The sequence below is a fragment of the Rhineura floridana genome, chromosome 11, assembly GCF_030035675.1.
Source record: "Rhineura floridana isolate rRhiFlo1 chromosome 11, rRhiFlo1.hap2, whole genome shotgun sequence".
Classification (NCBI taxonomy): domain Eukaryota; kingdom Metazoa; phylum Chordata; class Lepidosauria; order Squamata; family Rhineuridae; genus Rhineura; species Rhineura floridana.
Window position 1 is genome coordinate 59,837,447 of NC_084490.1, and position 144,179 is coordinate 59,981,625.

Genomic DNA, 144,179 nt, shown 5'->3' on the forward strand with positions numbered 1-144,179 from the left:
CTGGAAACAGGCAGCCAGTTAATGAAAAAGATTCACCAGTGAATGGAATTATCCTGTCACAGTAGTCTGATTGGACACACCTACTGTTATTACAGTTATTACTAATCATTTAGATCTGTCAACACCTAACGTCAAAATCAAGAGTAGGGCTGAGGATGCAAGTTAAGTTTGGTATCAAGACAGAACTGAAGAAGATAAAAGTCCATTTTCACATACCTTGCCCTTCAATAAAATATTTCCAGGGTGGCCAATAGAAAATTCTAGCCAATCTTTCTGGTCCCTCTTCTAGATTTCAGAAAGTTGAGGGAAAATGTATGTTCCAAATCAGAGAATGAGGAGACAATTGGACAACTGCCTTTCTTCATCTTTGTACTTGCGTTTGTTCAGCTCTAGTTTGCCCCCTTCTCCAGCTCTGCACTGGTCTCGTTGCGATCTGGATCAAGCTGATCAAGTTACAGGAATGCATTCAATGGATGCCAGTAATGTGCAAACGACTCTAACGTGGTTGCAACAGGGTTAGGATTTATTACAGCAGAAGCTTAGCTGTAGTATGAGCCAAGTGAGACTGGGTGGTCACCTGAGGTGCTGGGTAATCATTACGGGCAGCAGTGTTGAAGAAAGGCAGATTTGATGTATGGGATATACAATCAATTTGGAAGTTCTCCTGAGGAAGCCCCATGGTAATAAGCATTTCATGAAGGATAAGGCTAGCACTGGCCAGGGATGGAAGGATCTGTCAACTTCAGTTTTCTCCGTTTCTCATTTTTTCAATCTCAAATTTGGTTCTCCCCATTTCTGCAGCAATTTGTGGTTTTTTTGTTTTAAAACCCTCATGAAAATTCTCCAGCATTTTAGTGAGAATTTATCTTACTAAATACATTTTTGTATGCACTTTTGACTAATGTACACATTTTTGCAAACCATTTCTCCTAGTATAATGCATTTGTGTATGTTTTCACTAATACCTTCATTTTTATGCACACTTTCCTCTAATATATGCATTTTTGTAAACATTGCTTTGTTGGAGAACTGCATTGCAAAGTTCGGATAAGCGCAAATTTCAAAGGATGGCTGTGTTTCAGTTTTCATGTTGTTTCGGAAAGTGCAAATTTGATAAATTCAGCTTTAAATGTGAACCAAATTGGCTACTAGTTGTAGTGGCTATATTACCTCCAGTATCAGAAGCAGTATGCCCCTGAATACCAGTTGTGGGGAACATGAGCAAGAGAGGGTTATTGCACTCCTTGTCCTGCTTGTGGGCTTCCCATAGACATCTGGTTGGCTATCTGTGAGAACAGGATGTTGTTGGTCTGACCCAGCAGAGTTTTGCTTATGTTCTTAACATTCATCTCAATAAGGATTGTGCCCCATATGTATTAATGGGAGAGGGAGACGCCACTTCAATTTTTCAATTTTACCAATTGTCATAGGCTATGGTCTGAAGGCACATAAGGCCAGCTCCCTGCTGAAGCTAAGCAGCGTCAGGTCTGGTCAGTGCCTGGATGGGAGACCGCCGGGGAACCATATGTAACCTGCCTTGGGTTTCTATCATGAAAAGAAAGGAGGGGTATAAATGTAATAAATAAATAAATAAATAAATAATTGTATAATTAATAATAATTCTCCATCTTTGGAAATGGCAGGTGTTGCCACCACTCACCATATGCTCAGATGCACATGTTACCAAATTCTTCCAAGCTACACAGGAAGTAGATTGGACTGTGAAAGACCAACCCAAATTATGTTTGCATTTTGATAAATGTGTAGGGCAGTACAATATCTCAGAGAGGAGGTCAGGTCTCCTGCTCCCCTAGTGCATATAGCTGCCCAGTCTTCCTGCTTTTTAAAGTTTGATAGAAATATCTGTGGGCTATAGGTATGTTCTTAAACCGCAAGGTTTCTTGCCAATTAGTGAATTTCTCTGCTTTTTAATCTGGGAGGTAAGAAATGGGATTGGTCCAAGATTGCTGAGAATGGATTGATGATTTGCATGCTTATTGAGTTCAGTGGGATTTACTCCCCTGCAATTATGCTTAGGATAGGTGAAACTGGCCACAGGGGATGGGGAGGGGAGGAGGAGGAAGGAGGGGAGGGAGGGCAGAGGGGAGAAGTGGGATGGGAGCAGGCAGGAGGCGGAGGGGAGGAGAAGGACAGGTTTAATCATTTGCATATTTATTGGGTTCAGTGAGATTTACTCCCATGCAATCATGCTTAGGATAGGTAAAACTAAAAAGCTTAGGAGGGAGGGCTGGAGTGGGCAGAGGAGGAGGAAGAAGGAAGAGGGGAGGGGAGGAGGAAGGGAGAGGAGAGGAGAGGGGAAGGAGGGGAAAGGCAGGTCTGATAATTTGCATGCTTAGTGAGTTCAATGGGATTTACTCCTATGCAATAATGTTGGGATAGGTAAAACTGACTATGAGGGAGGAGGAGGGGGAGGGGGAAGGAGAGGGTTGGAGGGGGACAAAGGAAGGGGGAGGGCAGGTTTGTTCATTTGCATGCTTATAGAGTTCAATGGTATTTACTCCCATGCTTAATCATGCTTAAGATAGGTAAAACTGACCATGGGGAGGAAGAAGGGGAGGGGGAGGGGAAGGAGGGGATTGGAAGGGGATGGGGAGGGAGGGGCAAAGGAAGGGGAGGGAAGGGGCAAGAGGGAGAGGATAGGAGGGAGAACGGAGGGTGTGTTTGAACATTTGCATACTTTTTGAGTTCAATGGGATTTATTTCTGTGCGATCATGTTTGAAAATGGAAATGGACTGCCCAAGTTGATTCTGACTTATGGCGAACCTATGAATAGGGTTTTCATGGTAAATGGTATTCAGAGGAGTTTTTACCATTGCCTTCCTCTGAGGCTGAGAGGCAGTGACTGGCCCAAGGCCACCCAGTGAGTTTCATGGCTGTGTGGGGATTGGAACCCTGGTCTCCCAGGTCATAGTCCAACACTGACCCAGGGGAGGGGCAAGGAGGGGAGGAGATTGGGAGGGTGGGCACTGGGCAGAGGGGAAGCCTCTAAGAGTTACTAGGAGACACCCTGTTTCCCTCACAGAGCTTCAATCAGAGTGGCTGACTGTTAAACCAGTCTGGCCACTGGAGCTCTGTCAGTGGAATAGGAGTCTCCTCTCAGCACCCTTCACAAACTACACTTCCCAGGATTATTTGGGGGAAGCCATGACTGTCTAAAGTGAAATCAAAGTCTGGTGTGGGTGTGTACCCGATTAGGCAAGCCCAACAGCTATGAGTCTGGCTTTTAGAACACTGACAGTTGGTTCTTACGAGCATGCCTGACACTATCATTCAGTTCAATGCAAAAAAATTTAAATTAATTAAAAATCATCCCAACATTGTTTTAACTTTTAAACTGCAGAAGATGAAGGGCAGAGTATGGGGTAAGGTCAGTAATAGGATTCCAGGTACTCTGTGAACATGTCTGATTTTTAATTAATTTCAACAGATTATGAGAACTCTGACAGAAAAAAGTCCAAAAGGGGACTGGTGTTTCCCCCCCTCTTTTTAGACTTTGAACTCTCTATTCTCTCTGACTGTTTTGTGTATCACCATGAAAATTTAGAGGGTTGTTAAGCAAGTGTTTCTGAGTTCAGGACTATACGTTTTGTAACGTTTTGTTTTGAAATGAGCTTATGGCATCAGAATGGCATGAGGGGGTATTTTCAATTTAAAACTGTGGAATGTGAAAAATCCACGCTGGCTATAGTATACAGCCACTCTCATGGCTGTATAATTTACATGTAACTACACACACAGATCATGAAAAACTGAGACTTACTGAGGAGTTGTTGTGTGTGGCAACAAATGTCTAGATATTTAAAGCTCCACAGTAAAAAGTTAGATTGTAAGTTCAATGGGGGCAGAGACACATTTTTTCTCTTTGTAAAGCATCATGCACATTGGTGGTACTGTACACATTTCAACAATGACAAATAATAACAATGCATAAACCTTATTGCCAAACTCTCCACTGGTCCACCACCAACATCCACAATTTCATTGGAAAAGAATCACTGCTTAAGTTCCACTAAGAGCTTCTGAAGTTTACAAACCTAATGTGTTTCCTTTCCAAATACATCATTTTAATGGCCATGGAGATATCATTCAACTAAAATAGAACCTTTAAGGAAATCTGATTACACTTGCCTTACGCATCGTTCTTAGGCAATCAAGCATAAATTATAGCATTCCTTTGATTGCCACTTACATCACAGAGTGTGAGCCACCATCTGAATTGCAAATGTTGGAAGTTTATGTGTACTTCACAAGGACCTAAATTCGAAACTGTGGGGATTTGGGCCTGCACTGTTTGCATCAATTTGTAAACAGGATATTAAGAAATTGTAAATATCCTGTTGGAAATGTTTCCACCAAGAATTTGAGAGTCAAAATAAGCTCTTGGCAAATATGTTCATAGTGTGCCTTAAATGGCATAATTGATGGAAAAGATCATGTCTTTCTTAAAGTTCAGTTTTCCATTATTCGTATCTCTGATGTAAGCCATATGGTGGGCTTTAAACTGGGTGCATGGCCATTTTTAGTAATATATTTATACTATCTTTAGGTGTTTGCTGAATCAGTTGAGCATTGCCTTGAGTTTGCCAGGTGGGAACTTTCCGATGATAAAGATGTGCTATCCTGTGCATCTCTATGGAGGTGAGAAATCTATGCATTGATCTGCATGGCATCTACCACACCCACAAATGAGTAGATGCATTTCATCTCTCCTCACTGCAGCAAGGAGGGGAGAAAAAACATAGAAGCCTTGTGGCAAAGGGCAGGAAACATGACTCGCCAATTGTTGCTTCTCTCAGAATATGGGGGCGACGGAACTATTCAGATAAACATTTGACTACTCTGTCATTTCCAGCATTTTTTGTACACAAAAAATGCAACACCCCTTTCCGATAAGAACTACTGTAACTTTTTCGGAACTATGGGGATGGTTTGAAAGTGCCCTCACCATGTGCCTTTTTGCTGCCTCCGAGTGAGCACTGAAAAACTAGTTCTGTAAGTTTTCAGTGTGGCTCAGTTTCAACTGTGGGGGAAGCCATCTGTGGAGGGTGTCTATTGGCTAATGCCTGCACCGTCACTAATGTACCTTGGCTGTTATATGTGGACAGGCAGGACAGAAAATTATTTATTTATTTATTTTGTATCCCGCCCTTCCTCCCAGCAGGAGCCCAGGGCGGCAAACAAAGCACTAACACACTTTAAAACATCATAAAAACAGATCTTAAAATATATTAAAACAGAACAGCATTAAAAACATTTTTAAAAAACAACCTTAAAAAGGGCTAAAAACATTACTAAAAAACATATTAAACTATTCTGACACAGATGCAGACTGGGATAGGTCTCAACTTAAAAGGCTTGTTGAAAGAGGAAAGTCTTCAAAAGGCACCGAAAAGATAGCAGAGATGGTGCCTGCCTAATATTCAGGCAGAGAGCGGAGCCCTTGGTCCAGCGGCGTTACAAGCGGCCAAGACCCCGACGATCTCTCCGTGGAGGCAACCGAGGGAAATGCACAACAGCCCTGCCTCAGCGAAAGGCAAGCCGCCACCCCGCCCGACGCTGCTGCCGTCAAGTACATCTCCCCCAAGCACCGGCTGATCAAAATCAAAAGCAACAAAGGCTGCAAGGGAGGCAGCGGCGTCCCCATCACCTGGAGTCCTTTGGCAAGGGCCAGGCCCAGCCAGAAGGAGCTCAATAAGTGCATGGAGCAAGCGGAAGGTGGCGGCATCTCCAGCACCAAGAAAGAGAAATGGACGCAAGAAGGGCGCGGCGAGGAAAGGCCTCCGGTGGCTTCTCACTCTCCCTCCCTCCCCCCATCGGACTCCGCCTTTGGGACCCTCGCAAGGCGAACCGGTGGCTCCAGGGCCAGAACTGCCATCCCGCCGCCATCTTAAGCAGGAGCCCTGGCTTCCGAGGGCTGAGAGGGCCGCACCACTCCCAGAGTTATGGGGATAGGACTATGACTGAGAGAATGTGGCTAGCCTTGCAAAGTAGCCCAATGTCTATAATACCTATTTTGCCAAAGTGAGGGGGGAGGGAGTTTGTGTTAACTTTGAAATGTATTACCAATTGTATTGCTTATATTGTTTATTGTTTTATTTATGTATTATTGATGTTTTATTGATATATTATTGTTTTATTGGGGTGTTTTTATACGGGTGCTCTTTTGTAAGCCGTCTTGAGGGCCTTTTGGCTGGAAGGCGGGGTACAAATATTAAAAACAAAATCAAAAATCAATATTGTGCAGAACGAACCTCCTGATAAGATGGTATCTGCAGGAGGCCCTCACCTGCAGAGCGCAGTGATCAAGTAGGTATATAAGGGGTAAGATGGTCTTTCAGGTATCCTGGTCCCGAGCTGTATAGGGCTTTGTTCACCAAAACTAGAACCTTGAATTTGGCCTGGTAGCAAATGGGCAGCCAGTGCAATTCTTTCAGCAGCCCATCTACTCCCCCTCCTGTCTCACACCCAGGGAGGGCCAGCCTTCTGCCAGTTACAGACTCTCACTCTGAAGGCATCTGGCGACTTTCTCCTCTCATTCAGTTCACTGCACAGGCTCCCACCCTGCGCAGGAACTACACATGCACCACACGCCCTCCCCACCACCAATCTCCTCTAGACTGGTTTAACAGAAAACAAATTAAACAACAACAACAAGAAGAAAAAGTAATAGAAGGGGGTAGCGCCCTCACCCTTGGGACTCCCTAAGGGGATCCCCAATGGGAAATCCCCTTTGGTATCACACCTTCGGTGGCAACCCCAGCAGCGGCAGACCCGCTGCCCAAGGGCAGCTGGGCTTTTATGCCTCCTGGCCCAGCCAGCAGCTGTTGCAAGGGGCTGCGAGAATAACTGCAGCCTCTCTCTGAAGCAAGGGCCAGGTAGGGGGTCCAAGTCCTTGCAGCACTTACCAGGGACTTCAGCTGTCTGGACAGACAGACAGCGGCATCACTAGCGGGGGTGCGGGGGGGTGCGGACCTCCGGCACGCAACCTCCCAGGGCATGGATGGGGTGGCTGTTGTTGCGTGCACGCGTGCGCGCACACGCACTCACCACTCACTCCAGGCTGCTGGTGGAAGGCCCGTCCCGGCTTCACCACCAGCGAGCGGGCGCCTGCTGTTGGTCTCACCCGCCTGCCTCCGAGGAGGAGTTGGCTGCGCCGACCCAGAGCGCTTCTCGGCTCCTTTGCCGGCCAACGGCGTGGGGCGGGGCGGCTCTGGGTGTCACCCCCCTCAGGGTGTCACCCGGGTGCGGTTCGCACCCCGGTTGTGATGCCCCTGCAAACAGCAGCCCAGAGGAGCTAGTAGCAAGCACCCAGATGCCAAATACTCACTCCCAGGGCAGGTCTTCCTCAGTCCCCTCGTGCTGCAGCTGTTCCCTATAAAATAGTAAATAAATAAAAATACCTCCCCTCAGTCCCAAAGCATTTTTTGATGGGCTGGATAATTATATGTATTTTGAAACATATATATATATATATGGCTGGATCCCAATGTGGAACCTGCTGTGGCCACTGTTAAATGTTACTGTCAATGTGAATAAAGAATGGAGCCAGGTCATTATTTAAGGAGTTATAGACCAAGCCTAGAAGGATCTACATTTTACTAGCTTTGCAAACCTCAGTCTTCATAATACTGTTTTACTAGTCAGAGGAGTACAGTACTGGCTTGTGTCAATCTACTTGCAGGTAAATGTGAACCTTCTTTTGGTTATATGGTTTTATTTATTTTGTATTGTTGAAAGCCATTACTAATTCTCAATTTTGTTAATATGGATATCAAAATGGTCTATAATAAGAATATTCATTGCCAGTTTTTACTAAAATATTGTCAGTAAAAACTTGGTACGTTCCATGGGATTGCATTATTCTAGGCTATGGCCATCATTTAAGAACTCTTGGTCATCGATGGGAGGAGACAGATTTCCTTAAGTTTAAATTCTCTGCTTGATTTGGAACCTGGAGGGCTGGGCTGGGTCATAGTTAAGCCTGCATTCCTGCCTGCTTCTCCCATGCTGTTTTCCCCTCCCTACTCCCCAGCACACGAGAGTAGAGGCACAACCACACTAAGACAGTAGAGCTATGGGGTGGAATCTGAAGCCTTCCTGATGTTGTTGGACTCCAGCTCCAACTAGCATGACCAATTGTCAGGGATGATGGGGGTTGTAGTCCAATAATATTCAAAGCCCAGAGGCTCCCCATCTCTGCATTAGAGGAGAGGTGAGCTAAAGATGGAGCTGCATGTGCACTGTAGCGTACACTAAGTTGTCAGTGCTCATGCTTTGGACTTGACTTACTAACAAAAAAAAGGGTGACTATGACTGACTCCTTTAGAAGGATCCAGCCAATGGGTTGAGAGGAATGTAGGAGAGCAGGGAACACACAGTGATGGACCTCATCACAAGGTCCCCAGACCATGCACCTGTTAAGGATAACCTCTGGTGTCCTGAACTGGTGCCTATGTTCTTTCCCATAGTGGTGTTTCTCTAGGCCCTAGAGTTTAGGGTGCTGCCATAATGTGGTGCATCTAATGATCACAGGGTGTGGTCTAAAGCCACATGAAGGTACCAACTACTCAGCTACTCAAGCTACTCAGGCATGGGTCAGATCAGTGCCTATATAGGATACCTCCTGAGAACCACATGCCACCTTAGATTCTGTGATGGTAGAAAAGTGGGATAGAAATGTAAGAAAAGAAATAAATGACTGTTCAAACACCTGCTGTGGCTTTGTTTTGCCTCTACAGTAGTTCAAAAGATCAATTTCCTTTCTTTCTTTTGGGAAGGTCTGTAGGTCAGTGATAGACCTTCCACTTAGCATGCAGCAGGCCGCTGGTTCAGTCCACAGCATCTCCAGGTAGGGGAGTGGGGGAGAGACTCCTGTCTGTAAACCCTGGAGAACCTCTGGCAGTCAGTGCAAACAATACTGAGCTAGATGGACCAATGGTTTGAGTGAGTATAATGCAGCTTTCCACCTTCCTAAGGGAGGGACAGAGAACGTGTACCTTCTACCTTCTGGGCTTCCTTTCCATCCTCTGTTGATGTAGTCTGACTATAAAAGCAGGGCTTTTTCAGATGTAAAGGTGCATGGAGGTGAGTGAGTGAGACTGCCGGGGCAACTGTGAAGCTTTGCATAATAAGCCACCTCCATCCTCTGTAATAACAGGTTCCTTCTGGGATGATTTGATCATCATTACACAAAAATACAGACACACCTCCACAGAGCCCAAATATGTGAAAATGGAAAGCTAAGCTGGTGTGGTGATTCAAGGTTGTGGCAGAGCCACAGTGACAGCTCAAACCTGTGTGTATTTAGGGCTAACCTGCACCTTATGTCTAGAAACTGATGACCGATCTTCCAGTGTAGAGACAACAACATTAACTGCAAATTGTGTGTGTTTGTGGAGTGGGGGCAGGGTAGTCCTAATTTGATGGGAAAGGTGGTGTTGTGGGAGCAGTAGGCACCTCACTCTTTGTCCTGCACAATTTTCCTGATATAAATTGCCCCAGCTGCTATTTCCTCCATGAAAAGTGTGTGTGAGAGAGGGAAATCATACAGGCACCCCTGTCATCCTTCTGTGGAGCAACTAGCATCTTGAAGTGGTGGGTTTAGATCAAGCAAAAACTATACAGAGGGAAAAGGTTAAACACTCCTCCTCTATTCTTACGCTGTTTTCCCAATCAAATTAGTACCCCCCGCTCCACAGCTGCATTCAGTAAAATAACTAAACAGATAAATAAAAATCAGGGGATGTCATCATGAATCTGTAGCACAATATGTCATGTGGCCCGTACCCTGTGGGATTGACTTGCAGGCAAGTAGGAGGCAGTTTGCTTTGCTTTTCCCTCCCAAGAACTGGCATCTGTTTGAAGCAGGGAGATAGATATCCTGAACCTTTTCTTTTGAACGGCTCTAGGAATCCAGCACTTTAGAGTTGTTGAAACACCTTTCAATGCTCCCAGTGGTAGAACCCTGGAGGGGAGGGGTGTAGGCCCTAGAACGGGCATGCTTGTTGTCTGGAAACACTCGCAGGAACAAGGAAGGGATTAAGGGATTAAGTAGGAATGATCATCTTCTATGTTCTGTTACATGACTGCTATCCTGGCCAGAGAAGCCACAAAATGTTCAGCTCTTGTGAAGCAGAAGGAAGCGCCACATTTCCCACAGCTAAAGTGCAACTGTTTGCACAAATGAATCTGGATATGGTTAAGCCCTCTTTGCTATGTGAGAGGGGGAAAGGGGCCACCCTGGCTGGCCATGCCCCCTCTTTAGTGCCCCCTGCTGGCCACATGTTCCTCTGTGGTGGTGCCCAGTATATGGAAGTCCCAGCCCACAAAGTTAGGTCATCTTTCTTTCTGTGTGCCGCTGGCAACTGAAGATGTTTGTTCTTAAAACAAGCTTTTGTTTCTGCTTAATTTAATGCACTGATTGTTACTAGCTTTAGTTCTTTGCGTTGTTGCTCTTTGATGTTGCTTCTGGTCTAGTACTTGTGTGTTAACAACGGATTATTGATATTTTAATGCTTGCTTTTATATATTTTGTAAGCCACATTGAGCGACTCCATTTTGGAAGGGAAAAGTGGTGTGTCCATTTTTGTTATAAATAATTATGGTCTGGTGCATGGCTACATTTTGACACGTGGGAGATCGACAGTTGGTACCCTCAAAATATCAAGGAAGGTGAGAAATGGAAGATACTTCAAATCTCCTCAGGGCAGACAGATCAATAAGAAGGGGCATTTACTGCCTCTGTGTATGGCTTAACATTTGCTTAACATTTTAAAAAATTAGAATTAAAAAATGTTTACGGCAAGAGGGGTGAGTAGACCAAGTTGGAGATCTGACAGGAAAATTTGAATTCTTAAAGGCTCCTGACCAGGCTGCGTTCTCTACAGTGTCCTGCTTCGAGAGCCCCCTGAGGGATAAGTTTGTTTACCATTCTGTTTTTACAAAAACACTGACATCTTGATCCAAGTGCCTCTCAAAGGCAAAGTTCCTTTCCTCCGGATTGAATGTTTTATCCAGGTATGCTGTGGAACTTGGTGACCTATGCCTTACCCTCACTGCCTGCCAGTGACCCCACATGCATTATTATTATTGTTGTTGTTGTTCCAATATATTACCAGTCCTTCGCCATAGTATCCCATGGCAGGTTATAACAATTTCAAATACAATCTTTAAAACAGTTTAAAACAAATTACAGTCATAAGAACAGGGTGGGTCCTAAAGTCTCTCAGGCGTCAAAGGCCAGTGTGTTGTTTTGCACTATTTGGCTACACCAGCACAGGAGCTGAAGAGACCAACTGAAGATGCCTTGCAAAAATGGTACCAGCCATGATCTTTATTAGGGAGAGACAGAGCACCATTTGGACGCAGTGTGCCTGTGTTTGCATATTCACACACAAAAAGCTTTTTAGATTGTTTTTTTAAAACCTCAGCAAGAATTTTCAGTTCTCTGTATAAAACAGCAACAGATAATTGTTTCATCATCACTTATTCATTTGATTTTTGTTATTGCTATTTGTTTTGCCATTACTATGATTTCTTTCCCCCCCCTGCACTCTCTCTCTCTTTTTGTTTCTTCCTGCCCCCCCCGCCTTGTCTTTTCCCAAATTGATAATTCATGGACTACTATAACCTGATATTACTCTTATGTCTGAACACCTTCATTGTTTTTGGTATATACAACTATTTCCCCCTTTTATTACATATTCATTTTACAAACACAAAGCTTTGACAGTAATATACACTCCACTACAACTGCACCCACCATTTCCATGTAATGCTTTATTGCACATGTGCGCAGGCAGGTAACACATGAGCACTGACAGACAGGCAACTTGGCTGGATTCCCCCCTTCCCCCTGGCTCTGCATCCTCTGTCCAAATTCTAGTCCAGCAAAAGGAAAGGAAGGCTGAGTCTTTTAAATGAAGACAGGCAGAGTTGGAACATCACTGGGTTAACTTATGTTCAGGCTTCCCAGGGCAACCAATAAGTATACTTGAATTGAATCATTCCTTTCCAAGTTGACTGGGGAACTTTATATGTGTGTGTTAAACTCAGGGAGACACATTTATTATTATACAGACAAAGTCATTGATCTATGTGGAATGCACTGAAACATTAAACTTAATATGGTGCCTTTAGACACAAGCACTATCAACCCCTCAATATTTAATTGCCTCTTTTTCTTTTTGCTCCAAAAGGTTGCCTTTTAAAGCTCTCCAAAGAGGTGTAAGATGATCTCAAGATCACTGTACAGACCTCATAGGCATCAGTCAAGAGGAAAGTAATCTTTATACAGTATGTCAACTGTAAAGGAATGAGAGAACCAAATGGCCTCAAGGAGGAATGTGAGGTATTTAAGGAACAAAGGTTGCCTGCCTTTTTCTGTCACAAATCAAAGCAGGGCATAAACATAAACTGTTCTGTTCAAATAATGTTTGAAAAGCATGATGCAAGTCTGCAGCAGAAAATAAACGAAGGCTTTTTAGCCCCTTCTTAACCAGCCACATGAGGCGTGTAACCAATAGAAGGAATGCTTCCCAACCACAAAGACCGATGGCTTTGTATCATCAGAGCATTGTTCAGATGTGCACCAATGGAAAATGGACAGGCTGGCTGTCAATAGCAAGCATCCACCAGGAACGTAATATTTGTTGCCGCAAACTTTTGTAAGTGATGCAGGCAGGGGACTGGAGTGTGAAATAAAAAGAACTGTACTTACAACAACATGGGAGTCATGGAATGAGATAAAACGGCTGCTCTTCTAGATATTCATATAGACTTTTTTTTAAAAAATAGCACAACAATTCCATAGTCTGAAGACAGGATTTCTGAGTTATTTCTATGCATTTGCCCTCTGCTTGCAAGGTAAAAGTGACAACTACCCATAGAAAGCAATGGACAAATATAGGACTTTCATGTACCTGTGACTGGGCAGGAGCATGTCCCTCCACCCCAGGAAAGGCATTGACTATCTTCAGTGACATAATGACATCCAGGAATGTTGCTAAAGATTGGGTATGGGCCCCAAATCTTTGTCTGAGGGCCTCATGTATTTCTGGGTGGGTGATGAATTTGGGGGAAATTGAATTGGGGGGAAATCATAGTTACTGGGTAAGATATTAATTTGGGGAAATAAAAGTGAGTTGGTTTGGAGCAGAATCTGTTGGAAAATTAACGGAGTAAATGATTTGGAGAGGAAGTGCTTTGGGGTGCTCTAGGGTGGGATGTAAATTAACTGAAGAACTTATCTGAGGTGATTTGATAGGAAATCAGTTGGCTTTGAAGTCTAAATTTTCATTGATACATATAAATTATCATTTGAAAATGTTATGCAAAATTGTGCCATAGGCCCCATAACTTTTAAGTACCTAGCAACACCTCCAATAACATTATTGATTGGCTATCCCATGTGGCCATAGCAGTAAGCATTGCCCTCACTTTAAATTGCCTTCATATCTTTTTTAATGATGTCCATACATAGCCAAATCTAAATCATTTTCACCATAGCTCTATTAAGGCATTCACCTCATGTAATTCTGGCCCCATTCCCTCTATCACATTGCGATTGCTGGCTTTGTTGCCCTCCATGTGCTGGGGGCTCAACTTCTGCAGCAGGGAGCCTCCTCTGCTTGGATAGACTCCCAATGGGATTTAGAACATTGCTTTTCCATGGGAAGCTAGATGAGTGGGGAAGGCTAATGCAGAAGTGAAGCCTCATGGAGGGCTGCTGGACTGAAAACAGGAACATGACAAGGAGTGAGCCCTGCTCTGCCTCTTCACACAGCTGCAATAATCTGAGTTGAATGTCTGGATTTTATGTGATTCCTGATTGGCTGGGATCATTCCATGAAGGAGAAAGAAGAGCAAACCAGGGGGAAAATTGTGCCTGGCAAAGAAGAAATGGAGTGGGGAAACAAGGGCAGTTAACAGCTTCATAAAAAAGTGAGCATTCATTATGATTTGCGCTCATGATATAATCTCACTTCCAATACTGTCTGCGCACTTTGGGGGCAATTATACTGCTTCATTTCCAATCAATGCAAATCCCATGACTTCCTGCTGAAATCCTGTCACTTTTCAAACCACAAATGTTCTGTGGGGGTTTTATCCCACTCTTGTTATGCTATAGCCCCTCCAGAAAGCAATAATGTGGTAGCATTGGGGAAGCATTGCGGAACAACTAATAAAGCACAAGAAATCTACTGCTAATGTGATATTATCTCAAGAATCTTTTGTATAAAACACCAGTCTTCAGGGGCCCTGAGATGTGCAAGAATACAATATTGTTTTTCAGGGAGATTTACACGCAAAAAACTTCCTGGTATAAGTTTTCCCCTGTCAATCAGTATGTGATGGGGCTGCCCTTTGGATGTTCTGCCTCAGGCAGCAAAATGTTTTGGCTCAGCCCACACTGTAATATGGTGTCAGTTCAGCATCATCAGCAAGGTACCCCCTCCACATTAAATCGGAGGGCAGGAAACTGTACCCACATCTCTTTTCGTGCTTAATTTGTAAACCATCTTTCTACGTTGCTGTACTTGAGCGGTTTACAAACCACTGAAATAACAAAAAATATACAAAATACAAAACAGAAATCACATCCGATGTCAAATGAAAAGTTAATTAACTCCCCCAATTTATCAATTAAAATCTAATTCAATAATCCACTTCACATAATGTTACAATATTAACAACTAAACAAAATATTACCAAATAATAATGAAACAATTATTTCTGACAATTACAATAAAGGTATTGTAATTAAGCAATTATAAATTATTGTAAACAACCAAAATAGTAATAGCAAGAATACATAAAATGCAAAATAAACAAATAAATCAACTTAGCAGCAAGTTCACATCACTTATAAAATTACAGAATGTATAAATATAACTGACAACATTGCTAACAATAGAAAAGGCATAACTAGTTACAAACCAAGTGTTTGAGACAGTGAGTAAAAATGGCTGTAATTGAGCATCCATGCAGCTTCCACAAGGGCAGTTTTCATAAAGGAAAACTTTGGTGGCTGCCAGCCCTATTTAGTTCAAAGCCAAGCAGTGCCTTTGCAGCTCTTACCTGGGCAGCCAATGCCTGCCATTCAAATTTAGAGATGAACATGCAGAAGGTGATGGTGGATGGAATCATGCCCATAGTGCCAAACACTGTGTATCCATTAGAAGGTATGAAAAAACCCTATGTGCATACAAGTTGTACTTGCTTGTGCTCTCTACACCCTCAGGAACCTTCCAGAGAGCAGACTTCTCAACTGTGCACACACAGACTAAGGGTTTACACTAGGGATGGACAAATCGGTCATTTTCCTTTTCCCATTTTCCCAGTTATAAGTTCAGTTCACCCCATTTCCAAATCAGTCTGTGATTTTTTTTTAACAGACCTCATGAAAATTCATTGGCATTTTAGTGTGCATGTTTCCTAATATATACATTTTTACAAGCAATTTCCCCTAAGTAATGCACTCTCATCTGTAATTTTCATGAGCAGATGTACTTTTATGCACACTTTCCTTTATTTATTAGATTTACATCCTGCCCTTCCTTCCAGCTGGAGCCCAGGGTGGCTTTAATATATGCATTTTTGTATATTTTTGTTTTAGTTGGACATTGTATCACAACATTGGGAGAAGCGTACATTTTGAAGGAAAGCTGTGTTTTGGGTTGCCTAGTGTTTGAGAAGTGGAAATGAGGAAGGTTCATATGAAATGTGAAGTGAACCAACTTGTTTTTTTTCTTCAACTTTTAAATGCCAGATCCATTACAGATAAACTCCTTTCTACCACAGCAGAACACAGGAAGTACAATTTAAAAGAGCAAAATTACACGTTCTCAAAATGGCAGATACATGGAGGGGAGGTATCATGATTATTGCTAGTGACTTCACCGGTGTTATCAGATAGATGTCTATCATATTCAGACAGCCATGTTTTGCATGGCTATTTAAACAGGGAAGGCTGTGGGAGAGTATGGAACGGGCATGCTTAATCAGGAATCACATGCTCCAACCCAAACTTCATGGCTCTCTTTGGGCGCTGCTTGCATGAAGAGGGCAAGCAGGGTGAAAGGGCCTGCATGCTTAACCTTACCCTAAACGTTGCACATCTCCTCCTGCTCCTGTAACTGCTGTACTGGTTCATAACTTCCAGAGTGGGGAGCCTGTTCTCCACGTGACAGCTCCCCGTTACAGTTTAGAACCTGGGCAACCGGGGTTCTAAATTGGATGGGGAGTCTCCGTGTGCAGAGCAGATGCCCCACTTTGGAAATTATGACCCAACATGGCTACAGGGTGAGGCGCCATTTGACTCTGGACTCGAAAAGTTACTTTTTTGAACTACAACTCTACAATCTACACTGGCTTCCAGTCATTTTCCGGGCTCAATTCAAGGTGTCGGTATTAACATTTAAAGCCCTATATGGTTTGGGCCCTGTATATCTGATGGAGCGCCTCCACCGTCATAAATTGTGCCGCCCTACGAGATCTGCCACACAGGGCCTTCTCTCAGTCCCACCAACTAAAGTAGCTAGGTTGGTGAGGACTCGGGAGAGGGCTTTCTCTGTGGCGGCCCCCTCGATCTGGAACTCCCTCCCAATAGATCTTCGACATGCCCCTTCCCTGGAAATATTTCGCCAGGGCTTGAAGACTTGGTTCTTCAATCTGGCTTTTACAGCCTCTGAGACCTCTAAGGTGAACTAGCCACTGTACTGAAATGTTGATAATTTATTATATTGTAATTCTGTATTGTACTGTACTGACTATATCTTATTTATTGTATTTTATCATGTTTTCTTGTATGCCACCTAGAGTGGCCATCGGCCAGATAGGCGGCCTATAAATTAAAGTTGTTATTATTATTATTACAACTCCCATCAGCCCCAGCCAGCACCATGCTGGCTGGGGCTGATGGGAGTTGTAGTTCAAAAAAGTAACTTTTCCAAGCTCTGCTCTGGAGACAAAATGCACAGCCTGGCTTCTCCTTGCTCCACTCTTGCCCTCTTCAGGCAGGCAGTGCTAGTTTTGCCCTAACACCGGGAAACACCTTCACTGGCCAATCGGCTTGCCTATCTTTCCGGCTTCCTTCTTTGTAGAGTTTCAGCAAACAGATCATTTCACAGATTGGGATGTTCTCTGTCTGATCTGTGCTCTTCCCACCCTGCCATGTTGTGTTTCCTTGCCCTCCCTTCCACAATCTCTTCAGTCTGGCTTGCCCTGCCTTGATTCCGAGATCCTTATCTTAATCCCTCTTCTCACTGCATTTTGAGAAACACTTTCTCATTCCGGGATTGCAAACTTGATGGTTTAAGATCTGTATCATCCTTCTCAGTAATAATCTCAGTTTAGGCTCCACATTGTTGCTGTCTTTGCTTTGCTTGTGAGTCGTGACCGTTGAACTACCTACATACATCTGGCTCCAGTCTTGGGATGGTATGGGAAAGCACTTCTTCACACAGTGCATAGTGAAATTAGGGAACTCACTCCCAGAGGAGGCAGTGATGGCCACCAAACTGGATGACTTTAAAAGAGAATTAGAAGAATTCATGGAGGATGAGGCTATCAGTGGCACTAGCCATAGTGGGTATGCTCTGCCCCCACAGTCAGAGAAAGTATGCTTCTGAATACCAGTTGCTGGAAACCGCAGGAGGAGAGAGTGCTCTCAAGCACAGGTCCTGCTTGCAGGCTTCCTATCGGCATCTGGCTGGCCAGTGTGAGAACAGGATGTTGGACTAGATGGGCCACTGGCCTGATCCAGCAGGCTTTTTTTATGTTCTTATATACTTATGTCCTTCTGAAGCAAAGGCTGAACCACAGGGATGGGGAACTGGCTATGCTGGCTGGGGATGATGGAACCTGAAGTCTAGCAAAATCTTGAGGGCCACATGCTCCCCATCCATGCCCTAAAGCAAGACGTTCTTGCCCGTTAATCCCTAGAGCAGCCAGGCAGGCCCTGTAGCCCATCTGGAGAGTAGGAGTGATGGGAACAAAGGGAAGCAGCTAGCACATGTGGATCAAGGGCTCAAGGCCAGCACCAGCCCACTACGGGCACTCGGGCAGTAGCCCACCACAGGCTCCTGCCCCCCCGGTGTGTGTCCATTTGTGCCTGCGCACACATACACGCATGCACTTAAATATGCCCAATTGTTTCACCTCATGCATCAGCACGCACGCCTGCCATCACCCAAGATGACAGGCATGTGTGCTTATGTGTGAGGTAAAACAACCGGGCTTATTTAAATACCCATGCATGTGTAGTGATGTTGTCGACTGGGAGAGCAGAGTTCCTGCTCTGCAGTCCACAGCACCATCTGGTCATGGGCCATGACCTGATGCTGGTGGGGACGGTGGAACGGGAGCTCCGTCCACCCAGCTGCAGGGGCCCTCGGCCAACCGCGGGGGCCTTGGCCAGTGTCCGACCTGGCGAGGCACTGGCGCTGGGCCTGCAAGTGATCTTGTATCCTTTCACTCTAATCAGCAGTGAGAGCAGTATCAATGTTCTCCAGGATCTCCACATACTGTCCTACCAAACAAATGGCCGGCATGGTGCATTTACGTACGTACGTACGTACGTGTGTGTGTGTGTGTGTGTGTGTGTGTGTGTGTGTGTGTGTGTGTGTGTGTGTGTGTGTGTGTGTGTGTGTGTGTGTGTGTGTGTGTGTGTGTGTGTGTGTGTGTGTGTGTGTGTGTGTGTGTGTGTGTGTGTGTGTGTGTGTGTGTGTGTGTGTGTGTGTGTGTGTGTGTGTGTGTGTGTCAAATGGCACAGTAAGTTTAGAGTTGGGGCCCAGGTGGGATGTTTGTTCTAAGACAAGGGTGGGAAACCACAAGTCTGGAAGCTGAGTGTGGCCCTCTAGGCCTTTTTAGCTGGGCTTCGGACTCTCCCCAGGCCACATCCCTCTCCAGGCCACACCCCCTGTCTGTAGACAACACCTCCCACTGGCCTTGCTCCACACCTTCCTTGAGTGTTTTTATCCCTGAGTGGGATGCCTCTTGCTTACCTGGGTGGAAGACAGGGGTGTGGAGTAACTAGCCTACTGTACAAAGGTAACATTTGTATTAATTGCTCCACCCCCTTTTCCCTTTGGTCCCACCCATCTCCTCTCCTTGGCCTCTAGAAGGTAGCTGAGAAGAGAATGCAGTCTTGGGCTGAACAAGGATCACCACCCCTGTTCTAAGGCCACATCCACACCATACAGTTAAAGCACATTTAAAGCACAGGGCTTCCCTCAAAAAACCCTGGGAACTGTAGTTGACCCCTCACAAAGCTACAGATTCCAGCACCCTTAACAAAAGACAGTTTCCAGAATTCTTTAAGGGAAGCCATGCACTTTAAATGTGTTTTATATGTATGGTGTGGAAGTGACCTAAGAAATTTATTGCCAGGGGTGCCTATACCAGGGGCTGCTGAAGGAGGGAAGAAATTAGGCTTGGGTCTTAAGAAAAGTTCACTTACAGTGTAATCTTACACATGTCCACTCAGAAGGAACCCCCACTGAGTTGAATGGGACTTACTCCGAGGTAAGTGAATATAGGATTGCAGCCTTAAAGAAGTTCACAGAAGAAAAGTTTTCTGTCCCCTTCTCTCCCAGCACCCCCTCCATACTCCATCTCACATTCTTCAAGAGGGCCTCAGTCCTTGCCCTTTCCAGAGGCTTTGTAGGGGCACAGATGGTTGGGGGGTGGGGAAAAAGAGACATTATATTTTGTTCCATGAACTACCTTGAGTTAATATCTCTTAGGATCCAAGCCTTAGCACTGACAGAGGAATCCTATATATGTCCACAAAGAAGGAAGACCCATTTTGTTCAGTGGGGCTTACGCCTGGGTAAATGTGCATAGGGTTACATCTCACTCTATTTAATTGATCAATAGAAGATACTTCCAAGTAGGGTTGCCAGGTTCAATCCCTGAGACTGATCCTGTATCTTTAGGAGAAAAGAAAGTCAGCCAAGTGAACGTGTTCTTGCAACCCTGTCATGGGAAAAACCACAAGGTGGAATTCTCTCTCCCCCCCCCACACACACAACTTTTAAAGATACAAAAGACTTCTTGGAGGCTGGGCCTGGCAACCAAGAGGTCTTTTCTATATATATATAGGGGTTAATATATATATATATGGGGGACCTGTGACCCTCCAGATGTTGTAGGACTTCACTTCCATCAACCCCAGCCAGCATGGCCAACAACACCTGGAAGGCCACAGGTTCCTCATCGCTGGTATATGCAGGTTTCCCCCCCAAGGGCCACCAGGGCTGATCTGTGCATCTTAATGGAAGATGGGGGGTTGGAGGATTGGGAAAACTAAGACAGTGGGGGGGAGGGTATTTGGGGCTTCATTGGGAGAGGGGCAATTCAGCTTTGACTTGAAAATCAGCTGAGCACTTCCCAAATTGAGAGTATGGTAAGGAACTGCTTATGTGTTTTGACATGATACTTTGGAGATTACAGGATTCAACAGGATTCATAGGTCTCCGTTCAACCCCAATTGCTCCATTACTGAGAAGAAGTCGATTAGAATGCAGGGAGCCTGCCTTTTACAGAAAACCATACCAGCCATCACCTCAACTCTCTCTTGAATATCTTTGGCTGTCTAGCTACCTAAAGCAACAAACTCATTAAACTTTGGGAGGGTCCCCAGAGTGAGCATCATTCCTATGCAAAGCCTTGGCTTGACTGTTAGTTTAGACTGCAATGAAATTCATTGCTGCTGCTGTCAACATAGATGCAAATCCACTGCCCTTTTGTTTCTTATCTGCAGGTGATTATTTCTAAATACATCCTCCTCCTCCTTCCCTGCCCTGTCTCTCCTGTTAGTCATCTAATTCTAGGAAGCAGGACCTCCATATGTTTTGAAGATTCTTACTAAACCTAGATCCCGGAACATTCTGATGCAAGCCACAACAGGGACTCCAGAGGCCCAGGGAGGGGGATAAGAAAGGGGGAAGGGGTCTTCTTAAGGTAAAGGACAAAGGGTGAAGATTGGGATGGGAGCAAGGATGGCACCTTGAAGCTTCTACCCTCTTTCATGCAATTTTCAAACTCAGTTTGCAGATTGACTCTAGGATTAGAGATGGATGGATCTGTCCATTTTGGTTCTCTCAATTTCTCATTTTTCCAATCTTAAATTCAGTTCCCTGTATTTCTGCAACAATATTTTTTTTTAAAAAAAAATCCTCGAAAATTCTCCTGCATTTTAGTGAGAATTTATCCTAATAAACACTTTTTGTATGCAGTTTTGACTTATGGCACATATGTTTACAAGCACTTTTTCCTACTCTAATGAATTTTGGATGTTATTTTAACTAACATATACATTTTTATTCACACTATCCCCTAATATAAACATGTTTGTAAATATTGTGTGGTTGGAGAACTGCATTGCAAAGTTTGGATAAGTGCAAATTTCAAAGGATGGCTATGTTTTGGCTCTTATTTTTTTTGATAAAGTGCAAATTTGATAGATTTGGCTTTACATGCGAACTGGATCGAATTTCTACCCCATTCTTACCTGGGACACCTTTCAGATGTTAGCATAGGTAAATACTATTTCTGGTGCTAAACTCTGGCATGGAAACTTCTTTCAGACCTCTTGCTGCTGGGTACTGTCTGGGGGCTTTTCCTCAGGAGCATCCTTCTTTCAGGGACAGCAAGATCGGATGGGGCAGGCATGCGTATTTTATGTACTTGTCTCCCCTTTCAGATATAAAGTGGGGCGGGTCTGTGCCCCTGTGCCTTTTTTTTAATACAAAGAAAATACATTCCCAGCCCTTCTTCATATGTGACTTGGGCAGATGTGGACAGCCAGGGCTGGCTCCATGTTTCTGGGGTCCCATGGGTAAAGGCTATCAGTGGGCCCCTTGCTCTCTTGCTTTCCACCTCTAACCACACCCCTCATACCTCTTGGCCTCACCCCTTTAAACTACAACAAATCCTGAACAGTAAGACTGGGATGACAGAGAAATCAGATAGGAGAGAGGGGTGCCAAATCTTCACCCACAGACCTGCGAGTGTGTTAACGGCATTCCTGCCATGGCTGCTGCCCCTTCCGTTTGCTGCCACCAAGCCTCTGCCGCTTGCCTCACAGCACAGTGCACCATGCAAAGAAGCCTTCTCTTCCTCCTTTGCTCCTCCATGATCTAGCCTGACTCAGACCTGAGGCCACAGCCAATGCTTTCCTTCCACCCTTCTTCTGGAGATCATTTAAGGGGTTAATATCATAGAGATTAGGTGCAGCTAGCCTAGACAATTTCCTCAACACCAGCACTGAGGCCGACAGCGGCCCAGTTGAGGAAAGCCTCTGGGCTCAGGTTTTCACCTCTATGGTTTGTTGTTGTTATGTGCCTTCAAGTCGATTACAACTTATGGCGACCCTATGAATCAGCGACCTCCAGCAGCATCTGTCGTGAACCACCCTGTTCTCAATAGCTCCCTTCTACATACGTGTTAAAGGTGCAGGAGCCCTTTTCTTCTGGTCACCCTACTGGGGCAGGGGGAAATTTGGTCCACTGCCCACCATCACCTCAGTGTGGCTGTCTGGAAAACTAATTGCCAGCCAGGGCCCGGAATTCACTGGCTACACAACTGGTTTCCTTCATCTTGCAGCATTCCCCAAAGAAGGAGGGCAGGTCTCCCCTCACTGCGGCAGGTGCTCCATCCTCCTCACTTTTGTCTCCAAGGCAAAAACTGGGAGCAGCAAGAAGTCCTTCAAGTACAACATATCCCCTATTGCCACCTGTCGGGGCTCTGCCCAACTTTGATAGCCTAAGCTATCAGGCCTGGCTGCAACCTTGCACTAGAATAGCAACCCCGTCTTCTCACCTGAACTCAGTTCTTACTTGGGGAAGTCACACTCATCCTGCCTGAGTGTCTCTGTTTAGGGTGGGGCTGGGGAATCTGTGACCCTCCAGGTATAGCTGGACTCCAGCTCCCAGCAGCCTTGTAGCCAGCATTTCTTGTTAGGTAGGGCAGCCACATTTCTAGATAGGGCATTTTCTGGGATGAAGGGCATAACACCACCCCCACCACCCATTCACTGGTGGAGAGGATGTGAGAGTCAGGTCAGGGGAAGGGAAAGGCAGTGACTATCCCCCTCACTCTTCTTCCATGCGGCGAGGGCGTTAACGTACATAATGGGCCAAGAAAAGATCAAGATAGCAGAACACTAAGTATGGACAACACCAGGAATTGAATGACTGGCATATTTTTTGTTTCATAAGAAAAATGGATGTTAAGGATACAGTGAATATGTGTGTGTGTTATATGCCTTCAAGTCGATTACGAATTACTGCAACCCTATGAATCAGCAACCTCCAGTAGCATCTGTCACAAACCACCCTGTTCAGATCTTGTAAATTCAGGTCTGTGGCTTTTTTTTTTTTTTTTAAATAATTTTTATTCAAATTTTTCAAAAGACAAACAAAACAAAGTCAAAAAACATAACAATACAACAACAAAAAATAAAAATAAAATAGTTGACTTCCGATTTGTCGCAGATCAGCTATAAGTATATAATATACATCAAACCTGTCCCTTAATGTATACATACAGGATCACTTTTCTCCATAGGCTGTCTTAGTTAATTGTCAAATCCCAATATCATCATTTTATTTTAATAAAAAAAAAATAAAAAAATAAAAAATAAAATAATAAAATAAAATAAAAAGGTCTGTGGCTTTCTTGATGGAGTCAATCCATCTCGTTTGGCCTTCCTCTTTTTCTACTCCCTTCTGTTTTTCCTAGCATTATTGTTTTTTCTAGTAAATCATGTCTTCTCATTATGTGTCCAAAGTATAACCTCAGTTTCATCATTTTAGCTTCTAGTGATAGTTCTGGTTTAATTTGTTCTAACACCAGTTATTGGTGTTTTTCACAGTCCATGGTATGCACAAAGCTCTCCTCCAACACCACATTTCAAATGAGTTGATTTTTCTCTTAACTGCTTTTTTCCACTTTACTCACTGTCCAACTTTCTCATCCATACATAGAAATTGGGAATACCATGGTCTGAATGATCCTGACTTTAGTGTTCAGTGATACATCTTTGCATTTGAGGTCCTTTTCTAGTTCTCTCATAGCTGCCCTCCCCAGTCCTAGCCTTCTGATTTCTTGACTATTGTCTCCATTTCGGTTAATGACTGTGCGAAGGTATTGATAGTCCTTGACAAGTTCAATGTCCTCATTGTCAACTTTAAAGTTACATAAATCTTCTGTTGTCATTACTTTAGTCTTCTTGAAGTTCAGCTGTAGTCCCACTTTTGTGCTTTCCCCTTTAACTTTCATCAGCATTCGTTTCAAATCATTACTGGTTTCTGCTAAGGGTATGGTATTGTCTGCATATCTTATTGATATTTTCCCCTCCAATTTTCGCACCTTCATCCTGGTCCAACCCCGCTTTCCGTATATGTTCTGTGTATAGATTAAACAAGCAGGGTGATAAAATACATCCTTTTGATTGGGGAACCCATTGGTTTCTCCATATTTTGTCCTTACAGTAGCCTCTTGTCCAGAGTATAGGTTGCGCATCAGGACAATCAGATGCTGTGGCACCCCCATTTCTTTTAAAGCGTTCCATAGTTTTTCATGATCTACCCAATCAAACGCTTTGCTGTAATCTATAAAGCACAGAGTGATTTCCTTCTGAAATTCCTTGTTCTGTTCCATTATCCAACGTATGTTTGCAATATGATCTCTGGTGCCTCTCGCCTTTCTAAATCCAGCTTGGACGTCTGGGATTTCTCGTTACGTATATGGTAAGAGCCATATATAATACCATATCTCTATTAACCTCTTAATTCTCCCTCTACCCTCGCAAATTGGATAATAAGAGAAGCTAGCAGGAAAAAAATGGGACAGAATGGCCTTCCACTCCATTGGAATATGATTGGGTTAGCAACAAGCAGCGTATCCCATCCTGATGGGGCCCGTGAGGGGCCCCTCTGCGCTCCTAGGCCCTCACCCGGTGCCTCGCCCGGGCCACTGCTGGAGCCAGGCCTGTGGACAGCTATCCTATAATATCTAGCTTGGCTCTCAGTCTTGGGAAGCTGGCCGAGCAACTCTGGCGATGTGTGTGTGGATTGAAGTGATGCACACAGGGCTCCATTTCCTGTGGGACTCCATTTCTGCAGGGAAGGAAGGCGGGTTAATTGGCTGCTGCAACAGTGGATGAGGATATACGGTTCCCATATTAGAGATTGCAGCTACTGTTAAAGCCACAGCCAGCTACAAGAGTAATCACTCAGAGCTGGTCATACTGAGCCCTAACATGCATACCTCATTACAGTCACTTGGGGTAAAGAATCAGACATTCAGACAATCAGAAAGCATGCCACTTTCCCTCAGATTAAAGAATTGCATGGATGTTCAATGTCAGCATGCATTACAAGCTGGCTATAGAAGTGCCGGAGGGAGACACTCAGCTCTGCTGTGTGCAACACCAGTTTCTTAATGGAAATGGCCTTAGCTCTGTGGTAAAATGGATGCAGAAGATCTCATGTTCAGGCCCTGGCATTACCAGTCAAAAGAATCTCAGATAACAGGGCTAGGAAGAACCACGAAACACCTTGGTGACCAGGATCAGCCCCAGACCTCCACAGGCGCCCCAACATGCATATGTACTTTAATACACTTGGTTACACTACTTCTTGCATTGCCGCATGAGCACACATGCCTGCCATCACCCACGATGGTGGTGGTGGTGTCAACATGCCCCCACTGCCATCTTGGGTGGTGGCAGGCATGTGTGCTGATGTGCTGCTGCCCCCCCCCCCATCTTGAGTGATGGCAGGCATGCAACAACACAAAAAGTAGCATGATTGGGAATATTTAAATGCGCATTGAGTGCATGTGTGGGGGGGATGGTGTCACCTGGGAGAGTGGACCTCCCGCTCTTCGGCACATGCCGCCATCTGGTCATGCTCCACAACCCGGTGCTGGTGGGGATTACGGAGTGGGAGCTCCACCCTCCCAGGCACAGGGGCCCTCAGCCAGTGCCCGACCTGGCTGCCTGCTGGTGCCAGGCCTGTTGGAGACTCAGTTGTAATCCCAGCAGACAGTACTGGGCTAGATAAACCAATGGTTTAATTATATGGCACACTCGTTTTTAGGGATTTTTTCCAAATTCCTTTATGAAATGACCTGATACACACCTCTCAGACCAATGTACAGTCTACTGGATTTTGCACTACCCCACATTATTAGTCCAACATTTATTGTTCATGGTAAATTGCCAGTAATGAATAATATAAACAGTTAGCAATGTCGGTTATATTGTTGAATTGCATTTTGCAGGCACAATTAGGTTTAATTTTGACATTATTTAAAGTCTTTCATTAATTCCAGTGAGGATGGAAACAAACATGGCCCATAGCCTTACTGTTAATCAATTTTTATTGCATGGATAATTCAGAACGAAAAACAAGCAATTGTTTCAGAAATCCGTGTAGCAATTAGGTGTGGGTGGGAAACCTCCAGAGGTGACTGATGCAACAGTGACCTCTATAGGTGTGTGCTCTCAGCTTTGTTTTATTTCTGGATGGCATATTATTGAATCCTTCTAACAAAAATTCTATTAATAAAATGCTACTTTTAGTGTGCAATGTGATTTAAGGCGGACTGCTCTGCTCCACTTACGCTGGCTGGACATCCCAGCAAATTTCCCTCTATTGGGAGATATTGCAAATATGTCACCACTGTAAATTCTGTATCAGCTCACCACCAGGCTTATGTCACCGTAATGTTACCTGGATGTAATCTGGGCCAAAAATGAGTGGTGGCGAGGCCATGATGGCATGGGAGCAGTGATACAGAACCCTTATTCAGACCTCAGTCGCCCACCTCCTGAAACCCATTGATGGTATAATTTCATTTTATGTAGTAAAAGAGTTGTGAAGGTTAAAGCATTCACATAGAACTCAATTGCGAGCCAAAAAGCACTGTCCTGCCCCTTCAGAAATCTGATTGGGCATGGGGAGTGGTTTCACATTACCCTCTCCACATGTTTATTATTCCATTATTTTATGGGATATTAATTGTACAATTGCAATAATTTTTAAACATTTTGTAAAATGTTTTTAGAAGCTGTATCTTTTGTATTTTATCTCATTTTATCTCATTTTATCTTATTATACACTGCTTCGATAGCCTTGGCTAGGAAGCGGTTTATCAATCTGTAAAATAAATAGGGCTTTGTAGGAGCACCTGAGCAAGCCCTACCCTCTGTCATGGCCACACTTCCCCAGCGTTTGTGTATTCAAACTATGTCAGGAGGAGTTCTATTCATGTACTGATGTATGTGTCTCATCAGCCCCCCTCCTTGGATGGAGGACCGCTATATGCGTTTGTCTGAAGCCATTTTGGCAAGCAAGTAGTATACTGTATTAGTTAACTAACTAACCAGCTAATTAACAACCAACTCATACCTTGGTCTGGGAGTAGCTCCTGATGAAGTCTGTATGTATGGGTATTTGGAAAGTATGGGGGGGCTTCCCTGACCCTGGCCCCCCTCCACACTTTCTTTCAGTGCATAGAGGGGCTTGGGTGAACCCCCTTAATCTCTGCAGCTAACCACACCCTACTAAACATGATCGCCACCTTCCAACAATCCCCAAACTCAGACTATCAATGTGCCAGTGATGGGACTGGGTATCCACCTGTCCGTGGTTTTTTGTTTTGTTTTTTAGAGTAAGTCAGGAGACTCCAAGCTTTCACCAACATTTCTGTGGTACAATATTTGGTAGGAGACCAAGAATTCATTCAAGGCAAACTCTAAATGGAATCTGTGGGTCATCGAGGTAGTTGATTGTCTTACTCAACATTACTAGCTGTTACATTCAGAGGCTTGTCATGAAGACAGTTTAAGACAGATTAAGGCAGTTGATGGGCTTATTCAGTATCATAACCTGCTGCATCTGACGGAGGGAGAACACTGCATACCCATATGCTTCTCGTTTCACAAATGTGCCTTCCCCCCCCTCTATACGAGTGCTCTTTCTTCCAACCTGGCTGGTATTCAACAGTGAATTATGCCATGAAAGTCTTCCACAAGTGTGTGCTTTGCCAATGTACGGCATTAACGTTTGGGTGCAAATGTTTTCTCTCTTTTGTTTGGCATTCATTTTGACAATATTGAATTTTACATATTGTAATAGAAAGTCTACTTTATAAATCTGAATATATATATATATACAGTATATAGCATTCTCTGCACCACATACTGTAGTATTAGTCACAGTCTGTAACCATTATTTGCATTTAAAACAAACCAGTTGCATGCATAGTAGCATTTTGAAGTTGGTCATTCTCACACCTGTTGCCCTTGTTGGGATTGTTGGACAGGGTGCTAACCACAGAACAAATACAGCAGAGTGGGGAATCTCAGGGCCGGGGACTGGATGTGCCCCCCCAAGCCCTTGTATCTGCTCCTCAGAACTCTCCACAGGCCAAAAAAACTCACTGCCCCCCCCTCCAGTGTGGCTGTCATTCAAGACAGGCTGGCATGTGTCCTTGGCCTCTGATACAGAGGGTCATGTGAAGCTGACTAGAAACTGGCCTACTGTACAAAGGTAGAAATTACATTTGTTGCTCGGCCTACCACTGCATTGTGGCCCCCAGAAGGCAATGTGGCCCTCAGGCTGAGAAAAGTTCTCCATCTCTGAAGTACAGTAGGGGAGTACTGCTGACAACTTAACATAAACTTTACAGGCACTATGCCTCCAGGCACAAACACCCCACATCACCTCATCTCCACTCTGCAAATACTGTACAGGAGGATGCAAGGTAAAAGTACCGTACCTCACACAAGTAAGCAAAGTGGTGGGCAGGAGGCAGGGACACTATGTCTCAACATATAGCTGCTGAAAATGTTTCCCACAACTCCTTTTGTCCCCAATATTGAAAATCGTGTATTAGCTCAACTATACTGGCTAAGTGCCTCTTCTTCCCCCAACAACTAGTGTAAGTATGCATGGTATGCACAGTTGGGGGTGAGGTGGGGCCTGGAGCCTATGAACACTCTCACAGTTACTACCAGGCCAGAGACAGTACATGACACACATGATGTTGGCCATTATCAGGGGCGTCACTACCGGGGTGCGGAGGGTGCGGCCTGCACCCGGGTGTCACCATGAGGGGGGTGACACCCAGAGCCGACCTGCCCCGCGCTGTTGCCCAGCAAGGCTGCTCCAACTCCTCGGAGGTGGGCGGGCGGGCGAGCGGGCGGGGGAGTAGCGTCAGCGGGGCGAGGGAGGCGCGCTGGCATTCCCAGGCCTTCTCTGGCTGGGTGCCCCTCCGGCGTGCACCCTCCCAGGGGCATGGACGGGGTGGCTGGCCTCGAGTGTGTGTGCGCGCACAAGCCCAGCCACCTTGTCCATACCCCTGGGAGGACGTACACCGGAGGTCCGCACCCCCCAGCACTCCCGCTAGTGACGCCGCTGGCCATTATGCATGACTGTATCTGCATCTCCCTTGGTTCTTCCTAACCACAGGGAACAGGAGCAGAGGCAAGGAAGCTCCCCACAAGAGGTGCCGTGCAAGTGAGACCTAATCCAAGAGCAGCAGCAGCAATGACCAGTATGCATCAAGCTGTTCCTCTGTGGAGCTGCCAACCTTCATGTCACAGTGAGACCCTCTCCCTTTGAAGCTGCTTGATGGACAGCTAGGGATCATTGAAGCCACAGCCAACAAGCGGGAGGGGGGAATGACATCTCCTTCTTTGGCTATCATGTAGTTTCGAGGGCTCAGGAGCCCCATCATGCCTGGATGGTTGGAAACTCCATCCATCAGTTCTTCTCCCAGAACCCCATCATTACTGCTGACTTCCATTTGCAGCTGAGCCTCTTTGTGGGATCCCATTCCCGCAGTACTTGCGTAACTCACCTCGGCTGCCTCTGGGATAGGATTTGCCCAAGGGAGGTGTCATGGTCCCGTCAGAAGACTCATCAGACGAGGATGACTCAGGAGTAACAGCAGCAGACCCAGAAGCAGCAGACCCAGAAGCAGCAGACCCAGAAGCAGCAGACCCAGAAGCAGCAGACCCAGAAGCAGCAGACCCAGAAGGAGAAATGGAGGAAACTCCTGAGAACCCAGTTCCTTCTCCCCCTCAGCTGCAGAGCACCCCAGACACAGCTGAAGCCCTTCAGCCAGACGCAGGCAGTGAACAGGATACTCCCCCCTCACCTGCAGAACGTAGACAACAGAAGGTCAGGCAGAAGAGGGGCAGGCCTGTCCACTTAAGGCCAAAACGCTGATGGCTCACACCTGCTGACAAACCTGCTCCTTAAAAGTCAAACCTTGGGTTCAGCTTGTTGCTGACTACAACGTCAGGCGTGACTGCTGTGTGTCTTCCTATCCCCTGAACCTTGACTTGGACTGATCTCTCGGCAAACTAGACCTGGACCTTCACTGATGTCTCTTCTGGATTTCTGGCTTGGCACGTAAGCTTTGAACGGCCTCTGCCCTTATCTTGCTTCCTCCTGGCTAGCCTGGCAGATTTATAGCTGAGCTGCCGGCTGAGGACTTACGGCCTGGCAATTACCAAGGAATCTCCAGCCCTGCCTGCACCCCCACCGACACTGCTGTCTCAGTGAAGAGCTGACAGGGGGTTCCTCACACCACACCAGGGTTCAGCTTCCATGTCTTATCATTGGGATGCCCACTTGAGTTCCCCCAAGGAGAACTGACCGTGCTCCACATGGCAGACATTCCCTCAACTGCCGCTGTTGGAGAAGAAGGCAGAAGGCACAGGCAACCAAGCAAATGAGCTGGAGCATGGGGCAGGTGGGGATGGATGGAACGTGAGGCATCCCAAGTCACATGAGAGGAGGGATGGAAGGATCTGTCCGTTTTAGTTCTCTTAGTTTCTCCTTTTTCCAATCTTAAATTCAGTCCTACACATTTCTGCAGCAATTTGTGATTTTTTAAAAAAATTGTCATGAAAATTCTTAATCATTTTAAGCAGTTGCACTAATGTACACATTTTTGCAAGCAATTTTTCTCAATAGAATGCACTGTTGGGTGTTATTTTCACTGATATATTCATTTGTATGAACACCTTCCCCTAATACATGCATGTTTAGAACATTGGTTGGTTGGTTGGAGAACTGCATTCCAAAATTCAGATAAGTGCAAATTTCGAAGGGCAGCTGTTTTTCATTTCTCACATTGTTTCAGAAAGTGCAGATTTGATAAATTCAGCTTTGGATGCAAGCTGATTCGAATTTCTCCCCCATCCCTACGTGAGAGGCTAAGTAATTGTCATGCAGATGGCTATATGCTCTCTGTGCACTCCTAGGCCTGGAGGAGGAGTCCACCCAGGCATTTGGCATGGGGTTGCATCTGGGGCACAAAGCTCACATGTGCAGAACCTTTGTTTTCCCTCTCAGCTGTCCCTCCCCGTGCAGTCACGGCAGTCCGAGCGAATGTGGCTCAGCAGCTGGAGGGAGGAACAAAGGCCCATGGTATGTGTCTCTTGTGCTTGCTCTGGTGGTAGCCATGTGATTAGGAAGCTGCCACGTGGCGTGCGGATGACAGTCACGCCTGCTCCCCTCTCTTGATCCTTTCCCGAGCTTTGCTTTAATCCACCATTGTCCCTGACAGGACTGCAACCTGCACTGCCCACTGCTTATCCCAGTGCTCTCCCCAGTGTTCTAATAGGGCCTGTCCCTGTAAGAGTGCACTTGTGGCTTCCCCTGGCTACTTGTCCTGGTTCCTCCCAGTCTCCCGCCAGGCAAAAAAAAATCATTCTCAGCAGGACCTGAATCTTTGTAATGGGGTGCCTATGTATTGTCTGTGTCAAGGGTCATCAATGCAAAGGCCTTCCTTGGTGCCCAGATGGTCCCCTCCCCTTGCTGAAATTAGGCAAGGAAGAAACATTCCAGTGAAGCTAATGGAATAGGTTGTGGTGTGTGGTGCAGGAATATGGTGTGGTGTGGTGCCCATGACAGTTTCTCCAGTTGCAAATGTGGTCATAGACCCAAAAAGGATTGACAACTCCTGGGCTATGCAATGCCTCCTCCAAGGTGAGTTGCAGTGCTGTCTGGGTGGATTGTCCATATTTCCTTCCCTGCAGACTGCTCAGTCAAAAGAATAGTTATTTGTAGGCTATGTGGTAGAGGGCAACATGCAGGTCCCAGGTTCAGTCCCCAGCATCTCCAGGTAAAGATGGTCACAAGAGAGAGACCTCTCTCAGCCTAAGACTCTGCAGAACATTGCCAGTCAGAGGAGATGAGATGATCCAATGGTCACCCTCAGTATAAGCAAGTATCATATTGCACCTGGCTCACTCATTGTGTGAGATCTCTGCAGCGTTCTCCTCAGAAGCAAACGGCAAGGGATGTGAGAAGGATTCTGTGAGTTGTGTCACAGGCTGCCTGCACAACACTAGTATCAGCAAGCATTTTGCAGGCTCTGGTAGCCGCATTTGGGTCCCAGCCTCATTTGGTTCATCAGCAAACTCACAGACCACCCAGAAGACCTTCATAGGGTTGTCTCCTCATGGCAGACTTTGTAGGAAGACATGATCTTCTTGCACCTACAGGAGACAACACAGGATGAATGGAGTTATGATCTAGCCACCACAGTAATTTCTGATTACATAGCATACTGGCAAGGGTTTACAATGCATTGTCATCTGGTATCATTGTCAAAATACCAAGAAACTGTAGCAGAAAGGGGCTGACATTTTGAGGTAAACATACTAGTAGTGAATGGGTGAACTCCCATTGGCTAAATTTGGAAGCGATTCAGCATACAACTGTCTTGGTGAGCATTCAGAGAAAATCGATCTGTTTTCTGAGAGTCCTTTCCCAGCTTGTAATGTTGGTGCTGGTGTGATGATACATCTTAATATATACTACCCAGAACTAGGAATGAACGGATCTGTGTATTTATGGTCTGTGTCAGTTATTATGCATGTGTTCATTTGAAAACATGTTCCATCCTTTTCCTACATTAATCTGCAGGCATGAAAATTTGTATGTCAACATGTAGTTTAAATCTATGTACACACATCTAAACGTATTTTATCCTAAAATACGCATGTTTGACATATTTTGGTACCTTTTTTTAAGCAAAGCACAGTATCACAAAATACAATCTGTGCTGAAATCTGAGAGGAGTAATCATGTTCCATTTTGCACCTGAGGAGCAGATCAGGTCACTTTGCATCGGAATTCACAGAATGCACATTCCTCAAGCATCCCTGCCTAAAACCAGCCATAGTGAGACCTTCCGGGGAGTGAGGGTGTTGGTGGTTGTGGAGGGTGTTGAATTTCTGAGGCAGTCTGTTAAATGTTTTCTTTCATTTCTGTTTTTTTTTGTCCCAAAGCACCTACATTTTCAGTGAATTCTCAACTATGCATCAAAATTCTGTCTGTTTTTCATCCATGTCTTGGACCTCAACCGCAGCTGAGGCAAAGCTATGCAGAAATCTTCTTGGCAACAGGAGCCACAGAAACAGCTAATTGGGGGGGGGGGGTTTGAAGCTCCCCCTTTTTAAATATAAGCCTTGTAGTTCCTGCAGCTGGCCAGCCCCAGATTTTCTTATGCTGCCACCAGCTTTCTATAGACAGTAGTTCTCCTCAAAGGAGAAACTAGTCTTGTAAAGATATTGGACTTGGGTAGATTTTTGAAAGAGCTACAGATCCCCAGTCTCTCTCAGCACTTCTTTCTTTGACCTGTTCTGTTCCTCAGATCACTGAAGCCATAGCCAACATGGGGATAAAGCAATGGGGATATGGCATCTCCTTTTTTATCTGTCATGCAGCTTTTTGGAGTTCAGGAGCCCTGTCATAATTTAAATGGTCAGAAACTCCATCCATCTGTCCTGCTCCCAGAACCCCCCACCTCTGTCACCGTTGAATCTTCTATTTGCAGCTGAGCCTCTGTGTGGGGCAGCCAGTAGGGATCCCACTCTCCTGTACCTGTAACTCACCCCAGCTGTCTTTGGGATGAAAATTGTACTGGGAATCCCCACCTCCCACTGCAAGGAGGTTCCTTACACCATTCCAGGGTTGAGATTTGACATCTTTTTGACGGGATGTCTACCTGAGCTCCAGCAAGAGCAAGCACCAGAAGCTGGGCACATATGACAAATGTTGGTCTTTGCAGACTCAATCTAAGCATTCTCCCCAGCCCCTGTGGCTGATAAGAACCATGCCACCAGCTTTAGTTACAGTCCTATGGGTGGAGGGGAGGAGGTGTCTTATGCTTAGAAGATCTGAATGCAGAAATGTTAGTTGGTGTTCTGTTTTGTTTCTGCTGTTATAAAGACAGAAAAACATCCAAGAATGCAGGCAATTGTAAAAAATTGTGTGTGCGTGTGTGGGCTCAGGATTGCCCCAAAGGAGAGATGGAGAGAAGGCATGAGGCTGTGTGGACTTGCATGCAAGGATTCAGTCCGCAGACCACGAGCCTCCCCAGTTCTATCCAAACATGAGGACAGCAGAGAACATCCAAGGAAACCTCTGTGCACCTGTTATTAGCCAGTGTGGGTTAGGGGGTATTCCTTGGCCTCAGTAAAGTCTTCAAAGCTCAGATGTGCGTGTTGGATTCAGCAACTAGAAGATCTGCTTTTGCAAGCTACAGTCTACCTTTGCCCTGCACAGGATTTGGTCTTTTACTTATCCTCATGGAGGAAGATGGGAACGTACATGCAAACCCAAGGTCTGCTCCAAACAAATATTGGCCCGATTATTGGTAAGAGCCATCCTTTCAACTCTATGATAATTATGTTAGGCAATACAAAGACAATTTCTTCTCTGCCATACCTTTTTCTTACGCAGCAGTAGATCACAGCAAAAATGCCCATTAGCAACATTCCAGCACCAATTCCAACCGCAATGTAATGTTCATAGGAATACTGTGTGTAAGAGTTTAATATCAAATGTTCACATCTTTCACCACTGTAACCTGCAAGGCACCTATACAAAATACAATAAAATTTCCAAGAAGAGGTTGTCTGGAAGATAAGTTTGCATTACTCATATAACCAACAGGGCATAAATTAATAGCCAAATCACAAGCCAGGACAGCTTGTGCAATCCAGTTCAACAAAATTAAAATTTCCCAGATACATCATAAAATCTAACTTGCCATGGAACTACTTGTTTACCTGCAGGTTGGCACCTTGAGTTCCTTAAGAAATATGCAGATGCCATTAATACAATAGTTGTGGTGCTCTTCAAGGCAGGGCTGTACACTTTTCAGATACGTAGGACCTACTGCACGTCCTGTTGAAAGGAAGCAATAGTTAAGAAAAAGTGGCATGGACGATAAATGTCCAAAATATTGTGTTACCTTGAAAGTCTGGGGAGTTGCAGCAGAAAAGACCAGTGTACATTGTATTTATTTATTTACTTTTAATTGATTGTTGGCTAAGAGAGAGGCTGCTAGATAAGGAAGCCTAATATGATTTTGCATGTGAAACATTGCATTTTCAATCTGCAGAAGCAGAACTAAAGTAATGGGTTCACTTTTGTATTGTAGAAAATGTCTTGCATTCTGCTCGTGCACAAGGTGGGTAAATAAGAGCAGAGATCTGCAGCTTGTCACAATTATATCTGCCTTGCTGATGACTCTTAAATGGTTTCAGAAGATCAGTTGTGCTGGTTGGTTCTCCAGCTGTGTTTGACGGAATCACAGGGTTCCTCAGATGCTCATGGATAAGAATTATTTATTAAGTTTTATCTCCCCTTCAAGAAACTCAGGGCAGTGTGCATGGATCTTCCCTCACTCATTTTATCCTCACCGCAACCCTGGAAGGCAGGATAAGCTGAGAGGTAATGACTGGCCCAAGGTCAGCCAGAGAACTCTGCAGCTGAGTAGGAGTCAATCAGTGGTCTCCTTTGGTCAAGCCTGACACTGTTACTCCCAGTAGCATAGTGGCAAATTCAGAAGTGCAGGGTCACTTTCACAATAGTCACAGCCATGCCTCCCTTTTTTTGCTACTGGATTGAGAATGACCTCCTTGTTAATGCCTCCTTTCACAACAGATGACCCTAGGAGCCAATAAACATGAAAGGGGAGAGTGTTAGCTACTAAAGAGTCTTCTCAGTGGCTGACTCACCTCCTTTCAATCTGACTGCCTCCAATCAGCAGGAAAGGACAAGGAAGCACACTAGAAGTCTTACAGCTAACACACACCCCTTTCATGCTGATTGGCTCATAAGATGCTGGAAATGTGTCCCCTGCAGGGACCCTGCTCTCAAAAAAGTAAGGAGTCTAAGACACACACACCCAACACCAGGGCCAGATTAAGCTGAGGAGGGCCCCTAGACTGATTGGTGTTTGGGGGGCCCTTCTCCCTACCTTTCTGCTTTTTTTGCAGCTGCGTGCACTGTGCGTGTAGCATGCATGTGTGCCATCAACCAAGATGGCAGCAAAGGCTTCAGCCCCTTAGGGAAACCTAGGCCGCCATCTTGATTGATGGCAAACCTCAAAAAACAGGGGAGAAAAAGGTAAGTGAAGCGGGGGGATGGCGGGCGGTTTGGAAGCTCTTGTCCTGCAATAAATTTTTTTAGCTTATGTATGGGCCCCCAAGAGCTCTGGGCCCCTAGGCTTCAGCCTACTAAGCCTAATGGATAATCCGGCCCTGCCCGAGACCCCGGACCACTATCCTCCTGCTTACTCCACAGTGGCTCTAAGGAAAGTCATCAGGCTTCCCTAAAAGCAGATTGTCCACCCACAACTCATCTTTCCCTGTACATATAATCGCAGAAAGAATTTTGTGGACTGTAGAGCCAGGGCTGGTGCCAGAGCTGAAGGCCCCTCCTTAGGATGGGAGGTTAGTGCTCCTGTTCTGCTATGTGTGGCAGCGGAAGCTCCCAACCCTGGGTCAGATCGAGGAGAGGGAACTCCCAGGCACCCCCTCATACTAATCCCGCACAAACGCCCCACCTACCTCTTCCATCACTGTGAATGTTGTGTGCACTGCCCATGCATGCTTACCATCAACTGCATGCTTACCATCAAGATGGCGGCAGGGGCTTCCCTAAAGGGCTGTTATCCCCGCCGCCATCTTGGTTGATGGTAGTCAAGCATGTGCAGCGTGCACGGCATTCACAGCGACGGGAGAGGTGAGGCATGCAGGTAGGTGCCACAGGCCCTGGGCAGGCAGATGCCCAAGGGCCCAGTCATGCTTGGCACTGGCCCTGTGTACAGCAATGCCCCAAAGTGTGCACCCAGTATCCTCTGAATGCATAGATGTTCTATGACAGGTGCTCAGTTGTTCCCTGCTAGACAAGTCAAGGTGGCAGAACCTTCTAGTTTGAAAACCATTGCACTAAGACTTCCCCCTTCCCTCCCTTGTTGCTTTCCAAGACCTGGATGCAAAGAATCATTCCTTGTTAATCATGAAAGGCTGATCTTGTGTTTCCTGAAAAACAATCTCCCATAGCTATGGGTAGCAAATGTGGCTTAAGATGCAAGAAGGGATCCAGGTGAACAGCTTAATTGTCACTTGCGGAACTCAGTGCAGATACACTGATATCACACTGACTCCAATCTGGACATGTGAGAGTCCTTAATGTATCTGTTATTTCTCTGGAGTTTATCCCTTTTTCTGCGTTTATGCTTAAAACAGGTTGTTCTGAAAGGCAGCAGATTTGGATACCATTAAGAGCGCCACAACCCACTAGGAAGCTCTTGCATAGCTCCCATTAATTTCAATGGGGCTTATGTAGGGGAACGTCTTGGTAACTTGTACTCCATGTTCATTAGCAAGAAGGAGGGTGACATTTGGATATTCAGCCTCAGGCATCAAAACATCTTGAGTCTTTCCTGGTATTAAAATTTAACAATGCACACTAGGTGGCAGCATTCTGACACTGTTGTTAATCTCAGTTGTCCTATGGAGCTTTCAGGTTGTCTTTGTTGATAATCTGATACATCAGTACAGGAGCAGCTGGGCACAAGGCATCTCCTTCAAGTGTGATATTGCTGTTCACTGCAGTTGAGACCTCTGACAAGCTGCTGACCTGAAGCAGGGAGGGTCCAATGCAGGAATGAATACATACCACTTTGTGCTGATGCAGTTGGGGTGACCAGTGACTCAGCCAGGTCTTTGGAAATACATAAGTACAGTAGGGCCCTGCTTTACGGCGCTTTGCTTTACAGTGCTTCGCTAGTGAGGCTGTCTCAGTTAGACACATTTAGACTAAAGCCCCACTCATACGGCACTTGTTCCACTTTTACAGCGGTTTTCGGGCATCGCATGCCATTCTATTCAGTGAGTTCCACTTTTCAGCAAGGGTCCGGAATATAACCCGCCATATGAGTGGGGCCCTACTGTAGCTATTATAGGAGTGCCGCTTATGCATCCATAAGGAAAAGCTGGATCTAAAAGCAGCTGCCACCACCCAGCTATGAACCTGGCATTTCAGAGGGAGGGTAACCTCACCCAGGAACCAATGAACATCACCTTAATGGTCCAATGAGTCATCCACCCCCACTACCTGTGTCTTATCTGGATTGATCTTTAGTTTATTAACCCTCATCTAGACCATTGCTGACTTCAGGCACATGTTCAAACTATTCAAGTAGTGAGAGAGCGAGAGCGAGAGAGATGGGTATCATTAATGGTGCCAAATTCCAAATGTCTGAATGGTCTCTCCCAGCTGTTTCATATATAGATGCATGGAGAATAGACCCTTGTGGAATCCTGCAGCACAAGGGCCACAGTGCAGAGCAACAGCCCACCAGCACCATCTTCCAGAATCTGCCCGTCAGGGAGGAGCAGAACCACCAAAGAAAGCATGGTGCCTCCAATTCCCATCTCAGACCTGACATCGGGAAGGATGCTGTGGTGATGGTAACAAAAGCCAAAGAGACATCCAGGAGAATCAACAGCATGGCGCTCCTGCTGTCTTGTTCCTGGCAAATATCATCCACCAGGGTGATAAAGTGACAGCAGCCGTCACTTCACTGTACCATTGCTGCATAAAGCAAGCCGGTAAGATTATCCTCAGATATTTAAATTGATTTGTTAAAAGCATCCCTTTGAAACGTGTGTGTACTAATTCAAGCGATCCAATATTTCTGGTAATGTATCATTATTGAGTTAATTTTTTTTTTTAAAGACCTCAGAACATTTTGTACAGTTCCGACTTCCGGGAAGGGTGACTTCGCCTGTGCCTGCTTTTGAGACGGGCTCCCGCCTCAGAAGAAGCTTATTCAGATATAAATCAGTCAGAACATTTTTTTTTTGACTGATGAAATTTCTCCCGGGCAGGGTGAAACGTAGAGATCAACCTCAAAAGCCTGTTTTTGTTGGGAGGACTGGATTTCATTAATTTATGAGAAAAGGTCCAGCCAGCAATGCCGGACGGACTTCCGAACAAGCTCTATCTGATTAATGCGACACGTTTATCTTTTCTTCAAAGAGAAAACGGACTAACAGGCAAGCACCCTTCTTTCTATCTTTTTTTTTTACTTGGTTTAAATTGTTGCAGCAAAAAGAGATTTGTCAAATGAATCAGCTTTAAAGAGCTTCTGGGTGAGCTATAACTCTTCTCTGTTATTCACGAAATTAACAGCTTATCTCTGCTTCTATTGCAAAAAGCTGTCCTGGAAGTGCATTCTAAAGATATAAACAGAAGAGGGATTTCTATTCCGAGGAGAAAAAAATAAAAAATATGAACTTTGGAACATTATATTGTCTGGGACTATTCTCTTTTTGGTCTATTTTATTTTGACGAATCTGCTTCTTCACGACGCCACTAACTGTTTTAATGCTGGGAACTAAATTTGTTTTGTATTCTTGAACATAGAGAGATAAGGCAGGCTGCTCTGTTTATACTGTGATGTCATCAAGCCTGGAATATTAACCCAATTGTTGCTGAAATAAGAAGTGGTTCTTCTTTATTTTTGTTTTGTTTTCGTGGTTTTAAAAATGGCAATCAAGAAAGTGGCTGAGAATCTGGAAGTAATTATGTTTCAGAAAATAATGGATGAGATTGAGATAACGAAACAAACCCTGCGACAGGGCAGTAAGGAGCTGAAAATTGAACTGAGCAAAATGACGCAGGAGCTTAAAGAAATAGGGGATCCTGTGAGAGAGGAGAATGAGATCAGAGATGAGAAAAGAAAAAATAAAGGGAAGATACAAGCCCTGGAGATTGGAACAAATGTGGAATTGGAAAAAGATCTGGAGTTTATGGATATTAGAAATAAAATCTACTGTTTGGAATTTAACGTTATCTCTGAAGAAATTAATGAAGATATTAGAGATAAAGTTATCAATGGCTTGGATAATTTTCTGGACTGGAATGACGTGATGGAGCTTGATATAGAGAAAATCTATGGAATTAACTGCAGCCATGTGACAATGGAAAAACTCTCAAGAGATGAGCCAGTGCATTTTGTAAAAAAGAACAGAGATATGACTTTACAACAATATTTCAGCAACTTATTCAGAATCGATGGCAAGAAAATATTTGGGATAGAGGAAATTCCCATCAGACTCTTATTATATGACTATGGCTATGACAGCAAGATTATTATGGAATACTGATAATGGAAGATTGGACACTGAAATTACTGGACTTAACAGGACTATTGAAGATGGAAGATGGAATTAATAGGGATAATGGAATAATGGCTATTGAAATTATTGGACTTAACAGATTTGATGAGATGGATTAATCGACATGTTTATTTGGACTATGGTTATGACAATAAGATTATTATAATTATTAACGAGATGGATTAATCGACATGTTTATTTGGAGAAAAATTGATATATTTCTTAAAGAATTGAAACCTCTTTGACTTTTTGTGGAAAGAATAAAGTAATGTTTATGAGATTTGATGATTAATTAAGATAACTACTGGAGGAAAGTGATTTTATAATATAATTTAAGAGACAGGATTGTTATATATTGTAGACCTATAACTGATCTGCGACAAATGGGAAGTCAACGTTTTATTTTTTTGTTTAATCATTTTTTTGTTTTGTTTTTTGTCTTTGAATGTTTTATGATTTTGTTTTGTTTGTTTTATGAAAATTTGAATAAAAATTATTGTAAAAAAAAAAACATTTTGTACAGTTCCCAGATGGGTTGCTTAAAATGTTAATTGTAATACCCTCCTGCTGATCAAACATGTTCCTGTAAAATGCTGGACAAACATGTTAGTACTCACATACGTTTTTGTACTACTTAGATTCTTTGAAAAAACTCATATAATAAATATTTATTCAAAAATATAATGGGAAAAGTGATGGCATGTGTATATATATTACTTAATTTCATTTAAACTACTGGAAAAGTGCCTGAATGTCATCAAAACAAATGCTCAAACTAGAACTGATCCAAGATTTTTTAGTGAGTCACCTACCTTTACAATGGTTACATGTCCACTCAAACGTTAAGTCCCACTAAGTTCAATGGGACTTATTCCCAGACAAGTGGGCACTGGATTTCTGCCTAAATATAAATTAATTTGCATATTATCAAAGCTTGAATATAGGTGCCTTTTTATATGTAAGAGAACTCAGAATTTAACAAGCAAAAGCTAGCTCATTTATTAGAAGGAAAGTGTTTTTTCATATTACAGTAAATTATCAAAAACAAAAACTTTTAAGAATGAACAAAATGTGCCCTTAAACAGGCTCACTAGTTAAAATTAACTCTCGCTAATTAACCAACAAAAACCTTGGTTAGTCTGCAAATGAAACAAATGAAAGTTTGCAGCTCTAGTTTAAACATGAAATCAGATATTCTAAAATGAAAGAGATATACATTTTAGCTATCTATCTTTCTATAAAAATTCCAAAAGCCATACCAGTCATCAGTGCTAGTGTACTATTCTTTCCAAATCCGTCTGTTCTGAGACTTGTGCTCCTTTGCCTCTCACACATTTATAGAGAACCAACTGTCATCTTCTGTTCTTTCCAGTTGAAAATAATTGTGCATCTGGCAACAGGTATGAAGCCTCAGAGCAACTAGACACTGATTTAGGAAGCTACCACTATCTTGCAATGTGATCAGGTGGGTTAAAAAAAACACCAGCTTCCTGTTACCTGTGGGCATAATTGTGCATTCAAGGACACTGTTATGATGGGGAAACTTACTTTGAGACAGGAGAAAGACTTTGCTGGATGTGCATGTTTAGAGAATACACAAGAAACAAGACAAACACATGTTTGCAAACAAGTCATTCATGAAAGTGTGTGTGATCAAAGGGACAGTGCGAGACATCTATAACTGAGTTCTAACCTGGACAAGGTCTGTCTGCAAATAGATGACAACAAAGGATGAAAAGGGTGCAGGGAGAGGATAATTTCCAGAAACGCAATGAAGGGCCTAACTGCTTCCCCACCTCCAGCCAAAGCAGCATATACTGATTTGGGGGACACATTCTGTCATTAACATTTTTAATTTCAGTTTTTTATAACTCTAATTTTTAAAAACAAAAAGTTCAAGAAACTAGGCACATAGGAAATATTATTATGTAAGAACATAAGAAGAGCCTGCTGGATCAAGTCAATGGTCCATCAAGTCCAGCATCTGATTCTCAGCGTGACCAACCAGTTGCCCATAGAAAGCCTACAAACAGAAACTGAGCGCAAGAGCACTCCTCCCCCCCCCCGCCCTGTGGTTTCCAGCAACTGGCATTCAGAAGCATGCTGCCTTGACTATGGAGGCAGAGTGTAGGCATCATGGCTAGTAGATACAATTGAAATAAGTTAAGGGTATGATTTTACTTATAACTCAGTGGCAGAGCATCTGCTTTGCATGCAGGTCTCAGGTTCAATCCCCAGCATCACCAGGTAGGACTGGATAGGATCCCTGTCTGAAACCCTGAAGAGCTGCTGACACCAGGGGCAGTATATCAACCTTTTGCAAAGCATTTTGGCTTATTTAAGCCCAAGATTTACCTCTATTTACATGAGCTGATAAATGTTAATAAATTTAACATATTACGGTCACAGGCAATAGAGACTGTTTTTTTCTATGTAGCCCACACACAATCTAGATTTATTGCATATTTTTTGCCCCTGAAAAGTGTTTCTTGTGAAACTGGATTCCTTCTGAAAATAAAAGCTCATTGCAGATTGATTCTGCATTACCCTGCAATGGGGATGTATCCACAGCTGCCCAGTGATGTTATTGGTGGGTATGTACCAAGAAGATCATCATCACCACTTCCTTTTTCATTCACCTGGGCATGTGAAGGGAGAAAAAAGTGTCGGTAACCTAAGGGGAGGGTTTTCAAACATGTATCAAGTAACCGCACCCATCTTTGTAGATGGTAGGATCTAGAATCCATCTAGATTAAAAGCAGCATGTTGAGGACAAGCATGAGCTATTTGAGAAAGACCACATTTTTGCATTACAAATTGGTTAGTATGTACAGAGCTTAAATTTGAGAGCCCGGCTGAACTCCATGGTGATTACTTCTAAGTTGACATGTAAGGTTGGACTGTATTGCCACCCTGGGCTCCTACTGGGAGGAAGGGTGAGATATAAATCTAATAAATAACTTAATAAACACATCTTTTTTCAAGAGTCTCTTATAATTGGGCAGAGCATAAGAGAACCGTTCAGTTTGTGATTCATAGTTCTTTTCTTTCGTATATTTTGACCATACTGAACAGAATCTAAGAGATGTCACCTGGTCTTCCTTGGGGAATTTTATATTTTCAAAATGGCATCCATAGCATCTTTTGGAACAAGAAAATAGGCACAAGAGCTGGGAAATAAACTCCATGCATATAAGTGTATGTTTGGGGATACAAAGAATTCATTTCCACAACTCCCAACAAATGGAGTCACTCATTAAACAAGAATAAAATATAGTTGGTATGGAGTATGATTAAAACATCATGCTTCAACAAAGTAAAATATATAATTTAAGAAATGTACCTTGAAAAGAATGTATGTGTTGGGAAATACACAAACAATTTTTACGAAAATAGAGAGCGAATGGTTTCAGTTATGAGGCTGGGTGGGTGTAACCCCTGCTCTGCAATCCACACTAGCATAGAGTCACGGAGCGCGCACCCTGTGATGTGATGCTGGCGTGGATCGCAGAGCAGGAGCCACTCTCCCAGGCAACACCCCCCCTGCCACTGGCACAGGCTGGCCTGCATCACTGCGTCAGCGTGCTGTGTGCACGACTGCCATCACCCAAGATGGCAGGAGAGTGTTAACACACTCCCTCGGTCATCTGGGGTGATGGCAGGCATTCACGTGCAGTGTGCTGATGCGGCCACACCATATAAGCCCCCAGTGGCAGCGGTAGTACTCCTGCGTCACCACCACCTTTGAGGGCCTGCTGCAATCTGGTGCCAGCCCTGAAAATAAAGACTAGATAGGCAAGCTTGCCCCCACTTGACTTGGAAGTCATTTCATGGATGAGAGAAATGAAAATAACCCAGTATGAGGCTGGGGGGGGGCCTTCTCCCCGTCTCCAAAACACTCTCATTGCCAGCATCCCATTTCCTCAAACATCCTTCCCTTAAAGCCTTATGTGGTTGAGTGGTGAGAACAGCAGCAGCTTACACGGGATAGGGAAGGTGTATCCCCTTTACTCCCACACCTCCCAGCACCCTAACATATTTTGTAGTAGTGCACCAGTGTGCTGGCTGAGGTGGGAGGAAAAACTTTCCTCCATCTCTCATCCTGAGCATGCCACTGCTCCTTCTGCCATATCTCCTGGCAAGATCCGGCAGGGTGGTTCACCTGTGGCCCTTCAGATGTTGGTGAACTACAGTAGCCATAATTCCCAACCATTAGTTATGTTGGATGGTGCTGATGAGAGCTGGAATCCAAAAATAGCTGAGGGGCCACAAATTAGCCACCCCTGCCTCAGGTGGAAGGATAATTGAAAGTTAAGGGAGGAGGTGGAGAAGGAAGCTAATAATTCTTCTGCAGCTCAGATTTTAGTTCAAGCCACAAGAAAACGTCTGGTTTGTAAATCTGTTTTGCTTTGTGGTGGGCTTTCATAATGTAACTTACAAAACAGCCATTGTAATATTATATCATACCTTGTAGTAGCCACTGAAAAATCCAAAGGGCTAAGCATTTGCCCAGACAAAGAAAATCTTGTCAACTGGCTGGTCAAATATCAAATATTTTAAAAGCATTAACTTTGTCAGAACAGCAAAAAAGAGGTTTTTAATCATCAACAGATGTGATAACTTATTTTGTGAAACAATGAAAATTAATTTTTAAAAATATCATCAATTGTTAAGTTTTAATGATGTTCTCTGATTTCTACTGTGAAAGGTTCACTGCATGGTTTTTCTCTGGCTTTATCCTGAAATACCAGGATCAGCCTGCAGTTAGCTACAGTTTTTTTAAAAAATGAAATTACTCAAAGAGAAATAAAGCAAAGTAACAGCAATTACTACCCCCCCCCCAAAAAAAACCCCACCAATTTTTATGGCAGTTTTGCCAAGTAGATGGCTGGGCAATTCTTCAGTCATTATGGCGTATTTGCCAATATTTGCTTATGGTCACATAATAGTCACTGAACTGTTGTGCCAACCCTCATCAAAAGAACTGCACATCAATCAATGACAGTAATTTGGTAATGCTCAAGCAATTTACAATTTTCACATCAAAACTGCTATCAAACAATTGGTTTTGGTAAAAATGTTCTTCTGGCCATAGAGCACATAACTCTGGAATAAACTGGCTTGGTCAAAACACGTATCAACCCCAACCTTTAGCACATTTCTTAAGTGTTCTTAGTGTTACTTTTCATTTTAGAAATCCATTGAAGCTTTCAGGCATGCTAATTCCATAATCTTTTGTGTGCTGTCCACCCCAATTGCTGCTGTGTCAGCCATGTTTATTTACTGCATATTTACTCTAGCATCAGGATGACCATTTGGATAGGATCAGTGAATACCTCTATTCTCTCCTGATTTCCCCACATGGATTGAATACAAGCAGGTGATTCTTCTTTTTGCTTTTTGACATTCTTGTTAGGCTCTGCATTTCTCTCCCATGTATCTTTGACTAGTTGACTGAACATGTAGAGAATCAATTTCAGAGCACATTATAACAACTAGTCTTCCAGGACCATGTCTGCACAACATAAATAACTTTTCAGTAAACATGTCTGGACAACCGCCATTCCATACACCTGGATTATGAATACTTTTGTTTGCATAAACCTCAACAGTTTTTCAGGCAGAGACTTGGCAACCAAATGTTGGGGATGCTGTAGCACTGAATGTCCCGTACTGAGCATGGGATTGGACTAGATGGTCCAGAAGGCCCCCTCCTGGTCCCAAACAGATGATCATGCCTACTGTTTCAAAGGAAGCCCCACCCCCATCATCCTAGTGTAGGAACTGGTAGCACAAACAGCTCCCTGTAAAAGCAAGAAGCTCCCTAAATCTGGGGTTATCTGAATTTTGATGGCATTTTGAGCTCCAGCCTCATCTCCCTCAATTCATATTGGACTAAGCATCAAGTACCAGTGTGTGTCATCCAATGGACATCCAAAATGAGCTGGGTTCATCCTGAGCCTGTTCAGAACTCTGCAAGATCTGTTTCATACCGTGAAATTTCAGTAACCTAGTACTGTTTCCCAGCGTCAGTGTCCTGCATCTGCCCATTAAATTCAGAGCCTCTGAACAAGCCTCAACAGCTGCAGCAAGAATCAGGGCTTGCGCCTGCTTTTTGGTGAATTCATCTGGGCAACGGGGGAAAGAATCGCCCCTGTATTAGGCCATAAACTACTTATGGAGTTTTAGGCTGATGGCAGGGAGTGGTCTGCCCTCACTGCATCATCCCTGGTGTCAGGACTAGCAGAGAGGCCCAATCCAAGCCATGAGAGGCAAAAAATCCTGCTTGCGAGTCTCCAAGTCAGGTGTGCACCAGGGTCTTTCTACAATTAATTCAGACTCGGCCCTGAATGATGTCTAACAAATACAGTATCAATAAATAATATTTTGATGCAATTTAAATTCTACCTCTAGCTTTTTAAAATAATGGTTGGTTTTCATTTGTGTGCTTTTTCCTGCATTTTTAATATTGAATATTGCCTTGGGGGCCTTGTAGGTGAAAAGGAGATTCATAAATATGTTTAGTAAATATTTAATTCAACCCGCAAATGATGGAGCAGCAGCAGAAGGCAGTCTTACCTCCCCCCCCCTTGCAGACTTTGCCTTTGTTCACATTCTGAGCAAAATGTGCTGGTAACGTTTTAGTTAAGTACAACCACGGATCAAGGCAGCCTGGCTAGGGCTGGAGATGAGTGACAGGTAGTCCCGCTGCTCCCCCTCAGATAAATAGAAGCCATACCTGCTGTCACTGCCAATCCAGGGAGTTCTCACACTTATGAAATCAACAATACATGTAAACAAATTTGCAGAGATAATCTATGAATGGATGCTCTGTACCACATTTTCTAAGTCAGTCTGTAGGAAACCTTTGGCTCTCCAGATGTTGCTGAACAACAACTTCCATCATTCCTGGTCCCTGACCATGCTTGTTAGGGCTGATGGGAGTTGTCATTCAGCAATATCCTGTGGTTCTCTAGCTCAGGAAGAAAATCACCCTTACAAGCCAATCTGCTATATAAACCCTGCCACTCTGTTTTCTTACACATATGGTGTGGCAATCTGCACATGTAAACTTGTTTCTTCCGTTTATTGCCTCTTTTTGGATTGAAGCCCCTGACTATGTCAATGCATGAACTGTAGAACAAATGACTAAGATTCACTGTGAAATAGTAAATCACTGAAGAGTTCTGAGATTCAAAGCCTATCTAATCCAGGCTGATAGTAGATGAACTTTGCTTAGCTGTTCCACTGTTAAATTTCTAACCAGTGACGTATGCATTCATTGGAAATAAAATAATTTTAAAATGACCACATCTATCACTTTCCAATTATTTTATTTTATTTGAAGAAATTGCCTGATTTGCCTTCATTCATGCAATTGCTTGCAATTGTAGCAATCAATGCTGAGTCTTTATATTCAAGCCCCTCAAGTTGGAATAAAGAAATGCAGACAAGGTACCTAATTGGACTTCTGCCTACTTTTATAATGGGTCAATGAACAATTTCAATTAGTTTTATCTTCAGAATGGGTTATTTTCAGCAATCATAGCTACTCTGTTTTAAAATTACATTTCACTGGCATGGAAATACTGATCATACACTTTTAAAATCCCCCTGAATTGTAACACAAGTAATAGTTTTATTTTAAATTACCAAACACACAATTAGTTTTACATAAAAAAATTCCTTTCCCTTCTCAATGGAAATGATGCTATGCTGTGAGAATTAAATGGGCCAGCTCACATCCATTAACTTAAATACCAGAGTTGCTGATGCCTTGCTCTGGGCTGTGGTGGGCAAACAAGACATAGAAGCAAATTGCTATGAAGTGTATTAATTTTTCACCTCAGACAGGATTACAGCAACAACAAATACTGAGCGTGCTTCAAAAATTACACATAATTTACTTTTTAGTATTTTCATACATATTCAGCTATCAAAATCTGACTTTTCCGAGAGAAATTCCTGAATTATTTGTACTGAGCATAGTGAGATCTGGGAGTTTCCCCATGTATGCATAATGTTGTTAAAATATGAGCCCTTTTGATTATCCTTGGTTAGAATGGCATGCAGTTGATGCTCAGGCCAAGATCTCATTTTGTTTTGCAATGGAATTCCCATTGTCAAGGTCTGTTTTGCAAAAACCTGCACATCTTAAATTTGGACCGGGTGCTAACACTAGAATTATGTATAGAAATTACACCCATCCATACACGAAGCCATTAGATGCATATTCAGCAGAAGAACAACAAACATTTTTGTAAGTTTGCAAAGAAACTTATTGTCAATATTCTGACATAAATAAATACAAGTTAGAAATAAATATATTTGTAATAAAAATAAATGTATATGTATCAATAAATAGAATGGCTCAAATTCACAGATCTTAGTAAATAAGTTTCTTAGCAGCAATCAATGTATTCTTCAGAAGCATTGCAACTGTCATTGGTCCTACCCCTCCTGGCACAGGGGTGATAAAGCCAGCTTTCTTCTTTACCTCTGACATAAAAAAAGCAAGAGAAAGTACGTTATGAAAATTAGGTTAAAATGCTGGTAATCAAACAAAGCAACCCACAAACCTACTATGAGCAACAATCCTGGAGGTTGAGAGGCATTTAAAAAAATAAATTAAAAAACCCAGCATTTTAGAGCCTGGTGTTTTTTTTTACTAAGTTAAAATTTCATATGCAAGGTTAAAAACATGAACATCACAAAATAAAGTATGAACCAGTATGGTTGAGTGGACAATGTTACTGGCTTGGGCATGGAGGCTAGCCATGTGGCAAGATGTGGAAATCTGAGGTTTACCCACTTGCCCCATTGTGTGACTAGTCTGTAATCAGGGATTATGAATACAGCCTCTGAAATCACTGGGTATAGTCCCATGGTTTTCTTGTGATATTGGGTGTTATGGGGGTGGGGGGTAGGAAAGAGATATCTAACCTCAGGACTTGCTCTCATATCTGACTAAATGGCCAATTCAAGCCATCTGTAAATCAGTCGTGAGGATGGGTTCAAGCCTCCCTTCGCTACAGATTTAGTTTGAGATCTTGGCCAAATCAGCATCTGTTCCCTGTCTAAGAATTTATTAGTGACAAGTTGCTTACTACAGTCATAAAAATAACACCATCTTTATTTCAGAAAAAAATATAGAAATCGAGGGATGTTCATAAATCTTGAAAATGTACAAGTGAAAACAACTTCTCGTGATGGGGAATGAGCACAGGGAACTCTTTTTTTTTTTGGTAGGGGGAAAACAGAGCAACACTGGGAAGATTGCCAGGTCTCACTGTGTCTTCGAGGGAGGAAGGCACACTCACAATGGGATGGGAAGCGCTAAAGGTTTACTATTTCTCCAGCAAGTTTTTTTTTGGGGGGGGGGCTTCCAGCATCATCATGTTTCCAATAACATCACTGGGAATACAAGATCTGGAGGCAAAATCAGGTCTGAGCAGATAGCATGATCCGAATAATGTCTAGATTACCTCATATTCGACATAAAGTCTGGGGACTCTTTGCCCACAGTATGTCAAACTATTTTAACTTGGTGGATCACCTTGAATTTCATCTTCCAAAGAGTCTGAAAAATGCTCATGTTCTATTTAAGAGCCTTAGCTTAGGGAGAAGAATATCATCGTTTAGCAATTTCTTTAGAATTTTCAATGTTTCTTCACATTCTAAAAGAAATGAAATGCATCCTTGACAAACAGGATCCTCTGCTTTGGAAACCCCTTGTTCTTGGGGCTCTTTCAAAGTGGAGAATGTCAGGCCCAATTGAATTTATTAGTCCAGAATACTCATCTCCCTGTGGTCAACAGGAACCAAATATGGTTAAAAAAATGGGTAGTATTTAGCAAACCTAGGGCACATTTTTATATTCTGTGCTACTTCTTTGTGAAAGGCCTATTTTAGCAAAACACTGTTGGATCTTTGGCACTTTTTATTTTATATATAATTCATTACAACAATGAAAAAAAGAAAAATTTTACAAGGGAAAATGGGAGTACAAACGCATACCAAATAGTATTACTAACATTTTTTGTGTTCTTTGCTTATAGATATTATTGGATAATAACTGTCCCTATTTTACAGCCAATACACTGTTTTGTCTTATGGTAAATAGGAACCAGAAACAAATATTGCATACGACATTATGTGATATAATGTCTATATAAAACTTAACTTCACGTGATAGAATGCTAATTGCTCAAGTGCTTGTTGCTTTTCTAGGATTCCTGTGTCTAAGTGAAATAACAATTCATACATATTGGATTGGTATGGACCTTGACACATATTGGTAAGGTCCATGCAATAAAACAGGTTTTCATATTCAGAAAAGTCAAATCATGGTCTCAGTATCTAAATATGGGATACTGGGAGGAGCAAACAAACAGAATGAGGCACACCAACAGCCTGCAAATTAGTGTGCTGATTCAGAGTCCTGAGCAAGCTCAAACACACACACACCCATAAGGCAGCAAGAGTTGTACACACTAGAACCTTCACACCTGTAAGAGACCATTGTGCAGATAGGCACATGAGATTTTAGAAAAGTTGAGTGGAAGGCAGCAAGGGGCAAAAATGTGAATTACTTTGAACTACAATTAATTTCAAGTGTTCACTTAATTTCCTCCCCTTACAAATAAAAATCAAGCTCAACTTCAAAAATCTGGTGTGAGCTTCTTAATTCAAATGTTTTTAAAATTAAGAAGAAATAAAGGCTAAAATCTCCACACTGCTTACCATCTGTTATTTCCTACTGTGCAATGTAATAAAGTGCAAAATGAAAGAGTATTTTAGTAATCAGTCACCATCTCTTGATGATCATACACGAGCAGAGAATATCTTCTCACTCAACTCAAATGAAAAGCCTATTCATAGTCAATATTGCTATGTGCATAAATAAAAAGCAGTGTTGTAAGGATAAAGTAAGTGTGCAGATCTTGGTTGGCAGATCTTGCATGGAACTGTCAATCAGAGTTTAGCATGTGTTTTTAAATTGCTTTTTAAAAATTGTTTTTTTTAATTTGTATATTTGTTTTTAATTGTTGTAAACGGCCCAGCGAGCTTCGGCTGTGGGGCGGTATACAAATGCAATAAATAAATAATCTAATCCTCATTCAGTATTTTATTTGTTTTCTGATTTATAAACTGCTTTACAGCCAAAACTATCAAAGTTGTGTACAGTAAGATAAAATGAGATAAAATACAAGACACACATTTTTTTGACCTAAACTATAACATATTTTGTAAGGATACTTAGTGATTATTAAGGGAACAATCTACAAACTTACTTATTTTTCTCCTCCTGTCCCCAACAAAACCTAGTTTCTGGTGCTGCTAGGATTAGTGAGTGACATCACAAAAGATCCTAGCCAGGAGCAGAAGCTACTCTGCTTCTCCTGGCTACTCTGTGCAAGGCTGGGAGCTGTTGCAACAGCAGAGGTTTTGACATGGTCTGTGATTGTCAGGGAGGGGCAAGGGTCACTGCAGAGTAGTCATTAAAATTGCAGCCTAGCTGCTTTAGAACTGCTATTCTAAAATACTTACTTAGACCCCTTACTGTTTGGGGAGCAGGGTCTCCAGCATCCTACAAGCCAATCAGCATGAAAGGGGAATGTATTGGCCACTGAGAAGAATCTTCCAACATGCTCCTTGTCCTTTCCTGCTGACTGGAGCCAATCAGAGTAAAAGGAGGTGGGTCAGACACTGAGAAGACTCTTTTCAGTAGCTAACACTCTCCCCTTTCATGCAGATTGGTTCTTAGGGATGTCTTGTTGTGGGAGAAGGCATTAACTAGAATCCCATTCTTAATCCAACATTAAAAGGGGGGGGGGAGAGGCTGTGCTGTGACTATCATGAAGGGACCCTGCACTTCTGAACTTGCCACTACACTACTGCACTTGTGATATAGGAATGTGCTAGAAATCTGCCCAATTTGGATGGTACCGAATTTCCCATTAAATCGCCTATTCTCAGTCACTGAGGATCAGATTTTAATGTAATTTCCACAGCTATTTTGAAAACGGACTTTTAAAAAAAAATCTGCTTCTAAAAGATGAATTGTAAGAATGATAATTTATCAATATTTCCTTTTTAAAATATTGATATTAATATCAATATCTTTTCTGAGCAAAAGAAAACAGATTGGTAAAAACAGCAGCTAGCAGATACAGAATGTACTCAAATTCCCTACACGGCATGGGACCGCAATATCTGGTGGAACGCCTCTCCCAATACGAACCTACCCGTATACTGCGCTCAACATCTAAGGCCCTCCTCCGAGTACCATCCCATCGAGAAGCTTGGAGGGTAATGACTAGAACTAGGGCCTTTTCAGTGGTGGCCCCCGAACTGTGGAATAGCCTCCCTGATGAGGTGCGCCTGGCGCCGACGCTGCTATCTTTTCGGCGCCAGGTGAAAACTTTTTTATACTCCCAGGCATTTTAAACTGTATCTTATGTGTATTTTATAGTGTATTTTAACAGTATTGCATTATTGTTGTATTTTGGTGTAGTTTGGTTCCTTGCTTGTTTGTTTGTTTTTATTCTGTTATATCTATTGTATTTATATATTGTGCTTGTTTTATTTCTGATGTACACCGCCCAGACAGCCTTTTTGGCTTAGGGCGGTATATAAATTAAATTAAATAAATTAAATAAATAAATAAATTGATGCTAGCCTGTTAGGTCAACGGAATGCTTTCAAACCAGCACCAGCCAATGGATCCCATCCCTAACATATACGTAATGTACTGCCTCCTTTGAAGCTGTTAAATCAAAGCTGACGTTCAGCACATATACACTGGTCGCCATTCAAGATCCATAATGGTGGCTGGAAAACAGAAAGCCATATTTTAAAAGAACTAGCTCATGCTACATTTATAAAATGCTGGCTGAAATATTGCCAGAGCAGCAGAGCTTAAGAAAGGGGAGAGACAGTTCTGCCTATAGCTACTGTTAAAAGTTGTGAACTATATTTTATGAAAGGCCACACAAATCAAAATTTCCTACTTGGAAGTTATTTCCATATAGTGAATTATACAGATCCCATGAGTTGCTTGCCACACGGATGAACTACTCAAGATTCTTAGAAGTTGAACAAAGAAACAGCTGCATAAAGTTTAGTCCTCAGATTTGCCAATATCTGTATCAGCTTTCAATATTGCTCTCAACATTTTTCTTTTAACCAAGACCAGTCATAACTGGAATAGATTTCCCCCCGGTTTGCTTACCTTCAAAGTCTACATCCCCCACTAACTTGGTCTTTCCTGTGAGAGGATCACGGATATGGTTGATACCGACGTCAATCACTGCTGCCCCTCCTTTAATCATATCAGAAGTAATCAGCTTTGGGATACCTAAAACCATCAATCCAATTAGGATTTACAGATCCTGAGAAAAAAGTGATTTACTGACCGTTTTCAACCATCAGTTGGGGGGGGGAGATATATGAATACTAAAGCTTTTTATTGAACATAATATAAAAAGGACCATTAGGAAAAACTGTTTGCAAAAATGTGTACATAAGTCAAAACTGCAGACAAAAATAGGTATGTTAGGAGAAAGTCGCACTATAATGCTGAACAATTTTCACGAGGATTTTTCTTTAAAAAAGACCACATACTGTTGCAAAAATGTGGGGAACTGAATTTAAGATAGAAAAAATGAGAAATGGAGAGAACCAAAACTGACAGATTCTTCCATCCCTAATACTACTACCAGTATAACTGATAGCTTTTTTTTTTATAGCATTGTGAATGGCTGGAAACAAATATTCAGAAACCATAAGGTCACTTGAACCCAGTTAGGATGATTTTTCAAAGCCACTTAAGGTAAACTCTAGCAATCTCACAGTACATGACTGATAAGAGTGGATTACACAGATTAGCTGCATCTTCCATAGCCAACATCTTCCTGGAACTCTCACTCTGAGCTTTTATGTGGTGCTACCTCTTCCTTCTCTTTCAAATCCTTCCTCAAAGCTCATCCAAAAAAAAAAACAAAAACCCAACGCCTATGGCTTTACCCCTTCAATCCTCACCCCCAATCAAAAAGGAACTGCTATTGATTCTGATAGGCACAAGGCAAGCATCTCCCTTCTGTGGAGCCACAATAAATCGACCTGGTGTGGAGGAATGCAAGGCACAATGGATTCCTTCAAATGGTTGAGAATACTCTTGAAGAGTATCAGTCCAGTATTGATGGGAAGGCAGGGACTGAAGCCTGGATTGGTTCCCCCAAGGAATATGGGAATAAGGCATGCCATCTCTAGTAAGTTCCTGGGTAGCCTTGAGCCACAAATCCCTCTCTACTGGGCCTCTTTTTGGGGACACTCCTGCTTCTTCGGCACAATCTCGTCAGGTCCCCTCTCCACTATATCAGGGTCCTTTCTCCCTGTTGCTTCCTCCTTCCACCTTCTGGTCTCTGTCTTCCTGGTGTACCCCACAGTCAGCCTAGGCAAGGCCACCTGCCAGTTTCTCAGACACCCCATGACTGTCCAGAACCCATATCAGATATGATCTTCAGGCACTGGCAACTGCATCCAACCTGAATGGATGTTTCTACAGCCAGAATCAGGGTTCTGGCAGCTCCAATCCCCACAGCCCATATAAACCCAAATATATGCAATTCATCCCCAATTTATTTTGTTCCTGAATGGATTGTATAAGTTTTGTTCATATTTCACTGTGATGACTAGAACACAGCTTTTTTATTTAATGCCATCTATATGTCTGGTGCTTTACAAGGTGTAGGGCACATCGCTGCCCAAAAGTGACACATATTTAGACTTAGATACAAAAGAGTATGGGAACTGGGGCTCGTGAGAGGTTTCAAGGAAAAAGTGAGTTTTGAGAAAGGATTTGAAGAAGATAGAGGTGGCATCACAGGGGAATTCTGGGAGGTAGTTAGAGAAGGAAGATAGATCAAGAAACTTCTTTTGAGAACAGGAGAAAAACATGGCATGTTTAATGCAATAGCAGAGGAGCCAGAGGTGAGTGGTTGGTTCAGGAGAAAGAAGAAATGGCACCCAGGAATTGGGAGGGATAAGATTAAAGGGGCCCATGGAAGAGTAGCCAACGACAACAGGAGAATAAAGTGAAAGGGGGGTTCGTGTAGACAAGAATAGGCTGAGGGTGACCTGGAAGAGGGAAAAAGAATGAGTGGAAGAGTGATTACAGCAGGAAATTTCAATGTCAGCACTGCAGGAGGAGGCAAAGTCTAGATGGGGGGGGACATACTTTTGACTGAGTATTTAAGGTAGATTGAAAAAATACAGGGGATCCTAGAGTTGATGTAGATCAGAGAATGTAGCAGTCTTCTTTTGCCAGGCAGGTGGCATACAAGGAGAGGATACATTTGGATTGAACCAAATAAGCCAACTCCCTTTGCCCCTACAAAGAGATATTGAATAGAAGGAGTAAGCCTGGGTTAGTGAGATGAGGGATAAATAGTTCAATAGGAGAGATAAGATGTTGATGATCAGACAAATGCAGTTCCACAGAAGACTGGTCAGATTAGGTCTTGGTTAAGATAAGGTCAAGAGAGCACCCAATGCAATGTGTGTGTGAGTCCTCACAAAGTGAAGAACAAAGTAAAGAAAAGGGGAGGCAGGTGGCTCACAGACATACCAACATTGATGTTGAAACCACCTAAAAGCAAAGTGGAGGTACTGTCAGACAGGAAGAAGGCAGGCCAGGCATCAAGATCTGAAACGAAATGTAAGAGGGAGAGAGCAGGACACCAATGTGGAGATATGAAGCGAGAGTAGAATCTTACAGAATGAGGGCAACCAGAATGATCAAGGGGATGGAGCGACTCCCTTACGAGGAAAGGTTGCAGCATTTGGGGCTTTTTAGTTTAGAGAAAAGGCGGGTCAGAGGAGACATGATAGAAGTGTATAAAATTGTGCATGGCATTGAGAAAGTGGATAGAGAAAAGTTTTCCTCCCTCTCTCCTAATACTAGAACTCGTGGACATTCAAAGAAGCTGAATGTGGGAAGATTCAGGACAGACAAAAGGAAGTACTTCTTTACTCAGCGCATAGTTAAACTATGGAATTTGCTCCCACAAGATGCAGTAATGGCCACCAGCTTGGATGGCTTTAAAAGAAGATTAGACAAATTCATGGAGGACAGGGCTATCAATGGCTACTAGCCATGATGGCTGTGGTCTGCCACCCTAGTCAGAGGCAGCATGCTTCTGAAAACCAGTTGCCGGAAGCCTCAGGAGGGGAGAGTGTTCTTGCACTCGGGTCCTGCTTGCGGGCTTCCCCCAGGCACCTGGTTGGCCACTGTGAGAACAGGATGCTGGACTAGATGGGCCACTGGCCTGATCCAGCAGGCTCTTCAAATGTTCTTATGTTCTAACTTCAAAAAACAAGAGGCAATGGAATTAGAAAGGGTGGGCAGATTATCAAGAAGGCCAGCATTACCACCACAACCTTTAGGGCAAGTTATGCAGGAGAATAAGAGACCTTTGAAGAAAAGGGCAGAATAGTGAGAGTGACAGAGGGAAAAAATAATACTCAGTAAATGTTGGTATTTGTGGAATTAAACAGGCCTATAATTATATTTGCATACCAAAGATTCTGCAAATACTCAGGTATAATTAGATAATTAAGGCATTTGGCAAATTTGAGGGTGATCTTTTTCCATAGACATGTCTAGGCTGCTACTGAAAAAAACCCACATTTTGAATAGGTTCCTTTATTCTTGCAAGGAGTCCAAAACAAAATATCCTGCAGATGTAGCTGACCCTGTTACATAATAAAATGTAGCACTTTTACATACACACACAAAATTAAGTTCAGTAGTGCAAAAGTAAACCTGGCTGTAATTTGGCTTCCTGCAGTATAGGGATACTATCCTTCCTTACATTGGACCACACCAAAAAATTGAGGGGCCGTGCCCAGGACCAAAGCTTTCTATCTGCTTAATTATTGTTTCTGGATTATCCATTACGGTGACTGCTAGAAACTCAGCCCAGGATTTTATATTCCTAAAATGTCATTTCTGTTGGAGGTATGGCAAGAGCAACTCCTGCTTGGGTTCTTGTGTTTGCATTCTAGAAGGAAAATAGAGTTAAGGTCCTCCAGCTGGCTAGGCTTGCCTACCTTTACCTGTGCTCTTCTCTACCTAACTTCCTTCCATAGTAAACAGATATGCTCAAGAAAGCTGACCTGCCCTTCCTTTTGTTTTTTTCTTCGATTGTCCGAGGAGAGAGGAAACATCGTTGTCTTTGTTCTCTCTCCTGAACCATGAGGGCAATACCCAAGTCTGGGCATTGTGCCTCCAACTTAGTTAGTTAGAACTAGATATGCCTTTCCTATCTATTATGTATTTCTATAAAGTAGCCTTTTCTTCTTTTACTAAGTCTTAAGTCTCTGTGATTTAAATGCAGGGTAAAAGCCTGCTTCTTAGGTAAATACACACACTGGTACAGGCAGCTAAGACCACTGAATTACTCTCCATATGCATAACAAAGGTTATGAGGCCAGTAAGCTAAATTGAATTGTGAGTTGTACCTGAAAGCTAAAAAGCAAAGTACTGTGCGTGATTTACAAAGGAGATCAAAAAGAGACTTCAGGTTAGAGAAAAAAGAGGAACAAATTATAGGAAATCATGGCTGAAAAATCAGCACTTAAGACAAGGGTACCAAGGCTAGAGAAAGACTATTATGTAATTTGAAGGGGAGGATCTGCATGGAGTCCTGACTGATCCTGAACCCTCAGCAGCAGAACAAGCAGCCACTACCTTCTGGAAGTGCAAGAAAGCCAAGGTTAAGTCTCTTCTTATTTGTGCTTTATGAGATGAGGCGCTAAATGTTTGCATGGGCTGTAAAAATGCTAAGGAAATACGGGAAAAGCTTGAGAAAGTGTATCAGAGAAAATCTAAAAATCATGTGACGTTTCTCTATAAATTGCTGTACACGCTGAGGCAATCTTACACGGAGAGTCTCAATCAATATCTGGACAGATTTACAAGTCTGCTCTGAAAATTAGAAAGTTGTGGAAAATCTTTAGATGAGGATTTGCAGAAAGCTATACTACTGGTCTCTCTAAATGACTATCTTTGGGTGGTAGTTGGCATACTAAGAGAGCCAGTGTGGTGTAGTGGTTAATGTGCTGGACTATGACCTAGGAGACCAGAGTTCGAATCTCACACAGCCATAAAATTCACTGGGTGACCTTGGGCCAGTCACTGCCTCTCAGCCTCAGAGGAAGGCAATGATAAACCCCCTCTGAATACCGCTTACCATGAAAACCCTATTCACAGGGTTGCCATAAGTCAGGATCAACTTGAAGGCAGTCCATTTCCATTCTTTTGGCATACTAAAACAGTTGGAGCAGCTGGGATCCAATGATGGCATATATTAAAGGTCAGGACTATAAGGAAAGACAGGAACAAGCTCTATCTGAGAAAGCAAATTTTACGATGGGCAGACACAGCAAACAAAGGCAGGATAGAGAGACAAGTCATGCCCCAAAGCCACAGCAGGGCACAGATAAACAAAGAAAGAATAGTACTAGAAGGGAGAGAGAAGAAAGAGTTGATTTCTAAAAGAGAAGCTGAAGGGAAAACAAATAGCCAACCTAAAGTAAAGCATTCTAGTTACCATGTATCTGATGGAAAGAATAATGATTATAAAACCAGATTTTTAATTGACTCTGGGGCAACAACGCATTTAATAAATAATAAAAGGCTTTTAAAAAACTGTAGCCCCCGTACACAGAATGTGATTACAGCATCAGGAGAATTTTTCTATTCACAAGGAATAGGCACTGTGAAGCTACTTTGCAAAACACCAGAGGGCACCAGAGAGTTTGAACTGAAAAACTGCCTATTTGTTCCAGCTTTTAAAGATAATTCAGTAAGTGGCACAAAAATAATGGAACCTGGAGGTGAACTGCTTTTATATGACAGAATATGTCCTGTTTGAGACCAAGGAAAAGTGTGCAAAATGGACTTTTCCATTTGGAATATTTTGAAACTATGCATATAAATACTGCCAAAGAAAACTGTGATTCTGCATACATGCATGTTTTGCATAGAAGACTGGTACATGCCAGCTTAGCCAGAATCAATGCTCTAGAGCAGGAAAATTTGGCTAGAAGCATTAAAATTGGATAATGTAAATCCATAGAAAAATGTGAATATTGTATAAAGGCAAAAAGTGTGAAACCAAAATTTCCTAATAAAAGTGAAAACTACAAAACCTCTAGAATTAATTCACACAGACCTTTGTGGACTCATTAGAACACCATCACAGGGTCAAAATTTTTACATGCTTACTTTCACAGATGATTACTCAAGGTATACTACAACGTACCTACTAAGACAGAAAAGTTAAGTACTTCAAAAATTGAAGGACTATATCAGAATTGTATCCAACAAATTTGACAGTAAGCCACAAATTACGAGATCCGACAATGCAAACAAATTTATGTCCAGAACTATGCAGGACTTTCTGTGCGAGGAAGGCACCGAGCACCAGACTACTATCATTTATTCTCCAGAACAAAATGAGGTTGCAGAATACATGAACCAGACTCTTGGACAGATGATTCCTTCTTTGTTGGAAGATGTACTGATACCACAGAAATACTGGGGGGAAGCAGCGGTTACTGCCAACTATCTGCAGAACCTGCAACTATCTGCAATAACCAACACACCTTTTGAGTTATGGCATGGGCACACACAAAGCATGTCTCATCTTTGAGTGTTTGGGTGCAAGGCCTTTGTGCATATCCCGAAACAAAAGAGGTCAAAATTTGACAACGCTGCCAAAGGAGTATTAATCAGATATTCTGCAACGCAAAAGGGATACTGAGTCATAGATCCCAACACTGGCAAAGTTGGGGTACACAGAGCTGTCCACTGTGATGGAGGAAAGTGCACACACCAACCAGAAGGGGCAACACACCAACCAGATGACAGCAAAATGGAAGAAACTGAGATATTCTTCCACAACAAAGGGGATCACAGTAATACACCAGTAGGGGAAGGTGAGAAGTTGAGGAGTCTGAGCCAGAAGAGGCATCAGAGCTGGAAGGGGCAGCTGAAGAGGCATCAGAGCTGGAAGGGGCAGCTGAAGAGGCATCAGAGCTGGAAGGGGCAGCTGAAGTGCCAGCATCGATGCTCTTAATGCACCAACAAAGGTGTACCACCAAGACACACTTGCTTAGCTCATGAGAGATGAACTTTCAGAGCCAGAGACCTAGAAAGAGATTGAAGCCTTACCCAAAGCCTTACTCACTGCTATGCCATATGATTGGAGCTGCCAGCAGACCTGTGTGATGCCATCTCTCATTCTTCCTTCATATCCTTCCTCAAATTCCACCTCTTCCATGAAGTCTTTGGCACCCCCCCAGTGCATCCATGCCCTTCTCTGACTCAGCCTGTAACTAAGCTTAAGCACGTGTAACTGAAACAACTGCATATTGCCTCCCTGTTTACCCCTGCCTCCACTTCCTTATCCTCCTCCTGTTGTTTCCCCTGTGCCTAATTTTAAATTGTAAGCTCCCTGGGGCAAGGACCAAGAATAAAACTTGTTGACACTGAACAAGCTTCCTCAAGGAAGAAAAGCTGTAGGCTACAAGTGGATATTCAAGAAAAAGCTGGATCCTGAAGGAAATGTTGAAAGATACAAGGCAAGACTAGCAGCCAAAGGATACTCTCAAAAGTGTGGACAAGACTACGATCAAACATTTGCTCCTGTAGTCAAACACCTGACCATCAGAACTCTTCTGAGTGTTGCTGCTAACAAGAAAATGCAGGTGGAGCACATGGGTATAAAACAGCATTCTTATACTGTAGGAAGAAACAGAAGAGGAAATCTACATGCAACAACCACCAGGGTTTGAAGTTTGAGGGAAAGAAACCCTAGTGTGTAAACTTCAAAATTCCATCTATGGACTTAAAAATGCTGCCAGAGCATGGAATGAGAAACTGAGCAAAATGCTCTTGAAAGAAGGCTTTGTGCAAGGTATAGCAGATTCAGGAACAACAGGTGGACTTACCTACTGATTTACATGGATGATCTACTGTTGGCTTACTAAGACCCACTGGACAAGCAACAACTAGTGAATCATCTCAACAAGGAAGCTGAAGTGAAGTGCCTAGGTGATGTTACTCACTACCTCAGAATACAAATTGAAAGAGAAGAAGATGGATCCTTCCTGGGGAGTCAAAGACAAAAGACCCAAGACCTTCTGAGAGTCTAAGACTGAAGGATGCACATCCAGTACCTACTCCAATGGAAGTAGGACACCTGAAACCGAACTACAACAAACAACCATAGGAAGACCATGTGAGCTACAAGACAAACCATTGGGAAACTTCTGTATATCAGCACTGTTACCAGGCCAGATGTGGCAGTGGCAGTAGGATACCTGTGCAGAAATACTTGCTTTCCAACCAAAAGGACTGGGAAGCAATCAAGAGACAGGTGAGATATCTGAAGGGCACTGCACCATGGAACTGAAGTTAGTGGCTACCAGAGATGACAAACTAGTGGGATATGCAGATGCTGATTGGGCTGAAGACACTACAGATCGAAAATCCACCAGTGGAAACATCTTCTACAATGGAGATTCAGTGATAGCTGGGCAAGTAAGAAACAAAGAGATGATAGCACTCTCTTCCACAGAAGCAGAGTATGTGTCAGCTTCTGAAGCAAGAGGACAGTTGACATGGCTACTTGGACTGTTCAAAGAACTCTATACCTGGGCCTGTCATGATGTATGAAGACAAAAGAGAATGCATCAGACTCATGGAGTCAGAAGAGGCGAGTTCACAAACCAAGCATGTAGATGTGAAGTACCATTTTATTAGAGACACCTACCGCAGAGGACTACTCACGATGGAGTATTGTCCAATGGAAGAAAGGACTGCAGACACTCTAACGAAGGCGTTGGGCAAAGTGAGGTACTGCAAGCTGCGAGACAAGATCAACCTTGTGGGCTGAACCAAACACTTGTTGAGAAGGGGCGTTGGAGGTGTGGCAAGAGCAACTCCTGTTTGGGTTCTTGTGTTTGCATTCTAGAAGAAAGATAGAGTTAGGGTTCTCCAGCTGGCTAGGCTTGCCTACCTTTACCTGTGCTCTTCTCTACCTAACTTCCTTCCGTTGTAAACTGATAGGCTCAGGGAAGCTGACCTGCCCCTCCTTCCTTTGTTTTTTCCTTTGATTGTGCAAGGAAAGAGGAAACATCTTTGTCTTTGCTCTCTCTCCTGAACCATGAAGGAAATACCCAAGTCTGGGCAGTGCGCTTTCAACTTAGAACTAGATAAGCCTTTCCTATCTACTATGTATTTCTATAAATAAAGTTGCTTTTTCTTATTTTACTAAGTCTTAAGCCTCGGTGATTTAAACGCAGGGAAAAGCCTGCTTCTTAGGCAAATACACACATTGGCACACGTAGCTCAGACTGCTGAGCTACTCTCCATATGCATAACAATCCTCAAGCTCTTGCAAAATTCTAGGTAAATACTGAGCTGATTTGCAGAAATTGTTCTTATTGAAAATGTGAGTTTCCTCAGTACAGAAGTTTCTCTTCTTTAGTGCCAAACTGAGTCTTTCATAATTCCTGCCATAAAATCTATATTGAATGCAGTTTCCACTTTATCTCAGTGCAAGGTTTTACAGTAACAACAACAGTGACATATATTAAGTTGGTGAATTATAGACACAATGTAAAAGTGACTTTCGGATCTTCTATATTTGAATTTTAATGTATTTTAAAACACTAACTGTGCTACATTACCTGCAGCAACTATTACAATATCAGCAAGCTGAGTATGGATCTTCAGCTGATCTTTTGGTGTGTATCTGTGAGTAATTGTTACGGTAGCATCACCTGTAACACAAACATTAGCCACAATTAATTATCATTTACAAAACTGCAATGCAGTAGTGATTAAAAAGATCATTCTAGTGTTATTAACACACTAAGTGTTCTGCACTTTCTTTAGCTTGCCATTATTTTAGAAGCATTAGACCTTGTAAAATGAACTTCTATTTTCAGAAGAAGCAAATACAAATACCTTATCACATGAGGTTTTTATTCTGGAACATGATACAGGCACAATCCACTGGAAAATTATCCTGTGCAAAGTTCATTGAAATTAGTGGGGCTTGTGCAAGAGAACTTCATGGTTGTGCTCTTGTTTTTCCCTACACACACAGCCTAAATAGTCTACATATATCTGTGTATGCATTTACAGAGATCTGAAATCTGGAAATATTCTCATCTTATCTGAAACTCACCCTGTAGAGTAGTCCCACATCCTGATCAAAGTACATGGTTTAAGGATTGCAGTCAAAGTACACTACTTTCCACTCCTCCACTGTTTTTTTTAAGCAAGGATTTTTCTATTAAAGCTAAATATTAAAATTTGCAATACATGGTTAACACTTCATTTGCACTGGTAATCCTATTAAAATCTAAGAAATTCCCTCTGCCAGATATACTCGTGGGAGTCCAGAAAACACAGCTTTCTAACATTCACCCTTCCAGACTGAAATTTCAAAATATATAATGGTCTTTGATAGCAGCCTCTATTTTACTCAGATCTTGTTTGCCTCACTTGAACTCTGACCTGCAAAAAGGAATTCAGTTATGGTCACAATACATTACTGCAGACTAATGGTCCAGCAGAACATTAATACGAGACCTAGTTTGGGCCAGATATGTTTAAGAGAAAATGGCAAAAGTTAAATATATTGCCATCAACAAAGAGCTGCAAGATTGCAGCTATATTAATTGAAATACAAGTAACACAATCTTATGTAAAAGCACCAGGGGTAAGAAGCAAAATCAAACAAAAACATCCACCTTGCAGTATAGAAAATACATAAGAAAACATAAGCTGGTCATTACATTAGCAAAACCAAGATACAAAGTACCTAATGTCAGGGTTGATTTGATTTCAATCAAATTGATTTAAATCATGATTTATTTCACTTCTCTGAAGGACTCAATTTTAATGATTTAAATCAGTTTAAATCACTAGTGAGGTAGATTTTATTTAATCATCATTTTTAGTCAAAGTACATTATTGTTTAATATAATCTTAATACATATTTGGAGACTTAGGTTTCATTAGAAGGTAGGCCATTATTCTGAATGTTTTCAGATTAATTTCATCAAAAAATGGGATAATTTGGTCATTTTAGAACTAAAGCAGAATGACTTGCGAAGTCATTCAGATGAAACAGCTCCAGCTGTTCAATTAATCACAGTATCTTTGTCTTGACGTACCAGAATCACTACATCAAACAGGCTTTTAAATTGTACTAAGATTGTTTATTCTTCTGGTTAGTTTTCTTCTTCAACAAACAACATTAACAAAACATGCACGTGGATTTTTGAATGGTTATCTATTTCAGTTTTTAGATAAAAGTAAAGTTCTTTAAAAAATAAAATGTAGGCAATTTCAACCAAGTCAACACAAGAAATTTAAAATATTGAGTGGTACGGTTAACTCAGTCGTCTTCTTCTTCACCTTTGTCCTCCTTGTTCATTGTCTGAGGGGGAAAATACAAGCTTTCCTGCTTTTTCAGTTCTCAACTTTTCATTTTAGAATGAATTACTCCAAGAGAAGAAAAAAAATGTCTACACCTGCAGAAGAGACTAGTGCTGTTAAGAGCTGGATTACCACTTCAGTGGTCTCCTCCTTGTTCAGATCTTCTCCCATCTCCTCAAATTCTCTATTCATTGACCTTCTTTATCTTTACACTTAGAGAGAGGCAAGGCCTTGAGAGAAAGAGTCTGTGTGCACTTCATGTACAACACCCGCAGAATAGGACAAGTTATCTCCAATCTCCATAAACTGCTGTTAATATATTCATAGAATATAATTAGAAGTTATATAATTAGCATTCGTGATGACATATTTGACCTAGGCTCTTTTATTACTGTTTAAAGAAAATTTTGAAATCTGATTTAAATTAAAAAAAAACGATTTAAATTTTTAAAATCATATTTTTTAAAAAAATATATTGATTTTTATCAACCCTGCCTTATTGATTCTGTAAAAGCTGCTGGTACTTGTCATAAAATATGGACAGGTAAGAGTATACAAATAGCAAGATGGGTTATGTCCCTAAAAGTTAACAAAGTAAAACATTATTTTGCAACAGATTTTGAATCCTGTTATGAATGTAGATGGTAATGATTTTTTCTTCCTTGGCTCCCTCCCGTCTCTCTGTGTTGAGGGTTTCAACATAACAAATTAGAATGTTTTTCAACATACCTCCAGGCCTTTCATGTCCTCCATCAGTATGTAAAAGCATTGAAATAGGCATTCCAACGTTCTTGGACCTCCCAACTACAACAACATTTCTTCCAAATGTTTGTATTCCTTAAAGAATGAGAAAAAATAATCAAATAATATGTAACATAGTGCCTCATTCATATGAAATAAAAAGCTTTTAATCATTCAGATTGGAAAATGTTAGATCCAGCTACTGGGCATAATTTTCCTTTTGGAAACATTTTTCTTTTCCAGTGTAGAAACTATGATAGGGTGCCATAGTTAAATGCTCATATTCTTCTTTGCTGAATTAACTATTCTGTGACTAACATTACTACAGTGCAGCAAAGGTGTTTTTCTTTCAGAGGCAATACCTCACCAGAAAATTTTATCCTAAAATACCACATCTTATATCAAAGCCAGACATTAACATCAGAGTTTACCTGTGTATGTAGCTTTACATAGAAAGATTATTCTAGAATTACACACTGGTAAGAATTAAGTCCTGGTAACATCCTGGCTGGATTAAGGTAATGCACTGTTTCTGGGGTGACCCTTAAAGGCAATCCGAAAACTGAGCTGCCATCATTATGACTGGTACAGCCAGGGTGGCCCATATTACACCTATTCTGAAAGAATCACATCAGCTGCCTATATGAGAAATTATTATTAAATTACTATTATATTTATGTTCTGCCTTTCCTCCAAGGACCTCAAGGTAGCACACACAGTTGTCCTGCCCTCCATTCTATCCTCATAAGAATCTCATGAGGTAGGTTAGGCTGAGAAATAGTGACTGACCCAAGGTCACCCTGTGAACTTCATGGCTGAATGTGGATTTGAACCTGTGTATCCTCGGTTCTAGTCCAGCACTCTAATGATTATACCACACTAGTCCTCTGACGGCAACAAGATAAAAAAAAAAAAAATAGAGACAACCAGGTCTCTGCACTACTCCAAACCTTGTACCATGGAGCAATCTTCATTAACAAAAAATATTTTGGCACATTCTTTAAACAAAAAGACGGACTAAGCACCTGAAGTACAACAAACTGCAGTGCAAATCCAAATTTTAAAACAAATCCTATTTCAGTTAGGATTTCTAGCCAAAGAAAAAAGAAAATGAATCTTAGCAACGTAGGGCTATATAACTTGATACCTCATTTCTCTGGAATACTTTCCAGAATGTATTCATCCTCCATTATCTTAACACATTTGATTTGGTTACCTGTTCTTTTTATTATTTCCCAAACAGCAGCAGCAGTGGCAGGTATAACTGAAGTCTGGTCAAGACACAGTCGTCCTACATTGAAAATATGAAATCCATCCACATCCTTTTCAGGTGCAACCATGTTACACACAATTGTTTCATCAATATGATCTGGAAAATACAATTTCACATCCTGTAGGTTATTTAGCTACCATGCAAAAATATTACAATGATCCATATTTAACTTTCTTGACTTATTTTATAAATTTTGAAATACGTTTAAACATTTAAAGAATCATTCAATTGCTATGCTGAGAGCTTGGAAAAGTTACTTTTTTGAACTACAACTCCCATCAGCCCAATCCAGTAGCCATGCTGCCTAGGGTTGATGGGAGTTGTAGTTTAAAAAAGTAACTTTTCCATGCTCTGGCTATGCTAAATGTCTGTTCAGAGTTAACCAGTCTCCATATCTGTGACAGAAATGAGGAATTCCATACCATAAACTCTTGTTGTTAAGAGAGGAAGAAGGGCATTCTTGATCTTTCAAGGATTGCTCCTCCCACACAGGAAAAGGAAGGCCACATTCCTGATTGACTCTTCCACCACAGAGGGGTTTCCAGTTTCCCAGACTGAACTGGAAAGAGCAGGAGCACATTTCCAATCATGCTGTGTCAAACTCGGGTGGGGAACCTCAGGCCCAGGGGCCAAATGCAGCCCTGGGAACTCCCCAGGCCTCATCCCCTCTCCCGAGGTCCCACCCCTCCCTGGCCCTGCTTCATACTGAATGTTTTTCCCTGGCTGGAATGTGTTCTCGAACTCCAATAATGCCTCTTCTCTGGATGGAGCAGAGGGGTGTGTAAGGCATGTGAAGAAACTAGCCTGCTGTACAAAAGTAACCCATTACATTTGTTGCTCCACCTACTTTTACCACTGGCCCTGCCCACCACTGCCATGTGGCCCTTAGGAGGTTGCCCACAAAAAATGCGGGCCTTGGCCTGCAAAAGGTTCTCCAGCCCTAGTCAAACTGAAAGAATGCTCATATGATTAAGTTCAGAGCTTCAAATGAATAAAATAAAATTACACACATAAGATGTAAAACAGTGGTTAGATGCAGAATAAGTTATTGCACTGAGATTCCACTGAAATACAATTATTTGGATTGTGGCAACCTGGGTTTGTACTTGCTGAATTTTCAGAACCTGTAACGTTACTGAGCTGTCCCAAAGGACTGCTGAGTTTTGGTCTTTTTTAAGACAGTTAAAATCTTTGTCATTTTATCTCTTCTTCAAAAAGCACCATGCCTAAGGCCTTGGTCAATGAACAGTGCTGGAAAAGGGGCAGCACCAACTGTTGCAGCAATTTTGGGTTCACATTCCAGCGAGAGAGCCATATGTTCCTTCTATGATGTTAGAAATCATGGCTCTAGAAATAAGTTGGGATTCTTGCAAGGACAAGTCTGTTAACAGAGCAACAAACAAAGATTTCCCCCCCAAGACATCTCTTTTTGCCCTCAGAGTAGTACGGTCCAATTATGACACATCCTTAGGTCGCATGTAGGTTGCCCTTGCAAACATCAAGGTGGCAACTGCTGAAGCTTTAAAGCTTTTCTTTAGAGTCACCTCTATGCACATTGCTGGAATCCTCAACGCTGTCTTTACCCTCTGTAAAAAATCACCGCAGTACGTATGAATGCAGCCAAAGGTGCATCCACCATATAAGTTCTATGCTTGTTGTCCATGGTGTTGTCAGGCAAGGAATAAAGCTTGATGGCTAGACAATGTGCAGTGTTGATCTAGCTGGGTTTGTGATATACTGCCACCATGTGGTCAATCCTCTCTCTTTTATTGATGAAATTTATAATATGCCCTTCATTAAATCATCCTAGATTTAACTGTAAGCAAGTTAATAAAAAGGGATGTTGAAAATATGGATGGTCACCCCCAGAAAAAGCAGTTTGAAATAAATCCTGAGAATTAAATCTTTCAGCTTTTGAAATAAGGTTACTATTAGATGCCAAATTTTCTTGTTTTAAATTTTGTGCACCTATGCTGAAGCAGACCCAAGCAATTTTATCTGCAAAACGACATGTGAAATTGTCAAAATCAGATTACAGATCCCATATTAGTGTGTGAAGAACCAGAATACAGTTTGAGTTGCAGAAAATTCTGGCTACATTTAAGTGAATACTACTTAAGTTAGAGCAGCGATAGCAACAAAGAAAGCTGCCTTCTATCTCCCCTTTGCATCTGTGCAGTGCTATCCAGCAGAGTTGTTTCAGGAAGTAAGGGAATTTGTTTGTCCACACATTAGACTCATGCAAACAGCCTGCAGCAATGCATTTGCCAAACTGCCAAATATTTTGTAGATAAAATCACTTGCAACACAATGTGAGCTAGGCATGTTTAGATTCAAAAAGAAAATAATACAATACAATATGAAATAATGTAACTGAAAAATAATTACCAATACGGTCAACCAAGCATTGAAGAACTTTGTTATTTTAAGTTCTTCTCTTGGTGCAATGTGGTGCAACTTAACTGTGGATACTAAGGGTACAATCCAACACATATTTATGCCAGGCTGAGAGGGGTTGGATATGGCGGACCCCAAGCTGAGCCAGCAGGGTCCTGGCTCCACTGGAAACCCCACACTCTGGCTCAGCTGTGGCGGAGCTGGGACCCTACAGTTATATTGATCAGGATGAGACCGAGGATAAGATAGAGCTTCTTTATTTAATAATTCTTAAACAGTAAAACATCTGAGCTTGTTCTGTGCTAGGGCTCATCCAGCACACACAACACTGACTAACTCCAGTAACTAAATCAGTCTAGCTCCCCCTAGGGTGTGTAATACCCTCTAGAGAAAATTAACTCTTTCTTTGCTGTGGAGACACATTTCACTACATTCACCTTTCTTTGAGTTCTAACTTATTTTGTGTGTGTGTGTTTATCAGCAAACATTGTGTGGAATAACATTTAGTCTCTATAACATTCTGGTTTTCAAATTACTCTTCCTCTGGATGTCACTCTCTTCGGACTCTCAAGACATAGGCTGTCTTTAGCAGGTGATGCTTGCTCACAATAATTTGTCAGTTCTTTGTTCTCAGTCTTTTGAGATTGTTCTGGCAATAAATTCTGCTCTTCTGGTATTTCTGCCTCTGAATTCTCACTTTGTTGTGAATTTGGTTGTGATTTAGGAACCAACTGTAGATGTCTCCTGTTCCTTTGGAATGTTCCACTGTTGGTAGTGACAACGTAAGATCTTGGAGTTTGACTTTGGCTCTGGACTGTTGCTGGTTCAGACCATCCTTTCTGGTCGTCCGGTTTCAGTCTTACTTGTGAACCAGGTTGTAATTTTGGAAGTGTCTTCACTCCATAATGTCTGTCGTAGTAATAGCTGTAGTTTCTTTTAGCCATGTTGTCTGTGACACAGACTTTTCCCAAATCAGGCTACTTAGGATACAAATTTGCTTCTAAGGTTGGAATTGGTGTTCTTACTTGTCTTCCCATTATCAGTTATGCAGGACTGCACTTTGTTGCATTGATAGGTGTTGCTCTGCAGCTTAGCAGTGCTAGGAAGGGATCTTCTTGACATAAGATTCGCTTTGCTGTTTGTACTGCTCTCTCTGCTTCCCCATTGGCTTGTGGGTAATGGGGACTGGCTGTAATGTGACAAAAGTTATATTTCTTTGCGAACAAAGTAAACTCTTTCCCTGCAAATTGCGGTCCATTATCTGTTACTAGATCATTTGGACATCCCCATCTGGCAAACATATTCTTCAGACAACTGATAACAACAAGCTTGTTGAATCAGGCATGTATGCAATCTTTATATATCTGGAGAAACAGTCTATTGAAACTAAGTACTTTTGTCCTTGTAACTCACAGATGTCTGCTCCCACTCTCTTCCATGGCCTATCTGGCAATGGAGTGCTAATGAGTGGTTCCTTCTGTTGTGAAAGTTTATCTGTCCGGCAAAACTCACAGTTTGCTATTACTGCCTTGAGGTCTTGCCCTATTCGTGGCCACCAAACAGTCATTCTTGCACGTTCTCTGCACTTAGTGATTCCTTGATGACCTTCATGGAGTTTTCCCAACATTTCCTGTTGCATTTCACTACACCTACCAGCTCAGCCAGGGGTCCGCCAAGGAAGCTCAGCTTGGTGGAAGGGATACTGATGGAAGGCAAAAAAGGGGGGCATTCTGGGAGCATGTTGGAGGTGGGGCTGAGGGGGCACTATTGCAACTTCCAACTCCCATTTGGAGCGTTCCTGTGGGTCCTTATCCAGGCCATAAAACGGTTGTTCTAAGAAAATATTATAATGGAAGTCAATGGGGAGTGCTTACTCGCCGGTAGGGATATTCATGAGAGCCGGCTTTTTCTTTTCCGTTCCTGTGTGCAGCTTCCCGCTGAGCCGATGTTGGATCCCCTTCTGCTTGCTTCTCCTGAGTTGGATTGCTCAGCCTGTTAACTGCACTTAATTTTTCTCAATTTCCCCTCACAACCACCCAACCTTATGACATTGTATAAAATGGGATGGCATTACCTGGTAGAGGTAACTGGACTAATATACCACTGACTCTTGAATCCTTGTTTAATTTGCCAGTTAGATCTAAAAGCTCTTCCTGAGAAATATCTTTGGGCCTCAGTATTATGTCACTACAGATGCCTAAAAAACACAAACAATATCATCAGCAAAAATTGTTTACTTCTAATTGTTAGTTAAATGAGACAAAATTCAGATTGTGTAATTCTACACATCAGAAGCGCTTTAATTAAACTTTGTATAAGAGACACAGAATACTAAAATAAAATCACATTCAACATTTAATTATTCTTCTTTAAAAAAAAAAATTTCATTAAGGACAATGCTGACGAACCCACAGCCCTCTGGATGCTGTGGGTTTACTCTAGCTCTCTGGATCATCACTCTGGGAATTGCTTCATGTGTGTTTATGAGAGGAAAAAATGTGGCTGCTACATGGTGAGCCTGGAAAAAAGGACATTACAATGAGCTATGGAATGTGGTGGGGAGCCTGGAAGCAAAGGAAGAGAGCAGGAGGGAGCAAAACCAGAAATGGACAGGGCCAAAACACAGTGAGTGATGGAAGAAGATTCCTGCAAGCAATCAGTTCCAACTTGTGTTAATGGACAGGGGACAATGGGGAGTTAAAATGGAAATACAGGGGGAGAGAGTACAAAGACAGACAGAATTATGCAGTGTTACAAATTCTGCCCACTTTTGGCTCTGGCCCCACCCACTGCCAACATGGAGATTGTACCATTGGTATCACCTGAAGGGTGATTTTCTTAGGTGGTCCGACATCACGTGGGATATAGCGCCATCTAGCATTCGAAGGCAAGAATGGATCGAAGTCAAGACCTGGGGCATCGAGCCCCTCCCACCCCAGTTCATTCGTGACGAGACCGAAGTGAGAGACATATCTGAAAAGACAGAAAAGGCCAACGGGCCTAACAGCAAGGAAACTGTGTCCCAAAACATGACCCAAAGATCGCAAGCATATTAAACAGGTCCAAATTGGTCTTGACTTGGCAAAAAAGTTTAAATATTATAACTCTGAAGAGTGATAATTGGTAAGTTAACAAAAAAAACCAATATCCTCCAAAAAGGGAGGGCCGTGATGTCGGACCACCTAAGAAAATCACCCTTCAGGTGATACCAATGGTACATTTTCCTTAGGTGGTCTGACATCACGTGGGATGTACCAAAGCAGCCCCTAATAGGGAGGGACCGCCTCCTGGCTACTCAGCAGAAATAACCTGTTGTAACACACGCCTCCCAAAAGAGGCATCAGCAGAAGCGTAACAGTCTATCTTATAATGTCGTATGAAAGAATTTGGGGTAGACCATACAGCCGCTCTGCAAATCTCTGCTAGAGGAGCATTGGTTGCGAAGGCAGCCGTAGTGGCAGCTGACCTAGTGGAATGTGCCATTATGTTACGAGGCACTGACAGCTGAAGGGACTCATAGGCAAATGTAATACAGGCACGCAACCAACAAGATAATGTAGAGCTAGACACCTTTTTCCCCAGAGTACGCGGGTGAAAGGATACAAATAAGGAATCCATTGACCGTATGTCCTGGGTACGAGACAGGTAGGTCTTGAGGGCCCTCCGGACATCTAGCGAGTGCCAGGCCTTCTCGAGCGGATGAGCAGGATCCGGACAGAATGAAGGCAAAACAATGTCTTGGTTACAGTGGAACGCCGAAATGACCTTGCGATGGAAGGAAGGATTGAGACATAGTACCACTGAGTCCTTATGGAAAATACAGAGGTGGCGGGCTGAGGACACTGCCCCCAACTCTGAGATTCTTCTCGCCGAGGTGATCGCCACGAGGAACAAGACTTTGAAGGCCAAAAGACGTAATGGCACAGATCGAAGGGGCTCAAAAGGAGGCCCCTGCAGGGCTTGCAGGACCTGCAAGAGAAGAGGTCAGAAAGGGCCCAACCAAGTGACTCTAAATGCAGTCTAGCCAAAGAGAGCTGCGTCAGGGAGAGGGGAGTGATAATAGCAAGCTCAAGCTGTTTAACAGAGGCAGAGGAGCAATCTGCCGCTAATTAGCTCCAAAATCCAGTGAGGCAAGGACACAAGTACCTCAGGAGAGGGAGCACTGACTCATAAAAACAGCGTAACCACACATCTAAGAAGGGGATGTGGCAACCTCTGAGAACCAAAGTCACACTCAGTGGGGAGGGGCATAGAGTGTGTCCCTCTGCACTGGTGTAGTTCCTGGCCTGACAGGGACTGCAAAACCTAACATGATTCAAGAAGGGAGAGGAGCGAGTCCTGAGGGCTAGGATAACCATACGCAGTGGAGAGAAGCCACGAGAGTGTCCTTCCGCCCTGGTATGTCTATGGCCTGGCATCTTTGATCTTGCGTAACAGGATCGTAGATAACATAACCTGGTTCTGCTGCAGCAGCAGCAGCCCGCTTGTCTGGATATGTCGGCCAATTGTAAACTTCACCAAGAGGCTCCATGTGGTAGATGGGATTGGATAACCTTTGGACATAGCCCAGAGAAGTATCCCCGGGCAAGAAAATGCAAACACCATCAAATACAGACGAAGCCAGGAACTTGTAGCCGAGAAGTACCTGTAATAGTCAAAACAACTGAACACAGTGGTAAGAGACAGAGAGGGCGTCCTTCCACAGCGGTCTTGAATTTGGGACACAGTGAGGAGGAGCAGTGAGAGTATCCCTCCGCACACAGTTGCCTGTGGTCTGATAGGAACATCAAAGAGCTCCTTATTACTCTGCAGTAGCGGCAGGCTGCTCATCTGGATATGGCTCTCATGCCTGAGTAGAGACCTCTGACAGGGGCCCACCGGAGGAGGCAAAGGTAATAAAATGGTCACCAGTCAATCTGCCCCAGTGAATAGGAGAAGAAAGTTCTGCCCGGTCTGGCTGGCTACCAGCCAAAAAGGGCGAGAGGTTAGTTACATGATATGGACTCACCTGTTGCCTGGGCTGGTCCACACTCACCTGTCATCTGGCTGTATTAGAAAATATGCACGCGAATAGGCGTCTGGCCGCTGATCTTACATCATATACACGCACAAAGCAGGAGTTGTGGTATATGCCATCAACAAATGCACAAAGATAGGAGGAGTGGTTTGGAGAGAGGTCAGTACATGCAAACAAGGGAAGATGTAGTACTGCTCCTGTCTTTAAATGCTTGGTTTTGTCGACAGCCGTGGAGTGAAGGATGGAATACTTGTACTTTGTGTTGCGCCCAGGCATTGTACTGTTGGCTTGTCCCTGAGGCTGGTCTGTCCTGTCCGGATCAGGATACACGCACAATGAGGAAAACAGTCATCCATGTAGGGCAGTATGGATTGAGGAAGGTGGATGTACCATGGAGGCTAAGTTCCAAGAGAAATAGGCTCGATTGAATATGGCACCAGGACAGCTAGACACACGCATACAATGGAGAAGATGCAGTATTGCCACAGTGCACTACGCAGGCAGACAATTATTAGCAGGCCCTTTCTTAGACTCACCGGACCTGGATTAGGGTCGTCTAAGAAATTATCCAGCCACATCATAGAACCTGTAGAGAATATTAAAATTGCAGCAGAGGCCCGCAAGGCTAAAGCCTCATGATTATGGTGAGGGCAGAAAATGATGTGCCTGCTGCGGGCAAGCCCATTGTCCTTTGGCCAATATGTCAATGAATCTGGCACAGGAGGTAGCGATCTGTCGATCTTGGAAGTCTCAAAACCTTGGCCCCTTACACAGAGGGGTAGCAGAATCATTCTTGAAAGTTTGGAGACGTAAGGTGTCCAAAACAATACGAGCGAGGGGTAGTCTGCCATATGAAACATCCTCCTTCTGTTCTATGCATCCTCCTCCTGTTCTAAAGCAATGCTCCACTCGCCTCCCTCGGCTAGAAGAGAATACGAGGGATCCTCTGAACCGATAGTCTCATCGCCAGTCCTGCCTCCAGCGACATCGGAAGGATTTGGTGAGGGTGGTGGATTTGGTTCACTGCAGCCACAATGTCTCATAGCGCCAGAATGTCCTTGCGCATTTAGCTGAAGGAATGAATTGGCCTGTGACCCTGACTGCACTTGTGAGAAGAAGCCCAGTAAGTCCTGCAACTGTGGGAGAAACTCAGGGAATAACTGTAAACCCAGATGAGGGGTAAGAGCGGCCCTCTGTGGATCCGAGGGCACTGACTGCACTTGGCGGAGCAGAGGCTGGTGCCTTTGTTGAGGCCAATTAGCAGTGGACTCATCAGACCGGCGAGATGTATGAGCCCCAGTTGATGACTTGGGTTAAGAAGGACAGTTCCCAGTAGGTTGGCTAGGGGCCCCTTCCAAGACATCCTCAGACGAGCTGGCGGGTGTATGAAAGAGGGCTGTTAACCAGTCATAGCCAGCAGCCTCTGAAGTCGGGACAGACACGTATCGTGCTTTCCTGGCAGCGGTGTGGCCAGATAAGTGTGTGGTTTTGGCGACAGCCTTGGAATGAAGTCTGGGTTGCTTGTGCTTATTACACAGAGATGTCCTGGGGCCTCACACGGTTGCTGTGCCCGACGCATTATATAACACCAACACACTCTTCGTACACGCCACACAGATGGGGGAGAATGTACGGTATATATCACCAACATACGTTGTTGTACACGCCCACAGATGGGGGAGAATGTACAGTATATATATATATATTGCCAACACACGCTGCTGTACCCGCCCAACGATGGGGGAGAATGTACAGTATATATATCTATCACTAACACACGCTTCAGTACACGGCCACAGGTGGGCGAGAATGTACAGACCCAAATGCACTTTGGTAAATGCGTAGCAGGGGTGCAGTGCAGCTGCCGTGCAGATAAGTCTTATGAGAAAGGTCAGTACACGCCCCCAGGGGGGGAGAATGTACAGATCCAAACAGCCTTAGTACACGTCCACGGATGGGGGAGAATGTACAGTTCCAAATAGCCTTAGCACACGCCCATGGATGGGGGAGAATGTACAGATCCAAACAGCCTTAGTACACGCCCACGGATGGGGGAGAATGTACAGTTCCAAACAGCCTTAGTACACGCCCACGGATGGGGGAGAATGTACAGTTCCAAACAGCCTTAGTACACGTCCACGGATGGGGGAGAATGTACAGTTCCAAACAGCCTTAGTACACGCCCACGGATGGGGGAGAATGTACAGTTCCAAAGAGGCTCAGTAACCAGCCTCAGTACACATCCAGGCTACTATACTGAAGGGCCTTGTGTAGGATTCTCTTTACCCTGCAGCACGCACACAGCAACTATACTGAAGGGCCTTGTAAAAAGAAGGCTGTAGTCCTTGTTGAGGCACAGCTGCAGGGGGTTCACTGGACTGGTGAGACGTATGAGTCGCAGGTGGTAAAGTGGATTGAGGGGGGCAGTCCACAGGCTGGTTAGGAAAACCCTCGAAGTCATCCTCAGACGACCCAGCTGGAGAGTGAAAGAGTGCTATCAAGTGTTCTTGGTTAGCAGCCTCAGAATGTGGCACCGAAACGTAATGTGTGCGCTTAGTGGCACTGTGGTGTTTAGTTTTAGCCACGGCCTTGGGGTGAAGCCTGGGTAATTTTTGATTGGTAGACTTGTGGTGGGAGGACTTGCAGGGTCTCTTTGCCGCTGCCGAATGTGTCTCTGAGTGTTGATCCGCCATTCTGAGCGCCCAGCAATGCTGTATATATATATATATATATATTAACACCAACACGCGCACAGAGGTGGGGGGTACGGTGTGGCAAGGGACTTTCAGCAACACACGGTAAATATGACACCAACACACACACAGAGGTGGTGGGCGTGGTGTGGCAGGGGACTATCACCAACACACACACAGAGGTGGTGGGCATGGTGTGGCAGGGGACTATCACCAACACACGCACAGAGGTGAGGGGTGCGGTGTGGCGAGGTATGTACAGATCCAATAAGCAGCCACTGCGCAGATAAGTCCCAACATACAGTTCCAATGTGTCGCTGCTGCGCAGGTAAGTCCCAACGTAAATATGTCGTGTGGGTAAAAGCTTAGAACATGCCCACAGGTGTGGGGGGGTGAACAGCACCAAATGCCACCAAGTGTGGAGACACTGTTGTAGCAATTAGCCTTGCAGGCTTTTTGTTTGAGACTCTTTTTTTTTTTTTTTTTAGTAACTATGCAGTCAAACAAAGAGGACAAAAAAGGCGGGAAAAACGGGGCAAATTAAAATGGCGCTGGCAAAAAAGGGCGGGAAATTTAAATAAAAATGGTGGCCGGGAAGAAGGAGGAGTAATGGTGGACAAGCAGAGGGTTCCATGCACTCCAAAAAGGCCTAACACGGCTGCGGTAAGTGGCAGGCAACAGTTAGGAGGGGGGAGGCAGCAATGCCTGTAAGTGTGCCCCCCAAGCCTGGAGATCAAGGCTCTGGCGGTAAAAACGATCTAAGAAAGCCGCAGAAGCAAGCTCCAACCGCCGCTTGGCAAGGAGGCAGGAGCCTCCAAATAGTAGCCGCTGCCAAAAGCAGTAAGCAAAGGAGCCGCAGTCGCGGCTCCTGGCAAGACAAACAATAAAAAAAACGGACACCGCCTGGGATAGGAGGTGGCGGCAAGGTAAGGAAAGGGCTGAAGAGAGAGCTGCAGCCGCAGCTCTCAGCAAAGGCTCGTCTCGCAGAGACGGGAGCCTAAAGGGAAAACGGTAGCCGCCGGATTCCCCAACTAAGGGACTGAAAGAGGGAAGCAAAAAAGAGTCAAAAATAAAATAACCCCCCCCCCCAAAAAAAACGTCCCAGACAATACAAAAAGTGGATGAGGGAGGGAGGGAGAACGAGAGGAAAAGTCACAGTCCCACACACTCAATTACAAACTTGACAACGCTATAGAAGATCCAAACACCTTGAATGAAGGAAGGCAAGAATAAACTGGAGTGGGAGGGGCTTGATGCCCCAGGTCTTGACTTTGATCCATTCTTGCCTTCGAACACTAGATGGCGCTATATCCCACGTGATGTCGGACCACCTAAGGAAAATACCTCCAAGGGAATGCTGCCCTTGACAGCAATAAGGAAGACATTCCCAACCCCTGATTTAAGAGGCTTTTTTAAAGCAGTATGCACGTAAAAGACTGTACATTACAAAAATTCTGTGTACTGTGTCTAGAAAGCTGGCATTGTTCAAGAGCTATTTTGGATAAAGGCGTACCTACAGCTGCCGCTGCTTTTACTTTATTTCTCACATATATATGACTGGCTGGATCGTCTCCTACTAAAACAACCGTGAGATGAGGCCTCTTGTTTCCACGGGCAAGCCAAGATTCTACATCCTTTTGTATCTCCCCACAGACTTGTGCAGCCAGCTTTGTCCCTGAGATAATAGTTGCTTCAGTACTATAAAATACAAAAGATAAAATTTATTTATTTATTATTTGATTTATATCCCACCCTTCCTCCCAGCAGGAGCCCAGGGTGGCAATTGATAAAATGAATTGTTAAAAGAAACCACAATTTTAAGCCTGAAATTTTACTGCACAGAAAATTACAACATGTCAGTTTAAAGTATACATGAATAAATGTTGTCATTATAACACCTTAACTAACCCGAGTATAAATGACATGGCTAGAACATTTAGGACAAGGGTCCCCAAACTTTTTGAACCAGTGGGCACATTTGGAATTTTGAGAAAGTACTGTGGGTGACAGTCACAAAGTGGCTGCTGTTGGGAGCAAGACGTAACATAAAATAGCTGCCCATGGGCACATGGCAGAACACGAAGTGACTGCTACATCTGAAAGAACAGAGAAAGCAACATCCCCCCCCCCAGCAGAAAAAGGCACCTACATCAGCAACCACTGTGTTGGCTCACAGAGAGAAGCTCTTTGTTCTGTTCAGAATGGAAGAGAGTGCAATCCTGGCATCTACTGAAATGTGGGCATGCCTGAGTGGGCATGTTCAATGTAGGAGAGGTAAGTCAAGTGCAAACCGGAACTGGGCAGGAAGTGCCAACAGTCTCTCATGAATTGTTGATTTTTGAGGGGATATACACTGAGTCCTTTCGTTGGCACTATAAGAAGAAGCAATGACCCAATGGGTGTCTGTTGGCACCATGCTGGCAACCCCTGACTTAAGAAAAACAGAAAGACTGCTCAATGCAAATAGGGATACAGTTCAGAGGGAGAAGGCTATCTTGCAAAAAGGTTTCTTGAACAAAAATGAGTTCTGCCATTATGGTAGCACTGTCTTCCCAACTTCCTTTGCATCTGCTTTTAGGAATACCCTGAAATCCTTAAAGGCAGTTTTCAGATTCCAACTGAAGAGATCCTTCTTAGTGGTCTTCTATTAGCTTAAAAATGCCAAAGAAACCAAGCATTCAGCGTTACACAAACACTACCCATTCCTCACAGTGTTATGAAAATCACTTTTCTTTGTAGGCAATAAATCTAGAACATTTTTTAAATTGTGTTTTGAAATAATGGCAAATTTCTGGTAATGCTATCCTACTTCCAAGAAATAATGATACCCTAGTAATACAATCCTATATTCTATTTATGCTGGCTGAAAGCAGATCCCAAATAAATGCTGATGCCAAGAATCTACATCAGTATTATGCTACTTATCCTAACAACACTGAATCTCTCCCAGTGTAGGGGCCAAAAAATTATGGCATCTAGGAAAGAGCAGGACTTAGTCAGGATCCTAGACTCCCTCATACCTCAGTTCCACCCCTAACAATGGCAAAATAGGGCAAAAGAGGTGGTGCAAGTTAAAACATAAAACTCAACTGAAAGCCAGCACGCACACCTGCCACCACATCTCCTCCCATTCAGTCACAGTGAATCACAGGACTCCAACGAATTCTGCAGCAAAGCAAAGCATGTTGATGGCAATATATAAACCTCAGAAAGGAAACACATCCTTCATGATATGGAACGAAGCTATCTCACTCTTGACTGCAAATCAAGAGAGCTGACATAGTACAAACAATTATGAAGGAGCACAACAGCATCCTGGCCCAATAAGAGATATCAAAAGAATATATTGCCAAAGGTTATGTTCAAAAAAACACAAGTTCCTCACCTTAGGACCCCAGCCATTAACACCCAACAAAAAGCTGCCCTGTTCCTCCACCTGGGGATGCACCCATCTCACACCAAGCTAAGCAAAGGGAGAAGGGATTTCATGGCTTATTGCATTACTGCTACAAATATTCACACACACACCAGTCTTACAGCACACAGAAACTGCATTGGCTAAATAACCCTTCCTTCCTCAACAGCTAATAACAGTGTCTCCCCCACAGGGAGCACAACACAAATATGCACTGGGCCAAAAGGCAGCTCTTGGGCAAAACTGGGCAAGTTTCCAATAAAGGTGAGGGCAAGTGGTGCCTTGCCACCTGAGTAATCCTTAGCTATATGCAGGTTACGGTCTGGACACAGCAGGGGCCAAGGTAATATTACCACAGCCAGAGCTTGGAAAAGTTACTTTTTTGAACTACAGCTCCCATCAGCCCCAGCCAGCATGGCCACTGGCTGGGGCTGATGGGAGTTGTAGTTCAAAAAAGTAACTTTTCCAAGCTCTGCCACAGACGCTCCTATGGTTTGCCCTTGTGATTCCTGTGTTCTGTAGGGAAGTCATTCCACCAATCCACTTCTTTGTCTCTGGGATATTGCCTGGCACCACGCTGCCTCCAGGAACAAACCACCAACAACTAGCTAATCTCAAAACAGCTACTGACAATCTCCATATGGAATTACAGGCAATTGCTGCAGTGATACTGCCTTTGTAAGACTAAGTGGAAGTAGCAGTATGATGCAGGGTGCCTCCATTTTGCAGGAAGGATTCAAGAGTGTAATGGAACTTTAGGTTTGCATGATCAAAGTGGATTAAAGTGCTGTTTTCCTAGTGCAAGAAATCCACTTAACAAAACCAGCAGTTTGGAAAATAACTGTGAAATGAATTGAAAAGTGTGGAATGAACAAATGACTCATAGGAAGACATATAAACACTCCGCAATCAAATCCGGATGTTTATTGTCATATAACTGCCCTGTGAACAAATCAGAACGAATGCTCAATAAAGGCAATATTCTAATCATTGTGCAAGCATTTTACGATGAATGCTGAACATACAGATCATCTGGGGGAATCCCCAGTCTGCAATTTCTAATGCAAATTGGGGAGCATGGAAAAAAGTGGCACAGTAGGGCAGTCAGTTCTAGAGAAGCAACACAGACCTATGCCCTGACTTAATATATACAGAATATGTGGGACTACAATGCCCATCATCCCTATCCTTTGGCAATGCTGGCTGCAACTGATGGGAGTTGAAGCTCAACAGTATCAGGAAGGCCATAGGTCTACCATCCTATTGGCTGGCTACCAATGTCAGTTACAAAGCTTTGAGCAAAATGTTTCTTATTAGATCATCTTTGCCTGCAAAATATTCCAGGAAGTAATTAAGACTAAAGAACATGTTATTTCTCAGTGATATCATTGAGATTGGTGATCAAACAAACAAGATGGCAGGATTCATGGGATTATTGTTCCCCTAGTGTCTTGATAAATTAGATGATAATTCTATGGAAATTTCTGCACATCTGATAGGGCACACAAGTTCTGTAACAGACAAAATACTACAGAATACTGACCCATATTGTGTGTGTGACACTGGTTGTATCTGATGTGGTCATAATTTGGACATGAACATTGGCATCCAAACTTAAGGCAGGACATTCTTCTCTGTCCTTCTGGGACTGGTGAATTACATGTCCATGATGCTTGTAATTAATGTTGCCTAGACATATGCCTTGAGATTTAAAAAAAAAATGACTAATTCCAGAGATGGTCCAGGATGCTGGTAGAGAGAATGTTTGGAAAGCTAAAGGTGACATGGAGATCTCTCTATAGCCCACTGAATCTTGAGGAATATATATCAGCACACATGAAACTTGTGTGTTGTTTTGCAGATTGTTTCTTGTTTTGAACAAGAAGGGTTGTCCCAAGCTTTCATGTCTGGGTGCACCCCCTTATTGCCATATCAGAGAAGCAGGTGTTGACCCCTCCACACCCACAGCCACTAAGGCAGAGGCTATCAGAAAAGCCACAACCAACTTTATCTGGGGCAACCTTCCCAGTTTTCCCGACTAGGTCTAAATCTTCCTTCCTGTCCCCAGAGATCTCCCCTTTTTATCAACATTATTCAAACTTCCAAGTTCACCTACACAGGCATCCAGTGTTTGTTTGCTTGATCATTAGTAAAGGTCAATGAAAGAAAACTGAGTTTGTTGCAGCAACTGAAATAGCTGGTGCTTGGTGGTACTTTGGGTCTTTTGTGAAGCTATTTCCAGGTATGTGAAGAGTTGTTAGGTGTGTCTCAGAACACAGGTGCATGTGTGTATGTTATAAAAAGGATAGCAAGTATGATGACAAAGATAGTGAAAAGCACTTCATCACAGATTTGACTTTAGGAAGAGGGTAGTCTATAGCTATAGATGTCTACACTAAACTACAGGTAGAACAAAGATTCGTTTGGTGTTACATCTCAATACACCCTTGGTTGCTTCAGTCATTAATGCCAAACCATTTTTTGTGTTACGAATAGTTTGGTCTCCAAACCGGTTTGTATAGTTTCCCTCTTCAACTATGTTCCGCTGAGAATCTGCAGACGCTAAATCAAAACAGAGTCCTCCACAAGTAGAGCAAAGCCCCAAAACACAGCTTGGAAAGTTCAAATGCAACAGAAGCAGCAGTCTGCCCAAACTGTGGTTTACAAACCAGCTTCAAACTATGGCTTTGATTCCTGATCTGGTAGCCGCTTGATAACCATGTCTTGTCAGATGGTATTAGTCAAAACCTCACAAAATATAATGTGGCATTATGTCAGAACCATCATCCTACTTTATGCAATAATACCGCTCCTGCCACTTAATAGCCCCCAACATTTCATTAACCGCCTCTATCCCACTAACATTTTGATATAATAAAATTTTGTGAAATTATCAGAAATATTTTAATAATGAAATAAACTAGTGAAGGCAGCTCTGCTTACACTTAATGGTAAACCACAGTCTAAAACAAACAATGACTTACCATGCATGAGCGGCGTGCTGACTTACAGTGCTCAATCACACCCGCTCTTTTTCTTCCTGCACCAAGCGACAAGGAAACAAACTGGAGGACTGGCTTAGTATTATGTGAAAATCAGCACTCACGGTTCCCCCAATCAAACAAAGAGTAGTAATTCAAGAACGAACTTTGGCTTCTGCTTGTGGTTTGTTTGTAGGGAAACAGACCATCAATGATGGTTCTTCCATAATGGCAAGCCAGCACTCATGGTTTGTTTCTTCCTGGCTTGGCACAGGGAGGAGATGGGACATGACTGAGCAGCTGCTTATACATGGTAAGCCATAGTTTATAGCTTACAGTTAGGTGCAAACCAGGCCATTAGCTTCACAGATTTTGAGAGAAAGTTATCTAATTTGGCTAAACTCAAAAAAGCTTATGACATAAGAAAGCTGAAAAAAATAGAGAAGGGTTGTTTAAACCATTTGTTGTCAGAACTATCACCTTTAGAGAAAGAGGCAGACATAAGGTTTTCTCTCCAACAACATTATTTCACAAATTGTATGAGGTTTTTTTAAATAATCTTGCCATTTTAGCATATGTCCTTGGGTCCAAGAACTAACATAACAATTCAATGTTTCATTTGGTTCCTGAATTTGCCACTTTATAGCTCCATTCACGTTCAAAGGGAATGCTAGTCAGGATTCAAATTCAAACTTCTGAGAACTACAAAATATCCAAAAAAGATATAAGATACTAGCAACCAAAATTTACAGCAAACAAGAGGAGGTCCATATCAATACATCCCAATCCTAAACACAGTTTATAACCCAAAGTAATGGATCCTATGTCTTTTTTTTATCTGTCATGTTGTTCATTTTCCAGATTACTTTAATTTTAGCTGCTTTATCTTAGTTTTTATTATCTTGATGATATATGCTACCTTGAGTGGTTTAGATACAAGGCAGAAGGTAGGTATAAATATTTATAATAAATAAGACACACACATCAGTGAGTACTGGGAACAGAGTACCTCATCCACAAATAAGCATTTCTCCAGTCACCACACTCCTTAATCTTTCAGTCCTTCTCTTAAGTTATTAGCTGTGCCTGTGCTGTGTTTTAGTTGCCCTTTGATGCCGGCTGCCTGGCATCGCCCTTCTTTCTCTCTATCCACGTTATCCTAGACATACTACACATACCCATGTTGATTGTGCATGTAGTCATCTTCATTTTCCTTGAAGAGTCAGTAGTCCTTTAAAGCAAGAAGAGGGACTTAGTTATGCATACAGCCAATATACAGCCTCACACAACTATGAGATACTAGTTTTCACGCCAGAAATCAGGTGCAAACCTATGTGGGCTGCATGCATGGCTTACTCTCTTCTTGTCTTAAAAGAGTTACTAACACAAGTAAATGCTGCTTTCATACAAGACTTAGCTGAAACAAATGACACTGCCTGAAAGTATTTCTTCAAGCTGCCTCCCAAGTTTTTCAAATTGATTAAAATGCTCAGTAAATGCATAAAATGCAATACAAGTATGCGAGGGTGCTCCTATTTCATCTAAAAAAAAAGTTCTGGAAAGCCAGGACTAATATACAAGGCAAGGATGCCTTAGGTGCAACTCTAAACAGATTTACATGAAAGCAAGCCCCACTGAACTCAATGGAACTTAACTCTGAGAAGACTTGTATAACATTGTGCAGTTAGAAATGTACATTTTATCATTCTTACTTCTATGAATGGTATGGCTGTAACATTTATAAGTAACAAAACAGGAATATGCAGCAGTACCCCTCGGTTTTGTTAACCTTATATGTAAAATATGGACAAATATTAAGCATTATGCTCCCTTTCCTCCTTTTCACTGTGACTTTACACTGAGCTCTCTCATCAATAATAATCAGATCAATCTAATTAGATCATATGTAATACAGTTAGTCACCCACTACCATATATGCATATTAACAAAGTCAACAGGCTGCTTCCAGACTAACAGTACACATTTACTCCTACACATTTACTCAGAAGTACATTTCACTGAATTCAATGAGGCTTACTCCGAGGTAAGTGGGGATAGGATTGCAGCCTTAGTCTGGATCCACCATTATAGGTCAGTGTTAATGGCATTTTTAAAAAAACACCCAAGGGAGACTATCAAGGTTTCCAGATTATCAATTAGCTTAGAGCTACTGGTGTATTCTATAGTCATTAGCCACCTGTAAAAGTGTAATAAAATTAGTTGTTTTTTAATCTTTACTGCTAAGGTTGTCCTACACCCTGCTCTCAAATTGAAAATCTAACCAAATATTGAGAGGTTTTTCACTATACCTATAATGCAAGCAGCGAATTCTGAAATATAAATGAAACTGATAATCAATGCAATGGTCAAATTTGTTGAAACAAACAAAACACTGAAATAAGATGCTACAGTTTTGTTCATACTAATCTAAATTAATTAAGTATGACTTAAAACATTAAAGGTAAAAATACCTTTTAATATCTAAATATTTTACTTAAAAGCATCCCTTTGGTTCATAATGTAAATGAGTTTAAGGGGCATATGGGAGAAGCAGACAGGGCTGAATTCTGAAGATGGAATCTTCTCCCTGATGCTCCTAGAAGAGAAAAGAGAAACCAATAAGCATAGGAACATCGCCTTGTATTCTCCCCAGCCATGTCCCATAACTCATGTTCACAAGTGGACGATCTTCTTATGGATAACTCTGCCTTTGAGTATAATAACTTAGAACTACTGTGATCATACCATAAATCTCAACCACTTAACGTGTTTTAAGTTACCAAATCTGCACTGCAAACTATCACATCCAACTATCTGCACCACAAACTATCACATCAAAAATAATGGAGCAAAACAGTGTGCACACCAAACAGTGACACATCTGTCATACCTCCTTCACTTCTGGAAATTGTCTGTATTAAAGGAAGTCAAAATTCAAACGACTCAAGGATGGTCGTGTGTTTCATTTGGTGTCTAGTTTTTTGAGATAATCTCAAAACATAATTTTATGTTTCTTTAAAAGTCTGGCAACCTCTGCAGCAATATATTCATCTATTAGGCTACAACTCTGTACTATTACCCCAATGCTATGTTTAGTCACAGATTCTTTTGTATTTTTTCCATGTACAGCAACAGGAAACACTGAAATGTAAGCCGTTGAATGACAACACAGCAAGTCGTCCAACTGGGTTGCAACAGTGTTTTTTATATTGGGTCCCTTGCCCAACAACATTCAAGCTAAGCATTGTAATAAATAATTACAATGGAATTCTCTCTCAGGGAGGGGTACATACAGCCCCTTCTTTACAGGCAGGCAGTAATAATGTACTTCAGGATGCATTTTCTACATAAGTGCTGTAATGCCATTTATTTTCACTGGTATTTATATGGTCTCGGGGGTATGTAAATGATATTTTATTATTGCTTATTGATTCTTAAGGCCTTATATTGCTGTTTTTATTATTAGGTTTTGCAACTGATCTGTAAGTCTATTTTATGGAAGTTTCTTTGTGAGAAAGTGTATTTAAAAAAAAATACCAGCCTCTTCTAAAGAGAGATAGAAAGATTTCCAATAGGGGAGGAGAAAGTGGAGTGCTAAATCCATCCCCTCTCAGCGTCTCCTCCAAACCAACTGTATGTCTCAGCAGCTTTTACTCTCCTATTTTCAAGGGAAACATGGTCTGTGAGGAAGGGCCATCACAGCTGTGTGCAGTGTAACATATTGTTTGTCCTCCACTTCCAAAATCTGGAAACCTTCTATAAGACACACTCCACAGCATGGCATAGTTATGGCACGAAATCTTCAAATATCAAATAGAACGCTCTCAAACCAAACTTCTGTTTCACTCTTCCTGAGAAAGCCAATTATCTTGTAGCTAATAGAAACACAGTCAGAATCCTAAATGCAACTATACAACGACTAGTATGTAGGGACAAAGAAAACTATTACAATAGTTATTGTATAGAAATAAAAGAGGACAACAAAAAGGGAAGAACAAGAGCCCTATTCCAAAAGATTAGAGAAATGAAAGGGAAATTTAAACCAAGAGTAGGGATGTTGAATAAACAACAGGGGAACACACTGACTGACCAAGATGAAATAAAAGGAAGATGGAAGCAATACAATGAAGAACTCTGTAAAAGAGATGCCAGGATGACAGATTCATTCACGGAGGAACCATATGATGAAGAACTAGAAATTTTAGAATGTGAGGTGAAAGCTGCTCTTAAAATACTTGGAAGAAAGAAATCACCGGGAACAGATGGCATACCAATAGAGTTGCTACAAGCTACTGAGTCTGAATCTGTCCAAATTTTGACAAAGATTTGTCAACAAATATGGAACTAAACAATGGCCCACAGACGGAAACGTTCAATATATATCCCACTTCCAAAGAAAGGGAATCCCAGGGAATGTAGTAATTATTGAACTATTGCCTTAATATCCCATGCAAGTAAAGTAATGCTCAAGATTCTACAACAAAGACTCTTACCATATATGGAGCGAGAAATGCCAGACGTCCAAGCTGGATTAGAAAGGGAAGAGGCACCAGAGATCATATCGCAAACATATGTTGGATAATGGAACAGAACAAGGAATTTCAGAAAAAATCACCCTGTGCTTTATAGACCACAGCAAAGCCTTTGACTGTGTAGATCATGAAAAACTATGGAATGCTTTAAAAGAAATGGGGGTGCCACAGCATCTGATTGTCCTGATGCGCAACCTATACTCTGGAGAAGAGGCTACTGTAAGGACAGGATATGGAGAAACCGATTGGTTCCCAATAGAAAAGGGTATGAGACAGGAGTGTATTTTATCACCCTATTTGTTTAATCTGTACGCAGAACCTATCATACGGAAAGCGGGATTGGACCAAGATGAAGTGTGAAAATTGGAGGGAGAAACATCAATAATTTAAGATATGCAGACGATACCACACTCTTAAGCAGAAACCAGTAATGATTTGAAATGAATGCTGATGAAAGTTAAACAAAGCAGGACTACAGCTGAAAGTCAAAAAGACTAAAGTAATGACAACAGAAGATTTATGTAACTTTAAAGTTGACAACAAAGACATTGAACTTGTCAAGGATTATCAATACCTCGGCACAGTCCTTAACCAAAATCGAGACAATAGTCAAGATATCAGAAGAAGGCTAGGACTGGGGAGGGCCTCTATGAGAGAACTAGGAAAGGTCCTCAAGTGCAAAGATGTATCACTGAACACCAAAGTCAGGATCATTCAGACCATGGTATTCCCGATCTCTATGTACGGATGTGAAAATTAGACAGTGAAAAAAGCAGGTAAGAGAAAAATCAACTCATTTGAAATGTGGTGCTGGAGGCATACCACGGACTGCGAAAAAGACAAATAATTGGGTGTTATAACAAATTAAACCAGAACTGTCCCTAGAAGCTAAAATGATGAAACTGAGGTTATCATACTTTGGACACATCATGAGAAGACATGATTCACTAGAAAAGACAATAATGCTGGGAAAAACAGAAAGGAGTAGAAAAAGGAAGGCCAAACAAGAGATGGATTGATTCCATAAGGGAAGCCACAGACCTGAACTTGCAGGATCTGAACAGGGTGGTTCGTGACAGATGCTCTTGGAGGTCGCAGATTCATAGGGTCGCCATAAGTCGTAAGCAACTTGAAGGCACATAACAACGATAGATTTATCAACCAAATCAAAATCATTGTGTACATGTCAGTACATACTGAATTTCTCAAAAATGACAACAAACTTGTCTAGTCACTATGGTTTCAACCTACACAAAGCTATTTAAACGGTAAGCAAAGACGTCAGAGCCTGCTCCAGCTGGACCACCCCTCTACCTACAGGGCCATTCCCCACCAACTGTCCTGTGTCAAGGATCCCAATTATCTTTTATACAATGATATTGTTCACTCTGTGGTTTTTGAAATTAATGTTTCTTGTAAGCCGCCTTAGAATAATTTGTATCCCCAAAAGCAGGATACATATAATTGTAATAAATAAAAAAACCTCAAAAATGTTAACCTTTTTACTGTACATATTTATTACCCGAAACAATGACTTTTTATCCTAGATCTTTTTTTAAAAAAAAACCAAACTGAACCTTTTTTAGATATCTCTAGATAGTTTTGAAAACTTTATTCTCTTTTTTACAATACAGGTCTATACCCAGTTCCATGAGAGAGTGTTAGGAGACGCCCAAACACCTTTCCAAGGTCTCACAATTCATTTTTTGTATCTATCTTAAATACAACTGGGCTTCTATAGTACAAAACAGGCTGCTGCAATATATTGTGCCTACCAACTTCTGTTAATGTTACTAAGGAATAGGGTAGACTTCTGTTCAATTAAGACATGGGTGCACCAGAGCAGTCTTTCAAAACATCTTTATACATGTTTTCCTCAAAAGATGTACATTTTATGCACAAAAGGGTATGAATGGAAAGCCATCAACTAAGCAGCTGCAACATTAAACACAGAAAAGCACAGAAGTGAATTCTTGCTAAACAAATATCTGAATAATATTGAGCTCTTCTTAGATATCACAGAATGGAGCATCAATAGTATGATATCAAGAACATATGAATCCTGCTGGATCAGATCAAAGTCGTCTAGTCCAGCATTCTGTTCTCAGGGTGGCCAACCTGGCACCTACAGCTACTGGGACCCAGTGGATTCAGTCATGAAATCTCTGGTACCTTTGGTGAAGGAGTCTTATTCAAGTCTCTTCAATAAATTATTCAAGTCTCTTGAATAAATTTAATTTCGATGTTTATATCTCACCCTTCCTTAGGAAAACTTTCCCTCTTAAACATAAAGATACAACAATACTATAAACTTTTAAAAATGAAATGCAAGTACAAATAATATACTAAGGAGTTACCTATAAAATGCCAGTTTGAAGGGAGACTGAAATCCTACCTTTCCAGCAGTGGCTTCCTAAAGAGAAGTTGGGATGCATACAATGGCCTTTTTTGCACATCATGGTAAATCATAATTACTGATTTACTGGTTAGAGTGTTGGACTATGGCCTGGGAGACCAGGGTTCGAATCCCCACACAGCCATGAAGCTCACTGGGTGACCTTGGGCCAGTCACCGCCTCTCAGCCTCAGAGGAAGGCAATGGTAAACCACCTCTGCATACCGCTTACCATGAAAACCGCATTTATAGGGTCGCCGTAAGTCGGAATCGACTTGAAGGCAGTCCATTTCCATGAATTAGCTGATCTCACCTGATTTGTTCTTCCCCACTAACACAAAGGAAAAGCAAACCACAGGGTAAGAGATGCATTTGTGTCAAATAAACCACAATCAGTGAGCCAAGAAGAAACCTTGGCTACAGATTGTGATTTGTCCCGACAGAAACAAACCACAATCCCCAATTCAAATGGACAGGTAAGCCAGTGTTTCTTCCACACACTAAGGGGGAGGAGCGAAGTGCAGGAATGCCTGTGAATTCACAATAAACCACTGACTATGGCAGGGATGGTGAACCTGTAGCCCAACAAGCTTTGGATTGTATCTCCCATCAGCCCTAGTCAGCCATCTGGCCAGGGATAATAGGAACTGTAGTCCAACATCTGGAAGGCCACTGGTTCCCCATCCCCAGAATATGGTTTACTGCTGGAGTTGTGAACCAGTGGCCTCCAGATGTTGTTAGACAATTCCTAGCACACACACCCTGACTAGGGTTGCCAGGTCCATGGCCTGAGACTGATCCTGTATCTTTAGCAGAAGAGAAGGTCAGCCAAGTGCAGGTGTTCTTGCAACTCTGTAATGGGAAAAACCACAAGGTGGAATCCTCCCTCCCTGCTCCACAACTTTTGAAGATACAGAAGACCGTTTGGAGGCCGGGCCTGGCAACCAAGAGGTCTTCTGTATCTTTAAAAGTTGTGCAGAGGGAAGGGAGAATTCCACCTTGTGGTTTTTCCTATTACAGGGTTGCAAGAACACTTGCACTTGACTGACTTACTCTTCTCCTAAAGATACAGGATCAGTCTCAGGCCAAGAACCTGGCAACCCTATCCCTGACCCATGCTGGCTGGTGCTAATGGGTGATGCCTCCCAACCACACTTGGCAGGTCACAGGATTACTGCAATGTGTGAACCGAACCTTTGGAGTCACTACTCACAAGGTCCTGCTGCCGCTCCATCTTACTTGTTCTACTCAAGTTTAGTTTCCGATTGCAATCATGTAGGTCAGACGACTGAAAGCTCATTTACAGCAACTAAGCAATACAGATCATCCTTGCATATGGAACACTAAGAAAATGGTTTTAGCATCGCGCCCTCCTCGACACGCTAGTTTTCCTTGTGGAAGGAATGTTTGTTCTTCGCATATTTGCTTTGGCACGGGGCAGCATTTCATCCTGCGAGCCTCATCTCTGAAGCGAGAGGTAACAGCCCTAGAGCACAGGTTTGCCGCCTTAGCGGGCTTGCTGTGGGGCCTCTCCTCACACCGGTATATAGAGAAGTCTCTCTCGGGCCTTTTTTAAGAAAAGCGCACTTCTGCAGGACCAGCTAGCAACAGCAGCCACCAAGAAGGTGGAACCATCCCGCTCTCATTCGGGGCTCCCGTGGAAGGCTTCCCAGCGGTACTGCGTGCCCTAGCCGTTATGCTCGAGCCAAGAAGAGCGCGTCGATCGAAGAGGCTGCCGCCAAACCCGAATCCCGCCCATTACCTGCAGTCCCCCCCCACCCCACGTCCTTCTGCAAAGACGACTTCCCCTGCCCTATTTCATTATCATCACCTTCCGCTTATTCCAATCCCCCACCCCATAAGTGGCGGCTTTAAAGCTCCCTCCTTGTACCTCTCCCCCTTCTCCCGCACCTGGCAACGCTGCTGAGGGAGCTGCGCCTCCTGCGGTTGCTGGCGAACGCGTTTCCGGACGCCGGCAGGAGAAAAAAGCCACCCCGGCGTCTCCTCCGTAACAACAGCAGGAGACAGCCAGGGGCGCACGCCGCCGCCATATCGAAAGGGGAGGACGGCGTCCTCGATGTTTGCCCTCGCCGGCCGGCTTGGACTGAGTTCCGCCTCCTTCCTGCGCCAGCCCAAAGGTGATTGGATGGTTCCTCCCTCCGCAGTCAGGCACGGCCGCGCTTCACAACTGACCGAGGACCGTATCCCTGAGAGGGGAAAATTAAGTGTCTTCCTCCACCCGAAGGGAGGAAAGCTTAAAAAAAAAAAGACTCAGGCTGCAGTTGGATGGACTCACTTAGGGGCGAGTAGGGATGGAGAGATCTGTCAGTGTCGGTTCTCTCAGCTTTCATTTTTCCAATCTTAAATTCAGTTCTCCAGGGTTCTGCAACAACTTGCAATTTTTTTTTTTAAATCCTCATGAAAATTCTCCGGCATTTTTGTGGGAGTTTCTCTTAAGAAGCATATGTTTGCGGGCAGTTTAGACTCATGTAGATATTTTTGCAAGCCATTTCTAAATTGTTCAGGGTTGTTAAAACAAAAAGGGATTGTGAAGAGCTCCAAAAAGACCTCTCCAAACTGAGTGAATGGGCGGAAAAATGGCAAATGCAATTCAATATAAACAAGTGTAAAATTATGCATATTGGAGCAAAAAATCTGAATTTCACATATACGCTCATGGGGTCTGAACTGGCGGTGACCGACCAGGAGAGAGACCTCGGGGTTGTAGTGGACAGCACGATGAAAATGTCGATAATTAGGAAAGGTATTGAAAATAAAACAGCCGATATCATAATGCCGTTGTATAAATCTATGGTGCGGCCGCATTTGGAATACTGTGTACAGTTCTGGTTGCCTCATCTCAAAAAGGATATTCTAGAGTTGGAAAAGGTTCAGAAGAGGGCAACCAGAATGATCAAGGGGATGGAGCGACTCCCTTACGAGGAAAGGTTGCAGCATTTGGGGCTTTTTAGTTTAGAGAAAAGGCGGGTCAGAGGAGACATGATAGAAGTGTATAAAATTATGCATGGCATTGAGAAAGTGGATAGAGAAAAGTTCTTCTCCCTCTCTCATAATACTAGAACTCGTGGACATTCAAAGAAGCTGAATGTTGGAAGATTCAGGACAGACAAAAGGAAGTACTTCTTTACTCAGCGCATAGTTAAACTATGGAATTTGCTCCCACAAGATGCAGTAATGGCCACCAGCTTGGATGGCTTTAAAAGAAGATTAGACAAATTCATGGAGGACAGGGCTATCAATGGCTACTAGCCATGATGGCTGTGGTCTGCCACCCTAGTCAGAGGCAGCATGCTTCAGAAAACCAGTTGCCGGAAGCCTCAGGAGGGGAGAGTGTTCTTGCACTCAGGTCCTGCTTGCAGGCTTCCCCCAGGCCCCTGGTTGGCCACTGTGAAAACAGGATGCTGGACTAGATGGGCCACTGGCCTGATCCAGCAGGCTCTTCTTATGTTCTTATGTTCCCCAGTATATGCGTGTTTGTAAACATTGGTTGGCAAACGGCATTAGAAAATTTGAATTAAGTGCAGATTTTGAAGGATGGCTATGTTTTGGTCCTCATACTGCTTTGAAAAGAGCGAATTTGATAAATTCAGCTTGAAATGCAAACTGAATTAAATTTCTCACGCATCCCTTCCTGGGAGTAAGCCCGGTTGAGGCTCACTTCTAAGTAGATGTGCATAGGCTAGTGGTTCCCAATTTTTTTCCCCATGGACCCACTTAGAAATTGCTGATGGTCTTCGTAGACCTCTTAATGGGTTTTCTGCCAGTTGTAGCCTTTGTAATGTGCTGTGCTAGATGCCGTATGATTTTAATTGTATTTTTATTGCTTCTATTGCGGGAATTTTATTATATTACAATTTGCATTGCTAGAATCCAGATTGTAATACAGTAAAACACAATATAAAAAATAAAAAAGCCATCAAAAATCACTATGAATATTTAATGTGGACAGGTCACATACCACCCAAATGAAGCTCATGGACCACAGTTTGGGAACCCCTGGTATAGGCTTCTCCCTCAAGTCACATCACATCCTAACAGTTGCATCTTTTCAGGTTAAAAACAACAAAAGCAAACAATCTTACTTTACAACAAGCATGGAACAAAACAATTCAAGAAAAAGAAAATATAACAGAAGAACCTCATAAACTTGCCAAGATAACAACCATTATACAGAATTACTTCTGAGCAGACCTATTAACTTTCAGAAAAGCAGATTTAGCAGCCATACTTAACTAACTTATTTTAATTTGTGTTTGGAACACTTTTGAGTATTAACTTATAGCTTGTAGAACCTCACGGAAGAAGCATGTTATTTACATTAGGAGGCGTTATTGAGGTTTGGCAGCTTTGAGTCTGAGAAAAGCCGCGTGCTCTATCTAAATACATTTTGGGAATGGCTTGGGGGGCAAAGTTGTCCAAAGTGACACCTGGTAAACTCAGAGTCACAGACCAGTAATTCTGACAGCCAGGGTGTAGTTGTCCAGGGTCCCAGGGGATCTTAGACCCCTTACTTTTTTGGGAGCAGGTTTCCTATGTCTTCACCATCCTGTGAGCCAATGAGCATGAAAGGGGAGAGTGTTAGCTACTAAGAAGAGTCCTCTAGCATGTTTCCTTGTCCTTTTTGGCTGATTGGAGCCAATCAAAGTGAAAGTAGGTGAGTCACCAGCCACTGAGAAGACTCTTCTCAGTAGCTAACATGCTCCTCTTTCATGTTCATTGGCTCCTAGGCACATCTGTTGTGGTGGGCGAAGGCAACAAGGATCTTATTCTCAACCTAGCAGCAAAAAAAAGGAGGTAGAGGGGAGGGGCGTGGCCGTGACTATCATGAAGGGACCCTACACTTCTGAATTTGCTATTACACTACTGCTGACAGCACTACCTCTCCCTTCACAGAACTATAGAACAGGGTTGCCCATGAAGATGGGAATGGGCTTGTAAAGTGTATGTTTGCCCTCAGTAGCGATGGCTGAGAATTTTGATTCAGTTCGTATTTCAAGCAGAATTTATCAAATGCGCAATTTCTGAAACAATATAAGAACTGAAACACAGCCATCCTTCGAAATTTGCATCTTTGTAATTTTGGGATGCAGTTCACCAACTAAACAACATTTACAAAAATGCATATATCAGGGGAAAGTATGAATAAAAATGAATATATGAGTGAAAATAACATGCAAAAAGGCATGAAATGATGAGAAATTGCTTGCAGAGAAGTGTGCCTTTGTCAAAACTGCCTACAAAAATGTGTTTATTTGGAAAAATTCACACTCAAATGGTGGAGAATTTTCATGAGGATTTAAAACAAAAAGTCGCAGATCGCTGTAGAAATGTAGAGAACTGAATTTGCCACCTTTGGCTCCTGCTGGGAGGAAGGGCGTGATATAAATCAAATAATAAATAAAATAAATAAATTTAACACTGGAAAAATGAGAAACTGAGAACCGAAATAGATGGATCTTTCCATCCCTAGCCCTCAGTCTCCCACATCACCCATCCCTAGTGCGTACGCAGCCAAACACTGTGTTGGGAATCTTATTTGACTTATGTATGCCCTTTCACCCTTTAAGTGCTCTCTCATTTGGTTTCTGTGTACAACCACTAGATGTCAGCAGATAGATATTAGTTGTTAAGTAGGAATGATAAAGTAGATTTTAAAACTTAGGAACAAGTCAGGACATTGGTCTATCTAACTCAATATTGTCTACACTGACTGGCAGCAGCTCTCCAAGATTTCAGACTGGGTTCTCTCCCAGTCCTACCTGGAGATGCCAGGGATTGAACCTGGGACCTTGTAATGCTAAGCAAATGCTCTACTAACTGAGCTATGGCCTTTATTTTTGTTTGGCCAGAACAGAAAAGCCTGTCACACAGGGGCAGCCTGACCATTAGGCAACATGGCTAGTGGCTGCCTCAGGAGGTTGATTTGGAGCCTCGTGAAAGTGTAGCAAATTATTATTTAGTTATATTTATTGCATTTTTACAGCCAGGGTGGGGGAAAGAGGCGTCTGTGATGTTTTCGTCCCAGGTGCTAAAATAACTTAAGTGGTCTTGCCTGCAGTTCTGAATAACATGGTGAGACTGAAATAATATCAAATAATATTTTCCTCAGCTATTAAACCAAGTATTTCTTCCAGATATTTCTAAGAGCTAACATTACAGAAACAATATATGAATGCTCATTTTATCATTTTCTGTGACAATCTGCGTCTTGCTGAGACATTTTCACAGAACTCTTTGCAGATGCAATCACTCAGCTTTGTTCTGACTTGGATGCCACAGTGTTTGAACTTTAGATGTCACAAGCATTCGCTTGTCACAATTATCGGGATCAGTTTGATGTAGTTTATCTCAAGGATGTTGACAGCTTACTTGGCATTGTGAAGGCTACCACATGTAGTTTGTTCCTGGGTCCATGTGATGAAAGTCACTTTGGGAGGAGGGCAAAGCTTTGGTCAGAATAATTAAAGTCTCATGGGAGAAAGAGAAAGTTCCATCTCATTAAGGAAATGATGATGATATTGATATGTCAACTCCTCAAAGAAACATAATTGAGCAAGGAGGATCTTGCCTGTTTTAGGCTCATATACAATCTCCCCTTTCTAGGAAAGGTAATGGCAAGAGCCCCACCAGACATCTTTTTTTATTGTGCATTCATGATGATTTGTGCTCATGATGACATTGGAGCAGTCACATGTGATCCTACTTTCTATATCACTTGCATCTGAAAAAGTTTCAAGGTGGATATACTGCTTTATTTCCAATCAGTGCACATCCCATAATCCTGCTGAAATCCTGTCATTTCATACACCACAAATACTCTGGTTTATTTTATTTATTTATTTTGTTCTGCTTGTGTTGCTCTATAGTGCTAGAGTGCCCCTCCAGATGGCAATAATGCAATAACACTGGGGAAGCATTGCAGTTGCAGAACAACAAATATGCGTGCAGGGACATTGGGGGTAGAGCATTCTGTGCACCCCCATTCCCAGTTTGAACCCTTATGCTTTCCTTTTGAGTGCCTGGAGAGTGCTGGGTTTCACACGATTGCGGGGATCAGGAGTTAAAAATGGAGCCAAGGCTTGGCTTAGGAAAGAATTTGTTTTCAAGGCCAGGCAACCCCACCTCTATAATTTGTGAGGTTGTAAAAAAAAATGCAAGATTCCCTCTGAACATGTATAAAGTGAAAAGTTTGATTTTATCCCTGATCATTTTCAGTGATAGAACTAGTCTTTTAATATGTGCAGCCAGCAAACCCTTAATTTATTACTTAATGAATTCAGGTACTGTTGTCTTATGGACAAGGGATGAGTGGACTCAGTCTCAGAGCCCATGACCTGCATGCAAGAGTCCCAAACTCAGTCTGCAGCATCTCCAATTAAAAAATCCTTAGGTAGCAATGTTATAAAAGCCTCCCATCCTACCCAATCTGAGATTCTGAGGAGTCACTGTCAGTTAGCATAAGCAGCTCTGGGCTAAATGGATCATTAGTATTACACTGGAGTTTCATAATTTCAATTACATATGTTCAACACAAAGAGAGACAAGTGAGAACTAGCTTGGCTTGTCAATCAAGGCTTGCTAGCTGGGTTAGTTAGTATACGGCTTCTTTTACACTAACAAGTTCTGCAGAAGATCATGAGTAGCTGAACTGAATGACTGTCCAGTGACTAAAATAAATAATTGGGGAAACCAAATATTTTATATTTCCTTCAATGCATCCATTCAGTAGATTTCCAGGATATGCCACTGGGAATCTTACTGCTTTGGGACACGCAAAACAATAACTGTTTGGTCAGCTACATCGGCAGTCCTCCAGTACGATGGTGACTGCCACATTTGCATGCATATTTCAGAGATCTTGCACCTGAAAAATTAAAATACAGTCCTATGTCACTCTTTCCAGTGATATTTGTTTTATTTCACAAGAGGTGACATGTTGGTAGAGCACTTGAGACATTGAAGTCACAATCATGAATCAGAGGGAGATTCAGTTATACAAGCCCCATTGAATGAATGGGATCACTCATTAAAAAATAGAAAAAGACTGCTCCATTCCTTATATTTTTCTAGGTAACTCTATTCAGTTATATTGTTTCATCTTTCATTATACATAGAATCATATATAATCATAAGGCTGGAACAAATCTCAACATCATCTAGGCCAATCCCCTGCCAATGTAGGATTTGCAGTGCAGGATATAGCTACGCAACAACCATCTCCAGTAGATAGTTGTCCATTCTCTAACTAAATGCTTCCAGCTAAAGGGACCCCACCATCTCCTGAGGGAGTCTGTTCCACTGTTGAACAGTTTTTACAATTAGTAAGTTTATCCTAATATTTAGTCAAAATTTGTTTCCCTGCAATTTCTTTCCTTTGGTTCTAGACCAGTATTTTAGATGAACAGAGAAGTCTGCTCTGTCCTCTGTGTGACAGCTCTTCAGATATTTGAAGACCACTATTGTGTCTTCTCTTAGTCTTCTTCAGGCTAATCATATCCGGCTGCTTCCACTGTTTCTCATAGGACTTGGATTCTAGATCCCTCAGTTGTCCTCCACAGGATGCACTCTAGTTCTTCCATGTTGTTCTTAAACTGTGGTGCCCAGAAGTGGACACAATACCTCAGATGTGGCTTGACCAGCACAGAGTAGCACAGAATTATTACTTCCCATTATGTGAACGCTATCCTTCTGTTAATGCAGCTTTAGATTGCTTTAAATTTTGTTTAGCAGCCACATTGCACTGCTGGCTCAGTTTATGATCCACTAAGACACCTTGATCATTTTCAAATGTACTGCAGCCAAGACAGGTCTCACCCATCCTATTTTTGGGCCTTTTTTTGTGTGTACTTATCCTTTGGCCTCAATCAAGCTGAAGCCACGTGCAACTTGTTGCTCCCAAGAATGGGTGGTTGTAGAGAAAGATGTACATCCCCATGCACATCTAAAGATGCATCAAGTCAGTTCAAAAAGCTTTGGATGAGCATCACATTACACTGAGATGCATATCAGCCACACATGCAGCAGGCTGCTTATGCGCAGAGGCCTCTCTTGTGGATCAGAAAAAAAATGAGCGTTAAGCTAGATATGTTTGCCCAAAACATCTATCATGTTACTTAAAAAATCCAGCTGTTCTCCAGAAAACAATATTTCAGCCAATGAACAACATCCTGAAAATTCCCCACATTATCTTTTAAGAGACACGAACATCACCAGATGGAATATTTTGCTGACATGCCTTGTTTCAACACTTATCATGGCTATTTGTTCATGCCCTTTCAGGAAAAAACAGAGTGGCTTCCAGTAACTGTACACAACTCCTGACAAAAAGGTAAAGCCCCACGGTTGCACAATGCATGCCTCACTCTACATATGTTGGAATATAAACTAAACGAAGCAGAAGCGGGAAAAAGAAAGAGAAGAAAGAATGGTATCTATAAAAGGATGCATAACTCTAATGTTAAAGTTTAATGAATCAAGGCACCATCATCCATCAGGAAATTTCCTTGACGTGAATAAAGAGCTGTATAAGAATATTATCCTGGTCTTGCACAACTTCCACATATTTCTATCTAGAACTTGCACAATAGAACTTCTCCTTGGATTCTGCCCTCAGCATCCAAATTATTTGATCAATATGGTAGGGCTGCCTTCCCTAACCTAGCGGAATGTCCTCCAGATGTTGTTGAACTCCCCCTTCCATCATGCCTGACCATTGGCCACACTGGCTGGAGCTGATGGGAGCTGTAGTCCAAAAGTCTCAAAGGCACACCAGATTGGAGAAGGCTATATCACAAGAAGGTAAAGTAGTTCCACTGGAAAGAACAAAATTTGAGTGCATTTTTTCCTCCAGATTCTGGATCTATGAAACATATGCACAAGCATGACAGTAGCCCTGTTCAGGCATTCTGAACATGCAAAGGGGTCTGAGAGACCATGTGGGGCTAGCTCTGCCCCTTTGACTATGCCTCTGTAGGTCTGCAACACTCCAGCTGAGGTTGTATGCATATTATCAGCTTAAAATGCAGCTAGGTCATTCTTTTTTCTCACTTCTCGGATCAAAGCAAAAATGCAGTGTTTCATAAGAAACAACAGGACAGATATGTATAGTGTCTAATGTTGCATGTACATCACTTCCCAAACCAGCAGTGAGAGTGCACTAGATGCAGAGTAATGGGAGTGTGTACACAGTGTGAAGCTAGCAACATTCCAGTATGGTGAGAGCAGGAACCCTGATTGGGGCAAGGACTATCCCAGAACATTCCTTCAGCTCCTTCACATTCAGAACAAATGCCTGGAGTGGAGAAGGCTAGTGTTCCCAGCGCCAGACATGTGCATGCTCTAAAGAGAGCTGAAGAAATCGGTGTCCATCCTTTCTGTGTAGTACTTATTTATTTTACTGTTCATCAAACTTTCTATACTGTTCCAAGTATAAATGCCTAAGTGGCAGAAGAAACAGCTCACACGGTGGGGTGGAGGTGCTTTGCTATCTTCCCAGCAGGTTGCTGTTGCTTACCAGGAGAAAGAGGAGGAGGGGTGAAGCAAGGCAGCAGCGAGGCCAGTGTGATGCATGATTCGGTGCATCAGAACCATGCCGATTTCCCTGCCATCTTGCCCTTCCCCTCTCCTTCCCAGTAAGCAGCAGTGACTTGCCTGCTGGGAAGCTAGTGCGGCAGCCCAGCGAGCTGCTTCTGCAAAGCAGTGTACACTTAAAGTAACACTCAGTATAAAATATACAAAGAAATAGGCAAGATAAAACAGTACATCATGTTTGCTAGTGTAACACATGGCTCACAGTGGCCAACCAGATGACCTAATGGGAAACCCGCAAGCAGGATGTGAGTGCAACAGCACTCTCCCTGCTTGTGATTCCCAGCAGCTGGTGTTATTCGGAGGCATCCGACAGTGGTGGTAGAACATAGTCACTGTGGGTAGCAGCCATTGATAGCCTTATCCTCCATGAATGTATTTAATCCTCTTTTAAAGCCATCCAAGTTGGTGGTCATCATTGCCTCTTATGGGAGAAAATTCCATAGTTTAGCTGTGTGCCTTGTGAAGAAGCACTTTCTTTTATCTGTCCTGAATCTTCCAACATTAGATGTCCAATGAATATACAGATTATATATATCATAGACAACTTATTTTCCAAGTGTGGATCCTTATGAAACCAAAAAGGTAGCACACAAACATGCACAAGTAGGTGGCATCAGAAGGCTGGAGGAACCCCAGAACTTACAGAAATGCAAAACGTATTTTGGGAAAAAACCCTAAGGTGGTGATGGTGGTGTGTGTTTGTGTGTACGTACACAACTGAAGGCTGCATATTCAGTTGCCATGGAATTCTAGCTGATCATTGTGTGGGGTAGGGACAGAAAACAAGGCAGGAGGGGGATTGGAATGGAGTATGCTGCAAGAGGGTGTGGCTGGCTGGAACGCTGGACAGGAGCACTTCACATTGCAACGTTTTGTTGAAGGACCCACTTGTAATACTACTTCTTTCTCGTTGTGTCAAAAATCACTAAGCACTATGCAACAAGTAGAAATAACACAGGCCCTGCCTGCAGATTTACCATCGAAAGGTAAAGACAAGTCACATGGCAAGGGGAGGCAGGGGAAAGAGAATCAATAAGAGAAGGCCAGGGTTAATCACTCAATGTTTCTTAACCTTTTTTGGGCCACAGATTCACAGAAGCCTCTTAACTACAGCTTAAGAACCCCTGAGGCAGCTGCTTTGCTGGCTGCTTTCTGTTGTGGCTCACAATCTTAGTCCTCCTTTCTGACCTTTCAAACCCCACCCCTGACAGCAGATGGAGGAGGAGATCAGAGTCCAAGGCCAAGACAACAGGCTTATTTGTTCTGAACTGGCTTCAGCTGCTACAGTCCATGAGAGGCTGACATGAACACTGAAGGAGATAGTTTGAGGGGGACAGGAGCCCAATGGCTGTCCGTCCCAGCCGGGCGAGTAGAAGGAATCTCATTGTCTCATCCCTCCCTCAGATGGCCACTGACAGTTCTAGGAGGGGGGGCACCAAATGGTAGGCCGTAGTGCTAACCAGTCCAACGGATGAATGCGCCTTCACTGTCTCACCTTTCTTGCTACTGCAGCCAGAATAGTTCACCATGTGTTAACCCCCCTCCAAAAAAACCCTCTTGCAAGTAAAAAACATCACCACAAGAAGAGAAGCGCTCACCTGACCAGTGCTTTTTGGTGCTAGTTTGCATTTGCAGTCTATAATTCATAAAAGGTGAAAATATTTGTGAAAAGTCTGCCTGCCTCACCCCCACCCCCTTTCAGCTAAGCATTTGTCCTTTCCAAAGCATGCTTATAAACCCCAAGGAATGATCATACAACATGACTGAAAATGGAGATGAGAGATTGTAAAATCATGTTTATTTAATTTATTGCTTTGAACTGTTTGCTGCAGTGCAGGGCTAATTAGCACATATTTGTCTTGCTTTAGATACAGGCATTTCCTCAGGGGACCGAGATGATGAATAAATTTGCTGGAATCCAAATACTAACTACTAATCCTATGACTAAACTTGCAACCCAGAACAAGTGGAGGTATTTGCAATAAAAACCTTTCAGAAATCAGCCCCATAATTACCTCTCTGTTCTCTATTTGCTAAACAAGGCAAATGACATTATCTCACTTGCTTCACATAAGAGTGAGAATGAAGGTAATTTCATGGTCCATAAGCTGCTGAGATGCCACAATAAAAAGCTTCCCAATGAAGCAGAGGCAGGAAGCCAGTGGCCCTCTAGACTCCAGCACCCACCAGCCCCACCCAGCATGGCCAACACTCAAGTGATGGGCTTTTTCCCTTTGCATCGTTATGAAATGTGAGTGACTACTCCTCTGCCCTAGCAATTTGAGAGAGGGAGGAGCAGGGCAGGTTAGCTGCATGCCTCTCACAGTGATGACAAGGAGAAGGCCCGTCCAGTCAAGAGTTCCTCCTTCCTAGCAGGGTCCAAGGAACTGCTTAAGGGTAGGCCTCATAATGGCTTCCTTCTTCTTGTGTGGTGGAGCAACTGTTTTATGTTTCTTCAGCTTTCCGTGCCTGCGGAGGCCGCTTCTGAAGAGAGACTCCAGAATTGTACAGAAGCTTTCCCAAGCTGCAGAGGTTGCCATGTATTGTTTTAATAGTGCTTTATTTGCTGAGAGAAGAGAGAAACCTGCTTGTGTCGTGGTAACCTCTTCTTCAGGCACTTGTATCCCAAATTGTGTTACTGTTTCTAAGAACAATGGTTCCCTTTGTGAGTAAGCAAGTCCTTATGAAAGAGCCTCCAATATCTTTCTCAGTATTATAGGAGAGACAACTTATTTTGAAGAAGAGCCAGCAAGAACAACCATGAATAATACAACTCTGTTTTATTTACCTATCCCTAATACAGAAAATACTCTCCCTAAGAATGATTAAAAGAGCATTGATCAGGTCTTACAATATAAAAGTATATATCATCAAGCCTGGGATTCGATCTCTTGGATGCGGCCAAGGTTTTGATCACGAGCAACCCTTACAATATAGGGTACTTGTATTTATACCTATTTTATGATGTCATACATCTATAGATGAAATGCATAATTTTACTAAAATGAATCTCGGGTTACCACTAAACTTTACTCAGTGGTCTTTGGACCTCATTCCGGAAGAAGCCTCATTGAATGAGCTGTTTAGCCTTCTGAACCATCAGAGCTCTTCTGGGTTGTGTGGTGAAATTAAGCAATGTATGCCTTGCCTTACAACGAAACATATACTTCCCCTAAACTACTGTCTTATACTCTCAATCCTAGATGGGTTCCTATTAAGCGATTATTGGATTTTAGGAGCATATCTTATACCATGAGCTACAAAAGCGACTTGGATTTTCTTATATGATTTCTATTCTTTAAAATGCATCATCTGCCTCATAATATTGTGGCTAAGCAATTAATTGTCACTTTCAGTTCTGCCTTGCGGTTACTGCATAGAGCTAGCATCCTGTTTTTCCTCTGAGGGCTAAACTAAAGGTTGACTCACTTCCTGGTACTTCTTACCGTGATTTGAAGTGGTTTTTGGTACTTTGAGACACAGAGGTCAACTGCTGTAGGTTGAGCCTATCTATGTGTCTCATAACCACATTGATTGATCCAAAACACCTTGCAATGTCCTTTTGGAATCTTCCAAACCTTGGGTGAGTGTTTGGCAAAATTACAATGGTTCCCTGGGAGAAATTCCTGTCTATCCAGGTCTGCATTTGAGTGCGGCTAACTGGATTTTCATAAAGTGCTGGAGAGATTCTAGCCACTGTGGGCTTGTCCTCCCGTGACAGTTGCTATAACTAAAGCTTTATTAAGAGAATGCTTACAAGATCTACCGTGCTTGCTCAGACTCCTCCCACCTGACCTTTACACTAGAGCTCAGCCTCCAGATCTCCATGGCAGTGTCCTGCAGTTCCCTCTGCTGGATGGAACTGCTACCTATTATAACATCCCCAATGTCATATTTGTTATAAGAACATACAAACAACGTAAGTATAACTTCTCGAACTAAACAATTAACTTGGAAGTACCGCTGGTTCTGAATGACTGATAATTAAACTGCCTATCAGTCATCTAATACAAAATCTGTGTATCATTTAGGTGGTTTGATATGATTGCGGGTACGTGTGCTCTTGACATGGTCACTGTTCGGTGTTGGTGATACAGTTACATGTGTCTCTTTATTTGTGGTTCAGGGCCTGGAGTATGGTGTGAATCTTCATGAGCACATGGAATGATGGAATTATCCTGTATATCATCATCCACCACATCTGAGGTGTCTTTAAGTCCCTGAGGACTCATTAGGCAAACGAACTTATGATTCCATCAATATGAGCGCCCACTGACTTCAACAATATAAGTCCAGGGATTTATTTGTCCCATGCATGTTCCTTTTGTCCAAGGATATGGCTTGTCTTGAGGAAATAATTGGGCACATACAGAATCTCCAATGTGCAGAGGTGGTAGCTCTTTTGAATCCTTGTCATAATAGCTTTTAGTTTCATTGCGTTTGTGTTGCAGCTGATCTGTGACTTTCATTGCAATTTTGGGTTTCAATAATGCATGAGCTATAGGTAGAAAGTATTGTGTGCGTCTGGACATAAGTCTTTGCATTGGGCTGCTATTCATGCCAGCGGTTGGAATATTTCTGCACTCCAGGATAGCTTGCCATATGTTTTCTTTATTTCTTGCTGCTTTCTGTAATAGAGTTTTTGCGATTTTGACGGCTGATTCAGCTTTGCCATTAGACTGACTGTTGTAGGGAGATGACCTTATGTAGTGAAATTCCCAGTCTTTTGAAAATGTGGCAAATTATTTGGAAGTGAACTGTGGCCCACCATCTGAAATCACACAGTCAGGTATGCCAAGTCTGTTGAAGTGGTTCACGATTTCTATTACAGTTGCTGATGTTGTATCTGGCAGTTTATCCATTTCCCAGAAGTCTGAATAGTAGTCTACCAGAATGAGATAATTGCTGCCATTTTCTGTGAAAAGGTTCATACCTACCTTACTCCATGGTCTGTTAGAAATGTCGTGTATCACCAATGGTTCTTTTTGCTGACTGGCTTGGAACTCAGCGCACACATCATAGTTGCGTACAAGGTCTCTGATGTCATTAATAATGTTTGGCCAGTATACCACATCTCTAGCTTTCTGCAAACATGCTTCTATTCCAGAATGACTGCAATGTATTCTTGATAATATGTCTTTTCTCATGGCCTTTAGAATGAGTATTCAGTGTCCTTTGAATAGGATGCCATCTTGGACACTTAATTCATCGCGATAGTTCCAGTATTCTTGAGTAGACACTGGAGCTTTGTTCCAGGTGTCTGGCCAACCTGCTAAGACAACAGAGATCAATACTTGCAGCTCTTTGTCCTGTAAAGTATGTTCCTGGACTCTTTGAAGTCCTTGATGTGAGATGGGCATATAAGCAGCTTGATTAATGCTTTCTAGTTCCTTTTGTCTGGCTTGCGCTTCAAGGGAATTGAGTATCTCATAGTCTTGCTTGTCAGTGTGCCTGTCATGTGGCAAGGGTGCTCTGGATAGGTGATTCTCTATGTACATCTCAGCTCCTTTTTTATATTGTACCTTCAAGGGATAGCATTGTAGCCTAAGAAGCATGCGTTGAAGGCATTTTGGAGCTGATAGCAATGACTTCTTAAAAATATTTTCTAGAGGCTTATGATCGCTGTCAACCTTAATGCATTTTTGACCTCATATATATTGGTCAAATTTTTCACAAGCAAATACTATTGCTAAGCATTCTTTTTCAATTTTGGCATAATGCTGTTCAGTCTGTGATAAAGACCTTGATGCAAAAGTACAGCACCCAGGCCGGTTTCACTGGTGTCACACTGGATGGTGACATCTTCATTCATGTCATAATACTTCAACACGGGATGTCTAGTAACCAAGTCTTTGTTCTGTTGGAGGGCTGCATCATGTTGAGGTAGCCACACCCAAGTTGCACCCATGTCCAATAGTCATCTGAAGAGGCTCACAAACATCAGAAAGGCAAGGAAGAAATTTAGTCAGATAATTAACAAATCCCAGTAACTGCTGAAGAGATTTGGTATTGGATGGTTTAGGCATCTGCTGGATAGCTCTCACCTTTTCTGGATCTGGTTGTAAGCCTTGCGATGTTAGGAGGTGTCCCATATAGGGTACTGCTGTCAGTCATAGCCTCATCTTATTTTTATTGAGTTTCAGATTGACTTTTCTCGCCCTTTCCAGGAGAGAGATGAGGTTGCGATCATGGTCAACTATGGCATTCTCCACTGAATCTCCACAACCATATACCGAAAAATCATCTGCAACTACACTGATTCCTTTGAGACCCGCCAGTGCATCTTGTTGGTGGCGCTTATACTCTTCTGCTGCTGGTTTTACTCCAAAGGGCATTCTCAGCCACCTATAACGTCCTTCTGGGGTCCAAAATGTAGTAAGGTGGCTGCTTTCTTCATCTAAGAAGATTTGCCAATACCCATCCTTTGCATCTACGACAGAGAATATTTTTGCCTTGGCAAGGTCTGGTAAGATTTCTTCTATGGTGGGCATCTGGTAGTGAGCTCGTAATAATGCCTTGTTTAAATTACTTGGATCTATACAGATGCGAAGATTACCAGGTTGCTCTATGGCTACCATGCTGCTTATCCACTTGGTAGGTTCTGTCACTTTGGCAATTATTCTGTCTGTTTCCATTTGTCTTATTGCAGTTATGATTTTTTAATGTGACAAGGACATAAGAACATAAGAACATAAGAAGAACCTGCTGGATCAGGCCAGTGGCCCATCTAGTCCAGCATCCTGTTCTCACAGTGGCCAACCAGGTGCCTGGGGGAAGCCCGCAAGCAGGACCCGAGTGCAAGAACACTCTCCCCTCCTGAGGCTTCCGGCAACTGGTTTTCAGAAGCATACTGCCTCTGACTAGGGTGGCGGAGCACAGCCATCATGGCTAGTAGCCATTGATAGCCCTGTCCTCCATGAATTTGTCTAATCTTTTAAAGCCATCCAAGCTGGTGGCCATTACTGCATCTTGTGGGAGCAATGTTGGCATATGTTGCACTGGTTGCACAGTGTCATCCACTTTGAAATGTAAGGTGCCTGGAAGACAGCCAAGTCCCTCAAAGACATCATGGTAATTTTTAAGAATTTGTGCCTTTGCTATGCCACCTTGTACTTGTCCCATAGCCAAGGTAGTGTTGGCTTCAAGTCTGAGCGTATGGATGTCTTCTGTAGTATTTAATGTTACCAGTTTCATACGTTCACTAGTGCTTGCTGATAGGGGCTTTTGCCTGGAATTCACAATCTGGAATTCTAGCTGATATCTTTTTCCTCGATATTCTGCCTGCAGCACATATTGACCTAGTGGTGTGACAATTGTGCCATCATATAGTCTCAGCTTAGCTTTGCTTGGTGATGGCTTTGCCTCTCCATCTTGCATAATATTGAGATAATATCTGTAACCCATTACATTTACAGATGCACCACTGTCTATTTGACATTCAGTGTCTTGATTGAGCCAGGACTGCAAAGTTTCTGGGCAAGGTGCTAATACAAGTTTGACAAACCACTTTTTGGTCTTAGTATGCACTGTTTTGATGTTATGCACGTAGAAAATATCACTGTCTGACTTACTGTATAGATCATCATTGCCTATCTGTTTCACATGCTGTGCAGATTTTTTTCTGTTTAGATTGTTTGCAAACTCTTGCATAATGATTTCTTTTACAACAGCTTCTGCAAATGGTTCCAAATGCTGGGCATTTGCCAGGATCATGAATTTTGCCACAGTATCCACAACTCTCACTTTGAAATCTGGGCTCAGCACTATTTTTGCATGATGGCATATGCATGTGTTTGCATGATGGCATATGCATGTTAGAATGTTTATTTTTGGTGATATAATGCATGCTATCAGCTTCTAAAGGGTGCATTTCTTGCATTTGCACAAGGGTTTGTTCACTATCCTTGCATGTGTCTATGGCTTCCTACAGAGTCAAGGCAGGCCTTTGGAGCATTCTCATCCATGCTGCCTTGTCCTTAATGCCTATAACCAATCTGTCTCTAATCAATTCTTCTTTCAAAGTGCTATAAGCACATTAATCTGCATTCTAGCGTAATTTAGCAACATACTGATTCAGAGCTTGGAAAAGTTACTTTTTTGAACTACAACTCCCATCAGCCCAATCCAGTGGCTATGCTGGCTGGGGCTGATGGGAGTTGTAGTTCAAAAAAAGTAACTTTTCCAAGCTCCTACTGATCTGTTGTTTCATCAGGTTCTTGGGCACATTTGTTAAAGAGATATCGTTCATATATAACATTTGGGTTCAAAATGCCTTTGAAGGTTTCCTAGCAATTTGCAAGGATCTTGTCTGTCTGCTGCTGTAGTATCAAGGTGCTGCTGGAGCCAATGACATTCTTTTCCCATCACTGATAGCAGTGTTGCAACCCTATTCTTTTAATCTTTGCCATCCAATCCTGTTGCTATTTCATAATTCTCCCACTGCGCTTTGAAAAACATCAAAATACCACCTGCCATGTCCATGGGCCCTGGAACTGGAATCATGCTGGCTGCCATTGTCAAAGGATCTTCTCCCACCAGTGTGCTTGTTGCCTTTGCAAGCCATGGTGCTTGAGCTCTCCTTTTCTTCAAAAAAGTAGATTCGCTTCTGACACCATGTTTTAATAGTGCTTTCTTTGCTGAGAGAAGACAGAAACCTGCTTACTATAACTAAAGCGTTATTAAGAGAATGCTTACAAGATCTGCTGTGTTTGCTCAGACTCCTCCCACCTGACCTTTACACTAGAGCTCAGCCTTTAGATCTCCATGGCAGTCTCCCTGCAGTTCCCTCTGCTGGATGGAACAGCTATCTATTATAACATGTATAACATGTAGTACAGTAGGGCCCCGCTTATATGGCGGGTTAGGGACCAGGCAGCAGAAATCGCCGTAAAGCGGAACCCATTGACTTTAATGGGTTGCGTCATGCGAAAATGACGCGAAAATGCTGCAAAATGCCGCAAAACAGCAAAATTGGCTTGAAAACGGGGAATTTCCCGATTGAAAGCTGCCACATCAGTGGAATGCCGAAAAGCGGAAAGCCGAAAAGCGGAAAGCCGGAAAGCGGGGCCCTACTGTATGGGGCAGGCAGGTACATATCACTGTACAACCCCCCTGTTGCAACAGCTCCACTGGTTGCCAATTTGCTTCCGGACTCAATTCAAGGTGCTGGTGTTGTCCTTTAAAGCCCTTCACGGCTTGGGCCCTGTCTATCTGTCTGATCGGTTGTCTTCTTATGAACCCCCCCCCCCGTTCTCTCAGGTCCTCCGATAATTCGCTCCTTAGGATACCCTTAACCTCACAAGTTCATCTTTCAGGAACCAGAGATAGGGCGTTCTCTGTTATCGCCCCTAGACTCTGGAATTCCCTGCCAATAGAGGTCCGGTCGGCCTCCTCGCTTCCGGCATTCCGTCGCCAGGTCAAGACGTTCCTTTTCCGTCTTGCATTTAACCTGGACTGAGGAATAGGAAATCTCTTGACCATGAGAGATTATGGAGTAATTATGTGTTTATTGTATTGTATACAGTTTTTACTATTTTAATCTTATCTTATAAGTTTGTATCTATGGTGTATGTCTTGCTTTTATAAGGTATGCTCGGTCTGTGTTCTTTTATTATAGAGTTGTCCGCCGCTGTGAGCTTTCCAGGAAGATAGAGCGGCATAGAAATGTTTTAAATAAATAAATAAATAAATAAATAAATAAATAAATAAATAAATAAATAAAATGATATAGGTATCATTCTATACCTGTCTGATAAAGGTATATATCAGGCAGATATATATTACTAAATATATATCAAATATTTTATTTATGTGGCAAACTTTTCAGCTTCTGCCTTCATCAGCTGCTCTGATAAAAATACACACCCATGTACCCACCATGGCTGACTTTGTCCTAAATTGCTTGTCTCATCTCTCAGCCTCATCATCTTTAAAATGGGTATTAATTAGTTGCCTTTGATGAGATCTTTGTGCAGCTCCGCTGGCTAGAGTTTTAGGGATGAATGCCTGATGTGTGGTAATGTAGATGTAAAGTTGCACCTGTATATGCAGATAATCCCAGTTGTGTGACTCATAGAGTACAGCAGGTAAATGACTCAGTTTTGCATCCGGCTTGCCCCCTGCCAGTCACTGTTTTACACCTGCTCCAGCTGGAGGATCTTGAGGTTCTACTAAAAAATAAAGATCCTGCAAGATTGAAGTCTGCCACACGAGTGTGACAGAATGTTAGAATTGGACACACATCTTTCCTCCAAGAGTAACATAGTAACATACATTGAGTTACTCCATTTTCGCCTCATAGCAACCTTATGTTTGTTTGTAGCATTTGTACCTTGGTCTTCAGCTGAAAAACCTCTCAGAACCACTTACATACGATCAGCTAAAACAAGATAGTCCCTGCTTGCAAACTTACAATCTAAAATACATGACAGAAAAGGAGAACAGGTTGGGGAGGGAAGAAGAAACAAGCAAACTTAGGCGCCAGTTAAATTAAATAGAGCCAGTGTCGTGTAGTGGTTAACGTGTTGGACTACAACCTGGGAGACCACAGTTCGAATCCCCACACAGCCATGAAACTCACTGGGTGATCTTGGGCCAGTCACTGCCTCTCAGCCTCATGAAAACCCTATTCATAGAGTCGCCATAAGTCGGAATTGACTTCAAGGGAGTACATTTACATTTTATACTGTAATGATCAGTTGGAATAAAAACAGTTAGCTTGCGCTGTAGGTCAGACCAGTGAGCTTCCCCAGATCCAAACTCAACACGCTAGCCACAATGCCACATGGACTCAAATTTGTAATGTCAAGGTCGCATTAGCCCTCTCAGGCATTACAGTGTGGGAAACGTAAACATGTGAAGGGGTCAGTGAGAACAAGCATGCTAGTTCTGTTGCCTCCCAACTTGCAGAAGATGAACATCTGCAGCAGGGAGTCTTTTGTATGTGTGGAAGTTCCTGGCACATTTTAGAACCCTGGAAAATCAGGATTTTAAAGCACACATGGAGCGTCTATGGATACAAAAGGCTCTATTGCTGCAGAAGTCTGCCTTCTACAAGTTGGAAGGAAATTATCATGGTGATGGAAGTAGAGCTAGCACACTCATCTCCACTGCCCTTATCTCATACGTTTCCTTTCCCTTATTGTAACACCTGAAGACAGCTATTCCGATGTCAAGATATAAAAGTTTAGAGTTCAGATTTTCATTTTAGTTCCGTCACACCCAGAAACCAGTGTGGTGTAGTGAATAAAGTGCTGGACTAAGGCCAGGGAGACCCAGATTCAAATTCCCACATGAGCAACCAATCACTATCTCTCAGCCTAACTTTCCTCACAGGTAACCTACTTTACAGATTGTTGTGAGGATAAAATTGGGTGGTGGGGAGGGTATGTATGTTGGTTTGAACCCTTTGGCAGAAAGACAGGATATAAAAGTAGTAAATAATTAAAATCAAATAACTCATGCTATCTCAGTGCCTTGTCTTTGGTGAAAGAAATTTGAAAGAGAAATTAAGATTAAAACAAAAACAAAAACCAAGTACGTACAGGTATATCTGTCTAATCCACCTTATCGCTCAATTTCCAGAATTTCAGGAAATGGAACATGCTATACCTTAGCCTTTTTTCAGCTGGTTGAGGTACTCGTATCCAAGGCCTTTTGTTCTGACTGTGGAATCCCCAGTATTGCAAAAGAGGTGAACATATGGTGATTCAGTACGTCAGTGCTCTGTTTCGTATCTGCACAGTGTTCACAATGGCCCTGCTAATCAGAGAGATCTCACTCCATGAATTAGAATTAGTGGTTTGTTTTCAAAAGAGCCTCTAAAAGTCATGCACACATCTCCTACTGAAGCTAGAAAGCCTCTTCATTACATGAGGAAACCCAAATGAACAGCCTAATGAGAACTATTCCATGACCATGAAATACCGACTTACGGGGGGGGGGAGCGGAAAACCAGGTAGGAAGAGTATTGGAATGGAGTATCCTGGAGGAGGGCATGAATGGCCGGCTGGCATCCTGAACAGAAGCACTCCACACTGCAACGTTTGTGTTGCAGGTCCTGATGGTTTATTATGAAATTCCTAAACCTAACATGCATAGGGATTTAGTAATGTGACTCAGATGCATCCTTAAAGTAATAATGGCTGCCACCCTAACCCCATTTACCTGTGAGTAAGCCCCATTGAATTTGATAGGGCTTACTTCTGAGTAGACATGATTAGGATTGCTGCCAATGCCTTGTTTTGTTACTTTTGAGATTTTTTTTACAAATTATTATCAAGAGCTATAGAGAAAGTGGATAAACCTTCTCCTTTCGCAGCTAAAACTACAAACAATGCCTCATGCTACAGAAGGTACAGAAAAGTTGTGCAGAATTCATCACTCTAATGGCCACTTTTATATTTTTACTAACTTAAGGCTGTAATCCTATATACACATATAGACACATACTGAACTATTGAACTGAATTGGACTTACTAAGTAATGAGGAGGCATGCACATGATTGTGCTGTGTCTTATTTTGAATACATTTCCTATCAATTCCCCTTTTTTCACTGTGTCCTACAATGTACTCTCTCTCCTCCCTTTGCATCACTATTGGTCTATCTGTACCCCTCTCTTCATTTAATAAACCATGCACTGGCATTATGAATGAACTCTGCCCAACAGCTTAACTGTGATTTGTTTACTATCAAGAAACCATAATCTGAAACCATGGTTTGTTGTCTCATGCATCTCAGTTTGTTTCAACTATGGCTTCAAGTTACGTGTGAACCCAGTGTCCTTCCTTAACCACAGTTTGCTCACCAAGCAACAAAAGCACAAGACAAGAACAGCTGAAAACAAAACAAACTTTGGAGAAATGAGCCATGATTTATTTTATTCTTTGTGAGACAACTTGTGGTTAGCTCATGGTTTGTTAAACAAACCATGGCTTAGCATTATGTGCAAATCAGGCCAATGGGACTTTTCCCTGAATAAACATGTATAAGGATCAGGATGACTATAAATCTTTTTGGTCAAATTTTGCTCTCTCCACACAACTATAGCAGTACTACACAATATCCTGAAGCTGTGACTGAGGAGGAACAAACAGTTTAAATAAAGTATTAGGTAGCAGTAACTCCCAGACACATATTTTCTAGGTGAGAGATGGCTGTCTATGCCATAGGAAAAAATACTCTTATGGGAACTGCATAAAGGAAGATGTTACTATTTCGTCTAATTTCAGGCAGAATCTGGGTGAAGACTCAGTAGTATAAGTCTGCTATGTTGGGGTCCAGATTCATTTAAGTACTTTTTTCATCATCTTTGCTTTGAAACTTATGAAACATTGGTATACCATTCTGAGTAAGGCCTATAGTCAGTTTATAAATTAAGCAGAATCAAGCAGTAAAAGGTTTCCTGGACATTATTACTTCAAGTGGCTGAAACAACAATGCTGCCCCCTCCTCCAACAAATCAACAACAACAGCAGCAACATTCTAAGCAAATATAAAAAAGACCAGGATGAAAGGCAGGAGAAACCTAGAAGCAGATAATACTTTGAGCCACCTTTCACTTCTGTATGGAGCATATATGCCTGTTCCCAAGGTACTGTCAAACAAAAAAAAAAACAGAACACAGAGCAGGGATATACAGATGAAAGGGTGAATCTGGTTTTACCCATGGGGGATTTCCAGCCCATGGGTCTAATTAGACCCACCAAGCCTGAGAGGATAGCATACCAGGCTGTTTTGAGCTAACCATGCCCACCTTTCCCAGGCCCAACAGGAAAGTTTAAGCTGTGGCTAAAAGGAAGAACCAGGAGCAGGCATTGAGTGCACTCCTGATTCTTTCCTTTGTAGTGGTTATCACCAGACATCATAGTGATAGCAGGTGATTCATAGTGGTCCATGGGCAGGGGGGGGAATTCTGTTGACTGGATCTAGGCCCCTATCCCTGGTCTAGGTCATGTAACATGGAAGGATGGGATTTGGATAATTGAGACTCCTCTTCTGAATGTGATTTTTCTGATCATGAAGGAAATGTCAGTCTCATTCACGTTCCTTTCTCCACTGTTCCGCTGCTCATAAATTATTTTGCTGCCTGAGGCAGAGGCCTGAATGGTGCCTCACACCCATTCCATATACAGAAACTGGAATGGCAGTTGAATCTTATGACATCAGCAGTGACAACCGCATCCTCCCTTGTACATGAGAGCACCAAGCTAGTTTAGGGCGTGCATGATGTGTGGCACACAGAGCTCTGTTCTCCAAGAGGATAATGGCCAGAGGGGTCAGAAAGAATGGCCTGGGGGTGCTTTCACAGCTGTCCTCTCAGGGTCTGCCACCTGAGACAATTGCCTCATTCTCCGTAATAGTAAGGCCAGCCCTGAGAGTATAAAATGACTGTGCTACATTAACTAATCTAGGCCTCATCTTTGGGCTGTTAGGTAAGCCTGTGAAAATCTTTGGATTTTGGAGACCTTTCAGGTAGCAGGCAGTCTTTGCTAGGGGTGGGGGGTCATACTGCCTCTCCTTTTGCTGTATTGTTGCATTTTCATTCCATTATTTTATACTGGCTGTTGCTTGTAATTAGAATTCATTTTCATTTATACTATATATAATCATTGTGGTAGATGGTGTGTAAAAGGCTAAAAGGAGACTGATTGCAACCATCACTCCTCCTATGACTCAGTGAGTAGGATTTATGTTGTGCATGTTTTGGCCCTTTACCAGAGTACGCTTATGTTGTTTTATCAGCAGTTCTCTCAGGAGTCTGCTATGATGCATGGGTAGCAGGAAGGTGTGCAACCATGTGAGCAGATGCACGAAGGACGCACTTAAGGGTATTAGAATCATAAGCTACCTTGAGGGTCTGCTTGGCTGGATACAAGAAGAATGTACGTTGTGTAGTTAACTGGCCCATGCAAGAGCGCCAATCTCCCTTCTCCTGCCTGTGCTTAACTGAGAAGACCTTTTTTGGTTGGGCCACAATCCTGATTAGTAGCAATCAGGGGGGAAAGGCCTTCTCTGTAGCACCCCCCCCTTATAAAATCGTCTCCCCTCAGAGCTTCAGCAAGCTCTCACCCTGATCTTATTTCAGCACTTGTTAAAAACATATCTGTGCAATCAAGCCTTTTCTGCCATTGGTTCAAGGTCAGGAATTAATTAACGGTGCCCTTTGGGTCATCAGCTGCATTTTATTTATGTTCCTGTGAGTCGACTATTTTATTCATTTTAACTTGTATGCTGCCTTGAGATGGATTGTAATGGGTGGTATATAAAATACCTTCTAAATAAAAAAGAAATAAATTCAGTAAAAATTAATTCATCCCCAAAGAAAAATGTAGTTCAAATGCACTAAAGTTAGAAAATTATTTTATTTCCATATATAAATGTGTAAATAGATGAGACAATTTTTTCCTAATCAAAAAGCACAATAAAAAAAATCTTTTAGAGAATAAGCATGACAGTATGCCATACAATGAAGACATAAAAAATATCTGATATAGAACATTGCTGTTCTTAAAGTTTCAACATAAATAGCTTTTTTTTTAAAAAAAAATCCTATTTTAATACACCCATCAAGCAAAGTAAATATTCATTCTATAATTTCACAGCCAGGTTTTCAACAATGATTTCAGTGAATTGTACTTTTACAATAAATATATAATCCCAAAGTATGCCAGTGTTTTTGTGCAATTTCATATCAATGCAGACTGCAGAGAAGAACTGCTTGCTGAATGGTACTCTTTGGCATTTTATTTATATAATTATTTAAGAGAGTATTTATATCCCACCGTTCCACTGTGTAAACAGTGCTCCGGGCGGGTTACAACTTCTTAAAAATAACCAAAAAGGCATCTGTGTGGTGAGATGCACATTTAGTGTCCTTTGGTTTCACAGACTACATAACAGTGACATCTAGTATACTGACTCAATCAGATGACCATATACAGGAGGTAGAAATAAATACATTAAAAAAAGGTTTCAATAATAATAAATAAGAGTGGAAAGTAGTAAAGCGGTAGTTGATGGTTCATTTCTTAAGGTGATCAAAAGCAGAATTCACATGCAGCTTTTCTGCCCAGAGGCTTTCGAGTAACTTTTACTCTTGCACACACATCTTCTGTTACTGCTCTGTATCCATGTCCAGTGCTTCCTTCACAGTTGTTGTGTTACTGCTGAAACCAGACATTGGAATATATATGCAAATGAAACATAAGAAACTGCAAAAGATGTTGCTTCATCAAGGGCAGGTCTTTCTCTCACATGCATGCACTTAATGCTTCCACCCATAGTTATACATCAACTGCCTGTTGCCTGCCCTTAATTAAATTGATCTCTTGGTCTCTGTTGGAGCTATGTCTGCAAGGTAAACATTTTACCTGGCAATTAACAATGAAGTTATGTTACCGTACATTTGTTGATGGGATTGATGAAATAAACAAATGCTGTTAATGGGCATATATGACACACACTGCGATGCTCTTTGATAAACAAGAGAAGAGACACTTCTTTCTAACAGAAAACAAAGCTGCAATCTTATATCCAGGCTGTTTGAGTATATATATCATTTACTTTTCTAAGATTTAACTGTAAGATTGCAGCCTAAATGATATTGGAAAGTGAATGTCCTATACAGCAATTGTCCAATCAGCTCCTCTCAACACTTTTTGAAATTACCTCTTTGAGAATCTTGTTGATAATCATCTTGACCCAGTTCGCTTTGGGATCTAGGCAGACTTTATTCCCATCTTTCATGGTGGCTCTGTTAAAAGAGTGGGGAGGGCAAAGAAAGTAGCTGGATGAGTGAACAGGCTTTCACACAGCAGCACACAGTTGCAAGAAAGGAACTGGCCAGGTTCAGGACACTCACATAACTTCAGAAACAGCACAATGAGGTCCCTCAGGGATGAGATTTACACGAGCAATGTTCCTGAGTGGGATCATGCCGGAGACCAGATGGATGCACTGGCAGCGCAACTCCCCTGTCAGAGGAGCAGCTGTGGAAGAAGAAAACAGGAACTTAACAGTGCAATTCATGGCATATTTACCGAGAAGCAAACATCCAAGAAGGTATGTATAGTGCAGCCACAATGAATGTTTAAACCAACCTCCCTTGGGTCATAAATCCTCTTAAAAATATACTTAATAATAAAAATACAAAACATTGTCTCAAAGCTTAAATCCATATTAGAGGGCAAATTGTTTGTTTGCATTAAACACTTTTATCAGATCAGTAGTACAGCACTGTCAACGTTTCCAACGGAACATTTGCCTTTCATCATTTAGTATTCCAATCGCTCACCAACTTCACCTGTTTCTTAAACAGTATTCCTTAAACTGTTACACACCTTCACGATTCATGTTACCATAATCATGACAAACCAAGCCCTTCTACAACTTGCCTTCTGTTGAAGGGACCGTAGGGCTCCTCTAGTATTTAGCCATCAGTATGGCAGCATGTTAGGCTGCAAGCAGCCCCCAGGAAGTGTAGCTTCCTAAGCCCTCTGAAGTGTGAGCTCACCAACACTGCAACTCTCAACAGAACTGAGAGTATCAGTTTTCATATTTCAGCCTTCAAAAATGGGGAAAGATGTATGTTGAATTGGAGCAGAGCAGTCCCATTCCTACAGTTGAATTTGAGCCAGGACTGTGCCCAAGGAACTTATTTTCTACGCTTCAATTCTATCATGCATGGTAGTAAGAGAGCATATCTTAAGCACGTCCAAAGTGAATTTACTGCACAGCCTCAAACTAGCTCACACATATTTGACAAAAGATAGAATTGTGCTGTTTCCATTCAGACTTGAACACAGCACCTTTCATTCAGGAATTCATCTCTGCATGTTCCCTTCACTCAGAACTTAATAAGTAGCAGTATATTATGTACAACACATTTAGTGCCCAGGAGCATGCTAGGTTCTGTACATGTATAGCCAACAGCAACTCTGGTTCTCCAAAGAGCACCAGAGATTAAAGTAGTTTATGCATCTTGTAGAAAGAGCACTCCAGAAGAGATTAATCAAACACAACATTCCATGCTTTAAAGAGTTGCCATAATTCTTTCAGGAGCATAAACACTGCAGGAATGGCAATTCTGCAGCTGGGGACACACCTACCTCAGGGAATTTTGCTCACAGCACCAGCACCATCTTATTAACCTCAGAGTGGAGCTCTAAATTAGATGCTTCAAACATAATAGACACCATCCAATCAAAGTTAGGCAAATTTTTACTGTTACTGGACTTGAGATGCCTAACTTTTATATTAGGATTTTATATCCCTGGTTCTTAGGATTTGATAGCACCCAACCCACCAGTCATATTTTCCAGGTTTTATCTCAACTAAGTTCTTTGTGTGGTCATTTTCACCAAATGAAGTCCTTTGGAATCTCACCATTGTGTAATTAGCCTTGGAACATAAGAGTAGCAAACCCCACTTCAAATATTAGCTAAAGGGAACAGGATCATACTGCTCCCAACCTCAGTAACACTCAGAATGGTGTGAGTAGAACCTAAGTGCATATACACTCCATGCCTGTAAGCTCAGTGCACAACACTCACTGAATGAATGGTGTGAAGAAAGCCCAAGTGTATATGTTGCATGCACGCTTGTAGGATCTATTCGTTTGCACTAACCACCAAACGTGCATAGTTCAGGACCAGAGACAATGGCACAGTCCCACTCCTGCACCACCTATTCGTTCAGCAAAAACATAATTTTCACGTGGACAGCCTTAAAGTAAAGAGCTCCTTTCCACATGAGCAGAGTTCCTTTGCCTCACATCATAGCAATCCTAAACGCTTGTGACACGCATCGGGGGCTGGGTTTACGGACTCCCAACCTGAAAGCATGGCCTCGCTAGGTGACTTTGAGCCCCATCCCCTCCCGTTTTAGAAGCCGTGCACTGCTCCGAGCCATCTCTACGCCCGCCTCCAGAGACCTTAGGTTTGGTCCGCCTTCTCTCTCCCAACCATCCGTTCTGGCTTAATCCAAGCCAGGATTCCAATCCGAAACTAGGCTTTGAACTACAGAATATAAAGGAAAGAGTGCCTCCGAGCATGTCCAGAGTAGCTTTTCTCATAGCCGACTCACACCCGATAGATGGAAAGGACTGTAGGCGAGCGGAGCTTCCAGGAATCCAGGACATCCTTAGAATCCTCCGTCCTGTATGCAATTCCCACCAGCACGGATCGTCGGAATAGAAAGAAGGCGGGAGCAAGAGACACCCAGCAGACCTGCAAAGCGGTGCAGAGGACTCTTGCCCCTTCCCCTTCTTCCACGCCGCCACCCATCCATCTCTAGCTTACCCTGGCTCTGCAAAGCGCTCCCGGCTAACAGCAAGAAGAAGACCAGGGCGGTCGCGCAGGAGACTGGACGGCACGGGTTCATGTTGGGTCGATCAAAGGCACTTTGAGCTGCTCCATCTCTCCAGCAGCCTTTTTATCCTCGGGCGAGACCTAGCGTGGCATTCCGGCCGCCGTGCAGGAGTGACTGCGCGCCGGGGGTGTCTCAGGGTGGCGCTGTCGAGTCCCGCCCCTTCGGGCTGCCCTTGCATTGGCGAGGGCCAGGCGTCGTGCCAACAGATCACGTAAGGGAGGAGCGGAAGCTCTCCTTGGCCGGTGTCCAACGGGATCCGGGGAATCCTTGGAGGCGGGCCAGCCCGACGGCAAAAGGCAACGTGCGGGCAAAAGTCAGTTCGTCGCGCGGCCAGCCTCTCTGTTGCTTCCCACTTTCAGTAGCAGTGTGTGGAGAAAGAGGCCTTCTTCAAGAAGTTCCTGTGGTCCCAGGCAGAGCTTGGAAAAGTTACTTTTTTTGAACTACAACTCCCATCAGCCCCAGCCATTATGGCCACTGGATTGGGCTGATGGGAGCTGTAGTTCAAAAAAAGTAACTTTTCCAAGCTCTGATCCCAGGTATGGGAGGAGGTCAGAACCCCTTCGCAGATTTCCTTGGTCAACAACTCTTTTAAGCGGTAGAGCCAGCGTGGTGCAGTGGTTAGAGTGTCGGACTGGGATCTGGGAGACCATGGTTCAAATCCCTACGCACTCATGAAGCTCACTGGGCCAATCATAATCTCTCAGCCTTAAGCTACTTCACAGGGTTGTTGTGAGAATAAAATGGGGAGGGGCAGACCCATGTACACCACCTCGAGTTCCTTGGAGGAAAGGTGGGATATACAATTGCAACAATAACAATAACGAAGAATCTTGTGGCACTTTGGAGACCAACAAATTTATTATGGAGTAAATGTTATTCAGAGTAACACGTGGTTTGAGAGGGGGATGCAAACACTGCGGTCAATAAGAAATTAAATGCAGCACTGATAATTATGTTATTAAAAGTGGCCATTCACAACAGAAGTGTGGATAACAGACACTGGCATCAGTAAGCTACTAACGCATGTATAATTTAAAAAATCAACTAAACATTACTTTGATCCTATTCAAGCCAGAGAAGGAACCATGATAGTAAGCAGCAGATCAGTGGCTCTATTTGGAACAAAATTGTATCTAAAAAACTGCAATAGATATACAGTCATCCCAATAGGGAGATAAAATCGCTCAAAAAGCTGGGCTTTATACTGCTTGTATAAATCCATTTGAATCCATTTGCCTCCTGCACCTTTTGGATTTCTTTTTGTTTTTGTGCCTTGTGGTGCCCCTTTGAAGTATTCAAATTCAAAATATTGAGAAAGCAGACTCCCCAGGTCTGATGAGCAGAAACTTGCTCCAAATCCACTCTAACAATACCCCAAATCAAGGTGTAATCCACAAACCACATAATTAGAATGCTTACACTTTATTATTATTATTACATTTATTTCCCACTTTTCCTCCAAAGAGCTCAAGGTTGAATACATGGTTTTCCCATTTTATCCTCCCAACAACCCTGTGAGGTAGTTTAGGCTGAGAGACAATGATTGGCACAAGGTCACCCAGGAAGCTTCAGGACTGAGTGGAGATTTGAACCCTGGTCTCTCTCATCCTAGTCACTATACCATACTTGAGACATATGTACTTGAACCTAGATATTTTGTGACACATACACCTGTTGGACAGTGGTAGTGACATCACTAGTGAATCAGCAGAAGTCTTTCCCTATTTTGTGAATTCTCTTGTTTCATTTTAGATCAAGTGTTCCACATCCAGTGCAGAAATACCCATCTAGTCATCTATTGCCATCAATACTACCCTTTCCCTCTATAAGCAAGCAGAGCTCTGATGTTGCTTCATCAAAAGTCAGCCTTAGATTGAGCCTTGTACAGGAGCAATGCTATCTCAATTGCAAACTCTGCCTTTGCAGGAAGTTGCTTCTTCAGTTAAAGGGGCCAAGCTTGCTCCAGTGGTTTTTACTCTAACAGAATGGGGGAGATTCTGGTTGTACTGAGGCTTCTGTGATGGAGTCCTCCAAGGCAGATGATTGCAATGTCACATCCTTAGGCCATCAATGGTATCAATGTCACGGCTTCATCTTGCAGACTTGACTCTGGGGCTGGCCCTACCTGCAATTCCCCTTCTGACTCAGATTCCTTGATCTTATCCCTTCAGGAAGGAGAGATCCCAGGGCGATGAGCCACAGCACAGTGTCAACCGCAACTTAACCCTGGACCATTTCTGGTGAACCACTGGGGGCAGTTATTGGAGGACAGCTAACATGTTCCTCCAACAAGAATGGCAAGTGGAGGAGGGGCTGAGCTGGAGGAAGTGGCTTGCTTAAGGCTGCCTCATGAACTCATGGCAGAGGTGAGGGATCGACATCAGTTCTCAAATCAACTACAAATTCCAAAGCCACTCATGCATGTTCAGATGCAGAATGGCAAGGCTCTGGGATGTCCCATTGTGTCCATATTTTGCAGTGAAGCTATATTTCATATATCATCAAATTTAGACCATTTGACTGGTTTATTGATTGGAAGGTTTGTAAATAGTAGTAAAGATGATTGGTTAAATTGCTACATATTCCAAACCAGCTTTCTAACCAAAGTATGTGGAGTGGTGCATGGGATATAAATTAGATAAATAATAATTAAATGTGACATGAATTGTTTTATATTATAAATTGATTATTATTTATAAAGCTTCCTTGAGCATATAACAGAATGGCATTTACCACTGTAATAAAATCACATTATTGGGTAATAAGGAAATGTCTCTCCTGGTTTTTAAATGACAGAGTATTACTAAGTGGTTGAGAGGAGGATGTGCAAAGATTCCACTTCACGGGAAATTGAGAAAGTAAATATAGTTTTGCAAGGAGATATATATTTATTTTCCATAATTTGTCTCCCAATTAAAGGTGTAGATTTGAAGTTCATTACTCTGTGGTGATCATGGGAAGCTGCCTTATAGCAGGTCAGCCTATTTGTCCATCTAGCCCATTGTTGACTACTCCAGATTTTGTTGAACTACAACTCACATCAGCCCTGATCATTGCCCTACGTTGAACCATAGTCCAGGGATGGGGAACCTGTAGCCTTCCAGATTATAGTCCTACAGGTCACATCTACACCATATGTTTAAGGCACATTTAAACAACATGGCTTCTGCCATGAGAACTGTAGTTTCTTAAGGGCGCTGGGAATTGTAGCTCTGTGTGGGATGAATTACAGCTCCCAGGAGTCTTTGGGGGAAGCCATGTGTTTTAAATGTATAGTGTGGATGTGACCTACAACTCCTATCAGCCCTGACCGTTGCCTAGGCTGGATGGGGCTGATGGGAGCTGTAGTCCAACAACATCTGGAAGGCACCACATTGGCTACTCTTGGTGTAGTCTGACTAGCAGCAGTTCTTCAGAGTCTCACCTGCTTCCTGACCCATTCAATTGGAGATGCCATGAATTGAACCCAGGATCCCCTCTATGCAAATACGTGCGCTACCACCAAACTATGGCCAGGTTCTGATCACCTCTGAAAATACTCCTTGAAATGGAACGTCTTTGGTAGAGAGAAATGGAGGCAGAAAAATAGTTCTGGATGTCATACCATGATCATGAAGTTGGTTTTCCCAGGGTGAAGCTCACCCATTGCTGAAATCGTGACTCCTCAGTCAATATTCTGAAAAATATTGAAAATTGTGAGTCCAGGTAAGGATTCTGAAAAACATCAAAAAATGTGACCCACAGATCAGGATTCTGAAAAACTGCTGTGTCATCATAGTAACAGCTGCCTTATGATACAGCTCCCTGCCTTATAACCAATTTATGGCCCAATCTGCAAGTTAGTTTTTGTACACAAACTCCCCATGATGACCCAGTGGAATACACAAGGCTAATAGCTACTATATTCATATTTAATCATTCAGGTCCCATTCTGGCCCTTTCAAATGTGTTTTGATTTCTTTCTTGTGTGACTATATTTGCAACTTTCCAAAATAAAAAAATTCAGCCAGCCACCATTAAACACAGCAAAGAGCCTTGTGGCACCTTACAGACTAATACATTTATTATGGCATAAGTTTTCATGGAGAACAGTTCACTTAATCAGATGTATCCACCACAAAAGTTTATGCTATAATAAATTTGTTAAAGGTGCCACAAGACGCCTCCTTGATTTTGCCTCATTAGCCCACACAGACGTAACATGACTACCAGTCTGGAATTTGTTAAAAATAGAATGTCAGTTATTTGGCTCTGCTTGAGTCTGAGTTATGAGTGGCTGAAAGTCGACATGCTTGGCCCACACATGAACAACACAACTGACAAACTTCCCATCATTGATTTAGCAGGCCTCCGTAAATGCCTTGTCTGGTTATGATGCAAGATGTTTTCTAGTATCCAGATACACATATCTCTAGGTAAAGGGCAGAAGAAGAAAGGATAATGTTGGGTTTGGCTTATCCAACTATCTCTGGCATTTGACCAGAGAGTTCAAATCTGGCTATTTCCGTGGAAATGATCTGTGTATATACCATCCCGTGTCTTTTTTATTCATTTGATTTGACTTCAGCAGTCTTTGGGGAAATTGAAGGAAAGGTTCTGAAAGAAGAGGCCAGTGACATTCTTTACAACCAAGGCTTTGGCATTTTCAGGACGGTGCTAGAAGGTAGAAATTTATTTTGTGAAGAATGTCCAATGTGTTTCATCAGGGGCATGCAGGTCCTTTCAGGTTTGCTTTGTTTTTCCTTTATCTTGTAATTTACAAACATCTGTACTAGCGTTTACCTACCAGAAAGTCCCCTATGTGGAAACCAGCCACTACCTCATTTTTTGGATGACCCTGTTTTACTTTTCCTGAGTTCACAATTCAAGGGAGCAAGTTGGCTCTACAACAAAATTTTGCAGTGTAGTCTCATCTCCAAGCAGGAATTCTCCTGTTCAGTGTTCCAGTCCTGCCCTCCTCCGGAATAACACAGCTCCAAGCTGTAAGGAGTAGGGAATGGACAAATGTGTCAATTTCAGTTCCTCTCAGTTTCTTATGTATCCAGTCTTAAGTTCAGTTCTCCACATTTCCACTCCACTTTGCATTTTTTTAAAAGGTCCTCATAAAAATCTACCAGTATTTTAAGTCAAGTTTGTCCTAAATATAGATATTTTTCTATGCAATCTTGCCTAATATACACATTTTTGCAAAGCGGTTTTCCCCACCAATAATATATTTATATGCAACACTTTACCTTAGTATATGCATTTTTGTACACATGCCTTGGCTGGAGAACTGCATTGCAAAATTCAGAGAAGTGTGAATTTCAAAGGATGGCTGTCTTTCAGTTCACATATTATTTTGGAAAATGCAAATTAGGTAGGTTCACCTTTAAATATGAACTGAATCAAATTTCTCCCCCATCCTTAGTAAGGAGTTTAATGAGGCTATTCCATTCCCCCCACCCAAGCACGCTGCTACCTCCCTGTTACTTCTCAGCAACCCTGTTTTGGTTCCAGACTTATAGGCACTTCCCACCTGAGTTTGTTATTAGTGTGTGTGATTATGAAGTACAAATGCTCATCTGTTGCAATAGTTGTGCATGCTATTTTGCATGTTATAACTTAACTAAAACTCACCAGAGGCTCATATTCTAAATGTACAGAAATTCATCTTTATACAAAATGGTTGCCAACTTCTGGAAGGCAAAAAACACTCAGAAAAGTTGCAGTGGGATCTCTGGCATCTTTCAGATGCTTGGCTTTTATCTGCACCACACATTTAAAGCACTTTAACAGCCATTGTTTCCCTCAAAGAATCCTGGGAACTGTAGTTTGTTAAGGGTTTGTTAAGGGTGCTGATGGCGGTTAGGAGACCGCTGTTCCCCTCACAGAGCTACACTCATTTCCTTCTCAGAGTGGTTTAACAATTAATCACTCTTCCCCGGAAACTCTGGGAATTGCTGCTCTGTGAGGACAATAGTGGTCTCCTAACAACTCTCACCACCCTTCACAAACAATACTTCTCAGGATTCTTTCAGGGAAGCCATGGCTCTTTAAAGGAGTATCATAATGCTGTAAATAGTGTGGCTGTGACAAACAGAGTTACTGCTGATTTACAGGCAAGAATTTGAAGTGCACATTGACTTATCTCAAATTATCTCTGGCATGTTTGTCTCTCCCTTTCCTTCTCACTTGTCAGATTCTGAAGCCAACGCTCTCAAGGCCATCCATGTTCTTTTAGAGAATCAGCCTACTTTTTTAAAAATTGAAGGTTTTCAAGAGGCTTTCTGAAGTGTTTTTATTATTATTTTACTATTTTTGTTAGGTGGAAAGTAAGTCATGGAAGGCAAATTGGAAATTGTGTAACAATTTAAGCCATGAAATGCTTGGCCTGGATCACATGAACATCTCTTGATTTCCTCACACTTTGGATACATTTAAAGCAACCCCCCCCCGAGTCCTGAGTAGTGTAGTTTGGAATTGCTTTATTAGTTGCACAGCAAAGGCAGACTTCTAAAGGCATCCACTGGACAATTATGAACAACTGTATGAATGGATAATACACGTTGTTTCAGAGTAGTCAGGGTTTATTTGATAAATACACTGAATCAGATTTTTCCAAGACTCCCAAATAGTTGATAGTGCACGTATACAGTAGGGCCCCGCTTTACAGCGCTTCGCTTTACAGCGTTCCGCTAATACAGCGGTTGTGAATTGTAGAAAGGCCCCGCTTTACAGTGCTTGTTCCGCTTTTACAGCGTTTTTTGCCGCCTGGCGCCATTTTGGTCAATGTAAGTCAATGGGATCCACTTTACAGCGGTTTTTGCTTTACAGCGGGGGTCCGGAACGTAACCCGCTGTATGAGCGGGGCTCTACTCTATTGTCAGTGCATTCCCAAGACATCAGTTTATTTGTGTTGCCAGTTGATTATGTGCATTTATATTTGTTGTATTATTTGAAAATAATACTTTTTTTAAAAAAAATCAGACACGTGAATAAGATTATATCTGAACTTTATAAAATGTCATCTATCAGCACAGTACTTGAGGATTTCCGCAAATGCAATTATCAGCATATCTTTGCTTGCATTTGCATTTATACCCCAAACTTTGTATTTTTGTAGGCAATATTCTGTACTCTTGACCCATTCTTACAGATACACTTTAAAGTGCATGCTGCCACTGGTTGTGAATATATCTGTATGATTTATTTATGGTGCAATCTATAAAGATATGCCTGCTGAGGAGCAAAACTATCCCGGCAGGGTAGATTAATAACTGATGATTAATAAAATAAAATAAAAATAAGAGTTCTGAAAATTTTAAATAGATTTTTTAATTTAAGAAAAACATTTTAAATCCCACATTTCTCCTGAACAATAACTAGAATGAAATTAAATGATCTGGATATAAGCACATTAGCCCTAGAGATAATATTGAAATGGAATCAACATCTCTCCCAGATACATTGAGCTAAAGGAGGTTTTCCTGTGTACATGAAGAACCAAATAAGTAAATGTGATTTTTGCACATGTGGTGGCATTGCTGTAAAACTCAGTCATTTTGGAAAATGGTGAAAAGATTACTTAATGAAATGTTTAATATCTAGGAACTGGCTGATCCTTTGTTGTGCCTTCTAAATTATACAGAAGGACAAGAGAGTGTTAAAAAACAACAATGGCTAGGATATTGTTTGCAAAAATGTAGAAAAAACTTGAATTACTTAGGAAAATCTGGGAGCAATTGGAAGTGTTAAAACTAACTCTGATGATGAGGTCTTTTAAAATACTTAAAGAAGAAATTTTAAAAATGGATACCAGTAATTACATACATTAAAAGAGAACTAGATATAATAAATATAAGATTACATTATTTGCTGCTATAATTATTGTAATGAAACTAGGAGAAGGAAAATTATATATATACTTGTGATTTTGTCACATGTAGAGATTTGTATTTATAATACTTTTGTGTCAGATCAGCTGTACAAGGGATTTCCACACATTTATCTGTATTGATCTGAAGTGTGTTTTGTATTCTACACTTTGTATTAAAATGTTTAAGAATTTAAAGAGATTTATAAAAAAAATTAAAAAGTAAATGAAGATAAGTTCTCAGATATCAACATTTACAGTCTACCTACCAAATACAAGCATTTCATTTTTACCTGATGAAGGTAAACTGCTCTAGACTACCGAATAACAGACCTTGCTTTGATCTGTCAGTTATAAGTATTTTGTTTTTGGTGTGTATTCTCACTCTGGGCTGGATGAGTCCAGGAATTGGTGGATGTTGCATTGACATTGCACGATTCCTGTATAGGATTGCATAGTATAACTGGTTTTCTGCCATTCTAACTGTCATAGCTAAAAAAATCCCGAGAGTCTGCGTTCGGTGAGGTGCTGAGCCCTTTCTCTAGATATCCCTAGGCTCCCTCACGGAACTGTGTTTTCTAGGAATCCCTGGAAAGAAGGAGAGGCTGTTAAATCAGCTCAAGTCTGTAGTGTTAGATACACTCTTCTTCTAGTAATGTGCTTAACAACTTTTTGTTACACGTGCCACCAAAAAAGACACACATGGCTGAAGTATATATTGATAACAGGACACTATGTTACTGAGGCATGATTCCCTAGATGTGCAATTCCAAAAGCAGCACGCCGATATGTTAATAAATGGCTATACAAAGCTCCCTTCTGCCGCACTTGCAAATGGGAATATGCATATTAAAATGGGAATGTGCATAATAAAAACTTTATATGCATATTAAAGTGGGCAAGATCTGTAAGTCACTAGCAGAGCATCTGCTTTGCACGCAGAAGGTCCCAGGTTCAGTCCCCAGCATCTCTAGGTAAGGCTGGGAGAGAACCCTATCTGAAACCCTGGAGGGCCACTGTCAGTCAGTGAAGGCAGTACTGAGCCAAATGGACCAATGGTCTATCTCAATAATAAGACAGCTCCCCATACGCCTGTGTTCCTAGAATGGATTTTTTTTTTTTTAAAGGCAGTCTACATAGCAATAACATTACGGTAAAGCAATAGTGTAACACAAAACCAGCAGATGTAAAACCAACACAGTCAGAATTACAGCAGATATTAAAGGTAGCTTTAAATATAAAACAAGCCTGAACATGAACCATGGACTAATCCAGTCCAGTACAAAGAGTGCAAGCAGGTAGTCTTCCTAATAGCTGATATATGTGCACAAAACCACACATGGGACAAAAAGGTAAAATCAAGAAACCTATTCCCTGCTCCCATTGATGATCATTTGCTAGCATGCAGTTGGGTCCAGAAAAGTGAACAACATGGATGGGAAAGCAAAGCCAGGGCATCATATGCAAGCCAAAGTAAGCCATATAGTGCAACTCTGATTGTTTTTATTTATTTAATAAATATGTAAACCACACATCAAGGGAAAAAAACTTATCTAAGTGATCTACATAATAAAATCAGCATAACATATAAGAATGAGATTTAAACCATCAGAAATCAAATAACACAAAAACTGGGTCATATGTCTGGGAACGTCTGACTAAACATGCCTTAAGTTGATGTCTAAAAATAAATACAGGTAGTGCCTGCCTAATACGCATGAACGAACCGTTCCACTAAGTTGGTGTGATCACCCCAAATGCTCTATTCCAAGTAGCTGTCAGACATATGAAGCACAGTAAAAAGTGCCTCTCCGGGCAATCTCAATGTGCAGGTAGGTGTGTATGGGGAAAGGTGGTTCTTCAGGTAGTCTTTTGTAGTTTAGATCTTTAGCTGATAGTAATACCTGAAATTACACAGACACAATGCACCCAGTGTAGATGAAGGTAAACTATGCCATGTGTTCCTCTGTCTGCCTGCTGTGCCTACAGCACATTATATCCCCACTCATGGTACTAGCTGTGCACAATGCCTTGTTGTATTTGAGCATCTCTAGATAAATCCATAGAGTTGCATCCAGAGTAGCGCTAAGTCACAGTCCCATCAGCGCAAGGATTTCCACTCCTGCAATGGAACTCCCCTTTCCTCCTCCCCTGTACACCCAATAATCTGTTCTAGGGGTTCTTCCAAGCCTACAGAGCAGATGTGGGAAAGGCCTGCAGTGCATGTGGGGGAGGAGAGGGGGGAAAGTCCTGTTGTGCAAGCACAAATCCTGCGCTGATGGGATGCGGAAATTGTATACCGTCCACCCATAGCATCAGTTTTATATTTTGCCACCAAGATCCATCTTATGTAGCTGCCAGACATGACACCTTTTAATTTATCCCCCTCCCGTACTGAATTTTATTATCTTCATATATGGAAAGTACAATAAATATACATAATATAAAATAAATATACATAAATAGGAGCTTCCTTTCCTGAGTGCTTCGTGCACCAACCCCACCACCTAACTCCAGGCACAGGAAGCACAGGCACCCCATTCCCTCGCTCACCCCCCTCGAGTTGGCTCATTCTGTTCCTCGGGTGCTGACCTGTCCTCACCCACCTGCCTTGCTTGTTTCCTTGCACTGAATCCTCTGCTGCTCCCTGCCATTTCCCCACTCCAGTTGCCACCCCCCATGCCACCTCCGCTGCTGACTTGCCCCTTGCCTCACCTGGCTGCCAGCTGACCAGCCTCTCTCCCTTGCCCACTTGCTGGCCAGCCTGCATCACCTTGCCTGCCGCTGCCACATCCCGGAGCATTTAGAAAGCTGTCATGTGATTACAGTGCGACAGCATATTAAGAAAAATATATGTATGGATAAATCAATACATATCAATTTTACATGGCACCTTTTAAAGAAGATTCTTTGGACAAGTGTTAACAAGATGTAAGCTGAATGTAATTGGTGTCAGCTGGTTCATCAGGTAGTCAAAATGGAGTGGAGTTTTCCCTCCTCGACCTATAATCTGGGAACTAGAATCCAGCAAAAGTCCATTAAGATCTTACAAACAAGCAGGTAACAGACATGCGCAAGTGATTCATGATGCTGATTTCCTGCTGTTCCTATGACCTGCTTCTCCCCACCCTCCCCCAAACCCTCAGCTCTTAGAACTCATTGGAAAACTGACAGGTCTTTTTTTTTAAAGTAACTTAAATTTGTTATTCTCTTGAAGCTGGAGGCCAATAGAATTCACAAAAAATTAATAATTCATTAGACTGCATTGAACTCCTGTATTTGTCTCAAAGGAAAGAGGAATGGAAGGAATTCTTTAAGAAGGAATACAAAATGATAAATTATTTGTTCATGTAAAAGTTGGCTCCCCATTATTCCTAAAGACAAAGGTTCTTAACTGACGCAAAGAGCTCTTTTGCCAACAAATAAAGCCGGAACTGCCCAAAGGCAAAAATACTCACATGCAAATGAGAGCATGAGAATACAAATTGCCACTGGTTGTGTGGACAAGCAGCGTTGGGAAGAGGCTTTTTGTGTGTGTGTGGAAAACAGGAGGTACACAACTTTTCCCCCTCCCTGCCACTTCTCCAAACCTATGGGTGGTATTCAATGCTAGTCCTACTTAGAGTAGTCTCATGGAAGTTAACAGACTTAATTGACTATAACCCTTAGATTTTAGATGTGTCTGTGAGGCAGTGAGGCTGGTCTATTAGGGCAGAAGGGCACTGCCTCACCAACCTCTGTCTTAACTCTTCTTTTTCTTTCTTTCTTTCTTTCTTTCTTTCTTTCTTTCTTTCTTTCTTTCTTTCTTTCTTTCTTTCTTTCTTTCTTTCTTTCTTTCTTTCTTTCTTTCTTTCTTTCTTTCCTTCCTTCCTTCCTTCCTTCCTTCCTTCCTTCCTTCCTTCCTTCCTTCCTTCCTTCCTTCCTTTCTACCATTCCACAAGGTGGCTCTGGGTCTTTGCTTCCTCCTGCTTAGTCTCAGTGTTGCCCTTGTAGAAGGGCAGGGAGGAGGATGGGTACAAAACTAGATTTAGTTGGCTCTGCCCGTCATGGCCTCTGGCTCCATCTACTGTTGGCCCCCTTGCTTTCTGCCCACCTCTCCCAATGGGCACTGGCCGCCACTGTTGTGAGGGCAAACGTGACTATAGCTCCACGGGGAAGGAAGCACCTGGTTGACCTCTGCGAGAACAGAGTGCTAGACTATATGGGCCTTTGGCCAGATCCAGCAAGGTTCTTCTTATGTTCAGTTACGTAGGGAGTTGAAGTGGAACTACCAGCTGGCTGAAGAAAGTTTAAGCACATTCACTTCCCAACAACACTTTCCCACTCAGTAGCGCAGTGGCAAATTCAGAAGTGCAGGGTCCCTCCGTGATAGTCATGGCCGCACCTCCTTGTAAGATTATACAACCTTCTAATACTATAAAAGAATCTGCCCAGGCTTGAACATCGCTTTCTGCTTCTTTATCACTGTCACAATTTAACTGTACTTTCTCACTGCCAGATATATTGTTTCAGTAGCAATTCAGTGTCTGTCTACACGTGTATCTCCTGCTGCTACCAAACTGCTGGATGATGTAGATGGGATGCTATCATCAGGATTCACTGTCTCTTCTACTGTTACAGAATTGTCCCTCTCCACAACTTGCCTTGGCTTTTTGAAGTAGGAACTCATAAAGGCTGGCTTGCAATTGACTCTTCTCAATAGCTAACACACTCCCCTTTCGTGCTGATTGACTTGTAGGATGCTAAAGATGTAGACACCCTGCTGGGACTTGACTCCCCCCCAAACGTGTGGGATCTAATACCCCCTGGGACCCCAGATGACTACACCACTGTAATCCCACTTCAAATTGTCCTTTCTGAAGTTGCTTCCACCACTCCACAAAAAGTGGCATTACAGGTCGTCATGTGTAGGCTTGATATTTCATTTATCATTCAGTTTTAAATGGTTGGTTAGAAATATCTGAAGTATTTCTAAGTGTGATAATACTATTTTCATGTCTTTATGTGTTTGTCTTTGATCCTGCAATTGCAGTTAGGTAGAGAACAGACTGGGTATTGCCATTAATTTTCAGTCTACTGATTTTTATTTATTTTGCTTATGACTAATGATGGGGTTTTTTTATATGTAAACTATTTTTTATTTCAAAGTAATTTTTAACAAAAAAGAGCACAACATTAAATTAAATTCTATACAACAATTACAAAATAAGTTGCAAGAATAACCTCCTATCAAGCTTTATATATCTGTGTTTGCTTCAATAATCAATGAAATGGGACCATCTTTCTGTCACACAACTAACTTTTAACAACTAAAATGCCATTCCTTTATCAGCAGTTAATTTGTCTATTTCAGTTGTCTCTAGGCATTTGAGAACCATTCACTTATTGTTGGAGGCTCTGATTTTTTCCAGTGATGGGCCCAAACCAACTGTGTGGAGACCAACAGATTCATAATTAGTCATTTACAAGAGGTTTAAACACCTTCTACAATAAATTTAGATCTAATTAATAGTAGCTTTAAATCCAGATAACATCTAATTATTTGGATATTATGGTAAGCATCCAGAAGCTATGAATAATTTGTCAGTTCCACAACACATGATATAGATCTGCCTGAGCAGTATTAGATTTCCAACATTTAAAATCAGAAAGCACTGAAACCAAGATGTGGTCCAACTACCTGATGACAAGTTTATTTTATTTTTTTGCCTGGTCAAATTGACTTATCATAACCACTTTTAATGCCTTATTACTGGTGCTAAAGAAAGACTCTAGGACTCTTCTCCTTGTTTTGCCATCCACAGGCGTATTAAGATTTTGCTGTTCCATCTGATATGTGCAACTCTCCCTTGACCCATATAAATGCAACCAACTTACCTGTGCATCATTATAATGAATGAAGAGGGTTAGAACAACCATTCCTCCTTTTATTACCAGATCCTAACATTTGCTTCAGTCCTTGATTTTCCTTTTGTAGAAATGTAGGGACTTGGGTTTTTTCCTCAAAGGACTAGTCTAAAAGCAGATATACTACTAAAAAGACAGAAGATAGAGAAAGCAATACATTTAGGTATCCAAGGTGCAGTGATCTCTTCTATATCAAACAGGGCAAGCCAGTTCACATTTGCAGTTTCTATTTATTTTCTGGTGCTCCAGCTTATTGTTTGTACTGAAACTATTGTGCGGAGTCACCCCCAAGGGGAAACACATACCCATCAGAGAGGGCAATTAATAGCTTACAGGAAAACCACAACACTTAAAACATTTATTTCAAAATACTTCCTTGCCAACATGTGTATCTTCTAAAATGTACTATTGGATCCGATTAAGTTATTTCTAGAAGTCAGATGACTGCATTGTCCAAATCATCTGACCTAGATAACTGTTTGTAGTTAAATTATGGCCCTGTGAAAAGTGTTCTTTGCAACTGACAGGGCCAGTTGGAGTATGTGCTTGGCAGCAGATCATACTTGTTTCTGCCAGTCTCTGGGCTCCACTTCCTGCTCCCACAATGCAGAATTACCTCTTGAAATTATATGTTTTCTCCCCATCCTCAACCATCATCAAACCCAGAGTGACTGTATTGTTAAATTCACAGATTTGGTGCTCTCCAGTGCTGCCATGGCACAAAGGTGTAAATCCCAGGCATGGATCCTTATGGAGTCTCATAATTTTGGTAAGGGATCCTCTCAAAACCATCATCAAATCATAGGTCACCTCTGTGCACACAAGGGGGTATCCACACCATACATTTAAATTGCATCCAATGCACATTTAAAGCACATGACTTCCGCCAAAGCATCTGGGAACGGCGGCTTCCCTCTCACAGAGCTACAACTTCCCATCACCCTTAAAAAAACCTACAATTCTGATTATTCTTTGGGGGAAATCATGTGCTTTAAACGTGTGTTGAATGTGTTTTAAATGTACATATGGTATAGATGAGAGCAAAGAAGGTCTGTCATTTGTTTTGTTGTCATCTTATGAAAAAAAATCAAGATCCTTAAGATCCGTGCCTCAGATCAGCATATTTTGTGGTGCTGCCAAGCGCAAGATTGGTCATTTGTACTGTGTAGTCTAGCACCGTAAGCTTTAACCTGATGGTGGGTTTTTTGGGGTGGGGGTGGAATTCTAAGTAGAATCATGCACATTCAAGATTCAAGCAAAGCATTTGTGTATGTACATGTGTGTGCTTTCTCTTTCTGACTGTTGGGTGGGGAAGAGACTTAGGGGAGGGATGAGAGAAGCAAGTAGATGAGGTTATGTTACATGCAATGTAGGTGATCCATTAGGGCAAATGGGGCACAGCCCCACTATCCTGCCTGCCCTGGCCAACCACCACTTGCCTGCATTCTTACTTACAGCCTTCTGCCCTACCAGTCCCAGTGAGCACCAGCTCCCACTGATTATGTCCACAACCCTCTCTCAAAATTCCAAATGTGCCGAAAAGAAAAGAAAAGGTTGGTGGCCACAGGTATAGTCTTTGGAAAGTATCTTATCTTTAGCTTTTACTGGGGTGGTAAACCAGTGTTTAGTTGTTTTTAATTGCTGGTATAGCACAGTGGGGAAAAGAGCCTGGCTGGGAGTCCAGAGTCTGTGAGTTTAAATCCCCCCTCATGTCTCCTGGCTGTCAAGATCACCCCCACAGTGAGCGGCTCAGGGGTTATGTGCCCTGCCACCTGTGCAGCCATGGGCAAGCTGCATAGTCCCAAGGAGCCCAGTTGCCCCCCAGCTGGCAGTTATGGACAAGGAAGGGGCTGGCTTGTGCAGCTGTGGCAAGCTGAGCAGGCCCTAGCCAGCTGGGGAGGACTAGCGTCAGAGGGAGGCAATGGTCAACCCCCTCTGAATACCGCTTACCATGAAAACCCTATTCATAGGGTAGCCATAAGTCAGGATCGACTTGAAGGCAGTCCATTTCCATTTCATTTTCAATTGTTTTTAATGATTTTATTAACAGTTTTATTTTAAACCGTTGTAACCCACAGTTATAACAGTTATAAACTGTTGTTAATAACAACAACAGTCTGTGCCATGCAGGCTTTAGGTGTGGGCTCTCATGGCTGAATGCTTCTCCATCAAAAAACCATACAAACCCCCAGGAGATTGTCAGAAAGGTTTCTAGCTTAGCTTGATTTGCAGAGAATTTGTTTGTGTGGAGGAGTATTCGGCCAACTTGAAGTCTGAATGGTAACAGCCCAGACATAGGTTTACCATTTGAATGAAAACGAAGCCCTCGAAGTAAGGCCAAAGAAAGCTCTGCTTGAGTAAGTGTATTTTATCACATATCTGAGTAAGCTTTTCTTTTATCACAGTCATTAGGAGGATCAAAACTGTTTTACGTCCCTTTTGGATCACACCAGTGAGTAAGAATGCTTCAGTTTACAGGTGAGGGCGCTGGTCTTTTCCACTTCGCTGGAAATGCAGCAATAACATTACCGCTGTGCTTGGGAAATTCCAGAAACGTTCTGCGCAAGACTAGGGCATGAAGCCAGCATTTGGAAAACAGAAAAAATACAAAGAATATGTATAGTCTTGTTGGAGTCTCACTTGAAAAGGGAAATCTGTCAGTTGTGAAGAAATAAATAAGGAAGTGCCAGTAAAAAGTTTAGGCCTAATCCCCAGAGCTGTTAACAAGAAAATTTGACAATGCTAATTCAGATTGAGCCAATGGGAATGTTTGCACAGGGGAGTAAGGGTTTTGTACTCAGATTTGTCAGTCTTCAACAATAACTATGCTATTTAGGACACTCTAATTTACACGCAGCCTAGCTGAATAATACTCATTCCAAAAAGATGACTGGCTCTTGAGCTCTGACAACTCATTTCTGTGACCACAATATTATATGCACATTTCTGTTCTGCTCTGACAAACAGGGTTGAGAGAGTTTTTAAAAAACAACAAAGCACATATTAAAATCTTATTTAAAATTAAAAGTGCATCCTAGTTATGAAATCTGGCAAAACCGCAACATTTCTGAAAAGTGTTTGGTACAAGGAAAGCGAGCTCTACAGTTTCAGGATAGCCACTGTGACATTCTCCTTTTGTGACTATAATGCTATGATGTGAATAACTAACTTTGTTTTTCTATAGTATATCTAATAAAACACCTTGGCTGATGCTCTTAAGTAGCTTCCTCTAAAGAATGTTGCAAGAACTGTGAAAACTGAGGTCTTTTCTAGACTACTGCATTTTCGTCTTGTTTGGCCATTGCTGCTCTACAATTCGCTGGAAGCAAACTTACAGCTATGGTCCCTCATGGTACTTAGTATATTGCAATATCCCCATTGAAATAGTACACTGTCTAGCCTCACACAGAAATTGGGGAGGGAGTTTCCCCTTGAAACCAGCCAAATTATTTTGGCCTCACCTATCTCAAATCAGCCCCCCCCATTTTAGGTGGTCCTAAAATGGTCTCCCAGATCAAGCAAAACTGTGATTTTGGAGGGGGCCACAACAGCTCTAAATAAAACTTAGAAGGAGAAGGAACAAATGTCGGGAGAAGAAAAACAAGAAATGCCACAGATAACAGTCTGCCTAGAATTCATTTGCATCAAAGATAAGAGGCTATCTGGATCTGGAAAAGGTGAAGACCTGAGAGGATCATGGGAAGTCCAGAGGCAGGAAAAGAAGTTGGAAAAAGAACCAAATGCATCAACAGCAAAGGACAGATAGACCTGAGGTATCAAATATGAAAGGCCACCACCTCTCAAAAGATGCTGACAGAGGATGTCCCAAACATCCTTACCAGCACATAGTTCAGCTCCCAAGACATAAATGATATCAGAAGGCTTCCCTCCTAAACAGAAACTCCCTTTAAAGTGCTGTAAATAAAAGCCAAATAAAATGAATCTGAGAATAGCTGGTTTATGTTGGAAGCATGCGTTCTTATAGATGATATATATATGTCGGTTGGGTGGCCCAAATCCAGTCTTATTGGGAGCAAGTTTCAGAGATTATTAGAAAAGATTACATCATACATATTATTACTAAACACTATGAAGATTTCTTCTTGGGTACTTTAATGATCTACTCATATTGCAACTGACTGTGGCAGCACACAAATGGGAAAATACCAGAGATCCACAAATGAAACAATGGCTGAATAGAATATGGACTACATTATACGTGGTAAAGTATTTGGTATTGGTTACAACACATTCATGTGCATGTTTGTACAGACGTATGTTCCACTGTGTTCAATGAGCTCTACTCACAGGTAAATATGCATAGGATTGCAGTCTTATGCTGTTACCAACAACTTTTTTATTCTAGAATTTAAAGAGACAGTAGTTTTTTCTATGAAGTCCACACACGACCTAGGTCTATTGCATATTTTTTGCCCCTGAAAAGCATTTCCTAAGAAACTGGTTACATTCTGAAAATAAAAGTTCATTGCAGATTGATACTGCAGTACCCTGCAGTGTGTCCATTTGAAAGCAAATGTAGGCAGTCCCAGCAATGGGGGATGTATCCACATCTGCCCAATAATATTGTGCATGAGCTTATACCAAGATTGTAATCACCACCCTTCTTCATTCACCTGGGGCATGTGCAGGAAGGAAAAAGCATAGATAACCTAATCAAGGAGAGGATTTTCAAATGTGTATCATCCTTATAGATAGCACAATCTAGAATGAATCTAAATTGAAAGCAGCATGTGAAGAATGAGCATAAAAAATTCTGGATTGAAAGAAAACTACATTTTTGTGTTACAAATGGGTGAGACTGTACATAGCCTAAGATAAGAGGAAGTCAGTGACCATGAGGATATTTTCTAAAAATTGAAACAGGTTAACTTTTGGAAACTGTGTTTGCATCCACCACCAGAGAAGGGGAGTGCTGTTGGGAGTGGCACTGTAGTAGAGGCCCCCACAGTGCCTGGACGAGCAGAAAACTACTGCTTTCTGGCAGCAGGAGGCAGAAAGTCTTAAAATAAAGAATTTCAGGGATAGGACAGAGCATTGACAGCTGGGGATGCAAAGCCACCATGACAAAAGGGACAGAATTAAATCTTTGCAGGCTGCCATGAAAGAGAAAGCACCTCTGGAAAGTGGACTGGTCTACAGTGAAAATGAGGACTCCCCCCCCCCGCATTTCAGCACAAACCCAGCTAGCAAAGCTCCCCACGCCCACATCTGATACAAGGAGGGTGGGATAAGGACCTGAACACCACTACCCACCTCCTCCAATGCAATGCTTGGACTTTATTGACATCGTTTTAATCAGGAACCCACCTAAAAATAAGTTTCCCTGTTTCTCGACAGCAATTTATGGGTTTGGCCTGCTGGTGGATATCCCAAGACCATCCTCCATTAAACAAGAAGCCTTTAGATAGACACAAGTAGCATATATATCATGAACAGGAATCATCAGCAACACCAGGATAAACCTGGCATTGTCTTGGAAGCACCAGCACAGGTGTTTATAGACAGAAGAATGGAATGCTAGGGAAGACTCCATGGGAAATATTGTGTCAAATGTATCTGCCAATTAATAATTGGGCTAAGTACATCACTTAGTAGATGACATCCTCTATTTGAGGGTTTTATGTATTTATTTAACAAAATTTATATACCACTTGAATGTAAAGACCTCTAAGGATGTGAAAGGCCCGGGGGAGGAAGAACCATAGTAGGCTATAGAGATTCCATCTCTCTCTCAAGGATCTCTGTCTAACAAACCCTGAATTTTGAATGTTTAGACCTGGTGTTGGGCATGAGGAAAAGATTAGGGATTACATTGGTGTACTGACTTCTCCACTGCCTAACAATCTCCTTACGTCATGTGGAGGGAAACAACAAATTGTTAGATTGTTTGCAAAGCACTGTTGCACTATGAATTATTTGCAAGGCACTTTGAGGGTAGAGTTGCTCACCTCCCTAGCAATCTTGATGCCCCATCCACATCTACTGTAGTCCCCAGTGTGGTGTCCAATGCAATGTCTGTTGCAACTTCTTGGGATCAGTTTCAGTTGATGCAGCCTGATGATGTAGACAAGGTGCTTGTGATGATGCAACCACCAACATGTCCTCTTGATCCTTGTCCTTGTTGGCTTATTAAAGATTCCCGAGGGGGTATGACCGATTTGATTTAGGATGTGGTCAATGTGTCTTTGCGGAATGGAGTGGTCCCAGCTGTCTTGAAAGAGGTGGTGATCCAATTGTTCCTGAAAAAGCCCACCCTGGACCCAACTACCACCCGGTGGCAAATACGCCCTTTTTAGGGAAGGTGATTGAGAGGATTGTGGTGCAGCAATTGCAAGTACTCTTGGATAAAACAGATTATCTTGACTCATTCCAAACTGGGTTCAGGCCTGGTTATGGGACTGAATCAGCCTTAGTCACCCTGATGGATTACCTTTATTGGGAAAAGGACAGAGGGAGTGCAACCCTGTTATTCTTACTTGATCTCTCAGTGGCTTTTCATACTATTGACCATGATATTCTTCTGAGCTGACTTAGTGAGATGGGTATCGGAGGCACTGTTTTCAAGTGGTTCTGATCTTACCTCCAGGGTTGTTTTCAGAGAATAGCATTGGGTGATTGTCTTTTGACCCCCCCTCGCAGTTGTGCTGTGGGGTGCCACAGGGTACCATCTGTCCCCCATGCTGCTTAACATCTATATGAAGCCCTTGGGAGCAATGATCGGGATACTTGGAGTGAAGCATCAGCAGTACACTGATGATATCAATCTCTATTTCTCTATAACATCTGAATTGGGAGAGGCCATGCAAACCCTGGACCAGTGCCTGAACTTGGTGGTGGGCTGGATAAGGGCCAATAAACTGAATCTTAGCAAGACAGAAGCACTGTGGGTTGGTGGTTCCTGAGTTCGGAAAATTGGTCAATTGCCTGATTGGTCAATTGCCTGATTTGGATGGGGTTATACTCCCTCTAGAAGATCCTCTGTGGCGCAGAGTGGTAAGCAGGGGTAACGCAGCCAAAGCTCTGCTCACAGCCGGAGTTCAATTCTAACGGAAGGAGGAAGTCGAATCGCCAGTTAAATGGGTTGAGGTCCACTCAGCCTTCCATCCATCCATGGTCAGTAAAATGAGTACCCGGCATATGCTGGGGGGGTAAAGAAAGGCTGGGGAAGGAACTGGCAATCCCACCCCATATATACTGCCTAGTAAACGTCACAAGACATCACCCTAAGAGTCGGAAATGACTCGCACTATAAGTGCGGGGATACCTTTACCTTTATACTCCCTGTGAAAGAGCAGGTTCATAGTTTGGGGGTGCTTCTGGATCCATCCTTGTCACTAGAGGCCCAGGTGACCTCCGTGGCTAGGAATGCCTTTTACCGGCTTTGGCTGGCAAGAGAGCTCTGGCCATTTCTGGACCGGGATAGCCTGACTACTGTTGTCCATTTATTTGTTTATTTATTATTCGATTTATAGGAGCCCAGTCCAAGCACTGACAACCTCCAGGTTGGATTACTGTAATGTACTCTGTGTGGGGCTGCCCTTCAGGTTGGTCCAGAAGCTGTGGCTGGTGCAAAATGCAGCAGCGTGACTGCTCACTGGGGCAGGGTATCACCAGCATGTCACCCCACTGCTGAAAGAATTGCACGGGCTGCCCATTAGCTACCTGACCAAGTTCAAGTTTCTAGTTTTGGTGTACAAACCCTATACAGCTTGGGACCAGGATACCTGAAATATCATCTTATCCCTTATATACCCAGTCGATCACTGCGCTCTGCAACTGAGGGCCTCCTGCAGATACCATCTTATCAGGAGGTCCATTCCACACAACATAGAAAATGGACCTTTAGTGTTGTGGCATCTACCCTTTGGAATTCCCTCCATTTAAATATTAGACAGACACCATCTGTGTTATCTTTTCGGTGCCTACTGAAGACCTTCCTCTTTAAACAAGACTTTTAAGGGGAAACCTTATCCCAGTCTGTGTCTGTGATTGCTTTTCAAGATGTTTTTAAACCTTTTTTAAAAAGATGTTTTGTTTTAATATGTTTTTAAAGACGTTTTGTTTTATTATATTTCAAAGTGTGTTTTTTAAGATGTTTTAGAGTGTTTTTAGTGTTTTGTTTGCTGCCCTGGGCTCCTTCTGGGAGGAAGAGTGGGATATTAAATAAATAAATTAATGAAACAGACAGTAGCCCTGAAAAGCCTCGGCAGCTGAATAAACAAGCACTGCAGTTACAGTTTTTTTTAATGTTGCTGTAGAGCATAGACCAGCTCTGTAAAGGATAGGAGAGTAACACTGAAATGGCCTAGCAAGATCATCACCTGCATTTTCATTCAGAATGGAATGAATGACTTTCACACTAATGGCCATGCTTGAAAGCCACCTCAGATTCTCCAGTGGCTAATTTAAAGGCTTGTGGCCTTCCAATTTTTTCCTGGATCCAGTGGCAAACTCAGTCCTGCCTCCTCCTGGTCCCCTTGTTCAGCCACTTGTAGAGCAGGGTTTTGTTCCCTTCCCAGCAGTGCTGAACATGGCAGAGGACCGCAGGAACTAGCTATGGTGAAGTGGGTGGAATTTGGGGAGGGGGAAGAAAGGAGAGGAAGTATCACTGCCTCATCAATCAATCTCCATCAGGACCTAACTGTGGAAAGGAGGCAATGGGTGAGAGTAGCCTTCCCAAAGAACTCAAGGAGCTGTCCAGCGAGTCAGATCTCAAGGCATTGAGAATAGCTGGGAGCTGTCCAGCAGGAAAACACTATTACAGGGTAAGGTGTTGTTTCAGCCTAGCCTACGTCCCAAATTATAGCCAGCTATTCTACCTCACTGCCTTTCTGGCAAGGCCCAGAGCATATGAGGAGTCTGGTGTCTTTCTCATGAGTAGAGCCAAGGGATGGTTGACTTTGTGCTACCAGATAGTCACTGCACCTCCAGTTCCGGGCAGAAAGAGATGCCCCTCTTTCTGCTCCTGGGGATGACTTGGGTGGGTCTGATGTGTGAGACCAGTCAAGATGCAGCAGTTTTCCCCATACCTGCAGACTACTTGGGTTAGTTGTCTTCCAGGACAGCAGTCTCAGGAGGACTATCAGCCACAATGCAACCTGCGCCTGGGATGGGGCGGTGGGAGGCACCAGCCGCTTTGACTCCCCTGTTCCTGGGAAGGGACCACAGCCTGAACGAGTTGGCTGAAGAAAAGCCTCCTCTTCCTGAAGAGATTCGTGAACCTGAGGGAGGGGCCTTGGCTATTTTCTTTCTCTTGACTTCTTATGGCCTACTCTCCCTGTTTTACTTTTTAATCCAGGCAAATGTTTCTGCCACCATGTTCTCAGTGGGGGTGGGGAGCACCCCAAAGTGTCTCGTCCAATTGCTCCTGTGTTAGATTTGTGACAGGGGTATCTTGTTGTGCATGAAAATAATTGAAAAATGATTCTATATCCACTCTGTCCATTTACTTAAACATTCATGCTTAGGCGTAATATTAAGAATAGCACACACAGTCAACATGTTTTTTGGCATCTCCTTTTACATAAACAAGGCTGCTGGCCCTGCAAATGTTTTCTGCGGTTCAGAGGCCAGCCAGGGCATGAGACAGGATGTTGCTCTACTTGCCAGCAGGCAGCCACAAGACAGAGATTTCCCTGCCCTGTGATTCTATTTCTGCTGTTCTTTGTACAAATGTCCTTTCTCCATGTCCTCCTGTTCTCTGATTGAGGGATAAATGACACATTGCCCACAAATGCGTGGAACAGAGCCCTTACTCCTCTTGGCACTCCCCCTCCCTTCAAAAAGCTTCTGTTCAAAATGGTCCCCTATCACAAAGCTCCAGATGTATGGCTATGGAGCCATTACTACATTTTATTGTATAACAGGTGAAAGAAAGAAAGAAAGAAAGAAAGAAAAAGAAAGAA

The 144,179-nt window shown here is 42.6% G+C and overlaps 3 protein-coding genes and 1 long non-coding RNA gene across 9 annotated transcripts; 1 reads left to right on the forward strand and 3 right to left on the reverse strand.

Annotated features, from left to right (window-relative positions):
• Positions 1-32,497: 32,497 nt before the first annotated feature.
• EPGN (epithelial mitogen) lies at positions 32,498-36,957 on the reverse strand. Its single transcript, XM_061592130.1, has 4 exons — positions 36,921-36,957; positions 35,133-35,250; positions 34,789-34,941; positions 32,498-32,552 (listed from the first exon to the last, which is right to left on the reverse strand). The coding sequence occupies exons 1-4, from the start codon at positions 36,955-36,957 to the stop codon at positions 32,498-32,500; spliced, it is 363 nt and encodes a 120-aa protein (XP_061448114.1).
• Positions 36,958-48,356: 11,399 nt separating this feature from the next.
• MTHFD2L (methylenetetrahydrofolate dehydrogenase (NADP+ dependent) 2 like) lies at positions 48,357-92,721 on the reverse strand. Of its 5 annotated transcripts, none has more exons than XM_061588848.1 (10): positions 92,422-92,489; positions 86,056-86,180; positions 84,763-84,815; positions 78,702-78,886; positions 71,553-71,675; positions 67,025-67,177; positions 65,797-65,904; positions 63,306-63,398; positions 53,776-53,901; positions 48,357-49,040 (listed from the first exon to the last, which is right to left on the reverse strand). In XM_061588848.1, the coding sequence occupies exons 3-10, from the start codon at positions 84,777-84,779 to the stop codon at positions 48,928-48,930; spliced, it is 918 nt and encodes a 305-aa protein (XP_061444832.1). In that variant the 5' UTR covers positions 84,780-84,815; positions 86,056-86,180; positions 92,422-92,489; the 3' UTR covers positions 48,357-48,927. The 5 variants fall into 5 exon arrangements, 4 of the variants coding, with proteins under 4 accessions (XP_061444832.1, XP_061444833.1, XP_061444834.1 ...); XM_061588849.1 differs by lacking the exon at positions 92,422-92,489 and adding an exon at positions 91,724-91,742; XM_061588850.1 differs by lacking the exon at positions 92,422-92,489 and adding an exon at positions 89,158-89,178.
• A 23,821-nt stretch (positions 92,722-116,542) lies between these two features.
• LOC133366160 (growth-regulated alpha protein-like) lies at positions 116,543-120,697 on the reverse strand. Of its 2 annotated transcripts, none has more exons than XM_061588948.1 (4): positions 120,422-120,697; positions 117,985-118,111; positions 117,792-117,876; positions 116,543-117,286 (listed from the first exon to the last, which is right to left on the reverse strand). In XM_061588948.1, exons 1-4 carry the CDS (start codon positions 120,501-120,503, stop codon positions 117,284-117,286), a joined length of 297 nt encoding a protein of 98 aa, XP_061444932.1. In that variant the 5' UTR covers positions 120,504-120,697; the 3' UTR covers positions 116,543-117,283. The 2 variants fall into 2 exon arrangements, with proteins under 2 accessions (XP_061444932.1, XP_061444931.1); XM_061588947.1 differs by having other exon boundaries at positions 116,545-117,289; positions 120,422-120,689.
• Positions 120,698-131,317: 10,620 nt separating this feature from the next.
• Positions 131,318-138,195, forward strand: LOC133366340 (uncharacterized). The gene is made up of 5 exons (XR_009758383.1): positions 131,318-131,406; positions 134,945-135,022; positions 135,711-135,820; positions 136,659-136,731; positions 137,438-138,195. It is a non-coding gene; the product is annotated as an uncharacterized LOC133366340 (long non-coding RNA).
• Positions 138,196-144,179: the final 5,984 nt, after the last annotated feature.

Excerpts from the sequence above, each read along its gene's own strand:
- EPGN (XM_061592130.1), bottom strand. The coding sequence starts at position 36,957 with ATGGGCAGTGCACACAACATTCACAGTGATGGAAGAG. Across the intron at positions 35,251-36,920 it reads CATTCACAGTGATGGAAGAG|GACGTGCAGTAGGTCCTACG; the intron begins GTAGGTGGGGCG and ends TCCTTTCAACAG. Across the intron at positions 34,942-35,132 it reads CTCAAGGTGCCAACCTGCAG|GTGCCTTGCAGGTTACAGTG; the intron begins GTAAACAAGTAG and ends TATTTTGTATAG.
- MTHFD2L (XM_061588847.1), bottom strand. The coding sequence starts at position 92,561 with ATGGCGGCGGCGTGCGCCCCTGGCTGTCTCCTGCTGTTGTTACGGAGG. Across the intron at positions 63,399-65,796 it reads AGGACATGAAAGGCCTGGAG|GTGATGCTACCGTAACAATT; the intron begins GTATGTTGAAAA and ends TTTGTGTTACAG. Across the intron at positions 53,902-63,305 it reads TATTGTAATAGTTGCTGCAG|GTATCCCAAAGCTGATTACT; the intron begins GTAATGTAGCAC and ends TGATGGTTTTAG.
- LOC133366160 (XM_061588947.1), bottom strand. The coding sequence starts at position 120,503 with ATGAACCCGTGCCGTCCAGTCTCCTGCGCGACCGCCCTGGTCTTCTTC. Across the intron at positions 118,112-120,421 it reads GAGCGCTTTGCAGAGCCAGG|CTGCTCCTCTGACAGGGGAG; the intron begins GTAAGCTAGAGA and ends CTTCTTCCACAG. Across the intron at positions 117,877-117,984 it reads TGTGCTGTTTCTGAAGTTAT|AGCCACCATGAAAGATGGGA; the intron begins GTGAGTGTCCTG and ends CTCTTTTAACAG.